The sequence below is a fragment of the Callithrix jacchus genome, chromosome 1 (genome assembly GCF_049354715.1).
Source record: "Callithrix jacchus isolate 240 chromosome 1, calJac240_pri, whole genome shotgun sequence".
Classification (NCBI taxonomy): Eukaryota; Metazoa; Chordata; class Mammalia; order Primates; family Cebidae; genus Callithrix; species Callithrix jacchus.
This window is the reverse complement of record NC_133502.1, coordinates 194068866-194210706: the sequence shown is the minus strand read 5'-3', so window position 1 is coordinate 194210706 and position 141841 is coordinate 194068866. Positions and strand designations below refer to the sequence as shown.

Below are 141841 nucleotides of genomic sequence, written 5' to 3'. Positions count from 1 at the left end.
AGCTCCAGAGGGTGGGTGGTCAGGAGTTCCTCCAGCCATGCAGATCCTGTCACTGATCAAAGGACGGCCCCACTGGGGCCACATCTGCATATTGTCATTGTTCAGCTGGAGCCTCTGGAGTTCCTCAAGGCACAGGCACACGGTCAAGTGGTCTACAGTCTCAGAGACTTTGCGGGACAGTGTTTTCAGGCTGGAATTCCTTCAATTCAGTGAGGTTGTTTCTGTGTGTGTAAACTCTACTGGAAAGTGACTCACATTGGTGACGCTTTCCTTTGTATTTTTATGTCTCAACTTTACATACCTGTTCAATCCTATACCCTCATGAACAAGTAAAACAGAATAGTGTTGTAAGAGTTGCTTTTGTATCCTCGCCTCTGTGGTCTAGCATGTGTGCAACTTTATTGCCACTTTGGATTGATTTAATTGTCTGCATGATTAGCGTAGATTTTCTGGTTACCTTGCAGGAAATATTGACAGGATGAAGATATTGCACATTTTTCCTGCTGGGTTTAGAATTATTTTGCATTTCATTCTCTACCTTTGTCTTTTATTGTCGAATTCAGAAAGTTACTTGAAAATTGCTGGGATTTTCTGTTTACTTTTACACTTTCATCGTTGAGACCTAGTGGCCATTTGTCTAGGGTAACATTTTTCCAGTACTGAGGCACAGCTGGGGACTCCACTTCATGCCCTGTAACTCAGGTCTTTTCTCTGTGACTGTAGTGTGTGTGAGTGTGCATGTGTGAGTGTATGAGTGTGTGTGTGGGTGTGAGTGTATGAGTGTGAGTGTGTGTGCACGTGCTCGCTCTCTGGAGTGTTCCCTCAAGTGTCTTGGGTTGTTCTTTTCTCTTTCACGAGTTTCTTCACACAGAAGTGCTAATCAGTGCATGAATATGTGCAGACTTCAGAGTTCTCTCTTTGTGAAACTCTCTCCTTTTTGATACTCTCCCCATTAGACTTTCTTTTTTAAATATGTTGAGTCCCTGGAATCCTACTCTGAGGTGTAGGAGTCCATGCAGTAGGATATCAGGATATACTCTCAGGAGAGAAGTGTGGGACGTGTGACTGGGAATGTGTTACCACTGACCGCTCAACTAGGAGGCATTTCAAGGTCACCATAAACTAAAGCATGGCTTTGAGATTAAGGCCTCAGGCAGTCATTGTTCTTGAACCACATTCTGAAGGAGGCACACTTTTGCAGGAAGCCATTCTTTGTACTCAATGGCATTTTTCAGTGGGAAATTGCTGTGGGAAGTCAGGGATGCCACAGTGCTCACTGGGAAAGACCATCCTGTTCAGAACATCAGGATGCACAGAGCTGGGGCGTGAGGGTCTCAGTTAAACATGAGTCGTTCAGAGAAATAATCCAAGGTATTTGGGCCACAGAGGACAGGCATTGCATTAGATCCAGTCACCACACCAGAGGAAAACCAGAGACCATGAACACTCCATGGCTGTCTCTCTCCCTCTTACTGTCCTTCCATTGAGCGCATCTTGACATCTTGAGCCAAGACACACTCAGTTCAGACTACAGCAGAACAGCATGGTCCTTCCAGCCTCAAAATCTATCCAGACCCACCATCTGCAGAGCCTGCCTGGAGGGCTGGAGGGAAGGGAAGCCTGAAGGTCTCAGATCCAGGTGAACTGGGCCAGCCCTGCTTATGGCTTTGTTCACAGTCCTGCTGGGGCTGGAGAGAGAGGGTGACACAGAGAGTGAAGGTGTTTCTGTCTCACTTCCCCATCTGTCTGTATCACTGTGGGATAAGTACCGCTGCTGTCTACTGATTGGCAGTAATAGTCAGCCTCATCCTCTTCCTGGGCCCCACTGATGGTCAAGGTGGCAGTTGTCCCCGAGCTGGAGCCAGAGAATCGTTCAGGGATCCCTGAGGGTCTCTCGCTGTCTTTATATATCACCAGCACAGGTATCTGCCCTGGCTTCTGCTGGTACCAATAAGCATATCTTTCTGGCAATGCATCTCCAGAGCAAGTGATCCTGGCCGTCTGTCCTGGTGACACTGACACGGAGGATGGCTGTGTCAGCTCATAGGAGGCCTCAGAGCCTGCAAAGAAGAACAGAATAGGGAGTTAAAGACAAAGGACCCATTCCCAGGAGTCCCACCCAGAGACTGTCTACGCTTTGCTCAGGATTCAGGGCAGGCTCAACTTAGGATCTGTGGGGACTGAGCCTGGGGTCAGAACCTATGCAGAGAGTGAGGAGAGGGAGCAGGAGAGAAGTCCAGGCCATCATGAGACACCCAGAGCTCTTCCTCCTGGGCCCACAGCACAGCTGGGCTCCCCAGACCTCTCTTAATCCTTCTCAGGCTTTTGGGGGCAGTCAGTGTTTGGTGTTTATGTAAATTTACATCCTCTGGGACTCCTCCTGGAGAGATGTCACTCAAACCACCTGTGGGGGCAGCACAAGCGACAGGAGAAAGAGGAAGCAGGATCTGTCATTAGAAAATCAGCCTCAGCCTTCAAGCCCGGTGATCACAGTCACCTTCCTGGGAACTGACCTCATGCTATGGTCCCAAGCCTTGCTGACCTGAGGTCTGTCCTGAGCCGGGCTCGGCAGAGCTGTGGACCTTCCAGGAGGTTGGCCATGGGGCTGACCTGGGCCCTGCTGTGAAACCATAATGACGCCTGACTCAGCAGCAGGTGCACAAGAGACCCATCGTCTTCCTCCTCCTGGTCCCTCTCAGACTCAGTCCCCTCTTATTCATTTCATCTAAATGCTGTGCTGTGTCACTAGAACACTTGCTAATTATTTCAGTAGAAATAGTTGGGTCCTTTAATCAAGCACACACTCCTGTGGAGTCAACAGGGCCTCTGGTCTCATTTCATCCATGGTGCTGCTCCTTCTGTACCAACCCCCATTGCCACAAGAGTTAGCAATGGCCGGGCATAGTGGCTCACACCTGTAATCCAAGCACTTTGGAGGCCAAGTTGGGTGGATCACGTGAAGTTGGGAGTTCAAGACCAGCCTGACCAACATGGTGAAACCCCGTCTTAAAAAAAGAAAAGAAGTTAGCAATTGGCCCCCTCAGCTTGTCTGTTACCTATTTATGTTTTTCTCATCAATGTTTTATGTAAACTTGCAAAGAGCAGCAGACTCAACTGAGAATCTAACTTTAGGCCCCATGGCCTCTATAAGGGTCCCAGGGACGTGGTCTTTGCACAGCAAGTGAGCTCCACAGGGCAGGTGGTCCCTGTTTACTCCAGCCAAGTCCTTTGGTATTGTCATGTCACAGAGCATGGACAACTTTAAGGTCAGAGGGTGGCACGGGAGCCACCCTCTGAGTCAGAGTCTGCCTGGAGCTGGAAGGAGAGGCAGAGGGATCAGGGGTCTAGTGTATCTGGGAGTGTCCAGGACAGAGGGCTCAGCTCACCAGGACACTGCTGGACAGGGAGGAACAAGGCCGTGAGAGTGGCAAGAGGCTCAGGCAGCCATCCTGGGTGAAGGACTCAGGCCCTGGGGGCCCCATCCCCTCACACTGTGCCCGCTCTCAGAGCACATTGACCTCGGCACGTCTCCCAGGGTATCCCCTTCCTGAGGAGGCTGCCCAGGCTGACACCTGGGCCCAGGATCCTCTAGCTGCATTTCCCAGGTGAGGCCTTTACAGTGGCGGGCTTCTCTCAGTGTCCTGGGGTGACACTATATGAGCCTGAGCCTGACCCTCAGAATGTGGCCACTGCAGCCTGAGAAGATAGGATGAACTGTCTTCACTTTCAGTCTGAAGACTGATTCTTGGACACCTGTTGATCCCCAGGCTGGGCTTCCTCTTTGCCCCACCTGGGCAGCCCCAGCCTGGCTCCTCACTGCTCCTGACTGCAGCTCTGCTGCCCCCAGCTGGTGGAGGAGACTCGGCCCTCCCGGGGCCTTTTTCTTCCAGGTGACCCCACAGCTCCTGTCACCTCTGAAGTTGAGGACCAGAGAGTCCAGCCCCATTCTGTGCCAGTGTGACCCAATCCACCCTGCTCAGCCCAGCACAGAGAGTTCACACACAGTTCAGGGAGGTGGGGCAGGTGCATTTGCTGTCAAAGTGTCTCAGGGTTGAGATGCCCTCCTCTAGTGGTTTTGTTCTATCAGGACTATTGAGAGAGGGCTTCTGCAAAGCTTCCAAAGTCCAGGGACCCAGACTTCCTGTGCACTTAGGAAGAAGATGGGTACACCTCACACATAATAGCAGCAGCTGTGATCCACACGGTCACCTGATGCCTCCTGCACTGCAGATTAGCTGTGAGCTAACAACACCATTGTCAGCACCATCAATTTCAAGTTTATGTTTATTTCATTCCACACTTCTCAGAGTTTCTGCCAGGAGGACTTCTGCACTAGACTAGTCTGTTTTCCTGATGAAACTGAGGCTCTCCTGCTTATTCTCAGCTGGGGGCCACTGCTCCCACCATACAGAAAACAAGCTCTTTTTGAGCCTCTTTCTTGGGCTCCCTGCAGAGGAAAGACAAGTTCCATGTCTGAAGGCCATTGAATGTCATCCTCTCATTGGGGTTTAATTAATAAATACAACATTGATCTCTTTTCTATTTTTAAATGTTGAATGAAGAAAAAAGTTTCTTCAGTTCAGTATAAGCCTCCTCACTACAGCAGCGAACACTGTGGCTGAGAGACTAAGTGGCTCAGGAGAACAGAAAGCAGCGGGGGCAAGTCCAGGAACCGATCCAAGTATCCTGAGTGCTGAACCTGGGGCCTTTGGAGCAGAACTTAACCAAGGTGGGGAGGGAGGGGATGTGAGGACCAGGCAGGCAGCAAGGATGTGTCCCATGGACACACTGACATCCCCGGTCATGGGCTAGCCATGCTGAGGAGCCTGCCTCAGCCTGGAGTAGGTGCGGGCTGTACCCCAGGTTAGAGCTGGAGAATGTGTGGGTATTGGGGACTGCTTTGGATGCAGGATCTGGCCTGGCTCCTGCTGGCTCTCTCTGCACTGTTGCCTGCTCTGCTTTCTCCTGGGCGGATGGGGGACAGGCGTCTCATGGTCATCTCTGCTGGTTGTAGCTGAGTCTTTAGGAAATCACAGAAACTGAAGGTCGAGGACACTTTGGGCTCATTCTCAGGGCGCCATATCCTGAAGCATCACCTGAGCTAGCTCAGGGTCAGGAATAGGCTTATAGTCCTGTGGGGGCTTAGCCTGGGGGCAGCATCTGTGCAGAGAGTGAGGACAGGAAGCAGGCCATGGTGACAAGGGCCTAGGCCATGGTGAGATATCCCAGACCTTTGTCTTTGGCACCCACAGCTCAGCCTGGTTTCCTCAGGCCTTCTCCATACTCTTAAAAGTCCCAATGAAAATGCAGCCTCCATCGCACTGGACTGGAGAGAACTTGGCAGGCTTCAGTGTGGGCTTCATGTGTTTGGTTCATATGGAATTATTCTTCTCCTCATACCTCATATGGGAGTGATCATCAGTGCTTATTTGAACAATCTTAAAGGTATGACAGGAATCCCATACCCACGGTTGTCTGTGAAGCTCACAGGGGTGAAAGGTGTCTCTGTGCTTTCAGGACCCTGGCCATTGTCGTGTCTGAGTCCCCCTTCTGCTGCTCTGCCAGGACCAGACAGGGGCGTACATGTGGCCCACCCTGGACAAGGTTGCATGTAAGCATGACAATATTCGATGACACTTACTCAGCACTGACTACAGCCCATGCCATGCCATGCCTGCTTGTGGGCCTTGCCCACATGAGCTCGTTTAACCCATAAGCACGTCTTAGGGAGGTGGTGAGGAAATTAAACAAATTGTGAGTTTGGGATATTTGACACTGGCAGCACTCCCTGGTAACACCAGCATGCACATGTATGCACATGTGCACACACCCACACACAGGTATACACAGCACATTCCCACAGAGGTGTACCTATTCACACACCTGCACACTCACAGAGGGGAGCACACCTGGGCACACTCCCACACATGGTTGGGTACCTTACACACCTGGGCACAATCCTACACACGGGCACACACATTTGCATACCTGCACACACTCATGGGCACACCTGTGCACACTCCCACACACAGGCACCCACATTTACATGCCTGTGCACATTCCTGCACATCAGCACACACATTTACACACCTGCACACATTCCTGAACATGAGCACAACCCTGGGCACACTCACACATGGGTACACACCTGGGCACACTCCTATACATAGGCAACCTTGCACACTGCACTGTTTTGTATACAGGAGAAAGGGAGCTCATCTTCCAGCCTGCAGTCCTGTTCTGTGGGCCTGCAGTTGCAGGGACCTGACCCATCCGGAGAGACATCAGAGCTACTCTGTCTCATCTACACTCTGTGATGCACATTACTCCCCCACTTGCCTTCCCACAGCTGGCCTTGCTTGTGACATCCTGGTGCTGGGAAGAGATGTTCCGTTTTGCAGAGTCAGGACAATCTGCTCAAGATTTACAATCAGTTTGTGACCTGTGGCCATTTACAGTGGGCAGCACAGAAGCCTGGATGGGCAGGAACAGATGGATGGACATTAGGGCTGGGCTGGTGCTACTGAAAGGAAGAGACCCCGGGGTCAGGGAGCAGGGGAACCTCCTACTGTTTACTCTGGGTCAGTCCATTGAGCACAACTGGGAGTGAAATGGGCTCGTAGAATGCAAAGGCTATAGCAGCCCTGACCTGGGCTCAGGGGAACCAGGAACTATGGCTGGAGGAGAGAAGCAGATAAACTCTCTGCTTATCTGAGGTCCTGGTCATACAGGGACGGCCAAAAACTCTAGGGCCAGAAAAACTTAAACACCCTTAGATGAGCTCAGCTGGGTCTTCCCATCCCCTGACTCTCGCCCCCTCCTGCATGACATTTCAAACCTTGATTCTGCAAACTCCTCCCTTAGCTCTAGTGGACTTAAAATAGTTTTAAAACAGGACCTTTTTCTGGCAACTTGCCTTGGCCTCTTTATAGTTTAACATCTCAAGCTCTTTTCCTTATCCCATTGTTAAATTCTACTCTAGAATTTTCATGGATTATAAAAACATTCAATATATTTAAAACTTAAACTGTTTATTCATTTGTTATTCTCACAACTTCCTTGTTCTCTTCTGTTTTGGCTTCAGTCAAATGCTGGTATGAGGACCCTTCTCTCTGAGTCTGCCCTGGATATTCCGGCTTTGATACAAACTTCCTTTCCCACTTGCCCCTCCCTCTTTCTCAGATTTTGCCTTAGGAGGAGTCTATTCCTGACATATGAAAGCTCTCTTAAAACTCAGAGCAAGCCATGCAGATCAATGTTCTGTGATTGTGACACAGGGCTGTGTTTGGCAAATGCATGATCCAATCAAATAGATGAAGTGAGTATGTTCTTATCCAGTGACAGACCTTGCACCAGCTGAGGAAGCATCTTCATAGCAGAAAGGGAGCCCCAGAGCCCAGGGCAGGTTTTGGTCTCAGTTCCCCATGAACCTGGACCACTGTGGAAAGTGCCGCTGCCTGCGTATGAGCTGCAGTAATAATCAGCCTCGTCGTCAGCCTGGAGCCCAGAGATGGTCAGGGAGGCCATGTTGCCAGACTTGGAGCCAGAGAAGCGATTAGAGACCCCTGAGGGCCGATTGCTGACCTCATAAATCATGAGTTTGGGGGCTGAGCCTGGGTGCTGCTGGTACCAGGAGACAGCATTATAACCTCCAACATCACTGCTGGTTCCAGTGCAGGAGATGGTGACCGACTGTCCAGGAGTCCCGGACACTGAGTGAGGCTGAGTCAGGGCAGACTGAGCCCAGGACCCTGGAAACAGGGAGAAACACACTATAGTGAGCCAGTGCTGGGCCCACGTGAGCCTGAGGAGCAAGAGACCAATGATTAGCCCAGAGGTCCCTGAGTCCCCTTCCCTGGAGGTGTCACCTGTGCCCTGAGTGAGGAGGATGAGCAGGAGCAGAGTCCAGGCCATGGTGAAGACTTCCCGAGAGCGCTGCCTCCTGAGACCCCAGAACTGGGCCTGACCCCAGCCTGTCTCATCTCTTTTGCCTCAGAGGGGGGCGGGGCCTCCATGCAAATCTGGGTTATGAGCTCCATGCCTAACCCCACCCTCACCTGGGTCTGGGCTCAAAGATTTGTTTCCCTTGACAGTGCAGCTCAGCTGAAAAGATGAAAGTCTTTGTCTGTCTATTCTGATGGCAAGTGCTTAATTTTTTTGTACCCGATTTGCTCAGGAGAGAAAGATCTGCTGAAGCCCCTCACCTGAGTGACCTCCTGGCCCTCCGTGTCTCTGCTGTGTGGTGTCTGTGTCTCTGTGACTCCCAGGCCTGGGCACACCCTGCAGGACCCTGTGGAGGGAACAGGGAGCATCGACTAGGGCCACAGTCCTGAGCCGGAATCTGCTGCTCCCAATCCTGCCCTTCCCACTCACGAGCAAGCGACTTGTCCTTCCCAGCCTCTGGTTCTCAGCCTGAGAATCGGGGACCACAGAGTCCACTCTGCACACAGGTGATCCGTGGGGGTATGACCCAGCAGGATAAAGGGAGTTTGCTAATAGGACTTTCTGTGTGCACCAGAGTGATATGTATTGTGAATGGTTGATTTATTGAAAGACTTATTTCCATTTCGCTGTGATTTACGTGTCAGGTCGCAGAGATGCGTGTTTCCTGCCTTCTTGCTTTCCCCCATCTCAGCACATCCTCAGGGCAAACTAAAGCGGACCTCTCTCAGCCCTGCAGCACTGAAGACACACATATTAATAAATGCATTTTTGTTTGTTTTTCTCAAAATACTTTTAATCTGTTTTCATCTTTCCCCATTACCTATGACAAAATTCTTTTAATGTTTCATATTAAAAGAAATATTAATGGATTCAGGTTCCATTTAAATATCGTAACATACACGATCCTGTTTTCCCGCCTAGATTCTTCTCCGAAACCATGGCAAGTGCACGGAGCAGCTATCTGAGCACCAGGAAAGGAAATCGTCATACGCAGCAGTTTGGGATGGCCCTAGCAGATGAACTTCAACGGAGTCAGTGTGAGACTCCTGGATTTCCTCAGTGTCCCCTGGCTGGGATTCCAGACAGCCCCAAACCTGAAGGGGCACAAACCTGAGAACAAAAAAGTCCAAAAAGCCCTCTTGTTCAGGATTGAACATAGAAAAGAAAACTTATTTGGTTCAAAGTGAGGGCTCAGTCCCCTGCACAAGCAGGTGGTTCACCCCGTGTTCTGGTCTCTCTTACACCAGCGCCTCTCCCTGGGTTCACACTGATGTGCTATGGGTGGACATGGGGCTTCCTGCACCGGGTCACTCCACAGCCCCTGTACCCTGAAGGCGGGGGAAACCAGCACTGTTCAGTCCCAATATGATGTGAGCCTCATGGGAATCCCACTGCCTGGTCACTGCATTAGAAATACAAAGAGAAGAAGCAAATGAGTTTCAATAATATATTTTACTAACCTAGCATATCAGAAATATCATCACTTTCATATGTAATCTAAGTACAATAATTGATGAGAAATTTTCTATACTCTGCACGGCTATTACTGTTATTTGAAAAATGTGATGTGAATGGCCTTCCTCTTTACAAGGATGAGCTGTGGTGGCTTTTTAAGTGTCCAAATTGATAGGCTGAAGGAGGGGTGAAAAGAATAATTTATTTGCACAGGATGTGGACTGTGGAGATGGGCAATGTCCACGTCCCTCAGATCTCAGAGCACCTGGCATCCCCACACCTCCAGGCTCCTGCTTCAGGAGGGCCCAGAGTGACAGCCTTTACCCACAATGCAGATGCAGGCTCATCCCTCATTCCAGGAGCCTTGAGCCATTTGGCCGAAGGCACCCCCAGGTACCACAGGGCAGCCCAGGGCAGGCCCTACCAGGCCAGACCTCACCAGTGATCCCATCTGGGCCATATCTGCATATTGTCCTTGTCCAGCTGGAGCCTCTGGAGTTTCTCAAAGCACAGGCACATGGTGAGGTGGCCTGTAGTCTCAGAGACTTTCTGGGTGCAGTGTTTTCAGGCTGGAATTATTTAAATTCAGTGAGGCTGTTTCTGTGTGTGGGAATTCCAGTGAAAAATGAGTATCGTTGGTGAATCTTTCTTCTTTTTCAGCTCCTCCTCCATATGCAGCAATACCGGACCTTCCAGGGCTAGCTGGTGAGGCAGTGCCAGCCTCAGGGGAAGAGCCCCCTTCAGGGACAGAACTGGAGGTAGAGGCAGCTCTAGAGCCCTCCTGCTTCTGCCTTAAGGAGCTACCTGACATTGTGGTACTTGCTCTAGCCGCTGGCCTCAACCCTGGAACTGAAAGCATGGCTGGAGCAAGAGATGGGAGAGAGGCGGTGGCCATCACAGCCCCAGCCAGCAGCTCCCATGCTGCCCTGTGTCCTGGACACAGTGGGAGACATGGAGGCCAAGACCAGGGTGTATGGCCTGGGTTCCTCTGCCTCAGTGAAGAGAGGCTTCTGTCATCTGGCTGAGCTGCAGCCCTGTAGCTGAAGGACCTGCTGCTGGGGTTGTCTGCTGTCTGCAAGAGGCACTGGAGAGCAGGAAAAGAAGCCTAGGAGGAGGGGTCCCTAATGTTGTCAGATGGTGTTTTTGAGGCCATCCTGAAAATCTCTGATAGTCATGTCTCCTTGTTGTGGTTGTCTGTGTGATGAACTTACCATCTAATCAACTGTTACTGGAAACCTTTCAGGTACTGCTTTTAGAAGACCTTGACCTACTTTTGGTATTTCTCACTCTCTGGTTTATTGTGGAAAGAGGGGCCGTTTAGGTTCAATCCTCCAGCAGATCAGTTGCCTTTTGCCATCAAAGATTTGGCATCACAGGGTTTCCAAAAATTACATGTACAAGTTGATATGTTGGTACTTCAGCTAATCCGGGGGCCAAAGCAGAATGCCACAGACTAGGTCGTGAGAAACAAATTTATTTCTCCTGGTTCTGGAGATGGTAAAATCCAAGGTCCCGTGCTCAGCAGACATCGTGTCTGGTGAGGGCTTGCTCCTGGTTTGTAGACTGCCATCTCTTTACTGTGTCCTCACATGACAGAAGGAATGAGGGAGCTCCTAGCAGTCCCTTTGATAGGGACACTGATCCCATTCATGGGGCTGTGCTTTCATGACCTAATCACCCTCTAAGGCCTGATTTTTAAATCCCATCACATAGAGAATTAGATTTTAACACAAGAATTTAAGGGGACAATAAGATTTGATCTATAGCATCAGGTCACCCTGAGCCCTTTGCACCTACAGGAAATTTCTGATCTTCTGTAAGTATTTGCTGGTGGCTCTGGGTGGAGGGAAATGTTTAATTGCAGCTCTTGATTCAGCTGGGTCCAAACTTAAACTCTCCTTTTGCCCACATAACTTGTTCACGGGACAGAGGGAAGTTTATTGGCAAATGGCCATTTGGAATTTTAGGAGGATTGACGGTGGAGGGCTTGGGATGTGCGTGAGAAGTGCAGGGAGGAGAAGACGAAGGTGCAGAAGGAGAGACAGCAGAATGTGAAAGGGGAAGAGGAACTCTGCATGTTAGTGCCAACTAGAGGGCAAGGAAGGTAATTTTTCTTGCATTCTAAACCCGGATCCAAAATCAGCATCACCTGAGGAATACATTTTTCTATGCATAGTACTAGGTTCTGGAAATTTTGATTTCATAAATTTGAAGGTGTGCCAACTTATATGTATTTATGATAAGAATTTTGGATAATTCTGATAAAATTAGACAACAAAGCAGAGCTTGATAACCACCGGTTTGGGACGTATATCTGGAAGACATTTGATTATATAAAATAATCACAGAACACTGAGGAGGAATTCTTTATTTAAAAATGCTTGCATGTAATTCAACTCTTCCTGTACATGTAGTTTGACCACATGTTGCGTCTCTACACTTCTAAAATTGGAAATGTGCAGAACGCTTTTAAAAAATTAAGTAAACAGAAGGAGTTGGAGAGGAAGAAAACTGACAATTGTCTGTTAAGAGGAGAAGAGAAGGTGAAGGAAGTAGCATATTTTTGTACATGATTTGATGGCATCTAAATTATGAGCCCAACAGTGTTTCTAAGAAAGTCAATAACACAAGTTTTCAGAGTGTAGTGCCAACAGTGATTTCCTGGGAAAGAGACGTGTACTCTGTCTCGCTCTGTAATGTTAAACGGGCACAAAAAAAGAGTAATTCTTTAAGAATTGTGAGCTGTGTTGCTGTTTAATTATTTTATCTCATACCCAGGTGAAAATGAAAGGTCTATAAAGTGCTCAGGATGAACACAAAGTCCTCAGCTCTCGGTGACGTACTCAGGAGCCGCAGTATCAGAGGTACGGGTGGCAGTGGTGGAGTGGGTGACGTCTTCAGGAGCCGCAGTATCAGAGGTATGGGTGGCAGTGGTGGAGTGGGTGACGTCCTCAGGAGCCGCAGTATCAGAGGTACGGGTGGCAGTGGTGTGGGTGGCTATTTGCTTCTGACAGCGTGTCTGCTTATGTATTAAACAAAACAGTCTGGCATATATTTTATTAAGAATCTGTTAAAAATGAAGTAAAATTCAGGTTCATGTTCTTAATAGGAACACTATCTGCTATGGCAGCAAAACCAAAAGGCTTAAGGACCAAAACTATGCATTAACTCCAAACATTTTCATATAAACACTGTGAGCATCTGTATATGACAGTAACTCATATGCACAAAATATTTTAACTGAGATTGAAATGACTTTCTACATAACAAATGTTATCGCTGTATTCTCAGATGATGTATTTGTCTGTGGACACGATAAATAAGTTACTCATTATTTATTCAACAAATAATTCTGTTGAATCTATAAAATCATGTCTTCTATTTTAGGCACTATATATAGACTTGAGGTAAAATACAGTACTTTTCTTAATGGTTGATTGAAAATGCAAAATATATATTAGATAGAGGTTGTACTGCTGAAAACACGCAGAGACTGAGTTGCTAATAAAATAATCAGAAAACCCAGTGTGAGTATTTGAACTAATAATATTGTAATGCAGGTCCCTGGTGTTTTCTTGTGGAAATATGTATGGAATATGTTTGGGATTTCAGGTGATTGGCATCTGAATGTTTAAATAGAGCAGGTGTGGTGAGTTTTCCAAAGACATTTTTCCAGCTTCCCTGCCCATCAGTGACTCATAAGATACTATGTGGAACCACGGCCTCTCCAACAACCTCTAGTACCAGTCTTTGTAAAGTGTGTCAATTAGATGGGTTTAGGTTTTGTATCTGTTATTAGAAGAAAATGGAATACCTAGCCTTCAAATGCAAGGCATGCAGAGGCACAGGTTTAAAGTGTGTCCCGACCCTAGAATTAAAACTAATGCCATTTGTGCCTCCACTGTTCGCTAAAAAATTTCCTGAAGAATCTAGAGACCAGACATTCCTTTGAGAAACGACTCCAATATGGGTTCTCACCTACTCACTTTAAGAACATTGCTCTTCTCGAAGCACAAATGGAATCCATATTGTTAAAAGATGAATTGAAGCACAATTCCTCAGCCTTCGTCTTAATTCATGTATCGGCAGCATTTAATGCAGTTGATCTCCCCCTTTTTTTTCAAAACGTCCTTTGATAGAATTCCAGAACACTTTACCTGCATTACCTCTTGACGTTTTTGAGAATTACCCTCAGTACTGTTTTGCTGGATTCTTCTCATGTTTACTACTTTTTAAGTCTTAGATAGCCATGACTTCTCTTTATCTTTTCTTTCTTTTTCTTTTTTTCTTTTTTTTTTTTGAGACGGAGTTTCGCTCTTGTTACCCAGGCTGGAGTGCAATGGCGCAATCTTGGCTCACCACAACCTCTGCCTCCTGGGTTCAGGGAATTCTCCTGCCTCAGCCTCCTGAGTAGCTGGGATTACAGGCACGGGCCACTATGCCCAGCTAAATTTTTTTTGGTATTTTTAGTAGAGACGGGGTTTCACCATGTTGACCAGGATGGTCTTGATCTGTTGACCTCGTGATCCACCCGCCTCGGCCTCCCAAAGGGCTGGGATTACAGGTGTGAGCCACCATGCCCGGCTATCTTTGCTTTCTTACAAATTTTTGTGTCCTTCATTTCCTGATATTTTACATTATACCATAAGACTAGACTACACCCAACACTGTCTGACTTCTCCACCTGGATGTCTGTTAGAAATGTCAAAATTAATAAGTCCACAGGGAGCCACTGACACTCCCCAAACTTGCTCTTCCCCATTCTGTTTAATAGTAACTCCCATTTTATAGTTTCTCAGCTCAATATGCTTGGGGTCCCCTTTTAATTCTGTCTCTGCAGCTCTATCTTGTCTCTCTGTATCTGTCTGGTTCTTATTTTCTGTTTCTCCTTTACACACACACACACACACACACATTTTCAGATCTGACATGTATGAAAATTCTGCCAGCTTTACCTTCAAAGTGCAGTAATTCCAAATGGTATTTGCTAATTCACCCTCCCACCCTCGCTATGTGGTGACTGTAGTACTTCTCTCACAAAGCCAGAGCTCTACTGCAGAGATTTCTTAGGGGAAATAATGAGAACTATTATACATTCTTGTTTCAGGGGCGCTGAAAACACAGGCTGGCCATAGTCTATATGAATTTAAGCTTGTATCATTGCACTATTTTTCAATCCAGTCTCCACACAGCAAGGACAGTATGCATTCAGAATTCCATCCTATCACAACACTCCTGTTTTAAAGTCCCTAATCAATGACTTCTTTTCTTCCTTATTAAACTTTAAGCTCAACGAAGCTGGGCAACTACGTGTATTTTTCCACTGACTCATCTTCAGAGCTGGAGATCACTTGGTGCAAGGTAAGTGATCAGTAAATACTTTCAAAGAGCAGAATCAATTATAAATAGTTTTATTTCTTTCATCATATGTTTAGTCTGAAAAATAAAGGAAATGAATTCGTCAAGAGAATTCTGTTTTGATTTTCTTATCCCTTGATTAGATTAGCTGTATTAGTATAAAGTTCAGTGTGGGAAGATGTAAGCATTTTCTAAATTTTAAAATAAAAGGCAAGGAGTTTAAATATCTGCTTCTTATATTTAAGGAATTAAAAAAAACCACAAGCTTGTCTTTGAAAGTATATTTTGCATATGTATACAATCCAAATTTATTTTCCCTCTTTATCCTTGAATGCTTTCTAAAGGTATTCATGTTCTCATTTTTCAAAATCTGTTTCAGTGGTAACATTATAAAATATACGTGCAACGTTCTTAAGAATATCATGCACACCAATGTTCACTGCAGCACTGTTTACAATAGCAAAGACTTGGAAACAACCCAAATGCCCATCATTGATAGACTGGACAGGGAAAATGTGGCACATATATACCAGGGAATACTATGCAGCCATAAAAAAAATGATGAGTTCGTGTCCTTTGTAGGGACATGGATGAACCTGGAAACCATCATTCTCAGCGAACTGACACAAGAACAGAAAATCAAACACCGCATGTTCTCACTCATAGGCAGGGGTTGAACAGTGAGAACACATGGACACAGGGAGGCAGCATTACACACTGGGGTCTGTTGGGGTGAACTAGGGGAGGGGCAGTGGGGGTAGGGAGTTGGGGAGGGATAACATGAGGAGAAATGCCAGATATAGGTGATGGGGATGGAGGCAGCAAACCACATTCCCATGTATGTACCTATGCAACAATCCTGCATGTTCTTCACATGTACCCCAGAATCTAAAATGCAATAAAAACACACACACACACACACACATGAATATCTTGGTGTTCCACTGAACAGCTTGCCAAATAATACATTAGCAGTACAATTTTCTCCTTCCTTCCTTCCTTCCTTCCTTCCTTCCTTCCTTCCTTCCTTCCTTCCTTCCTTCCTTCCTTCCTTCTTCCTTCCGATGGGCCAACCTCATGCCCTGTAACTCAGGCCCTTCTTCTGTGACTGTAGTGTGTGTGTGTGTGTGTGAGTGTGTGTGTGTTCTCTGTGGGGTGTTCCCTCAAGTGTCTTTAGGTGGTTCTTTTCTCTTTCAGAGGGAGTTTCTTTACACACAAGTGCTCATTAGTGCATAAATATTTGCAGACTTCAGAGTTCTCTTCGTGTGCAACTGCCTCCTCTTTGATACTCTTCCCACTAGGATGTTTTCATTTTTTTTTACAATTTTTCATTTCCCTAGAATCCTACTCTGAGAGTGAGGGTTACATACAGTAGGGTTTCAGGATATACTCACAGGAGAGAAATGTGGGAGGCGTGCCTGGGAATATGTTACAATTGACCATTCAGCTAGGAGGTGTTTTAAGGTCATCTTAAATTAAAGCATGGATTTGGGATTAAGGCCTCAGGCAGTCATTGCTCTAGAACCACATTCTGAAGGAGGCACACTTTTGCAGGAAGCTGTTATTTGCACTCAATGGCATTTTTCAGTGGGAAATGGCTGTGGGAAGTCAGGGATGCCACGTGATACCACAGTGCTCACTAGGAAAGACTTTCCCGTTCAGAACATCAGGATGCATGGAGCTGGGGCTTGAGGGTCTCAGCTAAACATGAGTCGTTCAGAGAACTAATCCAAGGTATTTGGGCCACAGAGGACAGGCATTGCGTTAGATCCAGTCACCACACAAGAGGAACTCCAGAGACCATGGACACTCCATGGCTGCCTGTCTCCCTCTTACTGTCCTTCCACTCAGGTCATCTTGAGCCAAGACACACTCAGTCCAGACTACAGCAGAACACCTTGGTCCTTCCAGCCTCAAATCCTATCCCAACCCACCTTCTGCAGAGCCTGCCTGAGGGCTGGAGAGGAGGGAAGCCTGAATGTCTCAGATCCAGGTGAACTGGGCCAGCCCTGCTTATGGCTTTGTTCACAGTCCTGCTGGGGCTGGAGAGATAGGGTGACACAGCAAGGGAAGGGGTTTCTCTCTCACTTCCCCATCTGTCTGTGTCACTGTGGGATAAGTACCACTGCTGTCCCAGGAGTTACAGTAATAGTCAGCCTCATCTTCCACCTGAGCCCCAGTGATGGTCAAGGAAGCTGTGTTTTCTGAGCTGGAGCCAGAGAATCGGTCTGGGATCCCTGAAGGCCGGTTGTTGTTACCATAGATGACCAGCACAGGGGCCTGGCCCGGCTTCTGCTGGTACCAGCTTGGATAATAGCTTCTGAGGCTCTCTCCCTGGCAGGTGATCCTGGCTGGCTGTCCCAAGGCCACAGACACTGCAGGGTCCTGAGTCAGCTCAGAAGAAACCACAGAACCTGCAAAAGAGGACAGGAGAGGTGAGGATAAGGGTTTCACCTCCAGAGCCTCACACCCTACACCACTCCCTGTGCTGAGCTGAAGCTCAGGGTCAGCTGACACAGCTACTGTGATAATATGGAGTGAGCCCTGGGAGGCAGCACCTGTGCAGAGAGTGAGGAGGGTGAGCAGGGGAGGGGTCCAGGCCATGGTGGAGACACCCCAGAGCTCTGCCTCTGAGCCCACAGATAAGGAGGAACCTCCAGGCCTCTCTTATCATAGGAAGGGGAGGCTCTTCATGCAAATCTACTTCCTTTATTCTTCTGTCTTGTTAGGTGGCTCTGGTGAGCAGTGGATGCAAATCTGTTCTCCATTCCCTGAAATATTTGTCCTCGTTCTTGTCTGAGCCCTCAGCCTGAGGGCCTTCTCTGAGCAATTTCTCAAGATCAGAAGAAGGGCCGAGTGTGTTTGTGTTTTCAGATTTACCAAACAGAGCCTCAAAGGAAGCAGCAGTCATGTCCTTTGCACTTGAGCATTACCAGGGGACTTGGACTCATTAGGGGCCTCAGACTAAACCTCACAGTGCCCCCTAGTGCACACAGCTTGAATGGCATTCTCTGTACATCCCTAGATCACTCAGAAGGGCTGCTTATTAGCCTATATTACATGCCAGATGTAATGGGGAGGGTTTTACAAGAGTTACCTCAAGAAGAGTTTTATCATATGGAATACGATGATGGGAGCCCTATGCTCAAAGTCCATCTTTATTAGTGAATCATTATTAGGAGGGTAAATGTTTTTTCCAATTTTTCCAGACAGTGGTGAGTGGAGTCAAGATTCCATCCAGGAGATGCACCTCAGAGCCTGACCTTCCAGCCCCGCCCTGCCCCGCCTCCTGCACCCTGCCCCGCCTCCTGAGCCCTGCCCCGCCTCCTGAGCCCTGCTCCATCTCTTCCTTCTCCCTCATCTTTCAGTCCATCTTGTTTTTATTTGCTAGAGCTCCCACAAGAAGATACAGAAGAGCTAGTGACCTAAATGGCAGAAACTTATTTTCACCCAGTTTAGAAGCTGGAAAATCCACAATAAAGGTGTTGGTGGGTTTGTTTTCCCCTGAGGCCTCTCTCCTTGGCCTGCAGGTCACTGCCCCCTTGCTGTGTCCTCACATGGTCTTTCCTCTGCACGCTCACCTCTGGTGTCTCATTTCTGTGTGTGCAAAGTTTGTCTTCCAAGGAGGAAACCAGTCAGATTGCATAAGAATCCACCCTAATTTCATCAATAGCACTTAGTTATCTCTTTAGAACCCTATGTGCAATTTTGGTCACACACTGTGTTACAGTTTCAGTGATGAATTTTGGGGGACAGAATTTAGTCAATAACTTCCCCAGCCTACGGACTCCAAAAAACTCATGTCTTTCTCCTTTGCAAAAACATTCACCTCACCCCAAAAGCCCAACTCCTAAACACCAACTCTAAGACCTAATTCTAATTTATGTATCATTCATATTAAGTGTGGGTGATTCTCCAGGGTGACTTATCCTGAGGCTTTAAAGGAAAACAGTTTTTGGGGGTTTTATCTCCAGTCTCCTGTTATCATCTGGGTGTCCAGAAAAGTAAACTCCTACTTCATTAAGATAGAACTACAAAGTGAGTTAACATCAGCAACATTTTTGAGTTAGATGTGAAAAAAATTCACATTTGGGCATTCTTAAAATAATTTAGAGTCCATAATAATTTAAATGATCACAAAACTGAATTTTATAAGCAGTAGCCATGGGCTATTTCTGACAGCGTGGGGAAAGAGCCATAGTTGATACAGAAAATAAAAGAAAAAAAGTTGAATTGTTTTTAGAGCAGAATATGTCCCAGGTAACTAAGGTACATCATACACAGAAATAACATAACCCAAAGAAAATTGAAATCTCGTAAGCATATGAAATTACTAAATCCAATGTTAGCATTGAGCATCAACATTTTGGTGTGCAAATGAAGAAAGCTCTCAATGGTTATGTAAAAGGACAGTTGTTTCCTCCTTCCCGTTACAGTTTATCTGTGGCTTAATGATGCATTCACAGTGTGAGAGAAGGAGGTTTCAGAAGGTATTTCCTTCATTTAAGAAAGGGAAAACATTCCTTTACACAAAATGATAATTTGCAGGATAACGTGTTTCCACTATCGCCATCCTTAAAAACTCGAGGTCTCTTCTTTATTCCATGGTTACATTCTGAGTTTCACAGTCTACATGCTCTAAAAAATTGCAATACATTTAAAACTGGAACTTCATTTATTCACTGGTTTATGATGCTCAGAACGCCAATGATCTTGTGTGTTTTTGGTTTCAGCTACAAGGCTGATGTTAAGACCTTTCTTCTCTCAGCCCTCACTGGAGCATTCCTGCCTTGCTGCGAGCTTCCTTGCCCATATGCCACTCCCTCTTCCTCGAATTTACCACCTACGAGGAGTCTCTATCCCTGATCTGCTAAAGCTCTCACGAAACTCAGAGGGAATGGATGAGGATGAAAGTCATAAGCCTGTGACACAGGGCTGTCTTGAGCAGACAGAAGAGCCAATCAAATAGATGGTCCACGTATGTTCTTATCCAAAGAAAAACCTCAGGCCACTACAGGAGGTGAAATACAGTGACCCTCACAAGGAGATCTCCACCCAGAACACACGCTGGTGCAATTTTCCAACTTCAAATGACCCTACAAACCAGGACCGTTAAACCACATCCTATGGGACACCCCTGGACTGACACCTTTTATTTTAGTGGTCTCAGAACTGATACTGGTTTTTATATTTTAATTTTTTATATTTTATATTGTTGAATGATTACAGTGCTATCAGTACCTATGCATTACCCACAACGTTGACTCGTGTGTGGCAAACGCTAAAATGCTTCTTATCTAGACATTTAAGAAAAGTTTACCAAATCCTAAAAAACAATGAGCACTGAAATAGTAAAGGCTCAACCTCAAGCAAAACAGGAAAAATCAAAAATCAAAGTGTAACAAGATAACTTTTTGTATCTGATAGGTTGGCAAAAATTGGCACTTTTCCCAATAAATTTCAATCGATATTAGGACTGGCATTGTAAACTGGTAGATCCCCTGTGGAGGGCAATGTGAAAACAATGGGTAAAATCACAAATGCACATTATTTTGATCCAGCAATTTCACTTCTGGAATTTATCCTGTGGTCATATGCATGCATGAACTCTAAGTAGTCTGCATAGGGATGCTCGCTGCAGTGTTATTTGTGGATGGGAAACCACAGAGCAGGTTTCCTTTTGGACTTTTTGGTAAGAAAGGAGAGGAGCTGAGGGAGAGGAATTCTCAAGGCCGTGCTGCAGGAAGCCCCTAGCACAGGGTGAAGAACCATCTTCAGAGCAAGGGAGGGCCTGAGAGCCAGGGGCAAGTTTGGGTCTCAATTCCCCATGAACTTGGACCACTGTGGAAAGCGTCACCTCTCCTATATGAGCTGCAGTAATAATCAGCATCATCCCCATCCTAGAGCCCAGAGATGGTCATGGAGGCTGTTTCCAGGCCTGGAGCCAGAGAAGCCATCAGGGACCCCTGAGGCCTGAATACTGACACCATAAATCATGGGTCTGAGAACTGTGTCACCCATTGTTTTGGGGCCAAGAAAGGCTCCGCAGCAGGTGCAGGCGGGGGTGTGAGTGTCCTGCTGTTGGGCCAGAGAAACTAGCAGACTCCACCATAACAGGGGATTGGGCACAGGAACTGAAACCTTGTGCTTAAGGCAAAGCTTCAGGGGAGAATCCTACTGTAGACCCATGGGATTTAGCAGCAAGTCTATGTCATGTGCAGTAGAGAATTATTTACCTTTTGAAAACAACCTCTTCGATTTTTGTGGACTTTGTTACATCCGGAACCACGTGAGACAGCAGTGACCACACAGCCAGACCTGCTAGATCCCCCCAGTCATGAGCTCAGCAGGACAGGAAATGATCCACAGGGAGATGAACGTGGCTAATGTAGGATGGAGCAGGAGCAGGGCCCAAGGGCACTGTCTGTTGCATAAGCAGGTTCTCCTCTCTATTGTCCCAGTGCCTCTTCCTGGGTTCACACTTACGTCGTCTGGTGGAGATGGGCTTCCTGCACGAGGGTACTCGACAGCACCTGTCACCTGAAGCAGCCCTGGCAGCTCTGTCCAATAATGGTGTGACATGATCCTCCCGTGACTCCTAGTGTCTAGTCACCACATTAAATATAAAAAGATAAGTAAATTTATATAATAGTATATTTTATGTCAAAACAAAATACTATCATTTTCACATGTTATCAACATGAGATTATTTATGAGATATATTACATAGATTTTCATGGCTACTGTTGTTATGTTTCTGGAGATTAATTATTTGGGGATGTGTAGTTGATGGAGAGGGGAATGGGTTTTCTGTTGACCAGGGTGGCCTGCAGTGGCTTTTGATATGACGAGTGATGTGTGTTTTACATAGTTCACCACATCTACATATCTGGTTGGCATTGTGGAAAGGAGCGACATTTGCAGAAGATGTGGAGGGTGGAGGTGGGCAGCATCCATCCTGCAGCTCACCCTGTGGGTGCATCTGTGGTCCCTGCATGGGGTGAGGCTGCTCCACCTGCCCCAGGGTTCCCTGCCTGGAGATCTGACTCCAACTCTCCCTCAGCCCAGAGCACCTGGCATGTCAGGCTCCCTTTTCATTCCATAAAAATTCAAGGAACCACCAGATTGAGCATTTCAACATTTGCTCTGAAAATTTTAGACAGAAACTAGTTTTCAGTGTATCGTGTCCTCCTCTGGTCCATGTTGGGGACAGCAGGCCATCTTAGATGGGGCTCACTGGAAGCTGACTCCGAGATGGAGATTTCCATGCACAGAGGATTTAGAGTGGAGTAAGGAGGCAACACTGGGCAGGAGGAGACCTGACTCATGATGGGTTTGGCACTGAGGCCTCAGGCGTCCACACACCGAGCTCCGGAGCTGGAAGCCTCTTTATTCAGTGGCATCTTAATTGAGGCAGTGTCTTGAGATCTTGTTCATTAAACTGAACCCCTCTGAGAAGGGACATAAACTTGAGGAAGCTTTCTGCAACCAAGAGTCCTTCCCAGTGACAGCTCAGCTCTGAGCTGCTGGGTTCTCAGCAGGGCTAGGTGGTCACATTGAAGAGGGGATCTGGGCTGACTTCACAGTGTCCCCTCCTCTGATTTGCTCTGTTGGGAGTCACAGGCCGCCACAGCCTGGGGCCCAGGACCTCTGCAGGGCTGGGCAACAGTTCTGGGGCCTGATCCAGACAGGTAGTCTAAGGACTGGTCCCATCCCCACCATATGACCATCCAGGGACAGGACAGTGAACAGAGGTTGCGTCTGTGTGTCTTTCCACCTGGGCCCTCATTCTAACTCACACAGCTACCCCAAGTCACCAGATGATTCTGGTCCTTCCAGGCCATGTCTATGCCTGATGCATGCTCGGTGGCGACTCCTGGAAGGGGCTGGAGGGAAGGGCAGCCTGGGGGCTCATATCCAGACTCCTGAAGGGGGCTGGAGGGAAGGGCAGCCTGGGGGCTCAGATCCAGATTCCTGGAGGGGGCTGCAGGGAAGGGCAGCCCAGGGGGCTCAGACCCAGGTGAACTGATCCAGATTCACTCATGGTTTCATTTACAGGCCTTCCAGGGCTGGAGCAAGAGGGTGACAGAGGCTGAGAGGGTGTTTTTGTCTCACTTCCCCATCTGCCTGTGTCACTGTGGGATTACCACTACTACTGTCCCACACCTGACAGTAATAGTCAGCCTCATCCCCGGCCTCGACCCCGCTGATGGTCAGGGTGGCGGTGTTCCCAGAGTTGGAGCCAGAGAATCGCTCGGAGATCCCCGAGGGCCTGTTGCTATTGTCGTAGATGACCAGCACAGGGGCCTGGCCTGGCTTCTGCTGGTACCAGTGCACATATTTACTTCCAATGTTGTTTCCCCCACAGGTGATCCTGGCTGTCTGTCCTGGGGCCACTGACACCGAGTGTGGCTGAGTCAGCTCATAGGAGGTCGCAGAGCCTGCAAAGATTGAAAAAAAAAAAGTAGAGGTTGGGTTGCAGGTGAGACACATTTTCTGAAATCTCTTACTTTCCTGTCCTGGACAAGCTCCAGAGAGTCTGTGAACCCTTAGGGTATCCCCTGCAATCCGCCCCAGTCCCAGTGGCCCATGGACGTTCCTGTTGCATGGAGCCTTTGACCTGAAAACCCACTCCTCTCTCCTGGCAGGGGCAACCCCTCAGGCTCTCACAAGCCTTTGAGCAGAGCGTGGGGGACTTCAGCCCCGCCAGCCCCTCCCCCTGCAGCAGGTCACGAGCACCCTGCCCACCACAGGCAGGGCCCTGCTGAGCTCAGTCAAGGCCACGCTGGACCAGAGCCCTGGGGCTGGACAGCTTGGTGAGACCCTGGGGGCAGCACCTGTGCAGTGAGCGAGGAGGCCGAGGAGGAGAGGGGTCCAGGCCATGGCTGAGGCACCGGCGATGCTGCTTCCTGAGGCCCAGGCTGGGCAGGTTCCTCCCAGGCCTCTCTTATCCCCTTGCTGAGAGAGCAGCCCATAATGCAAATCAGCAGAGTCAGAGACAGCTGCTGGAGGATCTCTGTGGTTTCCAGAGAAGGGCTCAGCCCTATGGGACACAGAGGGAGAAGGGATGACCCCTGCTTACCCACCCTCTGAGCCCATGGGATTCTTCTTCACCCACTGGTCCCACATTCTGGGCTCACATCTTTACCCGGATTGTGCCCAGCCTTGCTCCTGGCTGGGTTGGTCATGAAAAGCTCAATCTGAGTTTCTCTGTATTCTCCAGGGGACACAACGTTTTTCCATTAGAATAGTGGCTGGCCTGTTCAAGAGATTTCCAGAGTCACAGTGGTGGGAGAATTAGCTGGGCCACAGCCCCTCCTCCATTTCATCCCGGCTCGGGAGGCAGGTGGTTAACTGTCTGCTACTTCTCCAGGAGTGTCCTGATCATAAATACTTGATGTCAGACATGAGATGTCTTGTAGAGGCTTAAATCCCTTTGGAGCACACATTTCAGAGCCCAGTGCAGGGGCCCTCTCCATTCCCACTCTACAGGGGACAGCACAAGGCTTGGTCAGGTAGAAGTCACCCCACAGGGCACAGCTCCTCAATGCTAGAGGAAAATGCAATTCTTGGGTGCGGGGTGCACATAGAGTTGTGGAAGATCCGTGGGATGTGGTACATTTCTACCTTGGCCGTGAGTTCTAGTGCCAGGTCATAGGTGCTGTGCCTCAGTATCCCCAGGGTGCTGTCAGGACGAAAGACAGATCAGGAGGTGAAGGAAGTGTTTTCTGCATGAGAGAATGAGAGGGGACTGCAACCTCCAAGACCCTGGAAGTGAATGTTTATTGTAACTAAGTTGTCTTCAGTTACTGGGAAAATCTATCAATGGGTAAAAGCTGAAGTCAACAAAAGATTAATGAGCAAGTATTTTGTGCCTCATGAGAAAATCAAGAGCTGTGGTTTGGCAGGATCCCAGGACAGAGTCGCGAACGTGGAGGAGTGGCGGGGACGGAGAAGCCTCTGTGTCTGCAGAACAGGGGCTCCCAGAGCAAATGGCAGGGAGGTGGGACACGTGGGATGGCACATGTGACCGTGGGATAGGGGCTGGGGCGATGGGAAGAGGCAGTGTCTGAATCTGTGTCAGAAAAATAAGCACTATCTCCAAAAGTCAGATCTGAGAACCAGGAAGTCAGAAGAATGTAAGCATCAGTGTCAAGGAGAAACACACTAAGAAAAGAAGGATCTATTTCCTTCCAGGTCTCCAGTCGTGGTCTCTGACCCTCCCTGCATGTCAGCATCTATCTCCCTGATGCCCACACCCTCCCTATCCCCGTGTTTTTGTCAGGTTGCTCTCTGCTGCCATCTGGTGGCAGCTGGAGGCTCAGGGGCCTCCTGGGTCCAGGTTAGCTTCAGAATCTGCTGCTCAGGTTCCTGATTCCTTGATTCATGGATTGCTGACCTCAGGGAAGAAATTTCTTTTCTCTGTGTGGCCCCTTCCTGCCTCAAGACCCAGCACAAGCCACTCAGATTCCTGATGGAAATACAAACACTCCCACATGCAGGAGGAGGTGACAGGACCCTCCTGAGGCGCCCTGCTTGTATCTCTGGATGATGGGTGGTCCTGAAGGGGGACTGGGACTTGGTGCTGAGAGGTACAGGACTCAGGGGTGGCTTTGACTGGTTCTGGATACAAATACAGGACCAATGTGTGCTGCTGGTGACTCCTGAAATACATCAGAGACAGAAGCTCATTCACCCAACAAATAGTCACCCTGACCCACTCTGTCCTGGCAAGAATGCATTTTAGGAATTCAGCATGAGGAAGACACCACCTTTGCTCTGAGTAGCTTCATCTCCTGTTTGTGAGTCAGTGCAGTAGGGACACTGGGTTTACAGACCCAGGAGATACTCCCTACCACCTTCTACCTGTGCGTCATCCCCTCTATTCACTTGAAAGCCAGGCAAATTCCCAGTTTCTCCCAGCCAGCAGTGACCATGTAGCCCGACTTTTGTCCATGATATGTAAGAGTCAGGTGGCTGAGGTTCTTCTCAGGGAACTTGTCCTCTTGTGAAGGAAGGACAGTATTGGATTTGTGCTTTGCTTTTCCTCTTGAACATGGTGTGATAGCCGGAGCGGCAGCAGCCATGCTGAGGTCTTACATCAACAACAATGAAAGCACAGTCAGCATCGCATTGAAGGGAATGGAAACTTAGAAATATTTGAGGTTCCTATTAAACTGGTGCACATCTGGAAAACAACCACCAAGTATGTGCAGACTTAATTTTGTGGGAGAAGTTTGGATGCTCCCTGGTTCCTGCCACATGTGTCCTTGTAGTGAAAAATCATTTCTGACGGATAATGCAATGATTCATAGAAATAAAGCAATCAAAAGATGATGACAGAAAAAAATCAACATGGAATTGTAGGCTCTGTGCAGATAATCATGGCAGGTTTCAACAGAAGCTGAGTGGTCGGATGCTGTAGATTCAGTGGTTGGAGAAGCCTCCCTGAAGAAGAGTCTGTGGAGCTCCTTTGAGGAAGGAGTGAAGAAATACATGATGGAAATGTGTGCTGGGAGCTATGTCTGTGCCCTGCAGGGAAGGGTCTTGGGCGTGTGAGGATCTCAAGTGACCATGGGAAGCCTGCAGGGGATCTGGGATGTATGCCAGTTCAGGTCAGATGTGACATTTGCTCAGTGAAGTGAAGAATTCGGGAAAGGAATGATGTGTAGTGTGTGAAATTCACAGGTAATAAATTAGATGATCTGGGGCAGCATAGCAAACAAAATCACTTGTGACCAGGAAGATGCTCCTGTGATGGGGACAGGTGTGGCTCACATGGGTTCAGCCCAGGTCCCAGCCCCTCCCTGGTTCACCTGGCCCTGAAGACACCCAGGGGAGTGTTTCCTGGTCCCTCCCCTCTACCTGATACCCACAGTGCAGACCTTTAGGGACCCACCCTGCTGCCTGTGTGTCTGGTCCTGGGCCAGCTTTCTGGGGCCCCATGTGGTGACCCAGCACTACTTTCCCTCAAGTTCTAGAGATTGCTAACCCAGGAGAAGAGAATTCAGGGAGTGCACTTGACAGGGAAAGGAAGGGCCTGTGAGAAGGACTGACAATCTCAAGGTCACTGGGGAAGGAAGAAAGAAGAGCAGGACCAGGGAAGTCCTAGACACATAACGAAGCTCACCACTTAATGTTCTGGAACCAGCCTGGGCTTGGGGAGGGAACATGAGTAAATGTGAGCTAATTTTGAGTCCCTGATGCAAACACCTTCCCCGGCCAGCTCTTCCAGTTCCTTGTGGGGATTGCTACTTTACTTGGACATGGAGGCAGTCAGGGCCTGGGAGGGCAGCCAGCTCCCTGCAATCATTGGCTGATTGCAGAACAAAGTAAAAGACCCGAGATTTTAATCAAACGTCGACCTTAGGCCGGGCGTGGTGGCTCAGGCCTATAATCCCAGACTTTGGGAGGCCGAGGAGGGTGGATCATGAGGTCAAGAGATTGAGACCATCCTGGTCAACATGGTGAATCCCCATCTCTACTAAAAATACCTAAATTAGCTGGGCATGGTGGTGCCCGCCTGTAGTCCCAGCTACTTGGGAGGCTGGGGCAGGAGAATTGCTTGAACTCAGAAGGCAGAGGTTGCAGTGAGCCGAGATCGTTCATTGCACTCTAGCCTGCGTAACAAGAGCGAAAATCCATCTCAAAAAAAAAAAAAAATCGATCTTTTAGTGATCTTTTATCCTGGTAAAAATGTTAATACAATGTGTTAGGGTTAGGGATCCCACCGTAAATATTGTCTGTCTAAGTTAATGTACCATTAGCTCAATTAGTAAGGTGTAGCCATATTAACACAATCATATTTCCGGTGCTTTTTTGAGCAGAGCATCATTTTCTCTTCTGTTTTTCCCAGTTCCGTGAGATATGGGCACAAATACAAGGAACAGCACCGATCCAGGAAGCCTGTGCTTTTCCTAAGCGATACATCCCACACCTGACGCACGTAACTTCTGCAAGTGTCCTAAAGTGAATTATGAAAAATATCAGTTGAAGCAGTAGGCAAAGAAATGTCGCCTGTGGTAGGATTTCACCCGAGTCACACAAGGCATTTACTCACGGAGCAACTACATGATGCTCACATGCAGGTGATCCTGCACAGGTGTGGCTGATTCTGGGTCAGATGTGAGCTGAGAAGTTTCCTTCCCACTGACCAAGGCAGCTTCTGTCCTGCTCACCCCTGTTTGAAGCTCCCCCTTTGCTCCTGGGTCTTCATGCTGGGAAGAAGCTCTTGCTTGGAAATGCAGAATTAGGGCTGTCATGGGAGAATGAGGAGACCTTGTCTGTGGGGTTTGATCTTCCTGGACTCAGGTTCTTATTCTTCTCTGAATGCAAAATCATCAGGGAGGAGAAAATGAGAGCAAAGGTCCCTTACCTGCCCCAGGTTGTTCCGGAAAGGGTTTCCTAGTGCAGACCTCCCAGGAGGTCTCCAGGAGCCTGAGACTGGCTGAGTGAGTCCTGACTGAGACCCAAGCAGCAGGGAAACCTGTGAAGCTTCCCTCTTGTATCGTGGTTTATCCAAAGATTTGGTTTTCATTTAAACCCCCAAATCCTGTCACTTGAAATTCTGAGCCTTGCAGAGGTGTGTTCACTGCTTCAAGTGGTAGAAAAGTCTAGATGAACGAGCTCCTGCATCTGTCTGCACTTTCAAATGTCCCTAATTTAGAGATCAGATATGTTTGCAGAGCAGAAACTCTAATAAAGTAGGTGTAGAAGAGTGCGTTATATAACCAAGGGAGATGAGAGGGACCGTCAAAGCTTCCCAAGCTCCTTCACCTCTAACCCACGTGGTCCACATTTCCAAGAAACATACAGTTGAGGACATGGACAGCAGAGACTGAGGGCTGGAAATTCCAGGTTTAGAGCCACAGGTTTCTTCATCTTCCTGTCCCACCAGCAGATCTAATCCCCTTAAGCATATCAGAGATAAGGTGTCCTCAGCCGCCATCTGTCCCTCTATGTGACTCAGTGTCCAACAGCTATGAATGACCTTTTTCTTCACAATCAAATTTGGTTGTAGACTCAGCAATGGACACGGTCCTCCCAAGCACAGGGGTCAGAGTCAGCAGCACAGACTCTGGCCTGTGGGCATCGTGGGCACGGCTCCACGCACATTCAGCACAGACCTACTGTGTGGAAACAGTCCCCCTGTCAACAGGGAACACTCATCTTGGGGGTACTTTCTAGAAAATTCTTCACAAGCCTCAACAAAGGATCCTGGTTTAGAAATGCTGGCTGGAGACAGCTGACAATCAAATATGAGCGTGAGAAGTTTGAGTATTCTTCTTGGCAACAAACTAACAGCTTCAACAGACACTCCTGGAAAACAGAAATGTGACCTTGGACCAGACAGGAGATCATTGTTAATTAGGGAAAGAGAGAGAGAGAGAGAGAGAGAGAGAGAGAGAGAGAGAGAGACAGAGAGAGAGACAGAGAGAGAGAAGGTTGAGCTGTAGCGTGTAGAACAGAGAAAGTGGTGCTTAGTACACAATTCTTTCCATTTTTAACTGTTGCATGATTTCAAAATTAAACTCGTATTTTTTTTTCGCTTCCAGAGTAGGCAAGCATTTTTACTTTGGTAAAATACAGATAAAATAATGTTTTATCTTTTTAAGCATTTTTAAGTGTGCAATTAAGTACAGTAAGTACAGTAAAAATGTTGTGCAAACGTCTCCACTATCCAACCCAAGAGCTTTTTCATCAGCGCAAACAGAAACTCTCTATCTATTACACAGCTACTTTAGAAACTTTGGACATTGTGGACAAAATGACAATTCACACAATTGAATTAAAAAGAAAATCCCATCTGGGCGCGGTGGCTCACACCTGTAATCCTAGCACTTTGGCAGGCCGATATGGGTGGATCAAGAGTTCAAAACCAGCCTGGGCAACGTGGTAAAACCCCGTCTCTACTAAAAATACCAAAAAAAAAAAAAAAAAAAAAAATTAGCCTGGTGTGGTGGCAGGCACCTGTAATTCCAGCTACTCAGGAGGCTGAGGCAGGAGAATCCCTTGAACCTGGGTGGGCAGGGGGAGGTTGCAGTGAGCTGAGATTGCACCATTGCACTCCAGCCTGGGCAACAAGAGCAAAACTCTGTCTCAAAAAAATAATAAAGATTATTTTTTAATCCAAGGGTAAACCTAAGATGGTGTTCTCATTTCAACTCCAGCTTCTGTGAAATCTCAGCATGGTAAGAGGGTATGCTTCATCCAGGAACCGAGATGAGATGCATTCATTCCCTAGGGCATTTTCTGGGCTGTTTCTTCTCAAGGAACAGAGAAATTTCTTTCTTTTTTTTTGTTTTTTGAGGGAAAAAGAGAAAAAGAAGGGGAAAAAAAGAAAAAGAGGGAAAAAGGAATATTACTTCATTCCTAAAATGGGTTTCAATAATGGCCGATCAATATTTTGAGTGTTTAAGTGGTTAATGCATATTTTATGTGTTTAAAATGGAGACCTCTATGGTGTTTATTTGTTCTGGCTCTGAGTTCAAGTCCTGGATACCGTTATCAATTTGTTGTCTCGTTGAATCTAAATCTCATTATGGGCCTTATGTATCTGGGTGTTAAGATCTCTTATTGTTACCTTAATCCTTTTACCCTTGCAACCTTGTAGCTTTGAAACCTATTTTATTAAGTGTGAGAATTGCAACTCCTGCTTTTTATTTATTTTTGCTCTCCATTTGGTTGGTGAGTTTTTTTCCATCCCCTTGTTTTGAGTCTTTGTATATCTTTAGATATATCATTAGATTTTGTGGATAATGTATATTTTGTGTGTTTAAAATGGAGAGCTCTATTGAGTTTATTTGTTCTGGATCTTAGTTCCAGTCCCGGATATCGTTATCAATTTTCTGTCTCGTTGAATCTAAATCTCATTATGGGTCTTATGTATCTGGGTGTTAAGATCTCTTATTATTACATTAATCCTTTTACCCTTGTATCCTTGTAGCTTTGAAATCTATTTTGTCAAATGTGAAAATTGCAACTCCTGCTTTTTATTTATTTATTTTTGCTCTCCATTTGGTTGGTACGTTTTTTTTTCCAACCCTTTATTTTGAGTCTATGTATATCTTTGGATATACCGTTAGATTTTGTCTGTATCTTTTGATTGGGAGATTTGGTCGATTTAAATTTAGGGTTGCTGCCATTTGATATTAACTGGCTATTTTGTCCTTTCGTTGATAAAAATTCTTCTTTATGTTAATGCTCTTTACTTTTTGGTGTATTTTTAGAAAGGGTCATACTGGTTGTTCCTTTCTGTGTATAATGCTTCTTTTAGAAGTTCTTGTAAAGCAGGCCTGGTGGTAATAAAATCTCTGAGTACTGCTTGTTCCTAAAAGATTTTATTTTTCCTTCAAATGTAAAGCTTAAATTGGCAGGATATGAAATTCTGGGCTGAAAGTTCTGTTGATTAAGTATATTGAATATTGGCCCCCACTCTCTTCTAGCTTGTAGGGTTTCCGTTGAGAGATCTACCTTTATGGGTAACTTGATCTTTCTCTCTGGCTGCCCTTAATATTTTCTCCTTCGTTTTGATCTTGGTGAATCTAACGATCATGTGCCTTGGGGTTGGTCTTCTTGAGGAATATCTTTGTGGTGTTCTCTGTATTGCCTGGGGTTGAATAGTGTCCTGCTTTGCTAAATGAGGAAAATTTTCCTGGATAATGTCTTGGAGAGTATTTTCCAGCTTGAATTCATTCTCTCCGTCACATTCAGGTACACCAATCAAGCATATATTAGGTCTTTTCACATAGTCCCATATTTCTTGGAGACTTTGCTCATTCCTTTTTATCCTTTTTTCTCTATTCTTGTCTTGTCGTTTTGTTTCATTAAGTTGGTCTTCCACCTCTGATACCCATTCTTCTGCTTGATTCATTCGGCTGTTTAAGCTTGTACATGTTTCACTAAGTTCTCGTGTTGTATTTTTCAACTCCGTAAGTTCATTTGTATTCCTCTCTATATTGTCTATTCTTTTCAACATTTCATCTAACCTTTTTTCCAAGTTCTTAGTTTCTTTACATTGGGTTAGAACAAGTTCCTTTAACTCCCAGAAGTTTCTTATCATCCACCTTTTAAAGCCTACTTCAGATAATGGAACACAGTCCTTTTCCATCAGGGCTTGTTCCGTTGCTGATGAGTCCTTTTCCATCAGGGCTTGTTCTGTTGCTGATGGGTTCTGATTTTGAGTATACTCGGCCTTCTTAGGCTGTTTTTTTCCCTTCATTGTAGATGAACTGCCTTTCTAATTAGGTTTCTGAGTCGACATCCAACTTATTGATTCCCAGTGCTGGGATCCGAGCAACCCACTGTGGCAGCCTAAATAGCAGCGATAAGACTGATGGTGCTCTTCTGCCCGGGAATCTCTGGTCTGGCTTCCCTCTTGAGTCCGCAACAAGCGGCTCTGACTTCCCGGAGCTCCAAACTCCAGTCAGTAAAGGAAGCAGTCCCGTTTGCTCTGCCTGAAGAGCTGCTGCGCCGAGACGCCGGCAAAACCTCTGTGGCGGCCACAAGAGTTGCGCTGGCGACCCGTGGGGCTCCTCCACTGGGAATCGGCTGATCGGTGAGTGACGAAAATTCGTCTAAAGATGTGGCATCGTCTCGTTCTCTGAGCTTTCACTGGGAGCTACAATCCTGAGCTGTTAGTGGTCGGCCATCTTGGATCGTGATCTCACCGGAGCAGAGACATCTGAACAGGACTGTGCCCTCTGAGAAAGCTCTCTTCTCTCCTGCAGTACTAGTGATAACTTCTGGGGTCCTCGTTTTCAGTTTACTGGACTGCTCTCCACAATAGTTGAATGATCCTGGAAGATGAACCAGGATTTGTACAGATCCAGATGGGCAATAGTGGCATTTGTAATATCTGCGCCAGATGGGGATCTCCTGGAACAGAATGCTGTGGCTGCAGGTGCACAGTTGCACCATTCAGACAGATACTGAGGTCTTGTCTATTCCCCTTAGAGAACAGGATGAGAATCCGTGAGCATTCATGTGGGCTGGACAACAGTATACATTCACACTTTCTCTGCCCAGCATCATTAGCTCTCCCTTCCCTGTCATGATACCATCCTGGGGGCTCAGACCATCTGGACATCATAGTTGAATCATATGTACATGATGAGGACGGTCTATCAGAAGCTTTTGTGAGATCCATGCACTTCTGAGAATGGAAAATAAACTAAGAGGTTTCCTCCTCCATATTAGCTGAAATTGGGAGTTTAGTTGTCTGGAGGAGCTGAGAATCTCCTACAAAATGAAGAACATGGCCAGGCGCGGTGGCTCATGCCTGTAATCCCAGCACTTTGGGAGGCCGAGACCATCCTGGTCAACATGGTGAAATCCCGTCTCTATTAACGACAACAACAAAAAAATACAAAATGAAGAACATGTTATTAAATCCTTCAATTCCCCCCAGAAAGAAAGAGACATAAGGTCTTTAAAGGTCTATAAGTAGCATATTTACACTTGGGGATGTGGTTCCAACCCATATGTCAGAGCCATAAATATTGCCCACTGTTTTCCGGGCCCAGAGCAGGGAAGGCTCTGCAGCAGGTGCAGGCAGGATTGCGTGTGTCCTGCTGTTGAGGCCAGAGAATCCAGCAGACTCTACCATGGGAACTGAAACCTCCTGTACATGGCAAACCGCATTGGAGAATCCCAGTCTAGACTCATGGGGTTTTGGAAGCAGTCCATGTCATGTGCAGTAGAGATTACTTCCTTTCAAAAAAACAGCTCTTTTTGGCTTACTGGGCTCTGGGAGATACAGGATCACACTGAACATCAAGTGACCATGTTGCCAGAACTGCCATATCACCCCAGTTGTGAGCTCAGGGAGGCCAGCAGTGATCTCTGGTGAGATGGATGTGACACATCTAGGGTAGAGCAGGGTCAGGGCTCCAGGACTCAGTCACCTGCAGAAACAGCTGGTCCACACCCGTGTTCTCATTTCTCTTCCGGCAGCGCCTCTCCCTGGCTTCACACATATGTCCTATGAGTACAGATGGGGCTTGCTGAAGCAGGTTACTCCACAGCACCTGCCACCTGAAGGGGTAAGCCCAGAGCAGCACTGTACAGTCAATGTGATGAGAGCCTCATATGAATCCTAGAGTCTACTCACCATATTAGAGGTTTAAAAAAAGGATAAACAAGATTTAATAATATATTTTATTTAACCCAAAGCATGAAAAATAACATTTACACATGCATACAATCTAAAATTATTTGAGATATTTTATAGACTTTTATAGCTAGTTACTATTATTATTTCTGGGAGATTCTTTATGTTGAGATCGTGTGGTTGATGGAGATTTGAAGGCATCCGATTGACAAGGGTGAGCTGTGGTGGCTTCGTAGGTGCCAGCTTTGATCATCTGAAGGAGGGGTGAAAAGAATGACTGTTTGCACAGGATGTGGAGGGTGGAGCTGGGCACTGTCCATCCTGCAGCTCTACCTGTGGTGCATCTCTGGTCCCTGCATGGGGTGAAGCTGCTCTCCTTTCCATGGATTTCTTGCAGGAGGATCTGACTCCACCTCTCCTTCATGACTCAGAGCACCTGGCATGTCACGATCCTGTTTCAGTTTATAACAAGACCAGGAGCCGGGCGCGGTAGTTCACGCCTGTAATCCCAGCACTTTGGGAGGCCGAGGCAGGTGGATCACGAGGTCAAGACATCGAGACCATCCTGGTCAACTTGGTGAAACCCTGTCTCTACTAAAAATACACACACAAAAAAAATTAGCTGGGCATGGTGGCGCGTGCCTGTAAACCCAGCTACTCAGGAGGCTGAGGGAGGAGAATTGCCTGAATCCAGGAGGCAGAGGTTGCGGTGAGCAGAGATTGCGCCATTGCACTCCAGCCTGGGTAACAAGAGCAAAACTCCATCTCAAAAAAAAAAAAAAAAAAAGACAATCAGATATAATTAGACACTTGAATGTATACAACGGAAGTTTAGGAAATTTGCTGGTGATTTCCAGTGTCTAGTGGCAGCCTCAGGTCTACAGTGGCTCATTTTGGTGACAGCTGGCCATCTGAGTTTGTGTTTCCTGGAAGTAGACGCTGACATAATGATTTGCATGCACAGAGGATTTGGAAAAAGTGAAGGCGGCATCACCTGCAGAAGACCGTGACCCACACACAGTAGGGTTGTAACTGAGGCTTCAGGCACCCACACGGGGAGATCTGGAACTGGAAGGCCCTTCTATGTCATCTTGTATTAAGGCAGGGACTTGGGATCTTGGCCTCAGGCAGTCATCATACCACAGTCTCAAAACTGGACCTAAATATTAGGAAAAAGCTTTTCTGGAACCAGTAGCAGTTTCCAGTGAGGGCACAGCTCTCAGCTTCTAGAGCCTCCCAACAGTGTGGGTGGGTGAACTCAGAAAAGCCTATCTAGGCACATGCCACAGTGTCCCCTCCTCTGCTTTTCCCATTTACAATCCCAGGCTTTCATGTTGAGCTGAGCTGAGCATTTTTGGGGACCGATGTAGGATAGTTGGAAGAAGGAGTGACCCATTCACCACCATATGGAATACTAAGGCCAAATGATGGTTGCTACATCTTCCATTCAGTTCTTATTTCCCCAAGTCACTCCTGAGGCCTGAAAACATCAGTAAATTCTGATTATAGCAGCCCTAGATCCACTCCTACACTTCCTTCTGCTGGGCCAGCCTGGAGGGCTGGACAAAAGGATGGCCTAGAGGTGTCAGCTCCAGTAGAACTTGGCCAGAACTGCTCATAGCTTTGTCCACAGTCTTTCTGGTACTGGAGTAAGAAGATAATACACGTGGGCAAGGAGTTTGCCTCTCACTTTCCCATCTGCCTGTGTCACTGTGAAACTGTCACCATTCCCAGAAAAACAGTAATAGTCAGCCTCGTCATCAGTCAGGGCCCTGCTGATGGTCAGGGTGGGTGTGTTCCCCGAGGTGAACCCAGAGAATCGCTCAGAGATTCCAGAGGGCTGCTCACTGTCTTCATATATCACTAGTACAAGGGGACTGATCTGGCTTCTGCTGGTACCAATCAGTGTAATTTTCCCTCATACATCTCCAGAGCAGATGAACCTGGCTGTCTGTCCTGAGGACATGGACATTGAGGGTGGCTGTGTCAGCCCATAGGAAGCCACAGAGCCTGCCAGAGAGGACAGGAGAGGGGGCTTGAAGATAACAAACACATTTCCAGTGGTGTCACCCTAAGGCTATTCCTGGGCTGAGCTCAGGATTCAGGACAGGACCAACTCAGGGACCTGTGAGGACTGAGCATGGGACAGGTCTTTGGGGCAGCACCTGTGCATAGGATGAGGAGTAGGAGCAGGAGAGGGGTCCAGGCCCTGGTGAGATACCCAGAGCTCTGTCTCCTGAGCCCACAGCACAGCTGGTCTCCCCAGGCCTCTCTGATTTCCTCTCAGGCCCACTGGGGCAGTGCATGTTTTGTGTTTGTGTAAATTCACTTCTCTGGGACTCCTCACGGTGGGATGTCACTCAGCTCAGCTCTGGGGGCAGCACAAGAAACTAAGAAAGAAGGGGCGAGTCCTCAACTTCCTCATCTGCTTCTCTAGTAAGGAAATCAGCCTTGGCTTCCAAGATCTGTGATCACAGTCACCTTCCTAGGGATTAACAACATGTCCCAAACCTGTCCCAAAACTCTGTGCCCTGTGGTCTGTCCTAGGTCACATTGAGCAGAATGGTGAACCTTCCAGGAGCCTGGCCATGGAGCTGAGCTGAGCCCTGTTGAGAGATCACTGATGACACCTGGCTCAACAGCAAGTGCACCAAAGACGCATCATCTTCCTCCTCCTTCATCTCCACTCAGGATACTGCAGAGTCACTTGGCCCCACCGTGGTAATTTTATCTACATTAAATACTGCGTCCCTAGGACACTTGCTAATCACTGCATTTGGAACAGTTTTGTCATTTGAGCAACCACACACATTTTGGATGCATCACGACCTCTAGTCTCATTTCCCATGCTGCGCTGCTCCTTCTATGGTATCCCCCAGCCCCACAGTAGGACAGCAGTTGCCATCCTCAGCTCTGTATTTATTTAATGTTAGTAATGGTATTTTTTATTGTATTTTACGTTCTGGAATACATGTGCTCATATTGTAGGATTGTCACAGGTACACACATGCCATGGTGGTTTGCTGTCTCCATCCCCCTGTCACCTACATCAGGCATTTCTCTCAATGTTATCCCTCCCCAATCTCCACACTCCCACTATCCCTCCCCAGCCCCCCAACCCCCAAGAGACCCCAGTTTGTGACACTACCCTTTCTGTGCCCATGTGTTCTCAGTGTACAACACTCGCCTATCAGTGAGAACATGTGATGTTTGGTTTTCTGTTCTGTGTCAGTTTGATGAGAATGATGGTTTCCAGATTCATCCATGTCCCTACAAAGGACATGAACTCATATTTCATGGCTGCATAGTATTCTATGGTGTATATGTGCCACATTTTCTTAGTCCAGTCTATCATCGATGGGCATTTGGGTTGGTTCTAAGTCTTTACTATTGTAAACATTGCCGTAATGAACATACATGTGCATATGTCTGTATAATAGAACCATTTATAACCCTTTGGGTATATACCCAGTAATGGGATTGCTGGGTCAAATGGAATTTTTATTTCTAGATCCTTCAGGAATCACCACACTATCTTCCACAATGGTTGAACTAATTTACACTCCCAAAAGCAGTGTAAAAGTGTTCCTATTTCTCCACATCCTCTCCAGCATCTGTTGTCTCCAGATTTTTTAATGATCATCATTCTAACGGGTGGGAGATGGTATCTCAATGTGGCTTTGATTTCCATTTCTCTAATGACCAGTGATGATGAGCATCTCTTCATATGTTTGTTGGCCTCATAAATGTCTTCTTTTGAAAGGTGTCTGTCCATATTTTTCACCCACTTTTGAATGGGTTTGTTTTTTTTTCTTGTAAATCTGCTTTAGTTCTTCGTAGATTCTGGATACTAGTCCTTTGTCAGATGGGTAGATTACAACAATTTTTTTCCATTCTGTTGGTTGCCCGTTCACTCTCATGATTGTTTCTTTTGCTGCGCAGAAACTCTTAAGTTCAATTAGATCCCATTTCTCTATTTTGGCTTTTGTTGCCATTGTTTTTGGTGTTTTAGTCATGAAGACCTTACCTATGCCTATGTCCTGATGGTATTGCCTGGGCTTTATCCTAGGGTTTTTGTATTGTTGGGTCTTACCATTAAATCTTTAGTCCATCTGGAGTTAATTTTGGTGTAAGTTGTAAGGACAGGGTCCAGTTTCAGCTTTCTGCACATGGCTACCCAGTTTTCCCAACACCATTTATTAAACAGGGAATCCTTTCCCCATTGCTTGTTTTTGTCAGGTTTGTCAAAGATCAGATGGTTGCAGATGTGTGGCATTACTTCTGAGGCCTCTGTTTTGTTTCATTGGTCTATATCTGTGTTTTGGTACCAGTAACATGCTGTTTTGAATACTGTAGCCTTGTAGTATAGTTTGAAGTCAGGTAGCACATGCATCCAGCTTTGTTTCTTTTGCTTAGGATTGTCTTGGCTATGCTGGCTCTCTTTTGGTTCCATATGAAGTTTAAAGTGTTTATTCCAATTCTGTGAAGAAGGTCAGTGGAAGCTTGATGGGGATAGTGTTGAATCTATAAATTACTCTGGTCAGTATGGCCATTTTCACAATATTGATTCTTTCTAACCATGAGCATGGAATGTTTTTCCATCTGTTTGTGTCCTCTCTTATTTCCTTGAGCAGTGGTTTGTAGTTCTCCTTGCAGAGGTCCTTTACATCCTTCATTAGTTGTATTCCTAGGTATTTTATTCCCTTTGTAGCCATTGTGAATGGGAGTTCCCTCATGACTTGGATGTCAGTTTACCTGTTATTGGTGCACAGGAATCCTTGTGATTTCTGCACATTGATTTTGTATCCTGAGACTTTGCCAAAGCTGCTTATCATCTTAAGGAGATTTTGTTCTGAGATGATGGGATCTTTAAATATACAATCATATCATCTGCAAATGGAGACAATTTGACTTCCTTTTTTCCTAATTGAATACCCTTTGTTTCTTTTTCTTGCCTGATTGCTCTGGCTAGAACTTCTAATACTACATTGAATAGGAATGATGAGAGACAGCATCCTTGTCTAGTGCAAGTTTTCAAAGAATGCTTTCGGTTTTTGCCTGTTCAGTATGATATTGGCTGTGGGTTTGTGGTAAATAGCTTTTATTATTTTTGGAAATGTTCCATCAATACCTAGTTTATTGAGAGTTTTTAGCATAAAGGGCTGTTGATTTTGTCAAAGATCTTCTCTGCATCTATTGAGATGATCACATGGCTTTTCTCTTTGGTTCTGTTTATGTGATGGATTACATTTATAGATTTGCATACTTTGAACCAGACTTGCATCCCCAGGATGAAGCTTACTTGATTGTGATGGATAATCTTTTCGATGTGCTGTTGCATTCGGTTTGCCAGTATTTTGTTGAAGATTTTTGCATCCAATTCTGGGTTGAAAATTCTATTCTTTAAGGATGTTGAATATTGGCCCCCATGCTCTTCTGGCTTATAGGCTTTCTGCCAAGAGATCCACTGTGAGTCCAATGGGCTTCCCTTTGTGGGTGACCCGACCTTTCTCTCTGACTGCTCTTAGCATTTTTTTTTTTTTTTTTCATTTCAATCCTGGTGAATCTGACAATTATGTACCTTGGGATTGCGCTTCTTGAGGAATATTTTTGTCATGTTCTCTATATTTCCTGGACTTGAATGTTGGCCTGCCTTGCTAGGTTGGGAAGTTCTGGATAATATCCTGAAGAGTGCTTTCCAGCTTGGATTCATTCTCCCTGTCACATTCAGGTACACTGATCAAGCATAGATTAGGTCTTTTCACATAATCCCACATTTCTTGGAGGCTTTGTTCACTTTTTTTCACTCTTTTTTCTCTAATCTTGCCTTCTTGTTTTATTTCATTGAGTTAATCTTCAATCTCTGATATCCTTTCTTCTGCTTGATCGGTTGGCTATTGAAACTTGTGTATGCTTCATGAAGTTCTCGTGCTGTGTTTCTCAGCTGCATCAAGTCATTTATGTTCTTCTCTAAGCTGGTTATTCATTTCATCTAACATTTTTTCAAGGTTTTTAGTTTCTTTGCATTGGGTTAGAACACGTTCCTTTAGCTCAGAGAAGTTTGTTATTACCCACCTTCTGAAGCCTGTTTCTGTCAATTTGTCAAACTCATTCTCCATCCTGTTTTGTTTGCTTGCTAGTGAGAAGTTTTCATCTCTTGGAGGAGGAGAGGCATTCTGGTCTTTCATGATTTAATTCTTTTTGCGCTGGTTTCTTCCCATCTTAGTGGATTTATCTCCCTTTGATCTTTGAATCCGTGATTTTGAATGGGATCTCTGAGTGGACTTCCTTTCTGTTGATGTTGAAACTATTTCTCTTTGTTTTTTAGTTTTCTTTCTAACAGTCAGGTCCCTCTGCTGTAGGACTGCTGAAAGTCCACTCTAGATGTTGCTTGCCTGGGAATCACCGGTGGGCGTTGCAGATCAGCAAGTGTTGCTGCCTGATCTTTCCTCTGGTAGCTTCATCCCGGAAGGGTACCCACCAGGTGACAGCCAGAGCTGTACTGTATGAGGAGTCTTTTTGGTTATACAGGGTTTAGGGAGCTGCTTGAGCAGGCAGTCCATTCCTGCTCTGCCTGCAGAGGGGCTGCTGGGTTGTCACGGACTCAGTCCAGCTGCTATGTAAGCTTCCTCTGGCTTTTGTTTACACAAGTAGGTTTAGACCTGCCTCAACAATGGCAGACGCCCTTCCCCTCACTGAGCTGGATCATCCTGATGTGCTGGCTGCAAAACTCTTAATTGAGAGGGCTCAGTTTGCTGGTCTCTGGGGGGTGGGACCCGCCTAGCTGTATCACCTGTCTCCCTGCTTTGAGCTCCCCCTCTTTCTGGGGAGCAGGTAGCTCCATCCTGCAGGCTCTCTCAGTGCTAGTCAAAACATTCACCCAGCTCTGTGCCAACAATATCTGCGGAGCTGCCACTCAGATCTGTACTGGTAACGTGGTGCTTTTCAGCCTGGCAGGGATCTCCTGGTCTGTGGGTTGCAGAGGGCATGGGAGAAGTGCAGTATCTCAACTGGAGTGGGGGGTAGGGAAGAAGTCCCCGATCCTCCAGTCAGTTGCACTTCCTTGGTGAGGCAGCATCCCGCCCTGCCATGGTTTGCCCTCCTTGGGCTAAACCCATTGCCCAACCATTTCCATCGAAATGAACCTGATACCTCAATTGGAGATGTGGAGATCACTCACCTTCTGCCTCTCTCTCACTGGGACTGCACTCCAGAGCTGTTCCTGTTCAGCCACCTTGGTGGAATCAGCTCTTCCTTTATTTCTTCACTTTTTCTCATCAATGTTTTATGCAAACTTGCAAAAAGCACCAGATAATCACACTGGACTGAGAATGTAACTTTAGGTCCCATTGTGTCTCCGAGGATCCCAGTGTCATGGTCTCTGCACAGGACATGAGCTCCAGAGGGTGGGTGGTCAGGATTACCTCCAGCCATGCAGATCCTGTCACTGATCGAAGGACGGCCCCACTGGGGTCACATCTGCATACTGTCATTGTTCAGCTGGAGCCTCTGGAGTTCCTCAAAGCACAGGCACACAGTCAGGTGGTCTACAGTTTCAGAGACGTTGCGTGACAGTTTTTACAGGCTGGAATTCCTTAAATTCAGTGAGGTTGTTTCTGTGTGTGTAAATTCTACTGGAAAGTGACTCACATTGGTGACTCTTTCCTCTGTATTTTTTATGTCTCCACTTTACACACTTGTTCAATCCTGTACCCTCATGAACAAGTAAAACAGAATAGTGTTGTAAGAGTTGCTTTTGTATCCTTGCCTATGTGGTCTAGCATGTGTGCAACTTTATTGCCACTTTGGATTGATTTAATTGTCTGCATGATTAGCGTAGATTTTCTGGTTACCTTGCAGGAAATATTGACAGGATGAAGATATTGCACATTTTTCCTGCTGGGTTTAGAATAATTTGCATTTCATTCTCTACCGTTGTCTTTTATTGTTGAATTCAGTAGAGTTACTTGCAAATTGCTGGGATTTTCTGTTTGCTTTTACACTTTCACAGTTGAGACCTAGCGGCCATTTGTCTAGGGTGACATTTTTCCAGTACTGAGGCACAGCTGGAGACTCCACTTCATGCCCTGTAACTCAGGTCTTTTCTCTGTGACTGTAGTGTGTGTGTGTGTGTGTGTGTGTGTGAGTGAGTGTGCATGTGTGAGTGTATGAGTGTGTGTGTGTGAGTGTATGAATGTGAGTGTGTGTGCACGTGCTCGCTCTCTGGAGTGTTCCCTCAAGTGTCTTGGGTGGTTATTTTCTCTTTCGAGAGTTTCTTCACACAGAAGTGCTCATCAGTGCATGAATATTTGCAGACTTCAGAGTTCTCTCTTTGTGCAACTCTCTCCTTTTTGATACTCTCCCCACTAGACTTTTTTTAAAAAATATTTTGAGTCCCTGGAATCCTACTCTGAGGTGCAGGAGTCCATGCAGTAGGATTTCAGGATATACTCTCAGGAAAGAAGTGTGGGATGTGTGACTGGGAATGTGTTACCACTGACCGCTCAACTAGGAGGCATTTCAAGGTCACCATAAATTAAAGCATGGCTTTGAGATTAAGGCCTCAGGCAGTCATTGCTCTTGAACCACATTCTGAAGGAGGCACACATTTGCAGGAAGCCATTCTTTGTACTCAATGTCATTTTTCAGTGGGAAATTGCTGTGGGAATTTAGGGATGCCACATGATGCCACAGTGCTCACTGGGAAAGACCTTCCTGTTCAGAACATCAAGATGCATGGAGCTGGGGCTTGAGGATCTCAGTTAAACATGAGTCGTTCAGAGAAATAATCCAAAGTATTTGGGCCACAGAGGACAGGCATTGCATTAGATCCAGTCACCACACAAGAGGAACTCCAGAGACCATGGACACTCCATGGCTGTCTGTCTCCCTCTTACTGTCCTTCCACTGGGCGCATGTTGACATCTTGAGCCAAGACACACTCAGTTCAGACTACAGCAGAACAGCGTGGTCCTTCCAGCCTCAAATCCTATCCCGACCCACCATCTGCAGAGCCTGCCTGGAGGGCTGGAGAGGAGGGAAGCCTGAAGGTCTCAGATCCAGGTGAACTGGGCCAGCCCTGCTTATGGCTTTGTTCACAGTCCTGTTGGGGCTGGAGAGAGAGGGTGACACAGAGAGTGAAGGGGTTTCTCCCTCACTTCCCCATCTGTCTGTGTCACTGTGGGATAAGTACCACTGCTGTCTGCTGATTGGCAATAATAGTCAGCCTCATCCTCTGCCTGGGCCCCACTGATGGTCAAGGTGGCAGTTGTCCCCGAGCTGGAGCCAGAGAATCGTTCAGGGATCCCTGAGGGTCTCTTGCTGTCTTCATATATCACCAGCACAGGGATCTGGCCTGGCTTCTGCTGGTACCAATGAGCATATATTTCTGGCAATGCATCTCCAGAACAAGTGATCCTGGCTGTCTGTCCTGGTGACACTGACACGGAGGGTGGCTGTGTCAGCTCATAGGAGGCCTCAGAGCCTGCAAAGAAGAACAGAATAGGGAGTTGAAGACAAAGGACCCATTCCCAGGAGTCCCACGTAGAGGCTGTGTCGATGCTTTGCTCAGGATTCAGGGCAGGCTCAACTTAGGATCTGTGGGGACTGAGCCTGGGGTCAGCACCTGTGCAGAGAGTGAGGAGAGGGAGCAGGAGAGAAGTCCAGGCCATCATGAGACACCCAGAGCTCTTCCTCCTGGGCCCACAGCACAGCTGGGCTCCCCAGGCCTCTCTTAATCCTTCTCAGGCTTTTGGGGGCAGTCAGTGTTTGGTGTTTATGTAAATTTACATCCTCTGGGACTCCTCCTGGAGAGATGTCACTCAAACCACCTGTGGGGGCAGCACAAGCAACAGGAGAAAGAGGAAGCAGGATCTGTCATTAGAAAATCAGCCTCAGCCTTCAAGCCCGGTGATCACAGTCACCTTCCTGGGAACTGACCTCATGCTATGGTCCCAAGCCTTGCTGACCTGAGGTCTGTTCTGGGCCAGGCTCGGAAGAGCTGTGGACCTTCCAGGAGGTTGGCCATGGGGCTGACCTGGGCCCTGCTGTGAAACCATAATGACACCTGACTCAGCAGCAGGTGCACAAGAGACCCATCGTCTTCCTCCTCCTGGTCCCTCTCAGACTCAGTCCCCTCTTATTTATTTCATCTAAATGCTGTGCTGTGTCACTAGAACACTTTCTAATTATTTCAGTAGGAATCGTTGGGTCCTTTAAGCAAGCACACACTCCTGTGGAGTCAACAGGGCCTCTGGTCTCATTTCATCCATGGTGCTGCTCCTTCCGTACCAACCCCCCTTGTCACAAGAAGTTAGCAATGGCCGGGCGTAGTGGCTCATGCCTGTAATTTAAGCACTTTGAAGGCCAAGTTGGGTGGATCACCTGAAGTCGGGAGTTCAAGACCAGCCTGAGCAACGTGGTGAAACCCTGTCTTAAGAAAAGAAAAGAAGTTAGCTATTGGCCCCCTCAGATTGTCCGTTACCTATTTATGTTTTTCTCATCAATGTTTTATGTAAACTTGCAAAGAGCAGCAGACTCAACTGAGAATCTAACTTTAGGCCCCATGGTCTCAATAAGGGTCCCAGGGACTTGATCTTTGCACAGCAAGTGAGCTCCACAGGGTAGGTGGTCCCTGGTTACTCCAACAAATTCCCTTGTTGTCATGTCACAGAGCTTGGACAGCTTTGGGGTCAGAGCTGTGGCCTGAGTCAGTTGAGAATCCTCATCCCTCTGGAGAGCGTGTTGTCAAGGAGGCTGGGGAGGCCTCATGCAGGGACCAGGGCTCCAAATGCATCTTCACCCACCTGAGATTCACTTGAGCATTCACTCAGGCCACCCCCTGAGTCAGAGTCTGCCTGGAGCTGGAAGGAGAGGCAGAGGGATCAGGGGTCGAGTGTATCTGGGAGTGTCCAGGACAGAGGGCTCAGCTCGCCAGGACACTGCTGGACAGGGAGGAACAAGGCCCTGAGAGTGGCACGAGGCTCCGGCAGCCATCCCGGGTGAAGGGCTCAGGCCCTGGGGGCCCCATCCACTCACACTGTGCCCCCTCTTAGAACACCTTGACCTCGGGATGTTGCCCAGGGTATCCCCTTCCTGAGGAGGCTGCCTAGGCTGACACCTGGGCCCAGGATCCTCTAGCTGCATTTCCCAGGTGAGGCCTTTACTGTGGTGGTCTTCTGTCAGTGTCCGGGGGTGACACTGTATGAGCCTGACCCTCAGAACGTGGCCACTGCAGCCCGAGGGAATATGATGAACTGTCTTCACTTTCACTCTGAAGACTGATTCTTGGACACCTGTTGATCCCCAGGCTGGGCTTCCTCTTTGCCCCACCTGGGCAGCCCCAGCCTGGCTCCTGACTGCTCCTGGCTGCAGCTCTGCTGCCCCCAGCTGGTGGAGGAGACTCGACCCTCCCGGGGCCTTTTTCTTCCAGGTGACCCCACAGCTCCTGTCACCTCTGAAGTTGAGGACCAGAGAGTCCAGCCCCATTCTGTGCCAGTGTGACCCAATCCACCCTGCTCAGCTCAGCACAGAGAGTTCACACACAGTGCAGGGAGGTGGGGCAGATGCATTTGCTGTCAAAGTGTCTCAGGGTTGAGATGCCCTCCTCTAGTGGTTTTGTTCTATCAGGACTACTGAGAGAGGGCTTCTGCAAAGCTTCCAAAGTCCAGAGAGATGTGCATGCCGTCCTCCAGGGACCCAGACTTCCTGTGCACTTAGGAAGAAGATGGGTACACCTCACACATAGTAGCAGCAGCTGTGATCCACACGGTCACCTGATGCCTCCTGCACTGCAGCTTAGCTGTGAGCTAACAACACCATTGTCAGCACCATCAATTTCAAGTTTATGTTTATTTCATTCCACACTTCTCAGAGTTTCTGCCAGGAGGACTTTTACACTAGCCTAGTCTGTTTTCCTGATGAAACTGAGGCTCTCCTGCTTATTCTCAGCTGGGGGCCACTGTTCCCACCATACAGAAAACAAGCTCTTTTGAACCTCTTTCTTGGGCTCCCTGCAGAGGAAAGACAAGTTCCATGACCGAAGCCCATTGAATGACATCCTCTCATTGGGGTTTAATTAATAAATACAACATTTATCTCTTTTCTATGTTTAAATGTTGAATGAAGAAAAAAGCTTCTTCAGTTCACTATAAGCCTCCTCACTTCACAGCAGCGAACACTGTGGCTGAGAGACTAAGTGGCTCAGGAGAACAGAAAGCAGCGGGGGCAAGTCCAGGAACCAATCTAAGTATCCTGAGTGCTGAACCTGGGGCCTTTGGAGCAGAACTTAACCAAGGTGGGGAGGGAGGGGGTGTGAGGACCAGGCAGGCAGCAAGGATGTGTCCCATGGACACACTGACATCCCCGGTCATGGGCTAGCCATGCTGAGGAGCCAGCCTCAGCCTGCAGTAGGTGCGGGCTGTACCCCAGGTTAGAGCTGGAGAATGTGTGGGTATTGGGGACTGCTTTGGATGCAGGATCTGGCCTGGCTCCTGCTGGCTCTCTCTGCACTGTTGCCTGCTCTGCTTTCTCCTGGGCGGATGGGGGACAGGCGTCTCATGGTCATCTTTGCTGGTTGTAGCTGAGTCTTTAGGAAATCACAGAAACTGAAGGTCGAGGACACTTTGGGGCTCATTCTCAGGGCGCCATATCCTGAAGCATCACCTGAGCTAGCTCAGGGTCAGGAATAGGCTTATAGTCCTGTGTGGGCTTAGCCTGGGGGCAGCATCTGTGCAGAGAGTGAGGACAGGTAGCAGGCCATGGTGAGAAGGGCCTAGACCATGGTGAGACATCCCAGACCTTTGTCTTTGGCACCCGCAGCTCAGCCTGGTTTCCTGAGGCCTTCTCCGTACTCTCAAAAGTCCCAATGAAAATGCAGCCTCCATCGCACTGGACTGGAGAGAACTCGGCAGGCTTCAGTGTGGGCTTCATGTGTTTGGTTCATATGAAATTATTCTTCTCCTCATATCTCATATGGGAGTGATCGTCAGTGCTTATTTGAACAATCTTAAAGCTATGACAGGAATCCCATACCCACGGTTGTTTGTGAAGCTCACAGGGGTGAAAGGTGTCTCTGTGCTTTCAGGACCCTGGCCATTGTTGTGTCTGAGTCCCCCTTCTGCTGCTCTGTCAGGACCAGACAGGGGCGTACATGTGGCCCACCCTGGACAAGGTTGCATGTAAGCATGACAATATTCGATGACACTTACTCAGCACTGACTACAGCCCATGCCATGCCATGCCTGCTTGTGGGCCTTGCCCACATGAACTCGTTTAACCCAGAAGCACGTCTTAGGGAGGTGGTAAGTGAGGAAATTAAACAAATTGTGAGTTTGGGACATTTGACACTGGCAGCACTCCCTGGTAACACCAGCATGCACATGTGCACACACCCATACACAGGTATACACAGCACATTCCCACACAGGTGCACCCGTTTACACACCTGTACACACTCACAGAGGGGAGCACACCTGGGCACACTCCCACACATGGTTGGGTACCTTACACACCCGGGCACAATCCTACACACGGGCACACACATTTGCACACCTGCACACACTCATGGGCACACCTGTGCACACTCCCACACACAGGCACCCACATTTACATGCGTGTGCACATTCCTGTACATGAGAACACACATTTACACACCTGCACACACTCCTGAACATGAGCACAACCCTGGGCACACTCACACATGGGTACACACCTGGGCACACTCCTATACATGGGAAATCTTGCACACAGCACGGTTTTGTGTACAGGAGAAAGGGAGCTCATCTTCCAGCCTGCAGTCCCGTTCTGTGGGCCTGCAATTGCAGGGACCTGACCCATCCGGAGAGACATCAGAGCTACTCTGTCTCATCTACACTCTGTGATGCACGTTACTCCCCCACTTGCCTTCCCACAGCTGGCCTTGCTTGTGACATCCTGGTGCTGGGAGGAGATGTTCCGTTTTGCAGAGTCAGGGCAATCTGCTCAAGATTTACAATCAGTTTGTGACCTGTGGCCATTTACAGTGGGCAGCACGGAGGCCTGGATGGGCAGGAACAGATGGATGGACATTAGGGCTGGGCTGGTGCCACTGAAAGGAAGAGACCCTGGGGTCACAGAGCAGGGGAACCTCCTACTGTTTACTCTGGGTCAGTCCATTGAGCACAATCGGGAGTGAAATGGGCTCTTAGGATGCAAAGGCTACAGCAGGCCTGACCTGAGCTCAGGGCAACCAGGAACTATGGCTGGAGGAGAGAAGCAGATAAACTCTCTGCTTATCTGAGGCCCTGGTCATACAGGGATGGCCAAAAACTCTAGGGCCAGAAAAACGTAAACACCCTTAGATGAGCTCAGCTGGGTCTTCCCATCCCCTGACTCTCGCCCCCTCCTGCATGACATTTCAAACCTTGATTCTGCAAACTCCTCCCTTAGCTCTAGTGGACTTAAAATAGTTTTAAAACAGGACCTTTTTCTGGCAACTTGCCTTGGCCTCTTTATAGTTTAACATCTCAAGCTCTTTTCCTTATCCCATTGTTAAATTCTACTCTAGAATTTTCATGGATTATAAAAACATTCAATATATTTAAAACTTAAACTGTTTATTCATTTGTTATTCTCACAACTTCCTTGTTCTCTTCTGTTTTGGCTTCAGTCAAATGCTGGTATGAGGACCCTTCTCTCTGAGTCTGCCCTGGATATTCCGGCTTTGATACAAACTTCCTTGCCCACTTGCCCCTCCCTCTCCCTCAGACTTTGCCTTAGGAGGAGTCTGTTCCTGACATATGGAAGCTCTCCCAAAACTCAGAGCAAGCCATGCAGATCAATGTTCTGTGATTGTGACACAGGGCTGTGTTTGGCAAACCCGTGATCCAATCAAATAGATGAAGTGAGTATGTTCTTATCCAGTGACAGACCTTGGACCAGCTGAGGGAACATCTTCATAGCAGAAAGGGAGCCCGAGAGCCCAGGGCAGGTTTTGGTCTCAGTTCCCCATGAACCTGGACCACTGTGGAAAGTGCTGCTGCCTGCGTATGAGCTGCAGTAATAATCAGCCTCGTCCTCAGCCTGGAGCCCAGAGATGGTCAGGGAGGCCGTGTTGCCAGACTTAGAGCCAGAGAAGTGATTAGAGACCCCTGAGGGCCGACTGCTGACCTCATAAATCATGAGTTTGGGGGCTGAGCCTGGGTGCTGCTGGTACCAGGAGACAGCATTATAACCTCCAACATCACTGCTGGTTCCAGTGCAGGAGATGGTGACCGACTGTCCAGGAGTCCCGGACACTGAGTGAGGCTGAGTCAGGGCAGACTGAGCCCAGGACCCTGGAAACAGGGAGAAACACACTAGTGAGCCAGTGCTGGGCCCATGTGAGCCTGAGGAGCAAGAGACCAATGATTAGCCCAGAGGTCCCTGAGTCCCCTTCCCTGGAGATATCACCTGTGCCCTGAGTGAGGAGGATGAGGAAGAGCAGAGTCCAGGCCATGGTGAAGACTTCCCAAGAGCGCTGCCTCCTGAGACCCCAGAACTGGGCCTGACCCCAGCCTGTCTCATCTCTTTTGCCTCAGAGGGGGGCGGGGCCTCCATGCAAATCTGGGTTGTGAGCTCCATGCCTAACCCCACCCTCACCTGGGTCTGGGCTCAAAGATTTGTTTCCCTTGACAGTGCAGCTCAGCTGAAAAGATGAAAGTCTTTGTCTGTCTATTCTGATGGCAAGTACTTAATTTTTTTCTACCCGATTTGCTCAGGAGAGAAAGATCTGCTGAAGCCCCTCACCTGAGTGACCTCCTGGCCCTCCGTGTCTCTGCTGTGTGGTGTCTGTGTCTCTGTGACTCCCAAGCCTGGGCACACCCTGCAGTGCCCTCTGCTGGGCACCCAGCTCCAGGCTGTCTCTAATGTCAGGAAATGGGGCTGCCCACCCCATGGAACTCTCTGCTGGGTGTCATTGGTCTCTGGTCTCCCCACTGCAGCCTCATCCATCCCCCACCCCCACCCCGACGCTTTGTGCTGAAGCGACTGCAGCACCGAATCCCTGGAGCATGTCAGCCACCCCAGGAAATGCACCACATCCACACCGGGAAATGTGGGAGGGACCCTGTGGAGGAAACAGGGAGCATCGACTAGGGCCACAGTCCTGAGCCGGAATCTGCTGCTCCCAATCCTGCCCTTCCCACTCACAAGCAAGCGACTTGTCCTTCCCAGCCTCTGGTTCTCAGCCTGAGAAACGGGGACCACAGAGTCCACTCTGCACACAGGTGATCCGTGGGGATATGACCCAGCAGGACAAAGGGAATTTGCTAATAGGACTTTCTGTGTGCACCAGAGTGATATGTATTGTGAATGGTTGATTTATTGAAAGACTTATTTCCATTTCGCTGTGATTTACGTGTCAGGTCGCAGAGATGCGTGTTTCCTGCCTTCTTGCTTTCCCCCATCTGAGCACATCCTCAGGGCAAACTAAAGCGGACCTCTCTCAACCCTGCAGCACTGAAGACACACATATTAATAAATGCATTTTTGTTTGTTTTTCTCAAAATACTTTTAATCGCTTTTCATCTTTCCCCATTACCTATGACAAAATTCTTTTAATGTTTCATATTAAAAGAAATATTAATGGATTCAGGTTCCATTTAAATATCGTAACATACACGATCCTGTTTTCCCGCCTAGATTCTTCTCCGAAACCATGGCAAGTGCACGGAGCAGCTATCTGAGCACCAGGAAAGGAAATCGTCATACGCAGCAGTTTGGGATGGCCCTAGCAGATGAACTTCAACGGAGTCAGTGTGAGACTCCTGGATTTCCTCAGTGTCCCCTGGCTGGGATTCCAGACAGCCCCAAACCTGAAGGGGCACAAACCTGAGAACAAAAAAGTCCAAAAAGCCCTCTTGTTCAGGATTGAACATAGAAAAGAAAACTTATTTGGTTCAAAGTGAGGGCTCAGTCCCCTGCACAAGCAAGTGGTTCACCCCATGTTCTCGTCTCTCTTACACCAGCGTCTCTCCCTGGGTTCACACTGATGTGCTATGGGTGGACATGGGGCTTCCTGCCCCATGTCCAGGTCACTCCACAGCCCCTGTACCCTGAAGGCAGGGGAAACCAGCACTGTTCAGTCCCAATATGATGTGAGCCTCATGGGAATCCCACTGTCTGGTCACTGCATTAGAAATACAAAGAGAAGAAGCAAATGAGTTTCAATAATATATTTTACTAACCTAGCATATCAAAAATATCATTACTTTCATAGTAATCTAAGTACACTAATTGATGAGAAATTTTCTATACTCTGCACGGCTATTACTGTTATTTGAAAAATGTGATGTGAATGGCCTTCCTCTTTACAAGGATGAGCTGTGGTGGCTTTTTAAGTGTCCAAATCGATAGGCTGAAGGAAGGGTGAAAAGAATAATTTATTTGCACAGGATGGGGAGGGTGGAGGTGGGCAATGTCCACGTCCCTCAGATCTCAGAGCACCTGGCATCCCCACATCTCCAGGCTCCTGCTTCAGGAGGGCCCAGAGTGACAGCCTTTTCCCACAATGCAGATGCAGGCCCATCCCTCATTCCAGGAGCCTTGAGCCATTTGGCCGAAGGCACCCTCAGGTACCACAGGGCAGCCCAGGGCAGGCCCTACCAGGCCAGACCTCACCAGTGATCCCATCTGGGCCACATCTGCATATTGTCCTTGTCCAGCTGGATCCTCTGGAGTTTCTCAAAGCACAGGCACATGGTGAGGTGGCCTGTAGTCTCAGAGACTTTCTGGGTGCAGTGTTTTCAGGCTGGAATTATTTAAATTCAGTGAGGCTGTTTCTGTGTGTGGGAATTCCAGTGAAAAATGACTATCATTGGTGAATCTTTCTTCTTTTTCAGCTCCTGCTCCATATGCAGCAATACCGGACCTTCCAGGGCTAGCTGGTGAGGCAGTGCCAGCCTCAGGGGAAGAGCCCCCTTCAGGGACAGAACTGGAGGTAGAGGCAGCTCTAGAGCCCTCCTGCCCCTGCCTTAAGGAGCTGCCTGACATTGTGGTACTTGCTCTAGCCACTAGCCTCAACCCTGGAACTGAAAGCATGGCTGGAGCAAGAGATTGGAGATGGGAGAGAGGGGGTGGCCATCACAGCCCCAGCCAGCAGCTCCCATGCTGCCCTGTGTCCTGGACACAGTGGGAGACATGGAGGCCAAGACCAGGGTGTGTGGCCTGGGTTCCTCTGCCACAGTGAAGAGAGGCTTCTGTCATCTGGCTGAGCTGCAGCCCTGCAGCTGAAGGACCTGCTGCTGGGGTTGTCTGCTGTCTGCAAGAGGCACTGGAGAGCAGAAAAAGTAGCCTAGGAGGAGGGGTCCCTAATGTTGTCAGATGGTGTTTTTGAGGCCATCCTGAAAATCTCTGATAGTCATGTCTCCTTGTTGTGGTTGTCTGTGTGATGAACTTACCGTCTAATCAACTGTTACTGGAAACCTTTCAGGTACGGCTTTTAGAAGACCTTGATCTACTTTTGGTATTTCTCACTCTCTGGTTTATTGTGGAAAGAGGGACCATTTAGGTTCATTCCTCCAGCAGATCAGTTGCCTTTTGCCATCAAAGATTTGGCATCACAGGGTTTCCAAAAATTACATGTACAAGTTGATATGTTGGTACTTTAGCTAATCCGGGGGCCAAAGCCGAATGCCACAGACTAGGTCGCAGAGAAACAAATTTATTTCTCCTAGTTCTGGAGATGGTAAAATCCAAGGTCCCGTGCTCAGCAGACATCGTGTCTGGTGAGGGCTTGCTCCTGGTTCGGAGACTGCCATCTCTTTACTGTGTCCTCACATGACAGAAGGAATGAGGGAACTCCCAGCAGTCCCTTTGATAGGGACACTGATCCCATTCATGGGGCTCTGCTTTCATGACCTAATCACCCTCCAAGGCCTCATTTTCAAATCCCATCACATAGAGAATTAGATTTTAACACAAGAATTTGAGGGGACAATAAGATTTGATCTATAGCATCAGGTCACCCTGAGCCCTTTGCACCTACAGGAGATTTCTGATCTTCTGTAACTATTTGCTGGTGGCTCTGGGTGGAGGGAAATGTTTAATTGCAGCTCTTGATTCAGCTGGGTCCAGACATAAACTCTCCTTTTGCCCACATAACTTGTTCATGGGACAGAGGGAAGTTTCGTGGCAAATGGCCATTTGGAATTTTAGGAGGATTGACGGTGGAGGGCTTGGGATGTGCGTGAGAAGTGGAGGGAGGAGAAGACGAAGATGCAGAAGGAGAGACAGCAGAATGTGAAAGGGGAAGAGGAACTCTGCATGTTAGTGCCAACTAGAGGGCAAGGAAGGTAATTCTTCTTGCATTCCAAACCCGGATCCAAAATCAGCATCACCTGAGGAATACATTTTTCTATGCATAGTACTAGGTTCTGGAAATTTTGATTTCACAAATTTGAAGGTGTGCCAACTTATATGTATTTATGATTAGAATTTTGGATAATTCTGATAAAATTAGACAACAAAGCAGAGCTTGATAACCACCGGTTTGGGACGTATATCTGGAAGACATTTGATTATATAAAATAATCACAGAACACTGAGGAGGAATTCTTTATTTAAAAATGCTTGCATGTAATTCAACTCTTCCTGTACATGTAGTTTGACCACATGTTGCCTATCTACACTTCTAAAATTGGAAATGTGCAGAACACTTTTAAAAAATTAAGTAAACAGAAGGAGTTGGAGAGGAAGAAAACTGACAATTGTCTGTTAAGAGGAGAAGAGAAGGGGAAGGAAGTAGCATATTTTTGTACATGATTTGATGGCATCTAAATTATGAGCCCAACAGTGTTTCTAAGAAAGTCAATAACACAAGTTTTCAGAGTGTAGTGCCAACAGTGATTTCCTGGGAAAGAGACGTGTACTCTGTCTCGCTCTGTAATGTTAAACAGGCACAAAAAAAAGAGTCATTCTTTAAGAATTGTGAGCTGTGTTGCTGTTTAATTATTTTATCTCATACCCAGGTGAAAATGAAAGGTCTATAAAGTGCTCAGGATGAACACAAAGTCCTCAGCTCTCGGTGATGTCTTCAGGAGCCACAGAATCAGAACGGGTGGCAGTGGTGGAGTGGGTGACGTCTTCAGGAGCCGCAGTATCAGAGGTACGGGTGGCAGTGGTGTGGGTGGCTATTTGCTTCTGACAGCGTGTCTGCTTATGTATTAAACAAAACAGTCTGGCATATATTTTATTAAGAATCTGTTAAAAATGAAGTAAAATTCAGGTTCATGTTCTTAATAGGAACACTATCTGCTATGGCAGCAAAACCAAAAGGCTTAAGGACCAAAACTATGCATTAACTCCAAACATTTTCATATAAACACTGCGAGCATCTGTATATGACAGTAACTCATATGCACAAAATATTTTAACTGAGATTGAAATGACTTTCTACATAACAAATGTTATCACTGTATTCTCAGATGATGTATTTGTCTGTGGACAGGATAAATAAGTTACTCATTATTTATTCAACAAATAATTCTGTTGAATCTATAAAATCATGTCTTCTATTTTAGGCACTATATATAGACTTGAGGTAAAATACAGTACTTTTTCTTAATGGTTGATTAAAAATACAAAATATATATTAGATAGAGGTTGTACTGCTGAAAACACGCAGAGACTGAGTTGCTAATAAAATAATCAGAAAACCCAGTGTGAGTATTTGAACTAATAATATTGTAATGCAGGTCCCTGGTGTTTTCTTGTGGAAATATGTATGGAATATGTTTGGGATTTCAGGTGATTGGCATCTGAATGTTTAAATAGAGCAGGTGTGGTGAGTTTTCCAAAGACATTTTTCCAGCTTCCCTGCCCATCAGTGACTCATAAGATACTATGTGGAACCACGGCCTCTCCAACAACCTCTAGTACCAGTCTTTGTAAAGTGTGTCAATTAGATGGGTTTAGGTTTTGTATCTGTTATTAGAAGAAAATGGAATACCTAGCCTTCAAATGCAAGGCATGCAGAGGCACAGGTTTAAAGTGTGTCCCGACCCTAGAATTAAAACTAATCCCATTTGTGCCTCCACTGTTCACTAAAAAATTCCTGAAGAATCTAGAGACCAGACGTTCCTTTGAGAAACGACTCCAATATGGGTTCTCACCTACTCACTTTAAGAACATTGCTCTTCTCGAAGCACAAATGGAATCCATATTGTTAAATGATGAATTGAAGCATAGTTCCTCAGCCTTCGTCTTAATTCATGTATCGGCAGCATTTAATGCAGTTGATCTCCCCCTTTTTTTTCAAAACGTCCTTTGATAGAATTCCAGAACACTTTGCCTGCATTACCTCTTGACGTTTTTGAGAATTACCCTCAGTACTGTTTTGCTGGATTCTTCTCATGTTTACTACTTTTTAAGTCTTAGATAGCCATGACTTCTCTTTATCTTTGCTTTCTTTTTCTTTTCTTCTTTTTTGTTTTTGAGACGGAGTTTCGCTCTTGTTACCCAGGCTGGAGTGCAATGGCGCAATCTTGGCTCACCACAACCTCTGCCTCCTGGGTTCAGGGAATTCTCCTGCCTCAGCCTCCTGAGTAGCTGGGATTACAGGCACGGGCCACTATGCCCAGCTAAATTTTTTTTGGTATTTTTAGTAGAGACGGGGTTTCACCATGTTGACCAGGATGGTCTTGATCTGTTGACCTCATGATCCACCCACCTCGGCCTCCCAAAGGGCTGGGATTACAGGTGTGAGCCACCATGCCCGGCTATCTTTGCTTTCTTACAAATTTTTGTGTCCTTCATTTCCTGATACTTTACATTATACCATAAGACTAGACTACACCCAACACTGTCTGACTTCTCCACCTGGATGTCTGTTAGAAATGTCAAAATTAATAAGTCCACAGGGAGCCACTGACACTCCCCAAACTTGCTCTTCCCCATTCTGTTTCATAGTAACTCCCATTTTATAGTTTCTCAGCTCAATATGCTTGGGGTCCCCTTTTAATTCTGTCTCTGCAGCTCTATCTTGTCTCTCTGTATCTGTCTGGTTCTTATTTTCTGTTTCTCCTTTACACACACACACACACACACACACATTTTCAGATCTGACATGTATGAAAATTCTGCCAGCTTTACCTTTAAAGTGCAGTAATTCCAAATGGTATTTGCTAATTCACCCTCCCACCCTCGCTATGTGGTGACTGTACTACTTCTCTCACAAAGCCAGAGCTCTACTGCAGAGATTTCTTAGGGGAAATAATGAGAACTATTATTATACATTCTTCTTTCAGGGGCGCTGAAAATACAGGCTAGCCATAGTCTATATGAATTTAAGCTTGTATCATTGCACTATTTTTCAATCCAGTCTCCACACAGCAAGTACAGTATGCAATCAGAATTCCATCCTATCACAACACTCCTGTTTTAAAGTCCCTAATCAATGACTTCTTTTCTTCCTTATTAAACTTTAAGCTCAACGAAGCTGGGCAACTACGTGTATTTTTCCACTGACTCATCTTCAGAGCTGGAGATCACTTGGTGCAAGGTAAGTGATCAGTAAATACTTTCAAAGAGCAGAATCAATTATAAATAGTTTTATTTCTTTCATCATATGTTAAGTCTGAAAAATAAAGGAAATGAATTCGTCAAGAGAATTCTGTTTTGATTTTCTTATCCCTTGATTAGATTAGCTGTATTAGTATAAAGTTCAGTGTGGGAAGATGTAAGCATTTTCTAAATTTTAAAATAAAAGGCAAGGAGTTTAAATATCTGCTTCTTATATTTAAGGAATTAAAAAAAACCACAAGCTTGTCTTTGAAAGTATATTTTGCATATGTATACAATCCAAATTTATTTTCCCTCTTTATCCTTGAATGCTTTCTAAAGGTATTCATGTTCTCATTTTTCAAAATCTGTTTCAGTGGTAACATTATAAAATATACGTGCAACGTTCTTAAGAATATCATGCACACCAATGTTCACTGCAGCACTGTTTACAATAGCAAAGACTTGGAAACAACCCAAATGCCCATCATTGATAGACTGGACAGGGAAAATGTGGCACATATATACCAGGGAACACTATGCAGCCATAAAAAAAACGATGAGTTCGTGTCCTTTGTAGGGACATGGATGAACCTGGAAACCATCATTCTCAGCGAACTGACACAAGAACAGAAAAATCAAACACCGCATGTTCTCACTCATAGGCAGGGGTTGAACAGTGAGAACATATGGACACAGGGAGGCAGCATTACACACTGGGGTCTGTTGGGGTGAACTAGGGGAGGGGCAGTGGGGGTAGGGAGTTGGGGAGGGATAACATGAGGAGAAATGCCAGATATAGGTGATGGGGATGGAGGCAGCAAACCACATTCCCATGTATGTACCTATGCAACAATCCTGCATGTTCTTCACATGTACCCCAGAATCTAAAATGCAATAAAAAAATACACACACACACACACACACACACACACACACGAATATCTTGGTGTTCCACTGAGCAGCTTGCCAAATAATACATTAGCAGTACAATTTTCTCCTTCCTTCCTTCCTTCCTTCCTTCCTTCCTTCTTCCTTCCGATGGGCCAACCTCATGCCATGTAACTCAGGCCCTTCTTCTGTGACTGTAGTGTGTGTGTGTGTGTGTGTGTGAGTGTGTGTGTGTGTGTTCTCTGTGGGGTGTTCCCTCAAGTGTCTTTAGGTGGTTCTTTTCTCTTTCAGAGGGAGTTTCTTTACACACAAGTGCTCATTAGTGCATAAATATTTGCAGACTTCAGAGTTCTCTTCGTGTGCAACTGCCTCCTCTTTGATACTCTTCCCACTAGGATGTTTTCATTTTTTTTTTACAATTTTTCATTTCCCTAGAATCCTACTCTGAGAGTGAGGGTTCCATACAGTAGGGTTTCAGGATATACTCACAGGAGAGAAATGTGGGAGGCGTGCCTGGGAATATGTTACAATTGACCATTCAGCTAGGAGGTGTTTTAAGGTCATCCTAAATTAAAGCATGGATTTGGGATTAAGGCCTCAGGCAGTCATTGCTCTAGAACCACATTCTGAAGGAGGCACACTTTTGCAGGAAGCTGTTATTTGCACTCAATGGCATTTTTCAGTGGGAAATGGCTGTGGGAAGTCAGGGATGCCACGTGATACCACAGTGCTCACTAGGAAAGACTTTGTTCAGAACATTAGGATGCATAGAGCTGGGGCTTGAGGGTCTCAGCTAAACATGAGTCGTTCAGAGAAATAATCCAGGGTATTTGGGCCACAGAGGACAGGCATTGCATTAGATCCAGTCACCACACAAGAGGAACTCCAGAGACCATGGACACTCCATGGCTGCCTGTCTCCCTCTTACTGTCCTTCCACTCAGGTCATCTTGAGCCAAGACACACTCAGTCCAGACTACAGCAGAACAGCTTAGTCCTTCCAGCCTCAAATCCTATCCCAACCCACCTTCTGCAGAGCCTGACTGAGGGCTGGAGAGGAGGGAAGCCTGAAGGTCTCAGATCCAGGTGAACTGGGCCAGCCCTGCTTATGGCTTTGTTCACAGTCCTGCTGGGGCTGGAGAGATAGGGTGACACAGCGAGGGAAGGGGTTTCTGTCTCACTTCCCCATCTGTCTGTGTCACTGTGGGATAAGTACCACTGCTGTCCCAGGAGTTACAGTAATAGTCAGCCTCATCTTCCACCTGAGCCCCAGTGATGGTCAAGGAAGCTGTGTTTTCTGAGCTGGAGCCAGAGAATCGGTCTGGGATCCCTGAAGGCCGGTTGTTGTTACCATAGATGACCAGCACAGGGGCCTGGCCCGGCTTCTGCTGGTACCAGCTTGGATAATAGCTTCTGAGGCTCTCTCCCTGGCAGGTGATCCTGGCTGTCTGTCCCAAGGCCACAGACACTGCAGGGTCCTGAGTCAGCTCAGAAGAAACCACAGAACCTGCAAAAGAGGACAGGAGAGGTGAGGATAAGGGTTTCACCTCCAGAGCCTCCCGCCCTACACCACTCCCTGTGCTGAGCTGAAGCTCAGGGTCAGCTGACACAGCTACTGTGATAATATGGAGTGAGCCCTGGGAGGCAGCACCTGTGCAGAGAGTGAGGAGGGTGAGCAGGGGAGGGGTCCAGGCCATGGTGGAGACACCCCAGAGCTCTGCCTCTGAGCCCACAGCTAAGGAGGAACCTCCAGGCCTCTCTTATCATAGGAAGGGGAGGCTCTTCATGCAAATCTACTTCCTTTATTCTTGTGTCTTGTTAGGTGGCTCTGGTGAGAGTGGATGCAAATCTGTTCTCCATTCCCTGAAATATTTGTCCTGGTTCTTGTCTGAGCCCTCAGCCTGAGGGCCTTCTCTGAGCAATTTCTCAAGATCAGAAGAAGGACCGAGTGTGTTTGTGTTTTCAGATTTACCAAACAGAGCCTCAAAGGAAGCAGCAGTCATGCCCTTTGCACTTGAGCATTACCAGGGGACTTGGACTCATTAGGGGCCTCAGACTAAACCTCACAGTGCCCCCTAGTGCACACAGCTTGAATGGCATTCTCTGTACATCCCTAGATCACTCAGAAGGGCTGCTTATTAGCCTATATTACATGCCAGATGTAATGGGGAGGGTTTTACAAGAGTTACCTCAAGAAGAGTTTTATAATATGGAATAGGATGATGGGAGCCCTATGCTCAAAGTCCATCTTTATTAATGAATCATTATTAGGAGGGTAAATGTTTTTTCCAATTTTTCCAGACAGTGGTGAGTGGAGTCAAGATTCCATCCAGGAGATGCACCTCAGAGCCTGACCTTCCAGCCCCGCCCTGCCCCGCCTCCTGCACCCTGCCCCGCCTCCTGCACCCTGCCCCGCCTCTGCCCCGCCTCCTGAGCCCTGCCCCGCCTCCTGAGCCCTGCCCCGCCTCCTGAGCCCTGCCCTGCCTCCTGCACCCGGCCCCGCCTCCTGAGCTTTGCCCCGCCTCCTGAGCCCTGCCCCACCTCCTGAGCCCTGCTCCATCTCTTCCTTCTCCCTCATCTTTCAGTCCATCTTGTTTTTATTTGCTAGAGCTCCCACAAGAAGATACAGAAGAGCTAGTGACCTAAATGGCAGAAACTTATTTTCACCCAGTTTAGAAGCTAGAAAATCCACAATAAAGGTGTTGGTGGGTTTGTTTTCCCCTGAGGCCTCTCTCCTTGGCCTGCAGGTCACTGCCCCCTTGCTGTGTCCTCACATGGTCTTTCCTCTGCACGCTCACCTCTGGTGTCTCATTTCTGTGTGTGCAAAGTTTGTCTTCCAAGGAGGAAACCAGTCAGATTGCATAAGAATCTGCCCTAATTTCATCAATAGCACTTAGTCATCTCTTAAGAACCCTATGTGCAATTTTGGTCACACACTGTGTTACAGTTTCAGTGATGAATTTTGGGGGACAGAATTTAGTCAATAACTTCCCCAGCCTATGGACTCCAAAAAACTCATGTCTTTCTCCTTTGCAAAAACATTCACCTCACCCCAAAAGCCCAACTCCTAAACACCAACTCTAAGACCTAATTCTAATTTATGTATCATTCATATCAAGTGTGGGTGATTCTCCAGGGTGACTTATCCTGAGGCTTTAAAGGAAAACAGCTTTTGGGGGTTTTATCTCCAGTCTCCTGTTATCATCTGGGTGTCCAGAAAAGTAAACTCCTACTTCATTAAGATAGAACTACAAAGTGAGTTAACATCAGCAACATTTTTGAGTTAGATGTGAAAAAAATTCACATTTGGGCATTCTTAAGATAATTTAGAGTATATAATAATTTAAATGATCACAAAACTGAATTTTATAAGCAGTAGCCATGGGCTATTTCTGACAGCGTGGGGAAAGAGCCATAGTTGATACAGAAAATAAAAGAAAAAAAGTTGAATTGTTTTTAGAGCAGAATATGTCCCAGGTAACTAAGGTACATCATACACAGAAATAACATAACCCAAAGAAAATTGAAATCTCGTAAGCATATGAAATTACTAAATCCAATGTTAGCATTGAGCATCAACATTTTGGTGTGCAAATGAAGAAAGCTCTAAATGGTTATGTAAAAGGACAGTTGTTTCCTCCTTCCCGTTACAGTTTATCTGTGGCTTAATGAGGCATTCACAGTGTGAGAGAAGGAGGTTTCAGAAGGTATTTCCTCCATTTAAGAAAGGGAAAATATTCCTTTACACAAAATGATAATTTGCAGGATAACATATTTCCACTATCGCCATCCTTAAAAACTCGAGGTCTCTTCTTTATCCCATGGTTACATTCTGAGTTTCACAGTCTACGTGCTCTAAAAAATTGCAATACATTTAAAACTGGAACTTCATTTATTCACTCGTTTATGATGCTCAGAACGCCAATGATCTTGTGTGTTTTTGGTTTCAGCTACAAGGCTGATGTTAAGACCTTTCTTCTCTCAGCCCTCACTGGATCATTCCTGACTTGGTGCGAGCTTCCTTGCCCATTTGCGACACCCACTCCCTGGAATTTACCACCTACGAGGAGTCTCTATTCCTGATCTACTAAAGCTCTCACGAAACTCAGAGGAAATGGATGAGGATGAAAGTCATAAGCCTGTGACACACGGCTGTCTTGAGCATACAGAAGATCCAATCAAATAGATGGTCCACGTATGTTCTTATCCAAAGAAAAACCTCAGGCCACTACAGGAGGTGAAATACAGTGACCCTCACAAGGAGATCTCCACCCAGAACACACGCTGGTGCAATTTTCCAAGTTCAAATGACCCTACAAACCAGGACCGTTAAACCACATCCTATGGGACACCCCTGGACTGACACCTTTTATTTTAGTGGTCTCAGAACTGATACTGGTTTTTATATTTTAATTTTTTATATTTTATATTGTTGAATGATTACAGTGCTATCAGTACCTATGCATTACCCCCAACGTTGACTTGTGTGTGGCAAACGCTAAAATGCTTCTTATCTAGACATTTAAGAAAAGTTTACCAAATCCTAAAAAACAATGAGCACTGAAATAGTAAAGGCTCAACCTCAAGCAAAACAGGAAAAATCAAAAATCAAAGTGTAACAAGATAACTTTTTGTATCTGATAGGTTGGCAAAAATTGGCACTTTTCCCAATAAATTTCAATCGATATTAGGACTGGCATTGTAAACTGGTAGATCCCCTGTGGAGGGCAATGTGAAAACAATGGGTAAAATCACAAATGCACATTATTTTGATCCAGCAATTTCACTTCTGGAATTTATCCTGTGGTCATATGCATGCATGAACTCTAAGTGGTCTGCATAGGGATGCTTGCTGCAGTGTTATTTGTGGATGGGAAACCACAGAGCAGGTTTCCTTTTGGACTTTTTGGTAAGAAAGGAGAGGAGCTGAGGGAGAGGAATTCTCAAGGCCGTGCTACAGGAAGCCCCTAGCACAGGGTGAAGAACCATCTTCAGAGTAAGGGAGGGCCTGAGAGCCAGGGGCAAGTTTGGGTCTCAATTCCCCATGAACTTGGACCACTGTGGAAAGTGTCACCTCTCCTATATGAGCTGCAGTAATAATCAGCATCATCCCCATCCTGGAGCCCAGAGATGGTCATGGAGGCAGTTTTTAGACCTGGAGCCAGAGAAGCCATCAGGGACCCCTGAGGCCTGAATACTGACACCATAAATCATGGGTCTGAGAACTGTGTCACCCATTGTTTTGGGGCCAAGAAAGGCTCCACAGCAGGTGCAGGCAGGGGTGTGAGTGTCCTGCTGTTGGGCCAGAGAAACTAGCAGACTCCATCATAACAGGGGATTGGGCACAGGAACTGAAACCTTGTGCTTAAGGCAAAGCTTCAGGGGAGAATCCTACTGTAGACCCATGGGATTTAGCAGCAAGTCTATGTCATGTGCAGTAGAGAATTATTTACCTTTTGAAAACAACCTCTTCTATGTTCGTGGTCTTTGTTACATCCGGAACCATGTGAGACAGCAGTGACCACACAGCCAGACCTGCTAGATCCCCCCAGTCATGAGCTCAGCAGGGCACAAAATGATCCACAGTGAGATGGATGTGGCTCACGTAGGATGGAGCAGGAGCAGGGCCCAAGGGCACTGTCTTCTGCATAAGCAGGTTCTCCTCTCTATTGTCCCAGTGCCTCTTCCTGGGTTCACACTTACGTCGTCTGGTGGAGATGGGCTTCCTGCACGAGGGTACTCGACAGCACTTGTCACCTGAAGCAGTCCTGGCAGCTCTGTCCAATAACGGTGTGACACACTTGTGACCCCCAGTGTCTAGTCACCACATTAAATATAAAAAGAAAAGGCAAGTAAATTTATATAATAGTATATTTTGTCAATTAAGCAAAATACTATCATTTTCACATTATCAGCATGAAATTACGAGATGTATTACATAGATTTTCATGTCTATTGTTATTGTTATTTTCAGGAGATTAATTATTTGGGGACTGTGTAGTTTATAAGGATGTGAATGGGTTTTCTGTTGACCAGGGTGGCCTGCAGTGGCTTTTGATACGACGAGTGACATGTGTTTTACGTGGTTCATCACATCTACAAATCTGGTTGGCGTTGTGGAAAGGAGCAACATTTGCAGAAGATATGGAGGGTGGAGGTGGGCAGCATCCATCCTGCAGCTCACCCTGTGGGTGCATCTGTGGTCCCTGCATGGGGTGAGGCTGCTCCACCAGCCCCAGGCTTCCCTAAGTGGAGATCCGACTCCAACTTTCCCTCAGCCCAGAGTACCTGGTATGTCAGGCTCCCTTTTCATCGCATAAAAATTCAAGGAACCGTCAGATTGAGCATTTCAACATTTACTCTGAAAATTTAGGACAGAAACCAGTTTTCAGTGTATCGTGGCCTCCTTGGGTCCCTGATGGCCCATTTTTGGGAACTCCAGGCCATCTTAGATGGGGCTCACTGAAATCCCACTCTGGGGTGGATATTTCCATGCACAGAAGATGTAGAAGGGAGTCAGGAGGTGACACTGGGCAGGAGGAGACCTGACTCATCATGGGGTTGGCACTGAGGCCTCAGGCATCCACATAGTGAACTCCAGAGCTGGGAGCCCCTTCATTCAGTGGCATCTTAATTGAGGCAGGGACTTGAGATCTTGGTTCACTAAACTGAACCCCTCTGAGAAGGGACATAAACTTGAGGAAGCTTTTTGCAACCAAGAGCCCTTCCCAGTGAGGGCTCAGCTCTGAGCTGCTGGGTTCTCAGCAGAGCTAGGTGGTCACATTGAAGAGGGGATCTGGGCTGACTTCACAGTGTCCCCTCCTCTGATTTGCTCTGTTGGGAGTCACAGGCCGCCACAGCCTGGGGCCCAGGACCTCTGCAGCGCTGGGCAACAGTTCTGGGGCCTGATCCAGACAGGTGGTCTAAGGACTGGCCCCATCCCCACCATATGACCATCCAGGGACAAGACAGTGAACAGAGGTTGTGTCTGTCTTTCCACCGGGCCCTCATTCTCTAACTCACACAGCAGCCCCAAGTCACCAGATGATTCTGGTCCTTCCAGGCCATGTCTATGCCTGATGCATGCTCGGTGGCGACTCCTGGAGGGGGCTGGAGGGAAGGGCAGCCTGGGGAGCTCAGATCCAGACTCCTGGAGGGGGCTGGAGGGAAGGGCAGCCTGGGAGCTCAGACCAAGTTGAACTGATCCAGATTCACTCATGGTTTCATTCACAGGCCTTCCAGGGCTGGAGCAAGAGGGTGGCAGAGGCTGAGAGGGTGTTTTTGTCTCACTTCCCCATCTGCCTGTGTCACTGTGGGATTATCACTACTATGTCCCACACCTGACAGTAGTAGTCAGCCTCATCCCCGGCCTCGACCCCGCTGATGGTCAGGGTGGCGGTGTTCCCAGAGTTGGAGCCAGAGAATCGCTCGGAGATCCCCGAGGGCCTGTTGCTATCACTATAGATGACCAGCACAGGGGCCTGGCCTGGCTTCTGCTGGTACCAGTGCACACTTTTACTTCCAATGTCGTTTCCCCCACAGGTAATCCTGGCTGTCTGTCCTGGGGCCACTGACACCGAGTGTGGCTGAGTCAGCTCATAGGAGGTCGCAGAGCCTGCAAAGATTGAAAAAAAGAAGTAGAGGTTGGGTTGCAGGTGAGACACATTTTCTGAAATCTCTTACTTTCCTGTCCTGGACAAGCTCCAGAGAGTCTGTGAACCCTTAGGGTATCCCCTGCAATCCGCCCCAGTCCCAGTGGCCCATGGACTTTCCTGTTGCATGGAGCCTTTGACCTGAAAACCCACTCCTCTCTCCTAGCAGGGGCAACCCCTCAGGCTCTCACAAGCCTTTGAGCAGAGCGTGGGGAATTTCAGCCCCGCCAGCCCCTTCCCCTGCAGCAGGTCACGAGCACCCTGCCCACCACAGGCAGGGCCCTGCTGAGCTCAGTCAAGGCCACGCTGGACCCAGAGCCCTGGGGCTGGGCAGCTTGGTGAGACCCTGGGGGCAGCACCTGTGCAGTGAGCGAGGAGGCCGAGGAGGAGAGGGGTCCAGGCCATGGCTGAGGCACCGGCGATGCTGCTTCCTGAGGCCCAGGCTGGGCAGGTTTCTCCCAGGCCTCTCTTATCCCCTTGCTGAGAGAGCAGCCCGTGATGCAAATCAGCAGAGTCAGGAGCAGCTGCTGGAGGAGCTCTGTGGTTTCCAGAGCAGGGCTCAGCCCTAAGGGACACAGAGAGAGAAGGGATGACCCCTGCTTACCCACCCTCTGAGCCCATGGGATTCTTCTTCACCCACTGGTCCCACAGTCTGGGCTCACATCTTTACCCAGATTGTGCCCAGCCTTGCTCCTGGGTTGGGTTGGTCGTGGAAAAATTCAGAGATGAATTTCTCTGTATTCTCTATGGGATATAAAGTTGGTCCTGTGGGATGGTGGTTGACCCTGTTCAAGAGGTTGCTACAGTCACAGTGGTGATGGAGAAGTTACCTGGAGTCCACAGTCCCCTCCTCTATTTCATCCTGCCTCAGGTGGCAGGTGGGTAACTTGTTTCTGCTTCTCTAGTAATATCCTGAGCATAAATATTTTATGTCAGACATGAGATGTCTGGGCTTAAATCCATTTTGAAGACACATTCCAGAGCCCAGTGCGGGAACCCCTTTATCCCCACTCTTCAGCACAAGCTTTGAACAGGTACAGGCCCCACCCGAGGGCACAGCTCCTCACTGCTAGGGAAGAATGAAATTCCTTGGTTACAAGTGGACACGGAGTTTTGGAAGATCCATGGGATGCGGTATGTTTCTACCTTGGCTGTGAGTTGTAGTGCCAGGTCATAGGTGCTGTGCCTCAGTATCCCCAGGGTGCTTTTCAGGACAGGGACAGATCAGTAGGTAAAGGAAACATTTGCTTCATGAAGGAATGAGAGGAGGCTTCAAACTCCAAGACTCTGGAAGTGAATGTTTATTATAACTAAGTTGTCTTCAGTTGCCGGGAAAGTGTATCAATGGATGAAAACTTAAGTCAACAGAAGATTAATGACCAAGTATTTTATGCCTCATGAAGAAATCAAGAGCTGTGATTTGGTAGGATCCCAGGACAGAGTCGGGAATGTGGAGGAGTGGCAGGGAAGGAGAAGCCGCTGTGTCTTCAGGACAGGAGCTCCCAGAACAAAGGGCAGGGAGGTGGGACATGTGTGACTGCAGAATGGGATGGCACGTGTGACCGTGGCAAAGTGTCTGAATCTGTGTCAGAAAAATAAGCACCATCTACAAGAGACAGATCTGAGAACCAGGAAGTCAGAAGAATGTAAACATCAGTGTCAAGGACAGATACTCCAAGAAGAATCTCTTTCCTTCCAGGTCTCAGGTCATGGCCATCGACCCTCCCTGCATGTCAGCATCTCCAATGCTCAGGCTCACTCCATCCCCAGGTGTTTTTGCCAGATACTCTCTGCTGCCATCTGGTGGCCACTCCAGAGAGTAGCCACCAGATCCCAGTATTGTGGGATCAGTGCAGTAGGCACACTGGGTTTACAGACCCAGCAGACACTCCCTACCACCTTCTACCTGTGAGTCATCTCCTCCATTCACTTGAAATCCAGGCAAATTTCCAGTTTTCTCCCTGCCAGGAGCGACCATGTAGCTCAGCGTTGGTTCATGGGGTGTAACTATCAGATGGCTGAGGTTCTTCTCAGGGAACTTTTGTTCCCTCTTGTGAAGGACTAGATTGGATTTGTGCTATGCTTTTCCTCTTGAACAAGCATGTGACAGCCGGAGCTGCAGCAGCCATGCAGAGGTCATAATCAACGACAATGAAAGCAAAGTCAACATCACATTGAAAGGGAATGGAAAGTTAGAAACATTTGAGGTTCCTATGGAACTGTTGAGCATCTGGAGAAAAACCACCAAGTACGTGCAGACTTATTTTTGTCAGAGAAAGTTGAATGCTCGCTTTTCCTGCCACATGTGTCCTTGCAGTGAAAAAGCATTTCTGATTGATTATGCAATGATTAATAGAAATAAATCCACCCACAAATTAATAATAGAAGAATAAACGTGGAATCGTAGGCTTTATGCAGATAATCATGGAAAGTTCCGACAGAGGTTGACTGGCCGACTGCTGTAGATTACTGGTTGGAGAAGCCTCCCTGAACGAGAGTCTGTGGAGCTCCTTTGAGCAAGGAGTGGAGAAACAAGTGATGGAATTGTGTCCAAGGAGCTACCTGCGTGCCCTGCAGGGAAGGGTCTTGGGTGTGTGAGGACCCAAAAAGACAGTGGGAAGCCTGAAAGGGATGTGCGACGTAAACCAGTTCGGGTCAGATGTGACATTTGCTTACAAGTGAAGAATTCAGAGACATAAATGATGTGTAGTGTGGAAAATTAAAGGGTAATAAATTAGGTGATCTGGGACAGCATAGCAAACAAAATCATTCGTGACCCCCAGGAAGACGGTACTGTGTGGGGACATGTGTGGTTCACATGAGTCCAGACCAGTCCCAGCCCCTCTCTACATCGCATGGCCCTGAAGACACTCAGGGGAGTGGTTCTTGGTCCCTCCCCTCTACCTAGTGACCACCACGCAGCCCTGTGGGGACCTAGCCTGCTGCCTGTGTGTCTGGTCCTGGGCCAGCTTTCTGCAGCCCCATGTGGGTGACCCAGCACTGCTTTTTCTAAAGTTCTAGAGATTTGCTGACCCAGGAGCAGAGAATTTAGGGAGTGCACTTGACAGGGAAAGAAAGATCCTGTGAGACAGAGTGACAATTCCAAGGTCACTGGGAAAGGAAGAAAGGAGAGCAGGACCAGGGAAGTCCTAGACCCATAATGATGAGCTCTTCTGAATGTCGTGGGACCAGCCTGGGCTTGGAGAGGGGACCTGGGAAAATCCTGAGCCAAATTTGTGAATCCGTGATGCAGTTTCCCCTCCTCAGTTCCTACAGCTGCCTGTGGGGAGTCCTGCTCTACTTAAACATGGAGCCAGGCAGGGCCTGGGAAGGCAGCCAGCTCCCTGCGCGCACGGGCTGATTAGAACACCCAAAGCAAAAGACTCCAGATTTGAATCAAACATCGGCCTTTTAATGATCATTTAAACTGAAGTATTTTTAATATAATGTTTGAGCATTAGGGATCTTCCCATAAAAATGACCTAAGTTAATGTTCCTTTAGCACAGTTAATAAGTTGTAGATATATTAACACAATAGGATTTCTCAGCACTTTTTTGAGTGGAGTATCATTTTCTTTTGTTTCTCTCATTTCCATGAGGTATGGGCCTGAATGCAAGCCACAAGCATTGATACAAGAAACCTCTGCTTTTCCTATTCAATACATCTGACACCTGACATGCTTACCTTATTCAAGTGTCCTAAAGTGAATTACAAAATACATCAGTCGAAGCAAACGGCAGAGAAATGTCACCACTGGTAGGATTTTACCCAAGAATCACACAAGGTATTTACTCATGGAGCAAATACACGATGTTCACATGCAGGTGATACTGCACGGGTGTGGCTGATTCTGGGTCAGATGTGAGTTGGGCAAGTTTCCTTCTGCTGACCAAGGTGGCTTCTGTCCTGCTCACCCGTGTGAGAAGCTCCCTCTTTGTTCCTGGGTCTTCATGCTGGGAAGATGCTCTTCTTTGGAAATGCAGAACTAGGGGTGTCATGGGAGAATGATGAGACCTTGACTGTGGAATTTGATCTTCCTATACTCACAGGGCCTCATTCTTCTCTGGATGCAAAATTATCAGGCAGCAGAATATAAGAGCAAGGGTCCCTTACCTGCCCCAAGTTGTACTGAAAAGAGTTTCCTAGTGCAGACCTCCCAAGCGGTCTTTTAAGAGTCTGAGATTAGCTGAATCGGTCCTCACTGAGACCCAAGAAGCAGGGAAACCTGTGAAGCTTCCCTCTTGCTTTGTGGTTTATTCAAAGATGTAGTTTTCTTTTAAATCCTCAAATCCTGTCACTTGAAATTCTGAGCCTTGCAGATATGTGTTCACTGTTTCTAGTGGTAGAAAAGTCTCTAGATGAACGAGCTCCTGCATTCCTCGCACTTTCAAAAGTCTCTAGAGTTTGGGCATGTTTGTAGAGCAGAAACTCTAATATAAAGTAGGTGTAGAAGAGTGTGTTATATAAGCAAGGGAGATGAGAGAGAACATGAAAGCTTCCCAATTTCCTTCACCTGTAACCTACATGGTCCACCTTTCCAAGTTGCTTACAGATGAGAGGGCCAAGGACAGCAGAGATGGAGGGCTGGAAATTCCAGGTTTAGAGCCACAGGTTTCTTCATCTTCCTGTTCCACCAGCAGATCTAACCCCTTATGCACATCAGAGATAAGGTTTCCCCAGCCACCGTCTGTCCCTCTATATGACTCAGTGTCCAACAGCTATGAATGACCCTTTTCTTGAGAATCAAATTTAGATATAGACTCAGCAGTGAACATTGTTTTCCCAAGCACAGGGATAAGAGTCAGCAGTACAGACTGGCCTGTGGGCACAATGTGCCTGGCTGCACTGCACCCAGCATAGCCCTACTATGTGGAAACAGTCCTGCTGCCAACAGGGAACACTGTCATCCTGGGTGGTACGTTTTACAAAATTCTTCACAAGCGTTGACAAAGAATTCTGGTTTCAAAATGCTGGTTGCAGAAGCTGACAATCAAATATGCGTGTGAGTGAATGTTATGGTCATACAGAATTACATTAGATCATTATTCATGTGACCTGCATTTTTTTCAAATATTGCAGACAGACATCATCAGTCATAAATAATAAGAATAATGAGGAAGAATCTTGTCATTTGCAACAATATGAATGAACCTGGAGGAAATTATGCTAAATGAAATTAGCCAGATGCAGAAAGACAAATACTGTATGAGCTAATAGTATGTGGAACTCTTTTGACATTATTTGGTAATACAATAAATACAAAAATATTAAGTAAAGGGAAAAAAAGAAAAATAAAAAGTGGAACTCATAGAGCAGAGTGGAATGGTAGTTTCCAGGGGCTGTGGGTGGGAGGATGGAGAGATGTTGGTCAAAGACTACAAAATTTTAGTTATAAGGTGGTAAGTCCTAGGCCAGGTGTGACGGCTCAAGCCTTTGGGAGGCTGAGGCTGGCGGATCACCTGAGATCAGGAGTTCAAGACCAGCCTGACCAACTTGGTGAAACCCCGTCTCTACTAAAGAATACAAAAAATTAGCTGGGCATGGTGGTGGGTGCCTGTAATCCCAGCTACTTGGTAGGCTAAGGCAGGAGAATCGCTTGAACCCAGGAAGCAGAGGTTGCAGTGAGCCGAGATGGTACCACTGCACTCCAGCCTAGGCAACAGAGAGAGACTTTGTCTAAAAAAAAAAAAAAAAAAAAAAAAGATGGTAAGTCCCGAGGCTCTAATATACAACATAGTGACTATAGTTAATAATACTGTATTATTAATTTAAATTTTCTAAGAGAGCATATCTTAAGTTTACTCATCACATACACACACACACACACACGTTGACTACTGTGGTGAAAAATGTGTTAACTAAGTTGATTAGTGTATACATGTATCAATGTATATGAATTGTACACCTTGAATCCATGCGATTTTTTTTTTTTTGAGACGGAGTTTCGCTCTTGTTACCCAGGCTGGAGTGCAATGGCGCGATCTCCGCTCACCGCAACCTCTGCCTCCTGGGTTCAGGCAATTCTCCTGCCTCAGCCTCCTGAGTAGCTGGGATTACAGGCACACGCCACCATGGCCAGCTAATTTTTTGTATTTTTAGTAGAGACAGGGTTTCACCATGTTGACCAGGATGATCTCGATCTCTTGACCTTGTGATCCACCCGCCTCAGCCTCCCAAAGTGCTGGGATTACAGGCTTGAGCCACTGCGCCCGGCCTAAATCCATACAATTTTTATTTGTCAATTATACCTCAGGAAACCTGAAAAAAAAAAATCAAACATTACAGATATCTGATTGCATTTTGTGTGTCCTGTCCCAAAAAAGCACCTGGAGCTTAGCAAAGCGCTTGATGTTTGCTCTCACAGTGTTCCTCTCCCATTCCAACTGTCAATCAAAAAGAACCATCAGACAAAAAACACCTCCAAATTGTTTAATTTATTCAGGAATTAGAAAACAGAATTATAGGCTGGGCATGGTGGCTCATGTCTGTAATCCCAGCACTTTGCAAGGCTAAGGTATGAGGAACACTTGAGGCCTAGAATTCAAGACCAGCCTGGGCCACACAGTGAGACTCTGTCTCTACAAAAAAAAATAATAATAAAGTAAATACATAAATTAGCCAGGTGAGGTGGTGCATGCCTGTTGTCTTAGCTACTCAGGAGGCTGAGGTGAGAGGATTGCTTGAGCTAGAGAGTTGGAGGCTGCAGTGAGCTATGATTATGCCACTACACTCCAGCCTTGGTGACAAAGCAAGACCCCTGTCTCAAAAAATAAAAGTATAAAAATAAGTTTACTGTTATGTATAAAATTTTTCTTTTGGTGCCACAAAAAAAAGTTAGTACTGGGACAAAGGATCTCTCAGCAAAGCAATTCTTTTTACTTCCTGCAGAAAGGGTACTCCCACTAGCAACCTTGCCATGAGAATACCACAAACAAAGGAAAGCAGACATATTTCACATTTGGGGTGGTCCTTACTGCTGTGTCTGATCTTCACTGGCCGGAGCCAGACCTCACAATCTAAACTAACACCCGATTGGCTAATAACTTGAAACTTTTATAAACAGGCAAAAGCGATGGAGACCAAAAAAAAGAAGTCCAAATAAGGAAGGGGCATAGGCTGTGAGCTGGAACATGCCTATGAGCACATCCAGCACAGATATCTTGGTTAAAATACAAGGGCACAGAGCACGTCCAGCACAGATATCTTGGTTAAAATACAAGGGCACAGAGCACGTCCAGCACAGATATCTTGGTTAAAATACAAGGGCACAGAGCACGTCCAGCACAGATATCTTGGTTAAAATACAAGGGCACAGAGCACGTCCAGCACAGATATCTTGGTTAAAATACAAGGGCACCGAGCACGTCCAGCACAGATATCTTGGTTAAAATACAAGGGCATAGAGCACGTCCAGCACAGATATCTTGGTTAAAATACAAGCATGTTTAACAGCTACATAGGACAGGGCTTCTAGCAAAAATGCAAGAAAGCTTTTGAAGAAAGTGTTTAAAACAAACTATTATTTCTAACACTTATGAATTTTTCTTCCACAAGAAAGGAAACTTTGAAGAGGAACTTTTCTAATTCCCACATTTACAAAAAAAATTTTTTTAAAGAAAAGAAGAATTATTACCTAAGATACATAGCTATGGCGAGCTGCATATGCATCTGAAGAGGGGAGGGCAAAGAGAAGGTTATACCAGCAAAAGGAGAGTTTTACATAAGTTGCTTCGAAACAGAGTTCATTGATTATGGAGACTCAAAACCACAGCTGATATCAGTTCATTGGTGGAGATGCAGTCCCTAGGCAGGTGTTCTTTCTTTATTTTTTTAAGACGAGTTTTGTTCTTGTTGCCCAAGCTGGAGTGCATTGGCACAATCTTGGTTCACCACAACCTCTGCCTCCAGGATTCAAGTGATCCTCCTGCCTCAGCCTACCAAGTAGCTTGGATTACAGGCATGCACCACCATGCCTGGCTAATTCTTTGTATTTTTAATAGAGATGGGGTTTCTCCATGTTGGCCAGGCTGGTCTCAAATCTTGACCTCAGGTGATCCGCCTGCCTCAGCCTCCCAAAGTGCTGGGATTACAGGTGTGAGCCACTACACCTGGCCAGCAGGTGTTCTTTCAAAAACACCTTATCTAAATTGCTGTGGTCCTAAAATGGGAATGTCTTGCAAAGTTATTTCAGGAAGCCCTGAGACAGCCATTCCTTTTTAAAAATAGAGGTGATATCTTGCTAAATTGCTCAGGCTGGTCTTGAATTCCTGGCCCCAGGGGATCCTCCAACCTTGGCCTCCCAAAGTGCTGGGATTACAGGGGTGAGCCAATACACTTGGCTACTGGAGACAGCTTTTATCTCAGCCATGTAAGCACGAGCCCTTCCCTTCCATATCCTCAGGGTTTTAGTTAGTGTCAACAAAAGGTAAGTTTATTTTGGTATCGGCAACTTTCACACATCCATCACCATAAAAGAAAGGACCAGCCTCAACTGACAGCACTCCGCAGGGATCCTCCACACTCCTCCCTCCTCTCTCCCTCTTGTCGGCAACCTGGCCATGCCATAATTCCTTTCTATCTGTCCTCTGTGGACTTCCATGACCACGCTCTGTCCTATGAGGCAGGACGCGGGTCATGTTCACTTTCTTCTCTCCCCTCCCTGACATTTGCTCCACTCCCCGCATCAATCTCAGTGGAGCAACAGCAATCAGATGACGAAAATAAATAATGGTGGCCAGTCTTCAAATGGATCCCCTTTTCAATCCCACACTATCCATCTGCTGCCTTCTCTTCAGCCTCCCCTCTGCCCCAGTTTGTTTCCCTTCTCAAACTGGACAAGCACCGTACTCCCTCAAGATGTGTGCAGCCCATTCCCATGTCCTGAACTCCGACCCTTCAAGCTCCCATGGCTGCTCCCTGCTCAGGTCTCAGAAAAGGAGTCTTGGGCAACCCTGCCAGGGGGCTGCCTTGGCTGTCTTGAGATGATTAGCTACGACTGCCACTTTAAAATAATGGTCTTCTTGTTTTTTGTTTTCAACCTAAACTTTATACAGTCAGAAACTGTAAATCTCTGAACATCAACAGCCACTGAAGGACAAACCTTTGCTGAATGCCTCAAGCAGAGAGGGGGAGGCTGAGTCTCCATCTTCAAGATGAAAACACGATGGTTTTTATCAGCCCCATTCTTTTATTTATTTTTTTTTTTAAAGACGGGGTTTCACCATATTGGTCAGGCTGGTCTTGAACTCCCAACCTCAGGTGATCCACCTACCTTGGCCTCCAAAGTGCTTGGATTACAGGCGTGAGCCACCACGCCCAGCCTTATCAGTCCCATTCTATGTTACAATCCCTGGTCGAATCTGGATCAATATAAAGACTTCCTTTGTATGTACCTATGTTTTGTTCGCGCATTCATCCATCTGTGCAGCTGGGAACCCGCAGCTATGTTCACTATCGTGGGAATCCGTCAGGGAATGGCAGGCCAGAGTCACAAAAAGACAGCCAGCCTCACCACACTGCCTGTTGCTCTTTAGTCACCATGATCATCATAGCCTATGGCAGGAGATTTGGGGTCCCCCTTTCAGGAAAACAGTTTGTGGAGGCTGAGTACTTCCCAGGCCTGACTGAGAAAACAATTCAAAAAACCCAATGAGATTCCTGGAGCTGGGCAAAGCACTTTTCCGGGTGAGGGGAGAGGGAGGCCGGCACACATGGACTGAGCCGAGAATATAGGGCCCTTCCGCTTGGGTCCTAGCCCCTCCCTCTCCCCCACCCGGAAAAAATCTTCCCCATCTCTGCAGAAACCCGACTGTCCCCCTAGAGGGCCCGGGAGGAAGTGGGTTTTGCGTACAGTACCTGTTGACTCCAGTGCCCCCTGCTGGCGCTAGACATGGGATCCCCGCGAGGCTTCAGGGCATAGCTGCCTAACTGCCAGAAGCAGGGCCCGCAGTGCCGTGGCACCGCTCCGGGACACCGCACCCGTTCCCCAGGTGTGACCTATCAACAGGTATGTATTGGCGACAAAAAGAGCAGCCCTGAATGCAGGGAAAGCAGGGCCGGGTCCTCTGGAGGCTCGGGGAAGGGGTGTGGCGTGAAAGCGTGGATTTCTGTGGAATGCGGAAGCACGGGGAGGCGAGAGGCGCATGCGCAGGCCTCAGAAAGTTCTGGAAAACTGACTCGCGGGCAGAGGGAAGTACGCGCGCTCCACACAGAGCACAAGTAAATGGAATCCCGGTGGGGGGGTCTCTTCAGCCCTGGGGGGTTGCAGAAGTAGGTAAATACAGGTAAATATGAAGATTTACCCGGCCAAGGGCAGCGGCGTCTTTTCTAGACCAGCGGGACGGGATGGGGTGAGGGCCTCCGCTCAGGGTACGCTGGAACCGGCCCCTGCACCCTGCATTCCACTGAGAGAAAGGTGGGCCCATAGAAGCACAGGACCAGGGCAGGGTCCATACGTGGACCTCTCCCTGATCACAGAACCCCCTATCCCTCATTCCCAGCCAGTCCCCCACCTCCCCACTGCCTCTCCATTCACCAGCTATACCCCATTTCTCCACCCTGCCCCCGCTACTGTCCTGGGGGCAAGGCCACAGGAGTCACCCATTCACCCGTCCCCAACACTCCTCTACCCCCTTCTGCCACCCTCCCATCTTCCTCCTCATCCCCGCTCCTCCCCCACCCTCTGTCTCTTCCCCGATCCCCACCCCTCCCCCACCGTCTTTCTCCCTTCCCCCATCCCCACCCCTTCCCCAACCTCCTTCTCCCTTCCCCCATCCCCACACCTTCCCCAACCTCCTTCTCCCTTCCCCCATCCCCACCCCTTCCCCAACCTCCTTCTCCCTTCCCCCATCCCCACCCCTTCCCCAACCTCTTTCTCCCTTCCCCCATCCCCACCCCTTCCCCAACCTCTTTCTCCCTTCCCCCATCCCCACCCCTTCCCCAACCTCTTTCTCCCTTCCCCCATCCCCACCCCTTCCCCAACCTCTTTCTCCCTTCCCCCATCCCCACCCCTTCCCCAACCTCTTTCTCCCTTCCCCCATCCCCACCCCTTCCCCAACCTCTTTCTCCCTTCCCCCATCCCCACCCCTTCCCCAACCTCTTTCTCCCTTCCCCCATCCCCACCCCTTCCCCAACCTCTTTCTCCCTTCCCCCATCCCCACCCCTTCCCCAACCTCTTTCTCCCTTCCCCCATCCCCACCCCTTCCCCAACCTCTTTCTCCCTTCCCCCATCCCCACCCCTTCCCCAACCTCTTTCTCCCTTCCCCCATCCCCACCCCTTCCCCACCTCTTTCTCCCTTCCCCCATCCCCACCCCTTCCCCAACCTCTTTCTCCCTTCCCCCATCCCCACCCCTCCCCCACCTTGTTTCCCTTCCCCCATCCCCACCCCTCTCCCACCTTGTTTCCCTTCCCCATCCCCACCCCTCCACCACCCTGTCTCCATTCCTCCCCACCACTCCCCCACCTTCTGTCCTCCTTCCCCCATCCCCACCCCTCCCCCACCTTGTCTCCCTCCCCCATCCCCATTCCTTCCCCACCCCTCCCCCACCCTCTGTTTCCATTCCTCCCTTTTCCACCCCTCCCCCACCCTCTACTCCGGCCTGCCTAAGCCACTGGGTGGGCCATCCCCAACCCCCAGCCCCTAGGAAGGTGTAGGCACCCTGTGGCTGCAGGACAGTAGTCAGAGTCCTTGACCACAGGGGTCACTTGTGACGGAACACATGGTCTGTGTTCCTACTGCCCCCTGGTTGAGCCCAGGAGACACTTGTGCTCAGGTTTGGAGCTAGAGATTTGCACTGAAATTTCCCTTCCCCCATTCCAACCCCCGCCTCCCCCCACTGTCTTTCTTCTCCCATCCCCACCCTTCCCCCAGCCTGTTCCCCATCCTCCATCCCCACCCCTTACCCTGTCACCTTTCCTCAACGCTCTCCCATCCTATCTCCCTTCCCCCATACCTGACCCTCCCCCACAGCCTCCTCTCCCACTCTCATCTGCCCTCCTCTTTGCCCATTGTCTTATCTCATTGCCCGCCACGTGTCCCCTTCTCTCCTACCCCCTCTGTCCCTCCTCCTCCCAGTCCTGACCCTATTGGATCTTGTAAGATTTCAACCGGGAAGGAATGAGAAACGGGGATTGGTCAGACGGGACTGCTTGTTCCCCCCGCTGCCGCTAGGGCGCTTGCTGAGTTACCATCTCGCTCTTTCCTTCCAGCAACTTCGCTGCGTGGCGCACTATCTTTGGAAAAACGTGAGTTCAAGCCCTGAGTCCTTGCTGCCCCACAGGGTGACCTTGGGCTTGTGCCCTGGCACCACCCCCGTCCCCAGTCCCTGTTTTCTCTCTGGAAATGGGTCGAAGACCAAAGAAAATGATGTGCCCCTCTTGGTCACCCCGAGCCGCCTGCCCTGGAACACTGGCCACAGTTGAGGAGGTGTGTCTGTAGCGATGCTTTGAATCGTGGCAGCGGTGCTCGTGGTTGGAGCTCCTCAGGGTGGGTGCACATTCGAAGTGCGGTAGGTGCTCTGGGACTCGGCCCCTCTGAAGGTGCTGGGGGTTGGGAATGGCCCACCCAGTGGCATAAGCATCTTAGGAAGGCGGGAGCAGACACAGAAATGTGGCTGCAGGACGGTAGTCAGGGTCCCTGACCACAGGGGTCACTTGTGACGGAACACATGGTCTGTTGTTCCTCCTGCCCACTGGTTGAGCCCAGGAGACACTGGTGCTAAGGTTTGGAGCTAGAGATTTGTACTGAAAGGGCGGTATCTAGTGTCCGGTTGTCAGTTTCCTCAGCAGTATTTGCAGAGGTTTTCACAGGAGGCCATTGTTTCGTCAATATTATACATGTGTCCTTGTTTTTGGAGCATCTTGATTATTGCTCTCAAACATGCGTGGAAGCAGGTGACTGAGACCTAGAAATCCAAGTGTTGGAGGTCCTGAGGCCAGCCAGAATTGCTTCAAAATGGAACGAAGGCATTTGCGGGTAAGAAAGTCCCCTGAAACGTCTCGGGTGCCCAGAGAAGCCCTGTTCCCCTCTGTCCTTGTCACTCAGGAGCCAGATGGGAGCTGCATCCTGAGTTCCTCACGGTAGAGGAATAGGCAGGGCCTGCTTTTACAGTTTCAGGTCATGTCCCCAAAAGGGCATTTCACTCATCCTGTCCTGCTGTTTTTGTATCAGAATCAACCCTATCCTGGGCACAGTGGCTCATGTCTGCAATCCTAGCACTATGGGAGGGCGAGGCAGTCAGATCACCTGAGGTCAGGAGTTCAAGGCTGGCATGGCCAAAATAGTGAAACCCCATCTCTACTAAAAATACAAAAAAAAGACTTAGCCAGGCGTGGTGGCGCACACCTGTAGTCACAGCTACTCGGGAGGCTGCAGCAGGAGAATTGCTTGAACCCAGGAGGCAGAGGTTGCAGTGAGCCAAGATTGTGCCATTGAACTCCAGCCTGGGTGACAAGAGCAAAACTCCTTCTCAAAAAAAAAAAGAAAAAAAACCCTAATGTGTTGGGGACCTTATTGCCAAAGCCATGATTACATTCAGAACCAGGGTAATCAGCCACCAAAGCCCGCACTTTGTAGTGGTGTCAGAGCGTGAGCTCAGGGAGGCTGTGTCTCACTGCCCCTTGGCCTTGGGCCAGTAGGGGTAGTGTTGGTCCTGCAAAGTGAGCAACAAGATTGCACTACCTCATCTTTGGGTGCCACCTGGGGAGATCAGGGAGAACATGTGATCTGGCTAGAAGCCTGGAGACTCATGCCAGGATCAGAGGCTCAAGGACGACCCTGTGCATGGGACTGTGGGGCCGTGCTCAGGAGCTGTTGGTATCCAGACACCCGATATATAACCCCCAGTGGTGCTACTGCCTTCAGAACAGGAAATGGTAACCTTGCATCCCAAAACCCTAGCTTCAAGAGTGGCTGTGTCATAGACTGAACCCAAGACCCTGAGAGGAGGGGTGCATGCTGCAGAGAGGAGAGGGTCGAGGTCATGACCTCAGGGAAGCTTGGGCGAACAGAGAAGGGTCAGCCCTGGTTGACCAGGTAGCTCGTCAGTCCTGGGCTGTCAGAAGATCACCTCCTTAGTGTCTCTCACCTGTGCAGAGAGAAGAATGAGATGCCCCAGGGCTCTGCCTTCTGGGCTCCCCACACCCTTCTTATCCCTGCCACAGAGATTGGAAGGGCCTCCATGCAGAGCTGGGGGTTGAGGCCACCAGTGCGTTTACTTCCTCCTCCCTGGCAAGGGGTGTTCCTAGGAGTTGCTCTGAGTCTGGAACCCCAGGCGAACAGAGCTACTGGGCTAAGGTGCCTCAAGGCAGTGAGTGCAGATTTGGGGTAATTTTTTTTTTTTTTTTTTTTTTTTTTGCGACTGAGTTTCGCTCCTGTTACCCAGGCTGGAGTGCAATGGTGTGATCTCGGCTCACCGCAACCTCCGCCTCCTGGGTTCAGGCAATTCTCCTGCCTCAGCCTCCCAAGTAGCTGGGATTACAGGCATGCGCCACCATGCCCAGCTAATTTTTTTTTTGTCTTTTTAGTAGAGACAGGGTTTCACCATGTTGACCAGGATGGTCTCGATCTCTTGACCTCGTGATCCACCCACCTCAGCCTCCCAAAGTGCTGGGATTACAGGCGTGAGCCACCGCACCCGGCCCTTTTTTTTTTTTTTTTTTTTTTTTTTTACTGGGAGTATCATGCCCCCCTTCCTCATCCTCCTGGAAGACCTGGCAGAGTCCACAGACCTCTCTGCTAAACATAGACTTGCTGTCTCCCTGGACTGAGGTGAGGGATACCACCTATATGGAGGCTGCTGCTCTCATCCCTGACCCTATCTGTGGCAGCCACATACAGAATGGGGTATCCCAATTTTAACTCACTTCTCCAGCCATACCCATGGCAGGCTGGCACAAACACACAGTTGTAGGGAACCCTGGACCAGGAGCTGGGGGCTACATTCCCATGTCACCATCCCATGGTCTGCGCTGCAGTTCAGATACACACACATCACTCTTCCTGACCACTAGTTACCTGCACCCAGAAGGGAAAACTCAATAAGCCCACTGCTGGACTGTGTATCTTGAGTGAGGCATTAATGAGCCTAGGAAAGCAAAATGCTTTGGTAAGTTTTTAAGCTTTACCAGACACGAGGAGTTATTTTACCCCATCGTTGTGAGACAGAATCCAGCTTATTCAGCTTTAGGCTTGTATTCTCCATCTCTAGAGCAGAGTAAATGAAGAAAATGGATGTGACAGAAAGGATGAAGATGTCCCAGAGGGACCACGGCAAAAGTCTTCACACTGAAGGCACTCTCAGAGACGTGTCGTGAGAAGGCACAAAGGGGAAAGTGCTGGAAGCTTCTCCAGGCTTCCCAGTGTCACCGTTCAAAACACAGAACACTTGTGTACTTCATGTTGGAAGAAGGGGGCAGGCACTGTTCATACTACTCTTGATAAGTTGGTTTTTTTTTGAGATAGAGTCCCTCTGTCTTGGCTCACTGCAACCTCTGCCTCCCAAGTTCCAGCGAGTCTCCTGCCTCGGCCTCACAAGTAGCTGGGACTACAACATGGTGAAGCCCTGTCTCTGCTAAAAATACAAACAATTAGCCGGGCATGGTGGTGCATTCCCATGTCATCATCCATGCCTGGCTAATTGTTTGCATTTTTAGCAGAGACGGGGTTTCACCATGTTGGCCAGGCTGGTCTCGAACTCCTGACCTCAAGTGATCTATACGGGTCAGCCTCCCAAAGTGCTGGGATTACAGGCGTGAGCCACTGTGCCCCGACCTCTTGATAAGTTTTTTACAAAGCAGTAAAACATTTTGATTCTTAATATTTATATCACAGTATGCTCAACAAACTAGTTTTGCTATTTTTTTCACTTCTTTGTACATTTATAACTAACAGAGTTATTAGTACTTTGAAAAAAACATATGTAATGGTCACAGCAAAATCAAATAGGCGGGAAGATCACTTGAGGTCAGGAGTTCAAGACCAGCCTGGCCAACATGGCGAAACTCATCTCTACTAAAAATAGAAAAATTAGCCAGGCATGGTGGCGGGCACCTGTAATCCCAGCTACTCAGGAGGCTGAGGCAGGAGAATCACTTGAACTGGGGAGGTGGAGGTTGCAGTGAGCCAAGATTATAACCCAGAGCCTGGGTTACAGAGCAAGACTGTCTAAAAATAGGAAATAGAAGGTCTAGGCCTCAGAGACACCCGGAGAGGAAGATAATGACTAGGTATTCCTCCTTGTCACCCCAAATAGCAGTTGATAGACCCCAAGGTTTCAGTAAGAGGTTTTAGTAAATCAAGGGGAGAGGATCAGCTGTACCAGACACTTAACATTAAGTATGTCCACAGGGCCAGCCTGCCCCAGTGCTTCCTACCAGCCCTCAACACGGACCTAGAGGATTTTTTTCAGTCCATTGTGAGGCCAGTGCCCTTGGGATCCCTGAGGATTGTTGCTCCCCTTTGTTGTTCCAGTGGAAAGTGCCAGACAGCCTGATGCACCTTGCTTATACTCGGCTACTATCACCCCTGTGGCCTAGAGATTGAGGGTTAGCTGGAGACCAGGACACAGTACCAGATTGCAGTCTCTCTGGCTCTTTCCTGAAAAGCAGAGTCCGATGAGGCTGTCGAGTGAGGAGGAGGAAGTGGAAAAGTCCCAGAGAGCATCATTCTCTGGCCCGGAGGCCAAGACTGAGTCCTTCTCCTTCCCTTTCAACCTCTTTCTCATTTCTGCTTCTGGGTTGATAGTCCACTCTTTCCCCCATACTCTCCATTGGTCTGATTGTGCCATGGGGTGGTGCAACAGTCAATCCCATTGACACCTCAGCCACATCAAGGCAAACAAAACCAGGCCCTCAGGACACTCCCATCCCCCAAACTATGCCCACAGTGTCCCCACTTGACTCACAAGTTATCAGCTTTTAAGGGACACAGCTGTCTGAGAGCCAGGAGTCCTGGCCTTCTGCTCTGCTCTCCTCCTTTTATCTTGGCTCCACATCAGCAGCTCTGGACCATTCCCTGTCCAGCATCACTGTTCTCCTCCCCTGAGCCTGGAATGACAGCAGACTCTTACCCTCCACACTGTGCCTTGAGAAACACATCCCATGGGATTAACTGGCTGTACCCAAGGTGACCTTGTCATGTTTAGTCTAGAGATTTTTTCATCTGAAGGGAAACCAAACCCCATTGAGTACTGGAGGGGGCAGAAAGGGTCAACAGAGATGTAAAATTCTTAAAAAGGCATCTAGGGCAAAATATGTCAGGCTAATGAGAGACCTGACTGGAGATCAAAGACTTCCTGGATTCCATTAGAATCTTCTCTGTTCAAGGGCTGGGAAAATAACCTCAAAGGGAGAGTTGCTGGCATGGGAACTGGGTTCCAGCCCTCAGCAGACCAGAGGAGTCAGGATCTTCCTGTGGCACCCAGAAGGGGGAGCATCTTCCTGCATTCGCAGTGCCTCTGGATGCAGAAAAACAGCTGGGCTTTTTTATCCCCAACACCTTGTGGCTTGTCGTGTTCTCCAAAATAGCTCAGTGGAATTAGGGAGAATCCTTTGATTTCTGTAAATGCCAGTGGATGGGTATCTTCCAGCATTTCAGTCACATCCCAGAGTCCAGGAGAAGTAGTCTGACATTCCAGGATGCAGAAGGAGAGGACCACTGGGGCAGCACAGGCCAGGAGAGGCAAATCAGATGCACAGAAACATTTGAAAGACCTGAAGGACCCAGGGCAGATACTTTCGTGGTCCCCATTGGGATTCTGTGACTAGAGAAGAGGGCCACCCCTGTGATGAACTCAGAGGCCACTCTGGCCTGTGCAGCCGCAAGGACCATAAGAACAGAACATGCAGAAATGTTTCCCCAGTTCATGCCTGGACCCTAGGAGTCATGCTGGGCCCCAGTCTCTTCACTCTTCCCTGACACTGGGAGGAAGGACAGCACCTTTGTGCAATTGTGCTCAGGTGCTGCTTTCTCCGTTAGCACTGGACAAGCAGACAGTGTGAAGCTGGACAGAGGAGTGTCTCCTGCCTCAGGGAAATTGCACAGCTCAGACTTCATTGCAGTTCCTCCTTCCTTGGATCTCCTGGAAGCTGGAGTTCCATAGAAACTTCCCTAACTTTTGGACTTGTGCAGATTTTCTATTTTCCCATGGTTTATGTGAAACTTACTAGTCAGCTCTTGTTTTTTCGTTTTTTTGAGACAGAGTTTCGCTCTCGTTGCCCAGGCTGGAGTGTAGTGGCACAATCTCGGGTCACCACAACCTCTATCTCCTGGGTTCAAGTGATTCTTCTACCTCAGCCTCCCGAGTAGTTGGGAATATAAGCATGCGCCACCACGCCTGGCTAGACATAGGGTTTCTCTTTGTTGGTCAGGCTGCTCTTGAACTCCTGACCTCAGGTGATCCACCCACCTTGGTCTCCCAAAGTGCTGGGATTACGGGCATGAGCCACCATGCCCGGCAATCAGTCAGCTCTTTGTTAACGCTGAGATTGTTTGTCTGTTAGGGAGGGAAATGATCTTTGTAAACCCCTCCTCGCATAAGGGGTACCAGTTCCTGCCTGCCTGGAGTTGAGCAAGTTGTTCCCCACACAGAGTCAAGGACTTAAAAGACTACACATGAAAATGACAATGAACGTTAGATTTTCTGTGAAGGCTACTTGAGGTAATGAGAACTGCTGCCACCTTTGCTGTGCCCAGAAGGTGCTTAATGGTTAGGGACATTGACAATGACTTTAGTTACTAATCTGAGTCTCCTGCAGCTGAAGAGTAAAGATGACTGCCTGGGAATTAAAGACAATGTAGAGCACATTGTAGTTTAACCCCATTTTCACAAAGGCCATTTGGTGTTGATGGTAAAAATTTGGAGAAAGTAGTCTCCAGAGAGTTAACCAAAATGGAAAGCACCCTTCAATGAATTCCAGCCTTCTCACCCAAGCCAGGGCAAACAAAGCCAGGCCCCCCAACACATCCCTAGCTAGACACTTGCCAGTAGAATATGAGAATTGTGGGGATATCACAGTGCATGAGGCAGAGAATGGCCTGGAGAATTCTTGGGGTGAGACGTTCTGAAACCTCAAAAGCGCCAATATGTGATCAGGCCCAGGATAGGGATCATCCCTAAGCAGATCCCTAAATGCCAAATATAACTTCAGTTTTTGTGAGAGAAAATGTGTTGATTTTTGTGCACTGTGCCTAGCATGGAAAGAGAGAAAAAATTGAGTATATTTGATATGCCTAATAGTATCTCACTGATGAGACTCTCTATACCAGAGAAACTTAGGGGCAAGAAGAGGCTTTTTGAGGCTGTATTTGAATCAGCTGTTTTCTTGAAGTATGGGAACATTAGTAATAGGAAGGGACCGGCCATTGGAGATTATGTTTTGGGTAAAGGCATGCCCTGCTGCCTGTGAACAGCCCAGTGTGGAAGATGACACCTAATCATAAAGAGAATGTCTTCTCATAACTTCATGGCAGGGATGTGTGCTTTGGGCTCTTGTTTATTTCTCTCCCTGGCTCCAAAATTCCTAAGAAACCACAGTGGCTTTCAGACTTGAAAACATTGCCATCCTAGGTTTGGTCACCAATATGACCCTCTGTCCCACCTCTCCAGCCCACATTCCTAGATTTAATCTGGTCAAGACTGTTTGCCAAGAGGATCCTGACTTTCTGGAAGAAAGCATCCTTTCCCCGTAGGGAGGGAGGAAGACCAAGACCGACCCCCACCTCCCCCGCCTCAGTGATTACCTTGGCTTTACTGAGCATATCTTCCTTAGCCATTCCCCTTTTTAATTTCTCCATCCAGGCCAAAGTTTTTCAGTTCCCCAAACAAAACATATCTGACTTGGCAGTGATCCACTCAGTCCTATGACAAATGCCCAGTCCCACCCTTACTTCTCACTCCCAGTTGTAGTGTAATTTTGACCCAGCTTCCTTCAGGACAGCCTTGACCTTCAAAGTCTGGAAGCCCAGCCATCCCTCTGTTGTACCTCTGTTTCTCCCTGAGTAGGCACGTGATTTGCTGTGTTAGGGAACATAGAGTCTAAGTGACAATTTGATACTTGAGTATTTTTTGGGAGTAGGGAGGGGGAATGACATGACGCTCTTCATAAAGGTCTCTTAACTGGAATATTTGGGTAATTTTGATGTGGCCAAAAATTCCCCCAACAATTATACTTTCTGGGTGGTTTTGTTGACTTTTTATTTCCCTTTTGTAAATAGATATACATCCCATGCAATCCATTGAACCTGAAGTAAGTAAAAAATAAAAATAAACCCATCAGGATTCACTGGCTGGAGATCCAGGAGTGTAATCAGATTTGGCTCTCCCATTGGCAGCATGGAGTTGAAAGGAGAGGTATGCCCAGAAAAGCCTATAATAGCTTCTGAGGGGCCAGAGGAGGGACCCAGAGGCCTTGGAGTCAAAAGTTGTGGTCCTCCCAGAGGTCTGAGTAGATGGCTTCTGCACCACACCTGGGTCTGGGGAGTCATCAGGCTGTGGCCACTGCCTCCTTTCCACTGTCAGCCCAGGGTCTGCACCGGCCATGAGGGCCGATGCTTTTTAGACAGTTTTCATTTTTCTTTCCTTACAAAGGAACAGGCTTTGCTCTTGCCTCTAAATGTAGTTCTGCCTTAATCCCAAACATTTTTATTTTATTATTGGATTGATTTCTTAATTGATACATAATTGTACATATTTATGGAGTACATGTGAAATTTTAGTTTATGCGTATAGTGGGTAATGATCAAATTACGGTAATTAATCATAGCCATTACCTCGAACATTTATTATTTCTTTGTATTGAATCCCAAATTTTGATTTCTGCCATTTTGTATATGTTTAAACTAATTTCTTAAACACCTTTTTTTGAAAATAAAAGACATCTAATTAGTTGGAATTTTACTTTATTACCCTTAAATAGTGTGTGGCAAGCAATGATAATTTGCATCATTGATGATTTTTTTAAATGATTTGTGATTTGCTAATTAGCCTTTTTTTAACTAAAAGCTTAAAAATATTCCATAGATTTATTTTTTTCAGATGCTTTGGAATTAAAGACATTTTCTTATTTTTTAGTAGACATAAGGTTTCATTGTGTTGCTGGTCTTGAACTCCCGGGCTCAAGCCATCCTCCCACCTCCGTCCTCCCAAAGTGATGGGATTGTAGACACGAGCCACTGTGCTGGAGAGAGTAGGCGTTTTCAAGACCTAGTATAAAAATGGTGACCGTAGTTAACAACGTATTGAATACATGAAATCACTAAGAGTACATTTTAAGTATTCTCACCCCAAGTATGTGAGATAATACATATGTTGATTAGCTAAGGTATCCACTCAATTTTTAAAAAGTAAGGATTTAGGGAAAAGGAAACAGACTCCATTTTACTGTAAAGTGTTTGCTCCCCTGATTTCCATGTCAAAGTAGTAACTCTAATATACATAAAAGAGACGCACTTAAAATGCATGTCTCAGAATGTGTTTAATTTTACTTCCAAATGCTGTGTAATACTGTTGGGTTGCTTCTGTAGTTTTCTCATTTAAATTTTTTTCATGAAATATAATGACACCCATTGTGCATTGTGCCTGTGTTTCTAATCTCTCCCATCTGGCTTATTTGTTGGACCAGAGAAGGAGGCTGTCCTGGGCTATGTGACAGTCCAGTTTGAATTGTCTTTGAGTGATCATCAGAAACTTTTTTTCAAAATGAGCAGGGTCAGCTCTCAGGCTCCTTTGTTCTCACTTCCCAGGGGAACTAGAATTAAATAGAGTAGTGGGTAGATACAGGATAGGGCCAGTGGTCATCCTGTTCCCTCCTCTACGCTTGATGAGATGCTCATCCTGGTGCCAGCAGAGCTATGCCTTTGTGGCCAACGACTGCAGAATGCAATCAGGGTAAACTGAAAACTCCTCTGCTGTTGCTAGCACAGTGACTTTGGCCCTAAGTTGGTTCCTCAGAAGGGTAAGGAAAAGATAGAGTCGCTTGCGCTTGGCCTGAGAGGGATGCCTTGTTCCCCGCATGTTTTCTCAGACTTACATTCAGAGCCGATTCATCAGCATGAGCATGTGGACGAGCCCACGGAGACTGGTGGACCTGGCGGGGCAGAGCCTGCTGAAGAATGAGTCCCTGGCCATCGCTGCCCTGGAGTTGCTCCCCAGGGAGCTCTTCCCGCCGCTCTTCACGGCAGCCTTTGATGGGAGACACAACAAGACCCTGAAGGCCATGGTGCAGGCCTGGCCCTTCACCTGCCTCCCTCTGGGAGTGCTGATGAAGGGACAGCAGCTTCACGTGGAGACCTTCAAAGCTGTGCTTGATGGAGTTGATGTGCTGCTTGCCCAGGAGGTTCGCCCCAGGTAAGTGTGATCCAGCAGCTTGCTGTAGGGCCCTGAGAACCTGAGCAGGATGCAGCTGGGGTCACAGAGTGTAGGGGATCTCAGACTGGGCCAGAGGCTCCAATGGTGCCAACAAGGAAGCTCAGGAAGGCGTTGGGGCCACTGCAGGGGTCACTCTTGGAATGGGCTTCTGGACATTGGGCACTGATTCAAATGCAGAGGTATCTGAAGGAACATGCACCTGCTTCTTCCTGGTGGGGCGGGAAGTGGGGACCAGGAAGGATTTCAGGATCCTCGTGGGAAAGGGAGCATCTGAAGCCTGGAGTATAGAGTAAAACTGCAGATCTAAGGTGGATGTCTGTTTGGTTCTTAGCTACATTATGAGACTCATAGCCTTATTCTGAGTTGATCTTAAAGCATCTCAGCTAATTACCTGTTTTCCCCCAGGAGGTGGAAACTCAAAGTGCTGGATTTACGAAAGAATTCTCATCAAGACTTTTGGACCGTGTGGTCTGGAAAAAGGGTCAGTCTGTGCTCATTTCCAGAGCCAGAAGCAGCTCAGCCCATGAGAAAGAAGCGAAAAGTAGATGGTTCGAGCACAGAGGCAGAGCAGCGCTTTATTCCAATAGAGGTTCTCGTAGACCTGTCTCTCAAGGAAGGTGCCTATGATGAATTGTTCATCCACCTGATTGAGATAGTGAGGAGAAAGAAAGACGTACTACACCTGTGCTGTAAGAAGCTGAAGATTTTTGCAATGCCTGTGCAGAATATCAAGATGATCCTGAAAATGGTGCAGCTGGACTCTATTGAAGATTTGGAAGTGACTTGCACCTGGAAACTACCCACCTTGGCGAAATTTTCTCCTCACCTGAGCCAGATGAGTAATCTGCGTAGACTGCTCCTTGCCCACATCCATCCGGCTTCCTTCATTTCCCCGGAGAAGGAGGAGCAGTTTATCGCCCAGTTCATCTCTCAGTTCCTCAATCTCCACTGCCTCGAGGAGCTCTACGTGGACTCTTTATTTTTCCTCAGAGGCCACCTGGATCAGTTGCTCAGGTGAGGTATGGTGAGGTCTCTCTACAGGACAGAGCAAGCCCTTCTTTATTGCAGTAAACAATAAAGGACATTTTCTATGTGCCAGCTACCAATAATGCAGGAGTGGGCAACTCACTACAAGTTAACACATCTTGTTCACCACTCTGTTCCCAAGCATGGTATCACATAACTACTACTCATAAAGGTTAGAGGTATACATTAGGATGGATGCCATTAACAGTGACTCCGTGTTAGAAAACTCTGTAATGGGAGGTTGGGGCCTGGCAAGAGTGCCTTTAGGCATTCTTCCTTAGGAAGTGATGCCTAAGATGACCAGAAATAAGCAAGAAGGGCATTGAAGAAGGGAAAGCCCTTGAAAGGTAAGGTTTGACGTTGTAAGCTGTGTGCTCACCAGCTTCTCAACATGAGCTGCTGCCTCTAAACCCGCCTCAAATTTCTTGTCTATAAAGGGTGATTTAGAACTCCACTTAAGGTAATATGTGGGAAATGCAGGATTCTGAAGATGTGGGAGAAGGAACAAGAGTGAAGAATTGCACAAATTAATAGGCAGATACAGTGATCTAAGGTAGCCCTGCGGCCTGGTAACCCCCTTTGGATGTTGCTGACCTTGCCCAGGTTTGTCCTCTGAATACTCCCCAGTAGCTTCATCAGGCACAGATACAGGTGACTGGGGCCCATGCAGTGCCCAGAAGCAGCCCGAGTTGAAAGAATTTTTGGTTGTCTTCAAATACTAAAATTCACTGGTGGTCTTTCTTGCTTGAGACATCAGATCAGGCATTCTTTCTCAATTCAGTTTATGCTCACAGCACCTAAGAGGTCTGTGTTGAATGGACCCTGCACCTCACAGGTTAGCCAAGGGAGCGTTTGAGATTTTTGTTTACTTTACCCACTTACACAGCAAATAATGGAGAAAGGGCTGCACCTGAACTTGTACTCACTTGAATGCTCCTTTACAACATGGCATCCTGGGGGTTAACCATCATCAGGAAGACTGGGTTTTGGTGAAATGGGCCTCTCCAGTCTCCCCACCCCGCTGCCTCCATTCCCCTGCACTAACTGCTTTGTCTATTTGCAGATGCATGATGAACCCCTTGGAAACCCTCTCAATAACTAACTGCTGGCTTTCAGAAGAAGATGTGACACATCTGTCCCAGAGCCCCAACATCAGTCAGCTGAGTGTCCTGAGTCTAAGTGGGGTCATGCTGACCGAGATAAATCCAGAGCTCCTCCAAGCTCTGCTAGAGAGAACCTCCGCCACCCTCCAGGACCTGGACTTAGATGAGTGTGGAATCGTGGATACTCAGCTCCTTGTTCTTCTGCCTTCCCTGAGCCACTGCTCCCAGCTTACCACCTTCAGCTTCTGCGGGAATCCCATCTCCATATCTGTCCTGGAGAGCCTCGTGCACCACATCATCGGGTTGAATAATCTGAGCCACGTGCTGTATCCTGTCCCCGTGGAGAGCTTTGAGGACATCAATGGCACCCTCGACCTGGGGAGACTTGCCTATCTGCACACCAGGCTTAGGGAGTTGCTATGCGAATTGGGGCGGCCTGGCATGGTCTGGCTCAGTGCCACCCCCTGTCCTCACTGTGGTGACAGAACCTTCTATGACCCAGATCCCATCCTGTGCCCCTGTTTCATGCCTGCCTAGCTGGGTGCACATGTCAAATGCTTCATTCTGCATACTTGGACACTGAAGCCCAGGATTCAAGTGCATCTTGAAGCAACACAACAGCCACAGTTTGAGACCAATGTTCAGTGTGAGCGAGGGAAAAAAGGGGAAGTTGGGGGTGGACAGATGTTGACTTGAGGAGTTGATGGAATCTTTGGGGAGATGCATCCTATAGAGTTAGAAATAGAATCTGAATTTCTAAAGGGGGATTCTGGCTTGGAAAGTACATGTGGGAGGTAATCCCTGTGTGGACTGTTGTAAAAAAAAAAAATTGGAAATAAAGAGAAGCAGTATGAAGCATCTGGTGTCTTGTAGTATATGAACCTGCTTTCCCACTTAAACCTCAGGAAATCTCCAGCTGCTGGTTAAATAAGACACTGCTCATCAATGGTGCTTATAGGCTGGACCAGGCCCCAGCTCCCAGATCTCACAGCACCATTCATCTCTTTGGGGCATCTATTATCTCCTTGCTTATTTCTTTGGTGTTCAAAGGGTCAGAGCATGCAAGGTACATACTCAGGGCCTGGAACATAACTAAGGAAGGGGCCAATAATGAACACTCCTAAGCCAAGAGTTCTTCACAGGAGCCCTCACTACTAAACCCACTGAGACGCTAGACTCCTCCCTGTTTTCTAGTGGACTCTAAAGCCTCCATCCCTGGCCTGTGGCTGTGCCAGTTTTGGGCTTGACTATACACAAGTCAGACCCCCTGTGCTGGAAGGGGATGTCCAGTACTCCACATGAGCTGGAACCGAGCCTCTGGGCCTCACCAAACCATCCCACCAGGTTCAGCCCCTTTTTGAAGTTAATCATGGCCTGTTAAAAACATCTAAATTCTGGTCGGGTGTGGTGGCTCACGCCTGTAATCCAAGCACTTTGGAGGCCAAGGTGGGCGGATCACCTGAGGTCGGGAGTTCAAGAACAGCCTGACCAACGTGGTGAAACCCCATCTTTATTTTGCGTATTTTTTTAAGTTAAAAAAAATCTAAATTCCTTTTAGCAAGACACTAAGCTCATAATTGTTTAGTATTTGTACCCACATTAAAAGGACATCAGCTTGTGGTCCTATCAGTGAGAAAATTACTTTTTCCAGGTAAGTGTCTGCCCACCTACTTATCAACGAGGTGTTAAGCTGAGTCAGCCAGTGAGACGCCCTTGATTTGGGGTCCCAATTGTGAACAAACTCATGGCAGGTGCTAGGGAACATTTAGGGGAAAGCAGATTAATCAATGTCAGATTGGGGAGTTGTGGTAGGCAGAGGCCACCCTACAGAAGATCTATCCAAAAGGATGGGAGATGTCATATTGTGTAGGTTGACACTACAATCCCTGGGCAATCAGTGCTCCTGCCTGCCAATCCTCTTGTGCTACCATGTCCTGCCCTCAGGCTGCCTTACCTCCCTCACTGCACAGCTTCCCAAAGAAGCACCTGGGAAGAAGGCCACACACTAAGGCCCAGGGGCAGGCTCTATCTCCATGTAGCTGTGAGTGCCAGCACACAGCTGCTCTGAGCCTGTTTTGAGGCCTCTGTCGTGGTGATAACCATGCATGCTGCTGGCATTGCAGACTGTCAGCAACTTCCTATCTTGCCACACACACAGCAGCTGGGCCCTTCAACCTTTTTTCTTCTGTTTCCCCTGCTTGAAGTCTCCTACCCTAAACCCTGTAAGAAACAGAAACAGGCCAGGTGTGGTGGCTCATACCTGTAATCCCAGCACTTTGGGAGGCCAAAGTGGGTGGATCACCAGGTCAGGAGTTTGAGACCAGCCTGGCCAACATGGTGAAACCTTGTCAGGAGTTTGAGACCAGCCTGGCCAACATGGTGAAACCTTATCTCTACTAAAAATACAAAATTAGCACGGTGTCGTGGCAGGCACCTGCAATCCCAGCTACTCAGGAGGCTGAGGCAGGGGAATCACTTGAACCCAGGAGGCAGAAGCTGTAGTGAGTCAAGATTGCACCACTGCACTCCAGCCTGGGCAGCAGAACGACCCGCTGTCTCAAAAAAAACAAACAAACAAAGAAACAGAAATAGGCCCATCAGCTTGTGGGCACATTTTGCCATATTTTAAAATCTCTCCCTCCTTTTTCTCTCTTTCTCTCTCTTTTTAGAGACAGGGTCCCACTCTGTCACCCAGGCTGGAGTGCAGTAGCACAATCCTGGCTCACTGTACCCTCAACCTCCCAGGCTCAAGTGATCCTCCCTTCTCAGCCTCCCAAGTAGCTGGGACCACAGGCACATGGCACCATGCATGGTTATGTTTTTCTTTTTTCTTTTTTTTTGAAGGGTTTTAAAAAATGTTTATTTTATGTACAAAGAACTATCATGGTTTTTCATGATAGATGTCTTGGATAATCCTTTGAAGATCATTTAGTCCAACTTAATGAAACCTGTATCCTTCACTTACTGATGGAAACACTTGCGGCACATACTGAGACCATATTTCCGGATCAAACCGTGACGGTTTGAACGAACTCAACAAGAGCGAAAACCCTGGCCGAATTTTTGTGGGTGGCTCCAGTACAGCTGCTGGTGACCCATCTTGCTCTCAGAAAGGCAACAAGGTAAAAGGAAGGAGCCCCATTTTTATTTTTTCTAGAGATGGGGTCTCCCTATGTTACCTAGGCTAGTCTCGAACTCCTGGGCTCAAAGTATCCTCCCAACTCAGCCTCCCAAAGTGCTGGGATTACGGACATGAGCCACTGCACTCAAGCCTTGGTGACTCAGTGAGACCCCCACTTCAAAAAAAAAAGAAGAAGAATACGTACCTTGTAATCTCACAGTGAGGTTCACCTGGGCTGATTTATGTAAAGTGGGCCGGGTGCAGTGACTCACGCCTGTAATCTCAGCACTCTGGGAGGCCGAGGCGGGTGGATCACGAGGTCAAGAGATCGAGACCATCCTGGTCAACATGGTGAAACCCCATCTCTACTAAAAATACAAAAATTAGCTGGACACAGTGGCGCATGCCTATAATCCCAGTTATTCAGGAGGCTGAGGCAGGAGAATTGCCTGAACCCAGGAGGCGGAGGTTGCAGTGAGTCGAGATCTCGCCATTGCACTCCAGCCTGGGTAACAAGAGCAAAACTCCGTCTCAAAAAAAAAAAATTTATGTAAAGCACATATTAGAACACATAGAACATGGATGGTCCAGCACAGGATAATGGTTATTAGCTGCTTGCTGCAAGTAAAGGAAGAAAAATGCTGCATCTTGCTTCTAAAGCATTTTTTTTTAATGAGCTGGCCATGTTGGCATGCACCTATGGTCCCAGATACTTGAGAGGCTGAGGCAGGAGGATCACTTGAACACAGGAGTTCAAGGTTGCAGTGAGTTGTAATCGTGCTGCTCCACTCCAGCCTGGGTAACAGAGTGAGGCCCTGTCTCAAAAAAAGAAATATAAATGGCTCACGCCTGTAATCCCAGCATTTTGGGAGGCTGAGGCAGGTGGATCACTTGAGGCCAGGAGTTCAAGACCAGCTTGGCCAACATGGTGAAACTCTGTCGCTACCAAAAAATACAAAAACTAGCTGGGCATGGTGGTGCATGCCTGTAATCCCAGCTAATGGGCAGGTTGAGGCAGGAGAATCGCCTGAACCCAGGAGGTGGAGGTTGCAGTGAGCCGTGATTGTGTTACTGCAAGAGTCCATCTCAAAACAAAACAAAATAGGCCAGGCACGATGGCTCAGGCCTGTAATTCCAGCACTTTGGGAGGCCGAGGCAGATGGATCACCTGAGGTGGGGAGTTCAAGACCAGCCTGACCAACATGGAGAAACCCTGTCTCTACTAAAAAAAAAAAAAATTAGCCGGGCGTGGTGGCATATGCCTGTAATCCGAGCTACTCGGGAGGCTGAGGCAGGAGAGTTGCTTGAACCCAGAGGCAGAGGTTGCGGTGAGCCAAGATCACACCATTGCACTCTAGCCTGGGCAACAAGAGCCACTATCCTAAGTGAACCAGCTCAGAAACAGAAAACCAAATACTGCATGTTCTCACTTACAAGTTGGAGATAAACAATGGGTACGCATGGGACTCCTGCAGGAAGAAGTATGGGAAGTAGAAAAGTTCCTCTTCAAAGTTTCCTTTCTTGTGTTTTTTTTTTTTTTTTGAGACGGAGTTTCGCTCTTGTTACCCAGGCTGGAGTGCAATGGCGCGATCACGACTCACCGCAACCTCTGCCTCCTGGGTTCAGGCAGTTCTCCTGCCTTGGCCTCCTGAGTAGCTGGGATTACAGGCACACGCCACCATGCCCAGCCAATTTTTTGTATTTTTAGTAGAGAGGGGGTTTCACCATGTTGACCAGGATGGTCTCAGTCTTTGACCTCGTGATCCACCCGCGTCGGCCTCCCAAAGTGCTGGGATTACAGGCTTGAGCCACTGCACCCAGCCCCTTTCTTGTTTAAGAAAAATTTTTAAGTGTTAGAAATAATAGTTTGTTTTAAACGTTTTCTTCAAAAGCCTTCTTGATTTTTGCTAACAGCTCTTTGTTAAGCCCTATCCTATGTATCTGTTAGACATAGTTTCAGGCACATAGTACATTCTGTGTCCTTGTACTTTAACTAAGATATCTGTGCTGGACGTGCTCACAGGCACTCAGCCTATGTCCCAGCTCGCAGCCTATGTCCCTTCTTTGTTTGGACTTCCTTTTTTTTACTGTCCACTGCTTTTACCTGTTTAGAAACGTTTCAAGTTATTAGCCAATTGGGTTTTAGTTTAGATTGCGAGGTCTGGCTCCAGCCAGCGGAGATCAGACACAGCAGTCAGGACAACCTCATACGCATAAGGAAAAAATATGTCTGCTTTCCTTTGTTTGTTGTACTCTCATGGCAGGATTGCTAACAGGGTTACCCTTTCCGCAGGAAGTAAAAAGAATCGCTTTGCTGAGAGATCCTTTGCCCCAATACTATTTTTTTCTTTGCTTTACCAAAAAGAAAACTTTTACACATAACAAGAAGGAAGAGAGCAGGTAATTTCCTGAGCCCAGCCTGTTGCCTGAGAGTATCCCCATTTTGACTGCTAAGAGGTGGCTCAAGACCCCCCTCCCAATTTTGGCTTTCCTAAAGTCAGAACTACACATTCCTCTCCCCGGTTCCAGGGAGCCCACTTGCCCAAGGCTCATAGTGAAGACCTTCTAGAAGTGGAGAAAACTGAAGAATAGACTCCCCTTTTAAAATTCTCCTTCTAGTCAGATTATTGGCTACAGGCCCAACGCCTACCTGAAAAGTTTGTCCTCTCCCCTCAGTCTGCAGAAAGCATCTTTCCCTTCTCCATGGAAACCATCTTTCCCCAGCAGACCTGCCCAGCATCTGTAGACCATGTTGAACTTACACCCTCTGCTTCTTTGTAACTTCATATTATAAGTTCTTTTCTTATATTAGGCCATTAGCGTTCAGACCATTCTAGTATACAGTTATTGTTTTTATTATTTTCTTACCTATACCAGACAGAACACAGATATTCCCCTAGCCTTTGAAACAGTGTGAAAATTGATCTCTTTGTGTCCTCGAGGTTTTGTCCTTCACAGTTTAGGAGAGATATCAAGGGGGTTGGGGGCAGAAAGAGAATTGAGAGGGAGTCCCTACCAGCATTGGTCTCTAGGAAATAGCACAAAGTGGGAGAAGGCTGTTTCTTGGAAGATCAGGGTAGATTGGTGTAATAAAAAAAAATCTTGGACAGGTGTGGGAGCCTCACACCTAACATTAACGACCCCAGTGCTTTCAGAGGCAGACAGAAAGATCAATTGATGCCAGGACTTTGAGACCAGTCTAGGCAAAAGAGTGATACTCCCATCTCTGAAAAAAAAAAAGAAAAAGGAGTTCGCCAGGCATGGTGGCACATTCCTATAGCCCCAGTTTCTTGGGAGGCTGAAGTGGGAGAATTGTTTGAGCCCTAGTTCGAGACCAGCCTGGGTAATGTGGTGAAACCTCATCGAGGCTGCAGTGAACTGTGATTACACCACAGCACTATAGCCTTGGCAATAGAGCAATACCCCAGCTCCAAAAATAAAAAAGGAAAAAGAAACCTACTCTAAGGGCATTTGTTTGTGTCCAGGAGTCACCTGGGAGCTGAGCTATTCCTGCACACCCCCTACCTATGCATGATGTGGCTCCCATTTTGCAGAGTATATTAGTTTGATAATGCTGCCATAACATACAGACTGGGCAGCTTAAAAAACAGATGTCTATTTTCTCACCACTCTGGAGGCTGGAAGTCAGAGATCAAGGTGTTGGCAGATTTGGTTTCTGTCTCAATAAAAATAAAAATAAATAAATTAAATAATGTTGTGTATAAAATTTTTCTTTTTGGTGTTGCAAAGAAAAATTAGTACTGGGACAAAGGATCTCTCAGCAAAGTGATTCTTTTTACTTCCTGCAGAAAGGGTACTCCCACTAGCAATCCTGCCACAAGAGTACAACAAACAAAGGAAAGCAGACGTATTTATTTCTTACGCATTTGGAGTTGTCCTTACTGCTGTGTCTGATCTCCATTGGCTGGAGCCAAACCTCACAATCTAAACTAAAACCCAATTGGCTAATAACTTGAAACTTTTCTAATCAGGTAAAAACAATAGAGAGCAAAAAAAAGGAAGTCCGAATAAGGAAGGGACATAGGTTGTGAGCTGGGACATGCCTGTGAGCACGTCCAGCACAGATATCTTGGATATCGCACAAGGACATAGAATGGACTACATGCCTGTAAGGATGTCTAACAGTTACATAGGACAGGGCTTTTAGCAGAAAGTCAAGAAGGCTTTTGAAGAAAGTGTTTACATCAAAATATTATTTCTAACACTTATGAATTTTTCTTAAACAAGAAAGGAAACTTTAAAGAGGAACTTTTTTTGCTTCCCACAAATAATATAAAATGAAAAAAGAATCTCTGTCATGGCACTAACTTTAAATGGAAATATGAGTACACTGTATTTTCTAGGTCTGTCTACTGAAGCAATGACAATTAAGCATACTTAGTGCCCAGATCATGAATTTCTTTCAAATCTTAACTGACAGATGACAATTGGGTATATATTTTATGATGTGCAACATTATAAACATATGTGTACATATTGTGTAAAGATTAAATCAAGTCAATTAACATATCAAGCCAATTCACATAGCAATCACCTCATACTTAAATTTGTGATGAGAACATTTAAAATCTACACACTTAGCAATATTGAAATATACTATACATTATTATTAATTATAGTCACCATGCTGTAATACTATACATTAGGTCTCCAAAACTAATAATTCCTCCTGTTTAACTGAAACTTTGTACCTTTTAACCTTTTTCTCCCCATCCTCCATTCCTCCTGTCCTTAGTAACCACCATTTTATTCTCCGCTTCTATGAGTTTAACATTTTTAGATTCCACATATAAGTGAGACGCTGTGTATTGGTCTATGTCTGTGTTATTTCACTTGACATAATGTCATCCAGGCTTATCCATGTTGTTGCAAATAACAGAACTTCCTTTGATTTTAAGGCTGAGCCGGGCGTGGTGGCTCACGCCTGTAATCCCAGCACTTTGGGAGGCTGAAGCAGGCGGATCACCTGAGGTCAGGAGTTTGAGACCAGCCTGACCAATATGGTGAAACCCTGTCTTTAAAAAGAAAAAAAAAAGATTTTAAGGCTGAATAGCAGTAAGGCATGGTGGCTTTTGCCTGTCATTCTAGCACTTTGGGAGACCAAGGCAGGAAGATCACTTGAGTATAGGAGTTTGAGACCAGCCTGGGCAATAAAGTGAGACCCTTTCTCTACAGAATTTTTTTTTTTTTTTTTTGAGATGGAGTTTCGCTGTTGTTACCCAGACTGGAGTGCAATGGCGCGATCTTGGCTCCCCACAACCTCCTGGGTTCAAGCACTTCTCCTGCCTCAGCCTCCCGAGTAGCTGGGACTACAGGCGCGCACCACCATGCCTGGCTAATTTTTGTATTTTTAGTAGAGACGGGGTTTCACCTTGTTGACCAGGATGGTCTCGATCTCTTGACCTCATGATCCACCCGCCTCAGCCTCCCAAAGTGCTGGGATTATAGGCGTGAGCCACTGCGCCTGGCCCAGAATTTTTTTTTAAGTTATCCAGGTGTCAGTGGCATGCACTTGTGGTGCCAGATACTTGGGAGGTTGAGGTGGGAGGATTGCTTGGGTTTAGGAGTTCAAGGTGGCAGTGAGTTATGATCATGCCACTGCACTCCAGCCTGGGTGACAAAGGAAGATCTTTGTCTTGCCTAGGCTACCTGGAATCTTCTTAGTAGGATTCTGCTTCTAGAAAAAGAAGGAGTGAATATCAGTTCTGTAGAATACACATTTTTTTTTTTTTTTTTTTGAGACAGAGTTTCTCTTTAGTTGCCCAGGCTGGAGTGCAATGGTGAGATCCTGGCTCACTGCAACATCTGCCTCGTGGGTTCAAGAGATTCTCCTGCCTCAGCCTCCCAAGTAGCTGGGATTACAGGCATGTACCACCATGCCAGCTAATTTTGTATTTTTAGGAGAGAAGGGTTTTCTCCATGTTGGTCAGTCTGGTCTTGAACTCCTGACCTCAGGTGATCTGCCCACCTCAGCCTCCCAAAGTTCTGGGATTACAGGCATGAGCCACCGCTCCTGGCCTTCTTTCCTTCCTTCTTTTTCTCTTTCTCTTCTTTCCTTTTTTTTCTTTTTCTTTTTATTTATTTATTTATTTGAGACAGGGTTTTACTCTGTCACCTAGGCTAAATTTTTTGTATTTTTTTTGTGGAGACGTGGTTTTGCCATGTTGCCCAGGCTAGTCTCAAACTCTTGGGCTCAAGCCATCTGCCTACCTCCGCCTAAGTGCTGGGGTTACAGGTATGAGCCACCACACCTGGCCCCCTGGAAGGACTTTACTGTCTAAGTCTTGCACTTCATTTAACTTTGCTTGCTTATTTACTTATTTATAAATGAATGAATAAGACAGGATCTCTCTCTTCTGCCCAGGCTAAACTACAGTGATACAAACATAATTCACTGCAACCTCCATCTCCCTGGCTCAAGCAATCCTCCCACTGCAGCCTCCCAGGTAGCCGGGACTAAAAAATTTTGTAGAAAAAGGGGTATCGATATTTTGCTGAGGTTGGTTTGGATCTCATGGGCTCAAAGATCTTTCCACCTCAGCCTTTAGTAGCTGGGACGGCTGGGGTACCTCAGCAGCCGGCCTCATTTCACCTTGCTTTGCAGAGGCATGCCCTTGGCTACCTGCAATGCCCTCAAGCAGCCTTTCCCCAGCCCCTAGACAAGATTAAAGACCCTGTGTCACACACTTTCACACCACCTTGGGCTCTGCCTCCCGGATTCAGGCGATTATCCTGCCCCAGCCTCCTGAGTACCTGGGATTACAGGCGTGCACCGCCATGCCCAGCTAATTTTTGTATTTTACTTTATCAAGAATAGAGACAGGGTTTCCCCATGTTGGCCAGGCTGGTCTCAAATCTCCTGAGCTCAAGGGATCTGCACGTCTTGGCCTCCAAAAGAGCTGGGATTACAGGCATGAGTCACCATGCCTGGCCCACTGGCCAAGAAAGGTTTTTTGTTGTTTTTTTTTTTTGAGACAGAGTCTCGCTTTGTCACCCAGCCTAGAGTGCAGTAGTGTGATCTCTTCTCACTGCAACCTGCAACCTTCTGCCTCAGTCTTCCAAGTAGTAGAAGTAAAAATACCCAGAAAGATATTTTTAAAGTTTTAGCAGGAGATGGTACTTTAGAACATTTTAATTTGCAAATGATTTTTGTTTTAATTTTGATACTTGATTGCATTGCATTGGAATGGGAGTGGAAATATAAATATTTCTTCCTGACAAGGGACTCTTGAGGCTCCCCCTCCCCCGCTTCCTAATCTGTATTGCAGAGGCTGTAAGAACAGTCCCTCACGGCCTGAAATTCAATGGAGAAGGTTCCAGGGAGGCTCTAGAGAAGAAGGAGGAGGGAGGGAGAGAGGTAGGGAAAGAAGTGAGAGGAGAGGGGAGCAAACCAGGATTAGACCTTTGACCCCTGGAAATGGATTAAGAAGGGAGTGGGCTGCTGTTTAGGGAAAGCTGTTGAAGACTCAGAGTGAGGACCCTGTTAGGACACCTCGAAATCCCATGGGAACCCAGTCGTCAAGGGCTATGGCAGTGAGACCCACTCTGCCCCTGGGGCTCCCTGGACAACGGCAGGTTTTATTCTCTGCAGCTGGAGTGAACTGTGAGCACTTTCCTGCAACTGGAAAGACATCTGCCTTTTATGTGGACTCTCCCAACTGGGTATCCCATCCTTTCTGACCCCCAATAGCTGAGGGCCCAGGCACACTCCAGAGAAGGTGGGAAAGAGGAGGAAGGACGCCCACCACCAGCTGAGCCAACCTGGAAGGCAGCTCCTGGGAGTGGCCCTGAAACCCGACCCTCATTCTTTCCTTTGAGTGCAATTGGAGGAAAGGTTTTGGCAATCAAGCTGGACAACAACCGAAAATCCAGTCAGGATAAACTGCTTCAGACACGTGACTGGAAAATAATTGGGTTTTAATGGACTTAAAAGGAGTGGGACTGGCCTGGAGTGGTGGCTCACGCCTGTAATCCCAGCACTTTGGGAGGCCGAGACGGGCAGATTACCTGAGGTCGAGAGAGTTCGAGACAAATCTGACCCACATGGAGAAACCCGGTCTCCACTAAAAAATACAAAAATTGGCCGGGCGTGGTGGCGCATGCCTGTAGTCCCAGCTACTCGGGAGGCTGAGGCAGGAGACTCGCTTGAACCTGGGAGGTGGAGGTTGTCGTGAGCCGAGATCGCTCCATTGCATGCCAGCCTGGAAACAGCGCGAACAGCTCCCGCGGCAACAGTGCTGCCGGTCACTGGACAAATTTCTCTGGGAGCTGGGAGACAAGGAAGCCGCGACTTTGCTTTCCCTTGTGGCTTAGAGTAGAACATACTGAGCTGCACTGAATCATCTGGATGCACACGCAACTTTAGGAACTGGTGAGCTGATGGTATCTTTCATTTTGCTTCTCTAAAACTAGAGTTGGCAAACTTGTTCTTTGAAGGACTAGATGGTAAATATTTTAGGCATTGCGATTCTCTGCTGCAACTACAGTAGTCTTCCCTTATCCACAGTTTTGCTTTTTGTGGTTTCAGTTACCTGCGGTTCCAAAATATTATTGGAAAATTCCAGAAGTAGGCAATTCACAAGTTTTAAGTCGTCAGACCTCTGAGTAGTGTGATAAGATTTTGAGTCAGCCCTGCCCTGGGATGATAATCCTCCCTTTGTCCTGGGTCCCTATGCTGTTGACTGTCTGCGTTCTCTGTCCCTTAGTCACTAAAGAGCCTTTGTAGTTATCGGAGTGACTGTCCTGCTGGTATCTCTGTGCTTGTGTTCAAGTAACCCTTATGTTACTTAATAATGGCCCCAAAATACAAAGATAGCAATGCTGGTGATTCAAATGTGCCAAAGAGAAGCTGTAAAGTGCTCCCTTTATGTAAAAATGGGAAAGTTTTCAGCATAATAAGGAAAGAAAAAAAATCATAAGCTGAGGTTGTCACGATTTACAGTACATAAAAATGTTTTGTCAGCCAGAGACGACATTCACATACCTTTAATTTAATTAACTAATTAGGTATGTAAATTAATTTTTTTTTTGAGGCTTAGTTTCACTCTGGTCACTTAGGCTAGAGTGCAGTGGCACAATCTCAGCCCACTGCAACCTCTGCTTCCCGGGTTCAAGTGACTCTCCTGCCTCAGCCTCCCAAGTAGCTGGGATTACAGGCGCACACCACCACACCCAGCTAATCTTTGTATTTTTAGTTGAGACGGTATTTCACCATGTTGGCCAGGCTGGTCTCAAACTCCTGACCTCAGGTGATCCCCAGCCTCACCCTCCCAAAGTGCTGAGATGACAGGTGTGAGTCACCACACCCTGCCTCACATACCTTTTAGTAGAATATATTGTTATAATTATTCTGTTAAATTATTTTTAACCTCTTACTGTGCCTAATTTATAAATTAAATGCAATCACAGGTATATGTATAAATATGAAAAAACATAGTACATATTGAATTTGGTTCCATCTGCAGCTTCACGAATCCACGGTCTTGGAACATCCGCCCTGAAGGTAAGGGAAGACTGCTGTGCTCAACTCTGTCTTAGAAGTGCAGAAGCAGCCAGGACAACAGCACTAAACAAATGATCGTGGCTGGTTCCACAACACTTTAAGGCGAACACTGACATTTTTAATGTTATATAATTTTCACATGTCACAAAATACTCCTTTTGCTTTCAAATTTTTTTATTTTTATTTTTATTTTTTGACACAGAGTCTTGCTCTGTTGGCCGGGCTGGAGTGCAGTGGCACCATCTTGGCTCACTGCAACCTCCACCTCCCAGGTTCAAGAGATTCTGGGATTACAAGCATTCACTACCATGCCCAGCTAATTTTTGTATTTTTAGTGGAGGTGGGTTTTCACCGTGTTGGCCAGGTTGGTCTCGAACTCCTGAGCTAAAGTGATTTGCCCACCTTGGCCTCTCAAAATGCTGGGATTACAGGCATGAGCCGCTGTGCTTGGCTTCCTTTGGCTTGTTTATTCCCCCAAATTAAAAAATGTAAAAGTTTAAAAAAATCTTAATAGTTAAAAAAAAAGTAGGAAAATAATACCTTAAACATGTAAGAAACATTCTTGGCTTCCTGCCTGTTCAAAAACAGGGGAAGGACCAATTTTCCAATCCCTGTCTTAAACCATTATTTGCCAAAATGCTGCTGATATCCCATTAGTGAACTACAAAGTAAGTTTAGTGGGCTGTCAGCTTACAAAAAGAAATAGGAGTTTTGACTGACCCTAAGATGCCATCATTCATAAAAGATACATGACTCTCTCTTTTTTGTTTTTACATCCAATGGGAAACGTGCTGATATAACAAGGTCTGAGGGAGGCACATCTCACACAAGTGAAAACCCAAACATATCCTTATCCTCACAAAAGAATCTGAGATACATCATTTTTGATTCCACTGTAAAATAAGAATATATTCTGCAAAAACAAATTATGAAATGTGTTTTCATACTGATGAGATGCAATCTGATTTAGAGATGTTAAAATGGAAATATAAGCCTGTACCGTACAATCAATAAAATATGGCATAGAAGGTATCAGAGCCTGGCAGGCGCGGTGGCTCACGCCTATAATCCCAGCACTTTGGGAGGCCGAGGCGAGTAGATCACGAGGTCAAGAGATCGAGACCCTCCTGGTCATCAAGGTGAAACCCTGTCTCTACTAAAAATACAAAAATTCGCTGGGCATGGTGGTGCACGCCGGTAGTCCCAGCTACTTGGGAGGCTGAGGCAGGAGAATTGCTTGAACCCAGGAGGCGGAGGTTGCAGTGAGCCGAGATCGTGCCATTGCACTCCAGTCTGGGTAACAAAAGTGAAACTCCGTCTCAAAAAAAAAAAAAAGAAGGTATCAGAGCCTATCCCTTGTAATAAGGTGAAGGTGAAGGTATTTGTTTTAATTTATACACACATACACATAGGTTTGCCTTCTCCTTTATACAACAATGTTAAATCATTTGAATTTGGGTTTCATTAAATGCTTACAGATCCTGGAATAATGGCTTAGAGCCTCTTGTACACCTACATGATCATATTAATAACTGCTACGATTTATTTAACAAAGATTTAGCATGTACAGTGTGACAGACATTGCTCTAGAAGCTGAGGAGTAAATGAAACACAAGTCCCTGCCCTCATGTGGCATACGCTGTAGTGGGTAAACACAGGAAAGAAACAAGTCATATTTTTTAATTTTTTGCAGAGAAGCGTCTTGCTATGTTGCCCAATCTGATCTCGAGCGCCTGACCTCAAGCAGTCTTCCCACCTTGGCCTCACAAAGTGATAGAATTACAGGTATGAGCCACTTTGCCTGTCCTTTTTTTCAAGCTAGTCTTTCAAGATCTTTTTTTTTTTTTTTTTTGAGACAGAGTTTCACTCTTGTTAGCCAGGCTAGAGTGCAATGGCACAATCTCAGCTCACTGCAGCCTCCACCTCCTGGGTTCAAGCAATTCTGCTTAAGCCTCCCGAGTAGCTGGGATTACAGGCGACTGCCAGCTAATATTTTGTATTTTTAGGAGGACAGGGTTTTATCATGTAGGCCAGGCTGGTCTCGAACTCTTGACCTCAGGTAATCCACTCGCCTCGGCCTTCCAAAGTGCTGGGATTATAGACATGAGCCACCTCACCTGGCCTGTTGTTGTTTTAAGACATAGCATCTACTTTGGGAGGCCGAGGCGGGTGGATCACCCGAGGTTGGGAGTTCGAGACCAGACTGACTAACATGGATAAACCCCATCTCAAAAAAAAAAAGACAGGCTTCCTTTTCTCTGTCACCCAGGCTGGATGCAGTGACATAATTATAGCTCACTGTAACTTCAAACTCTTGGGCTTGCAAGATATATTTTACATATTGTGTGGCAGGCAGTGAAAATGCTAAGTTGAAAAATAGCATTGAGGGTTAGAACATATGAGTTAAGGAGCTTGTGATTTTTGATATTGTGGTGGGGGAATCCTTGCTGAGAGGAACCATGGCCTCTGGCAGACAAGGACCTCAGATGAGGTTAATCTGGGGAAAGAGGCATGCAAGGTCGGGGAACAATAAAAGTTCTGAAAAAGAAAAAGGCCTGGTGTGTTCCAGACTCACGGAGCTCAGGATGGCTACAGCAGAGCAAGAGAGGAATTAGCAAGGGCGATGATGACCGAAGGTTCTGTGGGGAAATTTTAAGTTTACTGGTATTTCCTAAGAATGACATGGAAAGTCATTGAAAACTTACATGCTCTCCTGTATATTTTAACAGGGGCATTGGGGCCACCACGGGGAGATCTGACAAGGCAACTTACGCAACGATCCAGGGAGAGAACATGGTACCTTCCATGCAGGAGGTGGCAGTGGGTACAGAAGGGAGTAGATAGATTCTGGGTATCTTTAGAGGATTCAGCAGACTGGGTTTGCTAATTGATTGGCTGTAGGATATGAGAGAAAGTCTGGTAAAGGATGACTCTGAAGTTTGTAGACTGAGCAACTGGGTTTACTGAGAAAAGGAACATTACAGGAACAGGAAAGGGTGTGTGTGTGTGTGTGTGTGTGTGTGTGTGTGTGTGTGTGTGTCGTGGGTTTTTTGGGTATGTGATGGTGTCTCACTTGGTTGCCCAGGCTCGAGTACAGTGGCATGATCATAGCTTTGAAGTCCTGGGCTCAAGTGTTCCTCTTGCCTCAGCCTCCCAAGTTGCTGGGACTACAGCTGTGTACCACCATGCCAAGCTAATGATTTTTTTATTTTTAATTTTTTTTTTTGTAGAGATGGGGTCTTGCTATGTTGCTCAGGCTAGGAACAGAATGTTTTCAGAGAAGTTTTGTTCAAGTTGATTAGAAACTTTAGACATGTGAGCGAGTACACATGGGATGAGGAGGAGATGAGTGAGGTATCTAGGGTGCAAAATTTAAAGAGGCAAGCACGCTGAGATGTTCCATCTGCACCTTCTGAAATCTTGCTTCCTTTGCCTCACAGCGGCAGAAGACCAGGGAAGGAGAGAGAGGTAAATTTGAAATTATCATGCCATTTAAATGTTTCAAGCCTTATTTCTGATGTGTCAAATAGTGATGTTAATAGTTATCTCAGTGTTTTTTGTTTTTTGTTTTTTTTTTAAGATGGGGTTTCACCACGATGGCCAGGCTGGTCTTGAACTCCTAACCTCAGGTGATCCATCCACCTCGGCCTCCCAAAGTGGTAGGATTACAGGCGTGAGCAACCGCACCCAGCCTTAGTTATCTCAGTGTTTTAAGGGAGGATACAATAAAGTAATGCTTTTGCTTTTTGAAGTCAATATTGACTATTGTCACATGGTTGCACTTAGGTTGCAGCTTATAAAAAGACAGCTGTGGAAGTTGAAGGGACCAGTGGCTTCAAGCAAGAAGTTAATTGAAAATGGGAGACGTCTTTTTGTGTAAGGAAGCAGAATCACCACAGAAGAATTTGAGAGAATCCAAACAGAGGGACAAGGGTGATGAAGACCCAGAGCTGATCTTCGTTGGGGTGGAGCATGTACATAAACACGCCGAAATTCTCTTTGTTGGGGTGTTTTCAAATTCAAAACCAGTCATTTCAAATATTTTGAACAGAGTCACCCCAGGCTCAAATTCAAGAAGAAAAAAAGGCCATTTCCGTCAAGATCCTGTTCACGTGTCGCAGCCTGCCAATCATGTGACTTCTATGGCAAAAGCCATTATGCCAGTTTCTCCATCTGAGGAAAGATCAACAGACAGTCCTGTCGTTATGGAGTCTTCATCTGAACCTGGTTATAAAATGAGCTCACCACAAGTTGTCTCTCCCAATTCCTCAGATTCACTCCCATCAGGGACTCAGTGTCTAGTCGAAGCTGTGGTCTCTGGAGAAGGCAGAAATGAGAATTCTCCTGATTCAAAGCTACTTTCCACTTCAGATATAAACAGCAGAAATCCCAAAAGGGTTAAACTCAGGGATGGAATCCCAGGGATACATTCTTTAGCTGTAGTCCTTTCAGATAACTCTCCTGTTATAAGCACAAATGCACCCTCACAGGGGGTCTGCAACTCATCAAACCATGTTCAGAATGGAGTAACATTTCCTTGGGCTGATGCTAATGAAAGGGCACATTTAAATCTTGGGAATCCTGAAAGAGCAAATGACTTTGATGGCCTGGTAATGACAGATGTTTCAAGTCTAGCAAGTCAAAAGAAGACCTTTGATCCCAAGAAAGAAAATCTGATCGTGTTACTTAATGACTTTTACTATGGACAGCATAAAGGAGATGGGCAGCTGGAACAGAAGACTGACACCACCTTTAAATGCCTCAGCTGCTTGAAAACTCTAAAAAATGTTAAGTTCATGAATCACGTGAAGCATCATTTGGAGTTTGAGAAGCAGAGGAATGACAGCTGGGAAAACCACACCACCTGCCAGCACTGCCACCGGAAATTTCCCACTCCCTTCCGGCTACAGTGTCACGTTGACAGTGTGCACATCACTCAGGGGCCCTCTGCTGTCTGTAAGATCTGTGAATTGTCATTCAAAACAGATCAGGTCCTCTTACAACACATGAAGGACCATCATAAGCCTGGCGAAATGCCCTATGTGTGCCACGTTTGCCATTACAGATCATCGTTCTTTGCTGATGTGGAAACACATTTCAGAACATGCCATGAAAACACAAAGAATTTGCTTTGTCCCTTTTGTCTCAAAATTTTCAAAACTGCAATACCATATATGAATCATTGTTGGAGGCATAGCAGGAAGAGAGTCCGTCAATGTTCCAAGTGCCGGCTGCAGTTTTTGACGTTGAAGGAGGAAACAAAGCACAAAACCAAGAACCATCACACATTTAAAAAGCCAGAGCAACTGCAAGGGTTGCCTCGTGAAACAAAAGTTATTATTCGAACTTCAGTTCAGCCAGGCTCAAGTGATGTGGCTTCCATTATTGTGAGCAACGTTACAGGTGACAACCCTCAGCTGTCACCTGTAAAAACTAAAAAGATGACTATGAACACTAGAGATTCCAGACTCCCCTGCAGCAAGGATTCTAGCTGAAAATATGTTCTACTCACTGCCAGGAGTTCTGAAAGGCAGAAGTGAGGCTAGGCCTTGTGTGCATTGTGGCTGTAGATGCTAACAAGCATCTACATCAGTTCCCTATTATCAAGAAGTAGCTGTGAAGTCTTTGTGCCCTTTCCCAGCTAAATCCTCCCAACAAAGTATCCCCTATTCTGACCATAGAGGTTTTACTTGTTTATGAACTTTAAATAAATGGAATCACACAAAGATTCTTGTCTTTGGCTTTTTAAAATAAGTGAGATGGCTGGGCATGGTGACTTACACCTGTAATCCCAGCACTTTGGGAGGCTGAGGCAGGTGGATCAATTGAGGTCAGGAGTTTGAGACCAGGCTGGCCAACATCTCTACATAAAATAGAAAAATTAGCCAAGCATGGTGGCGCACACCTGTAGTCCCAGGTACTCGGGAGGCTGAGGCAGGAGAATCGCTTGAACCTGGGAGAGGGAGTTTGCAGTGAGCTGAGATCACACACTCCAGCCTGGGTGACAGCAAGACTCTGTCTCAAAATAAATTAAAATTAAAATAAGCAAGATGAACTTTTGCTCTGTGTAGCAGTAGCACATTCTTTTTCATTGCTGGGTAGAACTTTGTTGACTGACGATGGTAGATTTACATTAATCTATTTCACTGTTGATGGACTTTGAGGCTGATTCTTTGCCAGTTTTGAATAAAGCTGCTATGAGCTTGTGCAGGTCTTTTGGTAAGCATGTAGTCACTTCTCATGGGTATATTTAGCTATGAGAAGTGCTGGAACTGCATATATTTAGCTTTCTAGTGTAGATACTGCCAAAAACATTTCCAAAGTGATTGAAACAATTTACATTCCCACCACAATATTGAGAATTCCATTGCTACTGATCCAGCACTTGGTATTGTCAGTCCTTTTAGTAAGTGCCCTTCTCTTGAGGTTGTAATGGTCTCTCACTGTGGCTTTAATTTGCATTTCCCTGATGAATAATGGGTCTTGAGATGATATAGTTATTGGTTACTTGAATATTTTTTTAAAAATTAAATGTCTATTCAAGTTTTGCCCCCTCCTACCTGGGCTGTCGACCGGGAAGCATACGGGAAAAGTTCTGGGGCACTGGAAATGTCCCATATTTGCATCTGGATGGTGGTTTTATGGTGTATATATGTACATTAAGGTTTATCTTTCATGTGCCTTATTTGTGGAAGACTGGCAATTCCTCAAGGATCTAGAATTAGAAAATAACTAAAAACTCTCACAGATTTCAAAAATAAATGACATATGCTATATAACCCTTGCGTTAGAAAGAATCACTAGGAAAATTAGGACATAACTAATTGAAGAATAATGAACATATTACCAAGCAGAACTGGTGGGACGCAGTTGAATTGGCACTTAAAAGTAAATCTATAGCATTAAATACAAGAGAAATGAAAGAGTTTACAAGCAAATGAGGTAGGCATTTATCTCTAAAAGTTATAAAGAGGAGTAGCAGAGCAAGCCTATGAAGACAGGAAGAAAGGAAATAGAGTGGAAGAAATAGATGAAATAAAGAAGAAAATGATATAGATTAATGAAACCAAAAGCTATAAACACTGCCCCCTAAAAAACAAGGTTGCTAAAATAGACGTTTGGCAGAATTGGTTAATTTGAAAAGAAATCAAACGCTGCAAACAAATTGAGAGTGGGCAAACTTTCTGTAAAGGGCCAGATAGTAAATATTTTAAGCTTTTCATACATGGTCTTTGGCAATTAATCAACTTTGCTGTTGTAGCAGGAAAAAAGGAAAACAATACCTAAAGGAATGGGTATGCTTGTTGTTCCAATAAAACTTTATTTATGGACACTGAATTTTGAATTGCATACAATTTTCACATGCCACAAAATAATACTCTCCTTTTGTTTTTTTAGCCATTAAAAAAAACCCGGTAAAATCTGTTCTTAAGCTTGCTGCCAGCTGTACAAAAACAGGTGGCAGGTTGGATTCGACTGGCCCAGATGTAACTTGCAGAGGACAGACGTAAGGCTCAGTTGTTTCGTCAAGATCCCTTAAGCATGGACAGTCAGCCAAGGGACCACACCTTAGGATTATAACAGCTGGACTACTAGTGGGCCAACTATCCCCTGATGGATTGGAAGCCCATCTCCGGCGCCAAGCCCTGGCCACCTCAGCTCTGGAGCCCTAACTACCAGAGATCCTTCCAGAGCCTCAGGGGCATTACCGCTGCCCTCCTCCCTCTGAACCTAACCCCGCGTCCTTCAGTAGCCACCAGGGGCATCACAGCGCGCGCATGCGCCCAGCTGGCCGCGCCGACCTCGCGCCCGCACCTGGCAGCCAATCGCAGGTCTCCACTGGACGCGCGCCTGTGGAGGCGTGCGCGTTGGCGGCGCCGGGGGCCTGAGGAGGCGTAGTCGCCGCCGGCTTTTCCCTGGGAGCGCCTCCGGGACTCGTGCGTGGCCGGCAGCTCAGGAACAGCAACTGAGACCGGTAAGGACGGGGGCGTGGCGCGGCTTCAGCGTTCCCTGAGGGGAAACTTGAGGGATTTCTGGCGACTCGCAGCCCTGCGGGTCGCGACACCGCGCCTGGACGTGCGCTGCCGAAGCGGCCTTTGCGGTGCAGCCGCATTCTGTTGAGAGTGAGGGCAGAAGCGGGTCTCTCAGTCCCCTCACGCGCACCTACTTCCCTAACCTCGGCCGGCGCTGCTTGCACATCAGCTTCCCCTCCCCCGCGCGGACGCCCCCACCCCGGGTTGGGCCCAGGCTTCTGGAGAAGGGGCCTTTCCTGGCTCCCAGTGCGCTCCCCTCCCCCATCGCCCCCGCGGGGTCTCTTTTGGCGCTCAATATATTTAAAAATCTGAAACCTGTTTTGTAACCCCAGGCCCTCCCTCTCTCTGGAGATCTGTAGGCCCAGACCCCCTAAGGCATTTACATGTATCCGCCTCTCTCCTCTACGGCAGCGTCTTGTCTTGCTTGTTGCGTGGCTCCCGGGACTCTGAACGCACCCCCCGGAACCCTAATGGAGGCCCTCCTGTGAGAGCCAGGACCTAGGGTGATTTGGAGGCTTTCGATATGGGCATTCGGCGCGTGGGATGTTTCCTTTACTAAGGGTAGATTGGAGGAACAGAAGTGGGGGAAGTTCTGGCTAAGTGTGAGATGACTGCCAAAACACCCACATTGTAATGTCAGGCAGGCGGTGGGATCTAAAATACTCTTTTAACATGTAGGTAACTAATGCTTCTCTCTGGTTACCTTCAAGGATGTGACCTTCTCCTTCCTGGAATAGCTCAAGTTCTTAAAAGTTGCGTGTAAACTTGAGGTAAGAAGAGAGAGGTCTCCTCAGTAAGTGCCAAAGTTGTATCTTTTTTCCTTCAGTTTCGCTCTCTTGCCCTTTCCTGTGCTAAAACATGGCTGTTTAGTACTTTTTTTTTTTTGAGACAGAGTCTTGTTCTGTCGCCAGGCGCCAGGCAGGAGTGCAGTGGCTCGATCTCGGCTCACCGCAACCTCAGCCTCCCGGTTTCAAGCAGTCTCCTTCTCAGCCTCCCTACTAGCTGGGACTACAGACGCGCGCCACCACGCCCAGCTAATTTTTGTGTTTTTAGTAGAGACGGGGTTTCACCATGTTACTCAGGATGGTCTCTTATCTCTTGACCTCGTGATCCGCCTGCCTCGGCCTCCCAAATGCTGGGATTACAGGCGTGAGCCACTGCACCCGGCTTTTTTTTTTTTTTTTTTTGAGCTGAGGTCTCACACTGTCGTCCGGGCTGGAGTGCAAAGGCGTGATCTTGGCTCACTACATCCTTCACCTCCTAAGTTCTCGCAATTCTCTTTCTTCAGCCTCCCGACTAGCTGGGATTACAGGTGCACACCCCCACACCCGGCTAATTTTTTGTATTTTTAGGAGAGACGGGGTTTCACTATCTTGACCAGACTGGTCTGGAATTCCTGACCTTGTGATCCGCCCACCTTGGCCTCCTAAAGTGCTGGGATTACAGGCGTGAGCCACCGCGCCTGGCCCCCTGTTTAGTATTTAATATTTTACTGAGGGAATCTGAATGTGTATGATTAGTTCAGGCCAATTGTTGATGTAAGTAATTCGGGAACCCTTTAAATTGCTTTCTTGAGAAAGGAGAGGAAGGTAGTGGCATTCTTTTGCCAGATCTCTTGAAAAAGAAAGTAACTGGCCAGGTGCAGTGGCTCAAGCCTCTAATCCCAGCACTTTTGGAGGCAGAGGCCGGCAGATCACAAGGTCAGAAGTTGGAGACCAGCCTGACCAACATGGTGAAACCCCGTCTCTACTAAAAATACAAAAAAATTGGCCGGGTGGGGTGGTGCATGCCTGTAATCCCAACTATTCAGGAGGCCAAGGCAGGAGAATCGCTAGAACCTGGGAGGCAGAGGTTGCAGTGAGCCGAGATTGCGTCACTGCACTCCAGCCTGGGCAACAGAGCAAAATTCCCTCTCAAAAAAAAGAAAGAAAGTAAGAGTATCATGGATGTTAAGTTGTATAAAGCCGACTTCTTTTATCATACCTTCTTTCTCAAGGGTTGTATTTCATGAGGTAATTCCATGCAGCTGGACGTGGGGAAGGTCACCTGAAGTCATGCATGCTAGTAGGCGAAATTATAGGTGAATTCTGTGCCCAGCAATTTGTGATTACAGCTCAGTGAGACCCATTGTATTAGTTATCAATTGCTGTGTAACAAATTGTCTCAAAACTTAGTAGCTTAAAATAAAAAAATGTTATGACCTTGTAGTTTTTGAAGGTCTGGAATCCAAGAGTGGCTTAGCTGCTGGTTCTGGCTCAGGGTCTTTCATGAGGTTGTAGTTGAACTTTTGGCTGGATTGTCAGTCTCTGCAGAATTGACTTGGATTGGATCATCCGCCTCTAAGCTCACTCACTGGGCTGTTGGCAGGAGGCCTCAGAGCCTCACTGAGTGAGGGTGTCTCCATGGGGCTGCGCATGTCACAGCAGCTGGCTTACTTCAGAGCAAATGATTCAAGAGACCTGTACCCAAGATAAAGAAAGGCAGAGTCTTTATGACCTAATTTAAGAAGTGGCATACCATCGTTTCCTGCTGTATGTGCTTGGTCCCTGGTCCCACAGGCCATCCCTGTTACAGTGTGGGAGAAGGCTACAACTGTGTGAATTCTAGGAAGTGGGATTCATTTAGGGCCATCTTGGAGCATGGCTACCACAGCCATTTATCTTCCATTTAACCCTTTTCCATATGATCTCAAAGCATTGTCTTGTTACTCTGGGTAAATAATGTGACTTCTTGGTAAGGCCGAAACCTCTCCATGTGCACTTGCTTATTTAAGGATATTATTCTAGCAAGACTTCTCTTTGTCTAGGGTTAAGTTTTTCTGTCTCTCCAGATCATTAACATAGCAAACATACTGATTTTGCTTGTCCTTACAGGAAAATTTCTCCAGAGTTGTCCATATTTGCTATTTCCTATTCTCATTTTTCCTTAAACCCACTGTTGTAAAGGTCACCAATGAATTCCACTTTGCTTAATCCATCGGCCAGTTTTAGTTGATTTTCTTGATTTTATTTGATCTATTGGCAGCATATATTAGAGTTGTTCCTTTTCTCCTTCCTGGGATGCTTCTCTTTCTTGATTCTCCTCTCACTTGAATGGCTGCAAATAATTGTTTCTTTTTAACTTTCTTTACTAGCTCCTTCTCATCTCCATGACCTCTAATCGATGGAATGCCCCAGGGTTTGGATCTCAGACCTCTTTCCCTGAGTGATCTCATCCAGTCTTGTGTTTTAAATAATGATACATACTGAAGACTTCAAAATTTAAGTACCTATCCCAGAACTCTCCCTGAGCTCTGATCTCGTAGATATACCTGCTCAGCATTACCTCTCATGTGTCCTCCTCCTCTCCTTCACATTCCAAACCCAATACATCAATGAACCTTGTGGGACTTCTAGATTTTGATCTAGAGTCTGACTTCTTAGTATCTCCATTTTTCCACCCTGTTTGATACTACCATCATCTTTTATTTATAATATTTTGGTAGTTTCTTGTCTTCTGCTTCCACTGTTAACTCTCTATAGTCTATTCTCCACACAGTAGCCAGAGCAATCCCGATGAAAGTCAGATCATATTACTTCACACTCAGAACCTTCCAGTAATCTGTCATCACACTCAGCTGAAGAATTTGTTTTTATTTATTTTTCGAGATGGAGTTTCACTCTGTCACTCAGGCTGGAGTGCAGTCATGGGGTCTCGGCTCACTGAAATCTCTGCTTCCTGAGTTCAAGCAATTCTCCTGTCTCAGCCTCCCAGATAGCTGGGATTACAGGTGCCCACCATCACACCCAGCTAATTTTTGTATTATTATTATTATTGTTTTTTGAGATGGAATCTTGCTCTGTTTCCCAAGCTGGAGTGCAGTGGCACCTTGGCTCACTGCAGCCTCTGCCTCCTGGGTTCAAGCAATTCTCCTGCTTCAGTCTCCCGAGTAGCTGGGACTACAAATGCATGCTGACACACCTAGCTCATTTTTGTATTTTTTTTTTTTTTTTTTTTGAGACGGAGTTTCACTCGTTACCCAGGCTGGAGTGCAATGGCGCAATCTCGGCTCACTGCAACCTCCGCCTCCTGGGATCAGGCAATTCTCTTGCCTCAGCCTCCCGAGTAGCTGGGATTACAGGCATGCGCCACCGTGCCCAGCTAAATTTTTGTATTTTTAGTAGAGACGGGGTTTCACCATGTTGACCAGGATGGTCTTGATCTGTTGACCTCGTGATCCACCCTCCTTGGCCTCCCAAAGTGCTGGGAATACAGTTGTGAGCCACCGCGCCCAGCCTCATTTTTGTATTTTTAGTAGAGACAGAGTTTTACCATGTTGTCCAGGATGGCTTTCATCTCCTGACCTTGTGATCTGCCCGCCTCAGCCTCCCAAAGTGCTGGGATTACAGGCATGAGCCGCTGTGCCTGACCTAATTTTTGTATTTTTAGTAGAGATGGGGTTTTACCATGTTGGCCAGGTTGGTCTTGAACTTCTGACCTCACGTGATCTACCTGCCTTGGCCTCCCAAAGTTTTCTACTTTATTTTTCTCCCTAGTGTTCATATAACCATCTTACTTTTGTTAAAACAAAATATTTTCTGACTATCCCTTCTGGAATGTCAGCTCCCTGAAGTGAAGGACTTTGCATCGCTCCTGTATCCCCAGACCAGCACTTGGGATTACAGGTGTGAGCCACTGCGCCCAGCCAAAGCTGAAGAATTTAGAATGGTTTACATGATCTTGGTTTTTCTTTGCCACAACCAGTTTATTTTTTATCTCATTTCTAACTTGTCACCCTTTTTATTGGGCCCACCATGCTAGCCTCTTTCTTGATCAGTCCTTACATGTGTTAAGTGCTCCAGTCTCAGAGCCTTTGTGTTTGCTGTTCCCTTTGTTGGAGTACTCTTCTCCAGATAGCCATATTCATGTTATATGAATGTCAACCTGCTTTCATTTCCTACTTTATTTTTCTCCTTAGTGTTTATATAACCATCTTACTTTTGTTTAAAAACATTATTTTCTGACTGCCCCTTCTGGAATGTCAGCTCCCTGAAGTGAAGGTCTTTGGATCACTGCTGTATCCCCAGACCAGCACCTGACACTTTGTTGGCCCACCAAATTTTATTGAATGAATCGTCTTCTTAAATTTCTCTCAAATGCCACCTTGATTCTTCCCCATCCCTTTTCTCTCTAGTCATGAGATTATCAGAGCTATGCAGATTCTTGATCATTCCTGTATAATTTCTCTCTTAGTTTTTTGTGGACTGGAATTATGTTTTAATTCTACTGATTCAATACATTTTATAGCTATAGTTCCGCCAAAATAGCGAACATCTGAACATCAAACATGTATGTTTGGCTACACATCTTGTATAATGGTCTTTCTGTAGAGGAACAATTTCTCCCTAACTTTTTAACGTACTCCCCCACCAACTCAATTCTCATGCAGCAATATTAAAATATTACATTAGGGTCAATTTTATATGTGAAAAGAGAATTGTGAACATTCTACCTTTTGGCTTTTAACAGTTAATGTGGGCACAAGCTATTTTAATCTTATTCTTTGTTAGCTTCTTATACTTGTAAATTTACATTCCTTGTTCTTTCCCTTCAGTGTATAAATTAATCAGTCACTTGGATAATACTGAATGATACAATTCTGAGAATTGAGCTTAAGTACTGGTGTTGTATAAGTTTGAAACAAAATGTGAATACTCTGCGGAAGTCTTACTGGGATTTTTTCCCTGGGAGCGTCCCAATGAGCGTTCCAATCGTAGAGATCGAAGTTACATAGGGAGTCATGATAGTCGCTATCTAGCCTGCATAGAATATGCTCTCACAGCTTTTTGAAACCTCTAGATCCCTGATAACTGGGTTGACTATATAATTTATCATCTAAACTAAAGGACTTATTAAAGACTGAAGAGTGGCAACTATCCATAATTACACAAAGACAGCAGTTTAAACTGCAACTGCCTTGGTCATACCAGCGTATTTGGTAATCCTACGTATAGTTTATTTGGTCCTCCAAGTCCTTGGTATCGGAGAAGTGTTCACTCTGCAAGGAGATATAACTATTCCATCCTTGGGAATGTATGACTCCCACTACAGTTTATGAATTGATCACCTGCTACTAGCTTAATTCTTTTTGTTGGCTAGATTAGCTTGCGTTGTTCCATTATCCTAATTACCTAACCCTTGTTAGGAATTGAGGCTACTTAATGGTGCTTTGAAAATTTAGCAGCAGCTGGTCTCAGTGGCTCACGCCTGTAATCCTAGCACTTTGGGAGGCCGAGGTGGGCAGATCACCTGAGGTCAAGAGTTTGAGACCAGCCTGACCAATGTGAAGAAACTGTCTCTACTAAAAATACAAAATTAGCTGGGGGTGGTGCACGCCTGTAATCCCAGCTACTCCGGAGGCTGAGGCAGAAGAATCACTATTGCGCTCCAGCCTGGGCAACAAAAGTGAAACTCCATCTAAAAAAAAAGAAAATTTAGCAGCAGTTGCTGGGAGATGAAGGGTTATACCAGCCTGTTGCTAGGCATTTTTTTTCTTTGAGATGTAATTCATATGCCATAAAATACACCCTTTAGAGTGTGAAACTGAATGGTTTTTAGTATTACATATTAGTAAAATTGTATAACCATCAGCAATATCTAATTCCAAGACATTTCATCAACCCTAAAGAAATCTTGTATCCATTAGCAGTCACTTTCTATATTACTTTCCCATGGCTTCTATAACAAATTATCACAAACTTGGTGGCATAAAACAACAAAAATTTATTCTCCCTTAGTCCTGGAGGTCAGAAGTCCAAAATAAGTTTCACGAGACCTAAATCAAGATGCTGGCAGGGGTATACTCCCCTGGGAAACTCTAGTGGAGAATCCATTCTTTGCCTTCTAGTTTGTGGATGTGACATTCCTTGGCTTGTTGCCATGTCACTCTAATCTTTGCTTCTGTCTTCTAGTCACTTTTTCCTAGAGTATGTGTGAAATCTCCCTCTGTTCTCTTACAAGGACACTTGTGATGGCATTTAGGGCTTACCTGTGTAGTCCAGGATAATTTTCCCATCTGCAAAGATCCTTTTTCGAGTAAGATAACATTTATAAATTTGAGGGATTAGGACCTGATATTTTGGGGGTCGTTTTTCAAACCTACTATATTCCTCATTCCTCTTTTCAACCGGCCCATGGCAGCTGCTACTTTATTTCTGTCGTTATGGATTTGCCTTATTCTGGACATAAGTAAAATCATAAAATATGTGGCCTTTTGTGTCTGGCGTTATTCACTTAGTGTATTTTCAAGGTACATTGTATTGTAGGCCTATTTGAACTTCATTTTTTTTTTTGGCTGAATAGTATTTCATTGCACTGATATATCACAGTTTGTTTATTCATTCATCAATTAATTTACATTTGGTTGTTTGCACTTTGTAGCAGCATTATGGTTTATGCCAGCTAGCTTATATATATATATGTAATATTTTCAGTTACCTTGGATGTATACCCAGGATTGATACTGTTGGGTCATATGGTAACTCTAAATTTAAATTTTGAGCAATTGCCAAACTTTTCCAAAGTACCCATTTATATTGCCACCAGCAGTATATGAGGGTTCAAATATCCGCACATCTCTTGCAACACTTGAGATTGTTTTTGGTTATAACTAACCTAGTGGGTGTGAAGTAATAGCTTACTGTGATTTTGATTTGCATTTCCTTAATGAGTAATTACGTTGCATTTCAGGTGCTTCTTGGCCATTTGTGTATCTTTTTTGGAAAAGTGTTCAAATCCTTAGTTCATTTTTTTATTGTTTGTTTTTTAGATAGAGTCTCACTCTGTTGCTCAGGCTGCAGTCCAGTAACACAATTAAGACCCACTGCAGCATTGACCTCCCAGGCTCCAGTGATCCTCCCATCTCAGCTGCCACCCTACCTCATTCCACCCCTAGTAGCTGGGACTACAGGCATGTGCCATCATGCCAGCTAAATAAAAAAATAATAATATATATACACATATATATATATTTTTTTTTTGAGACAGTCTTGCTCTGGCACCAAGGCTGGAGTGCAGTGGCGTGATCACAGCTCACTTCAGCCTCCACCTTCTGGGCTCAAGAGATCCTTCCACCTCAGCCTCCTGGGTAGTTGGGACCACAGGCATAGGTTACCATGCCCGGATTTTTAAAAATTTTTTGTAGAGGTAGGGGCTCACTATATTGTACAGGCTGGTCTTAAATTCCTGAGCTCACTAAGTCTTCCTGCTTCAGCCTCCCAAAATATTGGGATTACAAATATGAGCCACTGTGCCTGTATTTTAAAATTTTTTTTTAGAGAAGGGGTCTTACTATATTGCTTGGACTGATCTTAGAACTCTTGAGCTCAAGCAGTCCTTCCTCTCAGCCTCCCAAAATGTTGGGATTACAGGCGTGAGCCAACATGTCTGGCCTCTGTTTTTTGTTTTTTTTTTTTTCAATTGAAATGGAGTCTCAATCTGTTGCCCAGGCTGGAATGCAGTGGCGTGATCCTGGCTCACTGTAACCTCTGCCTCCTGGGTTCAAGCAGTTCTGCCTCAGCCTCCCAAGTAGCTTTGATTACAGGTGTGCACAACCGTGCCCAGCTAATTTTGTATTTTTAGTAGAGACAGGGTTTTGCCATGTTGGCCAGGCCGGTTTCCAACTCCTGACCATAACTGATTCACCCACCTTGGCTCCCAAAGTACTGGGATTATAGGCATGAGCCACCGTGTCCAGCTGGGGCCTGTTTTTAAAATGAATTGTTTTATTGTGGTAAAAATGCATTCAATTTACCACATTAACCATTTTAAAATGAATAATCCGGTAGTTTCCAGTGTATTTGCATTGATGTGAAGCAGATCTCTAGTAGTCATCTTGCAAAACTGAAACAATGCCAATTAAACAATTGACTCACCCCTTTCCTCTGCCCCTAGCCCTTGTTAACCGTTACTCTACCTTCTGTTTTGTTTTGTTTTGGTTTGGTTTTTTGAGATGGAGTCTTGGTCTGTTGTCCAGGCTGGAGGGCAGTGGTGTGATCTCTGCTCATTGCAACTTCTGCCTCCTGGGTTCAAAAGATTGATTCTCCTGCCTCAGCTTCCTGAGTAGCTGGGACTATAGGCATGTGCCACCATGCCTGGCTATTTTTTTTTTTTTTTTTTTTTTTGAGACGGGGTTTCTCTTTTGTTGCTCAGCTGGAGTGCAATGGTGTGATCTCGGCTCACTGCAACCTCCGCCTCCTGGGTTCAAGTGATTCTCCTGTCTCAACCTCCCGAGTAGCTGGGTTTACAGGTGCCCACCACCATACCCGGCTAATTTTTGTATTTTTAGTAGAGACAGAGTTTTGCCATGTTGGCCAAACTGATCTCGAACTCCTGACCTCAGGTGATCTGCCCACCTTGGCCTCCCAAATTCCTGGGATTACATGCATGAGCCACTGCTCCTGGCCCCTACCTTCTGTTTCTATTGAATATTTTAGTTACCTCATGCAGGCAGAATCATATAAATATAAGAATATTTGTCTTTTTGTCACTGCTCTGTTTTATTTAGCATAATATCCTCAAGGTTCAAACATGTAGCATGTGACAGGATTTTCTTCCTTTTTTTTTTTTTTTTTTTTTTTTTTACCATGCAGCAAAACCTTTATTAACATTTTGAACAGGTTCAGCTATAACTGAAACTTGTAATGTCTAAACTTAAGTTGGGGCAAATGGCTGTAGTGCAGAGTATTGCCATCACTGGGCACTGCGAATGCAAGACTGAAGAATTAACAGCCACCCCTCAGACACAGGACCAGGTGCAAGGCCGACTCTTTCTGGATGCTGTAATCAGAAAGAGTCTGGCCATCTTCCAGCTGCTTGCCTGCAAAGATGAGCCTCCGCTAGTCGGGGTGGGGGATGTCTTCCTTATCCTGGATCTTGGCCTTCACGTTTTCGATGGTGTCACTGGTCTCCACCTCCAGGGTGATGGTCTTGCCGGTAAGGGTCTTCACGAAGATCTGCATACCACCTCTCAGACACAGGACCAGGTGCAAGGTTGACTCTTTCTGGATATTGTAGTCAGAGTGCGGCCATCTTCCAGCTGCTTGCCTGCAAAGATGAGCCTCTGCTGGTCGGGGGGCTGCCTTCCTTATCCTGGATCTTGGCCTTCGCATTTTTGATGGTGTCACTAGGCTCCACCTCCAGGGTGATGGTCTTGCCGGTCAGGGTCTTCACGAAGATCTGCATTTTGACCTGTGAGTTTATACAACGATGCTGCGAATCACCAATCACATCCAGCCACTGAACTCTGACACACCTTCACCCAGCAAAGCCACTCGCCCCTGATTTTATTCCTCTTTAAGGTTGAGTAATATTCCATTGTATGTATATATCATATTTTATTTATTCATTCATTTTTGGGTAGACATTTGGGTTGCTTATACCTCTTGGCTATTTTAATAGTCCTTCTGTGAACATGGGTGTGCCAATATCTCTTCAAGACTCTGCTTTCAGATTCTTTTAGACGTATACCCAGAAGTAAGACTGATAGAACATATGGTAGTTCTGCTTTTAATTTTATGAGTAACTTCTGTACCATTTTCCATAGTAGTCAGACCATTTTACAATCCAGTAACCGTGCGTGAGGATTCTAATTTCTTTCCAACAATTTTGTTTTAATAGTTGCCATCCTAATAGGTGTGAAGTGGTATCTCATGGTGGGTTTGATATGCATTTCTTTTATGGTTAATGACGCTGAACATATTTACTTGGTCTTTTGTATATCATCTTTGGAGAAATGTCTATTCAAGTTCTTTGCCTTTTAAAAAATTGAGTTACTTGTATTTGTCATCTCCATTATAGTTTTACTTCTTCCTTTCCAATCTGAATGCTTTTTGCTTCATTTTCTTGCCTAATTACCTTGGCTGTAGAACCTCCAGTACAGTGTTGAAGTGGTGAAAGTGGACATCTGTCTTGTTCCTGATCTTAGGGACAGGGGAACTTTCAGTCTCACCATTAAGTAATGATACTTTAATAGCTGTGAGTCTCATACAGATGTCTTTGTCTGGTGGAGAAAGTTCCCTTCTGTTCCTAGTCATTTTGTTTTTTGTTTCAAATCATAAAAGGATGTTAGCTTTTGTCAAGTGATTTTTCTTTAGACAGGTGTGGGTTTTGTCCTTTATTAAAATGATACAATGTTAGTTGATTTTCATAGAATGAACCAACCTTGTATTTTTAAAATAAATCCCACTTGGTCATGGTATGTAATCATTAGATATGTTGTTAGATTTTGTTTGCTAATATTTGTTGAGATTTTTCCCTCTATAAGGGATATTGGCCTGTAGTTTTCTTTTTTGTATGATTTCTTGGTTTGATTTTGGTATCAGTAATAACTAATCTCGTAGAATGATGTGCAAAAGTTTTCTGTCCTCCAGACAGAAAACTTGAGAATTCCAAAAATTCCAAAAATTAATTAATTCCAATAATTCTAATATTAAGAATTTACTAGCATAGCTATCTGATTTTGGGCTTCTATTTTGGGAAGTTTTTTGATTACTAACTCTTATCTCTTGTTTTGGATCCATTCATATTTTCTGTTCTTGACTCAGTTCATTAGTTCTTGTCTTTCTAGGAATTTGTTTCATCTAGGTTATCTAATTTGTTGGCAGATAATTTTTCATAGTATTCCTTTATAATTCTCTTTATTTCTGTAGTATACCCTCTTTATTTTTAAAAAATAATTCATTGAGGTGAAAGTCACATAGCATAAAATCAGTCACTTTAAACAATTTAGTGACATTTAGTGTATTCGTAATATTGTACATGTGCTGCCTCTATCATAGTTCTGATATATTTCCATCATTCCAAATAAAACCCCTTTACCCATAAAACAGTTTCTCATCATTTCTCCTTCCCTATCTTCTGGCAGCCACAAATCTTTGTTTAATATCAATGGATTTATCTATTTCTCATATTTCCTGTAAATGAAATCGTACAATATGTGAGCTTTTGTGCCTGACTTCTTTTATATGGTCTGTTTTTAGGTTTACCATGTTGTAGCATGTATATTGTTTATGGCTGAATAAACAGTCTATTGTGTGTGTGTGGGTATATATATATATATATATACCATGATTTGTTTATGCATTCATCCATTGATGTACATTTAGGTTGTTTCCACCTTTTGGTTATTATGAATTGCTGCTATAAACATGTATATATGTACTTGAGTACCTTTATTTCTTTTAGTATATATTTAGAAGTAGATTTGTATGATCATGTCTATGTTTAACATTTTGAGGAACTGCCAAACCATTTTGCACTAAAATTTTTTGATTTTTCACAAGCTTTTGTTAATTTCCAGGATTCGAAAAATGTGATTTTTATAGTTTTTACTAATGTTCTCTTTGCTTTTATTGAAGGAGCAGCTATTTGTAGGTCTTTATTCTGCCATTCCCCTTAACTTCACCCTGTTGCTGAGCATTTAACAAATTGACTTTGTTAGGCGTTTTTTTAGTTGTCTTTTTTGTGGTCCTCCATAACCCCTCTTCAAATCATTCTCCAAGTACTTTAAAAGCTCAGCTTGGCTGGGCGTGGTGGCTCACGCCTGTAATCCCAGCACTTTGGGAGGCCGAGGCGGGTGTATCACGAGGTCAAGAGATCAAGACCATCCTGGTCAACAAGGTGAAACCCCATCTCTACTAAAAATACAAAAATTAGCTGGGCATGGTGGCGCGTGCCTGTAGTCCCAGCTACTCGGGAGGCTGAGGCAGGAGAATTGCTTGAACCCAGGAGGTGGAGGTTGCAGTGAGCTGATGTTGAACCACTGCACTCCAGCCTGGGTAACAAAAGCGAAACTCCGTCTCAAAAAAAAAAGCTCAGCTTTAGGCTGGGTATGGTGGCTCACACCGGTAATCCCAGCACTCTGGTAGGCCGAGGCTGGCGGATCATCTGAGGTCAAGAGTTCGAGACAGGCCTGCCCAACATGGTGAAACCTTGAAGCTACTAAAAATACAAAAATTAGCTGGGTGTGGTGGCATGCGCCTGTAATCCCAGCTATTCAGGAGGCTTCCACCTACCACAGGCTTGAGCCACCGCTCCCGGCCGTGGATCTACTCTTAAGCAACAGAGAAAATCAGTCATTTTTCCCTTTTCCCTTCCTTTCCTCCTGTGAGTAGAATCTTGGTCAGAAGAGTCTACAAAAGAGATTTGACAGCATGGCAGTTCAAACTAAAAGTGGTCTGATAGTTCAGAGTCAAGTTTCTTCACTAAAACTGAGAGGATTTTTGTTTGTTTGTTTGTTTTGTATGTGAGATGGAGTTTCACTCTTCTTGCCCAGGCTGGAGTGCAGTGGCGTGAACTCAACTCACTGCCGCTTCCACCTCCTCCAGGAGACTGAGGCAGGAGAATTGCCTGAACCCAGGAGGCGGAGGTTGCGGTGAGCCGAGATCACGCCATTGCACTCCAGCCTGGGTAACAAGAGCAAAACTCTGTCTCAAAAAAAAAAAAAAAAGAGTAGATCCCAGGCTGGGCACACTAGGTCACGCCTATAATCCCAGCACTTTGGGAGGCCAAGGTGGGTGGGTTACCTGAGGTTGGGAGTTTGAGACCAGCCTGACCAATATGGTAAAATCCCATCTCTACTAAAAATACAAAAATTAGATGGGTGTGGTGGCGTGTGCCTGTAGTCCCAGCTACTCCAGAGGCTGATACAGGAGAACTGCTTGAACCCAGGAGGTGGAGGTTGTAGTGAGCGGAGATTGCGCCACTGCACTCCAACCTGGGCAACAGAGTGAGACTCTTGTCTCAAAAAAAAAAAAAAAAAAAAGTAGATCCCATGCAGAACTCTAACTAGGGTAGGGAGATTAGACATGCAAAGACATATTAGATCTAACAGGTTTGTCCTCAAATATCAGTTCTCACCGGCGTGATGGGAGAAGTTAATAGGAAGCCTTCAATTCCAAAGAAAGCAGAGAGATCAGTGGATGATAACCCACCTTCCAGATTATTTCTGTGCATTCAAACAATAGCCCTTCTAGTAGATTTCTTTTTTTTTTTCTTTTTCTTTTTTTTTTTTTTGAGACCAAGTCTTGCTCTGTCGCCCAGGCTGGAGTGCAGTCGCATGATCTTGGCTCACAGCAACCTCTACCTCCTGGGTTCAAGCGATTCTCTTGCCTCAGCCTCCCAGGTAGCTGAGATTACAGCTGCCCATCACCACACCTGGCTAATTTTTGTATTTTTAGTAAAGATAGGGTTTCACCATGTTGGCCGGGCTGGTCCTGAACTTCTCACCTTAGGTTATCTGCCTGCCTCAGCCTCCTGAAGTGCTGAGATTACAGGCGTGAGCCACCGCGCCTGGCTTCTCAGGCTAGTTTCAACCCTACTTTACACCACTCTCCCATCCTCAGCTTATTTTTGAAAAAGCATTTATTAAAAAAATTTATTAAAAAGTTATTTTTGTTTTCTTTAGTTGCCCTAGGATGGAATACAAATGTTTGCTTCAGTTTTAAGGGGTCCTATAAAACTCACATTTACCCCAAGGATCTGTGTTTAATGGGCATTCAATTCTAAGGCAGCAAATGTGTAGAGTTATTGGTGGGGTAGGGGATGAGTACTGTAGATAGGAGAGTGAGGGAGGTAGGGCAGGATTTTGAGAAAGCAGCAGTGGGGTGAAGAAAGTGATAGGCAAGGGAAGATGGTAGAGATAGGTACCAAAGGAGTCCTGGTGGCCTAAAATCTAATCACAGAAGTTACTCAACAGGGACTGATGCCTTGAAAAAAACTTGTGTGTTATTATAACAATGATCTACTAGAAGGGCCATTGTTTGAATACACAGAAATCACCTGGAAGGCGGATTATCATCCACTGATCTCTCAGCTTTCTTTGGAGTTGAAGCCCTCCTATTGGCTTCTCCCATCATGGGGGTGAGAGTCGATTTTTGAGGACAGACCCTTTAGATCTGATATGTCTTTGCATGTCTAACCTTCCTACCCCAGTGTCTCAAGATTTTGGTAAACTGGAAAATAAGAGTTCATTCATCCGTTGGTAGACATTTGTAGAAAAGGGCCTCTGGATATCTAGAGAAGAAGAAAACTCTCTCATGGTCTGGTGCTACTCTTGTTCTTAATGAACTTGTTCATTAACTTACTAGCTTTGTTCCTGATTCTTGCTCTATTCCTCTTTTTCATTTTGAGTGATGGTTGTATGGAGGGTTAATCAGTATGGATAGCAGCCAAAAATCTAACCAAGATCAGGTAGTTGGGAAGTCCAGCAATGTTATTTGAATCCAGTTTAATTTTTTCTTCTTTGTTTATTAACAATAGGAGGCTGGGAAGTTCAAGATTTTGGAGGCTGGGAAGTTCAAGATCAAGATGCTGACCAATTTGGTTCCCTAGTGGAGGCTCTCTTCCTGACTAGTAGATGACTGCCTTCTTGCTGTGTTCTCACATGACAAAGAGAGGAAGCAAAGTCTATGGTATCTCCTCTTATAAGGGTTCCAATCACATCATGAGGGCCCTATTCTCATAAATACATCTTAACATGATTATCACCCAAAGGACCATTACATTGGAGGTTATAGCTTCAGTATACAAATTTGGGGCGGTGGGCAGGGAGACACAGTTCAGCCTATAGCATAACCCAAATTATGTATACCTAAAATATTCTCTAGAATTAGAGGACTCCTTTAACACTTAGAAATAGTTGAATGATATAATTAACAGTGGTGTTTTAAGATCTGTCTAGTGATGGTCTGTTATAAAATTTGAAGGACAGATAAAAGAGACAGCAATTTAGGGTCTAATACAAGTGTACAAAAATGAAGTAACCAGTGGACCTAAACCTAGAAGTTGGGACCTGGGCTGAGGCTGTTAGTAGGAATGGACGTGAAAGGTAAAATGAGCAATGCTCTAAAAGTTATTTAGAATGGCTTAGAAGGTACTTTGACATTTTCTGGGAGGTAGAGAAGGTTTGAATAGGTTTAAAAAATAGAGAGTGAAAAATGAATCTAATGAGACTTTTAATTCCCAGAGACTAAGCAGTTAAGAGCAATATCATCAGAAATAGGTGTGCACTAAGTAACTTTTAGCAGCAAGAGGACAAAACCAGAATTCAGGAATTAGGCATTTTAGTGCTCACTCTGTCTGCAAACCCTCCATGTAACTTTAGTAAGTCAGAAATGTTTTGGGGCTTTAAAAATTAATCTTCAGATTATCTGGGCACAAGTGGCTCACACCTGTAATTCCAGCACTTTGGGAGGCCGAGGCGGGTGGATCATGAGGTAAGGAGTTTGAGCCCAGCCTGGCTAACATGGTGAAACCTAGTCTCTCCTAAAAATACAGAAATTAGCTGGGCGTGATGGCACACCTGTAATATCAACTACTCAGGATGCTGAAGCAGGATAATCGCTTTAACCCAGGAGGCTGAGGTTGCAGTGAGCCAAGATCATGCCACTGCACTTCAGCCTGGGTGACAGCAAGACTCCATCTTGAAAAGAAAAATAACAATAATAATAATAAATTAATATTCAGATAAATCTAATGGCCATGTCAGAGTATCATCTCATTTTTTAGAATATTGGAAAATATGAATAATTTTGATTTAGAGTATTTTTTTTTTTTTTTTTTTTTTTTACTTTTTTTGAGACATAGTCTCACACTGTTGCATGGGCTGGAGTGCAATGGTGTGATCTCAGCTCATGGCAACCTCCGCCTCCTGGGTTCAAATGATTCTCTTCCCTCAGCCTCCTGAGTAACTGGGATTACAGGCACCTGCCACGACAGCTGGCTAATTTTTTATATTTTTAGTAGAGACAGGCTTTCATTATGTTGGCCAGGCTGGTCTTGAACTCCTGACCTTGTGATCCACCTGCCTTGGCTTCCCAAAGTGCTGGGATTACAGGCGTGAGCCACCACGCCCAGCCAGAATATTTTCTTTAGAGAGGATGTTAAAAAATACGCTTAGAATTACCTATAAGGTGGTTACTGGAAATGTGGAAGTGATCCTGAGAAGAAGATTGGATTTGGTCAGGAGTTACCCCACAGGACATTTGGTAATTCCTGGAGCCATTTTTGGCTGCCACACTGGGGGATTGCTGCTGGAATCTAGTGGGTAGGGATGACAGTTGCTGCTAAACATCCTACAGTGCTCTTGACAGCCCCCAGCAAAGAATTATCTGGTCCCAAATGTCAGTAATGCTTAGGAAACACTGGGCTAGGTGGCATCATTCTGGAGGTAGGTGATTGAAGTTGTGTATACCCAGAATAAACCAATTTTAGTTGACTCCAAAGAGCAGTTTATTCATATCTGCCTTATATTTTTTCTGGCATTGTGTATCTACTAATTAAGTTGTAAATCACTATTCATGATACAGCACCCTGTATCCTTCATGCATTTACCACTGTCACAATCTCTGACCAGAAATGGGCAAACAAAATAATAGTTTTAGAATAAATGAGGAAGGGGCCGGGCATGGTGTATTCCTTTTTAAATTCACTTCCAAGGTGATACACATATTTATAGGAATAAATATTGTGTATATGTTACAAAATTAGATGCTGATATCCTAATTAAAATTAAAACAGGCTGGTTGAGGTGGCTCATGCCTGTAATCCCAGCACTTTGGAAGGCCGAGGTGGGTGGATCACCTGAGGTTGGGTGTTCGAGACCAGCCTGACCAACAGAGAAACCCCGTCTCTACTAAAAATACAAAATCAGCCAGGCATGGTGACACATGCCTGTAACCCCAGGTACTCAGGAGGCTGGAGCAGGAGAATCGCTTGAACCTAGGAGGCAGAGGTTGCGGTGAGCTGTGATAGTGCCATTGCACTCCAGCCTAGGCAACAAGAGTGAAACTCCATCTCAAAAAGAAAAAAAAAATGAAAACAATGTGCATGGCATATATTAGATGGCAGTTTAATTTTTACAATTTTGATTATGATGGTTTGAAAGTCCATATTGGGATACAGTGAATCTTGATATGTTTTTAGAAATTGGTGCTTTATGAACCTTGGTTTATAGTACCTACATTTTGCTAGCATTAGTCCAGTTTTCAAACAACTAGTAGTGACTTAGTGATGAAGCTCAACTGATTTCATGGGTCATTGGTTAATTTAAGAAAAATGAGGCCAGGCACTGTGGCTGATGCTTGTCATCTCAGCACTTTGGGAGGCCGAGGTGGATGGATCCATAAAGTCAGGAGTTCGAGACCAGCTTGGCCAACATAGTGAAACCCCATCTCTACTAAAAATACAAAAATTAGCTGAGCGTGGTGGCGGTCACCTGTAATCCCAGCTACTTGGGAGGCTGAGGCAGGAGAATCGCTTGAACCTGTGAGGCAAAGGCTGCAGTGAGCCAAGATTGCATCACTGCACTCCAGCCTGAGCAACAGAGCTAGACTGTGTCTCAAAAAGAAAAAGAAATAGAAAATAGTAGAATGCAGCATTTGTAGTAAAGGTGGTTATGTGTATGTGCTTATGTAATTGAACTCCATATAACTTTTTTTAACTATTGCTTGTGGTCAAATATTTGTAATAAGCCAGCAGCTTTAAGTCCTTTATTGGCCTGCAGAATTTCTGATGGATAAAGTTCTCAGAGTAAATTCATACAAAATGTGGAATTAATGGAGCATAATCTTCTTTAAAAATAAAGGATCTTATGAAGGAGAGTTACTATTTATTGGTTCATTTAACAAATTTTGTATTTGTTGAGCGTCTGTCCTGTCCCAGGTACTTCTTTGTGCGAGGTATAGAACAGTCAACAAAAGATACGATACCTGCCCTTTTGAGTTTTTTGTTTCACTGGACGGACAGTAGAAAATCAAAATAAATAAGATTATAATATGTTAAACACAGTGGCTCACGCCTGTAATACCAGCACTTTGGGAGGCCGAGGCGGGCGGATCACGAGGTCAAGAGATTGAGACCATCCTGGCCAACATGGTGAAACCCCATCTCTACAAAAAATACAAAAAAAATTAGCTGGGCATGGCGGCAAGCGCCTGTAGTCCCAGCTACTCGGGAGGCTGAGGCAGGAGAAGTGCTTGAACCCGGGAGGCGGAGGTTGCAGTGAGCCGATGTTGAACCACTGCACTCCAGCCTGGCGTCTGGTGACGGAGTGAGACTCTGTCTCAAAAAAAAAAGAAAACCAATAATAATAATATGTTAAACAGTGATAGGGCTTGAGGATGAAAGAAAAGGGAAAAGAGATTAGGAATATGGGTTAGAGGTTGGTTGGAATATTTGAGAACCTCACTGAGAGGGATACTTGGAATAGAGCCCTAAAGGTAGTGAGGAGCAAGCCATGCAGATATCCAAATGAAGATCATTCATATTGGAGGGAATAAGGGCTCTGCGCAAGGTAAAGAGCTTAGTATGTTCAAGATATAGCAGGGAAGGCCAGGTGCGGTAGCTCACACCTGTATCCCAGCACTTTGGGAGGCTGAGGCAGATGGATCATTTGAGGTCAGAAGTTCGAGACTAGCCCATCTGTACTTAAAATACAAAAATTAACCTGGTATGGTGGTATGCGCCGGTAGTCCCAGCTACTCAGGTGGCTTAGGCATGAGAATCGCTTGAACCTGGCTAATAGAGGTTGTAGTGGGCTGAGATAGCACCTAGGTGACAGAGCAGGACTCTGTCTCAAGAAAATTAAATTAAATTAAAAAATAAAAATAAAAATTTAAATAAAAATATAGCAAGGAGGTTAGTGTGGCCAGAGTGAAGTGGATAGGGGAGAGTACTATGAGATAACCACAGGAGCAGTATATGGGGTTTGTGGTGTGGTCTTCTAGGCATTGGAAAGACTTGGTCTTTTACTCTTAGTTAATCAGAAAGCCATTAGTGGGTTTTGAGCTGAACAGTGATACAGTCTGACTTGGTTTATCAGAGTCAATCTGCTTGCCATATGGAGAAGAAACTGAGATGGATTGAGGGAGGAGGGACTTTTATTTAAGTTCAGTAGGTAAGTCAGGACTGGAGGGGAAAAATACAGGTGGCATTAGTGAATGGATTATAATGAAGGCCATGAGTTTGGATGAGATTATCTGCCTGGCACTTGACAGTGTGCTGTACTGTTTGTTGGCTCTATGTAGGTACTCTAACCCTATAAATTTAATATGTCCTTTCTATATTAATATTTATGAGGTTATTATATATCAATCAATAGAGATGTGTACATTTAATATAATCTTCCAATTCCACTAGAAGCTGCCATGGAATAGGTGGTACTTTTAAAAAACAACTGTTACTGTAATTGAGTAGGTGGTGCTTTTAAAAAACAACTGTTACTGTAAGTCTAAGGAATAAGATTTTTCGCCTTTAGGATAGCAAAATACATTTAAAAGTAAAAACTTGCTAAAGAGGATGCAGCTGTGTGTGGCAGACTAAGGATTGCAGCTTATTTTCCAAGTCCAAAGCCCATGTTTCTAAACACTGCACAGTAGTGCCCTTGTAAAAGTATGTGCCCTTTTCCATATAATTTTGCCTAATGATTCGTTGCTGGAAGGTTTTTCTTTCTTTTTAAATGGAAGAGAGCATAATCAGTACAGGAAAATCATGATTCTGATTCATAGGAACCTGATCTTTTATCATAGGCTTTAAGCTGTTATTTATTCTCTTTCAGTCTCGGTGGCCTTGTCTGTAAAATAGTGATGTTTATAAAAAACCTTAGCGTTTTGGAAGATAATTAAATAAGATAATGCATTTTTCTGTATTTACTGATATATAGTGTGTTTGTACTTAGGTGGCAGTTATATCAAGGAAGCATTGGGACTTGTGGCTGCACTGTTCCAGAATAAAAAAATTAGAAAATGGAGCAATCATGTGATGAAGAAAAAGAACCTGAACCACAAAAGAACATAAAAGAAACCAAACAAGTAGATGATGAAGATGCTGAGCTCATCTTTGTTGGTGTGGAACATGTAAATGAAGATGCTGAGCTAATCTTTGTTGGAGTGACTTCAAATTCAAAACCAGTCGTTTCAAACATTTTGAACAGAGTCACCCCGGGTTCATGGTCAAGGAGAAGAAAGTATGGTCATCTTAGAAAAGACACTGCTCACAAATTGCAGCCTACAAGTCATGAGAACCTTACATCAGAAGCAGTGACTGTCTTGCCAGCTTCCCAACTTGAATCGAGATCAGCAGATAGTCCTATTATTATTGAGCCTTTGTCTAAACCTGATTATAAAAATAGTTCACCACAAGTTGTGCCTAATAGCTCTTCAGAACTACCTTCTCCTTTGATTAAATTCACAGGTTCATTGCATCATCCAGTAAGTGCAGCACTTTCAGTAGGAGGTATAAGTGAAAGTCCTTGTGTATCAAAGCGACTTTCCACTTCTGAAGTAAACAGCATAAATCCCAAAAGGTCTAAACTCAGGGATGGAATTATGGAAGGATATTCTTCAGCTTCATCCCCTTCAGATACCTTTCATACAGTGAATACAGTGAGTACTCAGCAAAGTACACCCTCAAACAATGTGCATACCTCATTAAGCCATGTTCCAAATGGAGCACCTTTTCTAGAAGCTTTTCCAAAGGACAATATGCATTTCAAGCCTATAAATATAAATCTTGATAGGGAAAATGAATTGGCAAAAACAGACATTTTGAGTCTAGCAAGTCAAAACAAGAGCCTTGATCCCAAGAAAGAAAATCCGATTGTATTACTTAGTGACTTCTACTATGGACAGCATAAAGGAGATGGGCAGCCAGAACAGAAGACTCACACCACCTTTAAATGCCTCAGCTGCTTGAAAGTTCTAAAAAATGTTAAGTTCATGAATCACATGAAGCATCATTTGGAATTTGAGAAGCAGAGGAACGACAGCTGGGAAAACCACATAACCTGCCAGCACTGCCACCGTCAGTTTCCCACTCCATTTCAGCTGCAGTGTCATATCGAAAATGTCCACACTGCCCAGGAGCCCTCTACGGTCTGTAAGATTTGTGAATTATCATTTGAAACAGATCAGGTCCTTTTACAACACATGAAGGACCATCATAAGCCTGGGGAAATGCCCTATGTGTGCCATGTTTGCCATTACAGATCATCGTTCTTTGCTGATGTGGAAACACATTTTAGAACATGCCATGAAAACACAAAGAATTTGCTTTGTCCCTTTTGTCTCAAAATTTTCAAAACTGCAACACCATACATGTGTCATTATAGGGGCCATTGTGGAAAGAATGTACATCAGTGTTCTAAGTGCCGACTACAGTTTTTAACTTTCAAGGAGAAAATGGAGCACAAGACCCAGTGTCATCAAATGTTTAAGAAGCCTAAACAACTGGAAGGATTACCTCCTGAAACAAAAGTTATTATTCAAGTGTCGCTGGAACCTCTTCAGCCAGGATCAGTGGAAGTAGCACCCATAACTGTGAGCACATCTGACTCCGAACCATCACCCCCCAGTTCTAAAAGCAAAATTTCAAAAAAGTTTCATTAATTCTGATTTCAATAAATTTAAAGCAGGTATTTCAAACTGAATTTTAAAATGTCATAAAAAGGAATACAAACCATACATTATTCAGTGGCACCAAAAATAGTGAAATTAGGGGATTATATGTGACTTTTAAAACAAAATTTAGGATATATATAATATTTGATCCGAATTTTGAGGTATTTTAAAGCATCTGGTTTTCATGTTAACTGTATCTTACCACATAAAAAGTGTATGTGTATGTGTGAGAGAGAAAAAGGTATTAATTTATTTTTTTAATTTTAATTTTTTTTTTTTTTTAGAGACAGGGTCTCATTGTCACCCAGGCTAGAGTGCAGTGGCATGATTCTAGCTCACTGTAGCCTTGAACTCCTCCTGGGCTCAAGCATTCCTCTGCCTCAGCCTTTGGAGAGTAGCTAGGACTACAGGTGCAGCCACCACACCCAGCTAAGTTTTTATTTTAACTTTTTGTTGGGATGGAGCTTCGTTATGTTGCCCATGCTGGTCTTGAACTCCTGACCTCAGGCGAGCCTCCCACCTCAGCCTACCATGTGTGAGCACCTATTTATTATTTTGGTATTTCATGTTACTCCTAAGCTTGAAAGCTCTTCTTTCTATATACAGAATTCATAGAATTTTTGAAATACTTAGTTTTCTTTTCAGCTTTTTCCATGCATTAAAGATTTCATGGTTAACTCTAGTTAGACTGGAATGGCTTTGTTATGCCCTGGCCACTTGCTGCTGAATTCCCAGAAGTGCCTCTGATGTTCTGGCATAAAATAACCTGAAAAGATTCTGAAAAGCCAGGGTGTGGAATTGAAAGAGAAGCTGCTGCATGAGCAGAGACCAAGAAAGTGAAGGTTAGTTGAGGGAGAGCAGTAGCTCTTTGTCCCAGTTGAAGGATAGACATACATTCATTCTGGTCTTGGGGCTAGGTCAAAAGGAACACTGCTTTAGAGTGTGTTTACCTAACCCGAAAATATCCAAGGAAGCCAAACCATTCAAAGTAAAATGCCTTTGTTTGGTGAGAGGCTGCTGCAGACATCAAACAGTCGCCATGTATCATTGGTTTGAGATGAATGAAGTAGCAATAAAATTAATAGAATGGTTGCTGGTGCTAGCTGACTTCCTGTTCTGTGATCTAAAGGTGAATTTGATTCATTCCCTCTCCTCTCCCTTTTGGCTAGCTATTAGTGGAGAATGAACTGGCCATATTCCTCTCAGCCACCCCAGTAAAGCAAGTTAAGTTTCCCGAGGGGAAGACACTCTGATATCTATAATTTGAAAGATGTCTATAATTTGAACTATATTGGACCCAAAGTTTTAACTGAAAAGGGCCAAACAAGTGGTGTCTGTCCAGTTCCTGGACTTGGCTAAATTTAGTTTTCCTACTGTTAAGCTGGAATGGGGACTGTCCAAGAACAGAAGATACAGTGCACAAAAATAACCCAGGGTGACTAAATTTAAACCCATAATGGCTTTATATTTTTTTGTGCATATGTATTTTGCCCTAATGGGAAGCTTGTGACTTTTATATCTTGCCTTGGACATGAATGTATTACAGCTTACAGTTATTCTGTTGTATGTATAGTTTCCCAGTTTATCAACACTAATGCTGTTTGTGTCTTGACACACCAGTGTGCAAAAAATGTCTCTCTAATTCAGTAAGTGTTAAGACTTAGAGTTAATGTTCTTTAATCTACCCTATCTAATCTGTACTATTACTATGGGGGAACATTTTTCCCTTGCTCTCCGCAGAGGCTGTTTTATAGAATTCTTGAATACCTTTTGAATATTAGTTCCTGAACATCAGCAGCCTTGGCTGCCTCTGTGGATTCCTAAGTTGTCTCCCTGGTTGTGTTCTGGTGCCATCCTCTGTGCCACCCCTGACCGAGGTGACTAGCAGCCGGTCTTCACCAATCAAGGAATCTTGGCATCTTGACTATAGACATAGGTCTGGAGAAATCTCCTTTTTTCCTTGATTTCTCCTTAAAGGCACCTTATCTCTTCCCCACTCCGTTCTTCTCTCCTCAATCTAGTTAAATTTCCTAAGAGTTTTACAAAAAGTTGGGAAGAGATAATTAAGAGTTTAGCATCCCTCTTAGAACAAGAGTAGAAGGCAGTACAGATAATAAAGTTGAGAGTATATTATCTATGTTTTGTTTTTTGTTTTTAAATTTTTTAAACTTTTATTTATTTTATTATCCACGTTTTAGAAATCTATTTTCTAATTTTAGATCCATAGATTATGTTGTATTTATTTACCTGATGCTCACTTAATTGATTTGCACCTTGAACACTACTAGGCCTTTTCAGTTACTTTGCTTCGGTTAAGAAATTTTGCTAAAATTTCAGCCCGAATCCTTTCTTTAGTTGAAGAAAGGGTATGTGTGTGCAGTTGGGTGTTTGTGCCAGTTGTTCTGGTCTCAGGTAGATATTCCTACTGTGTATAAATAGATCTATAGACTTTTCATACTTATCCCCTGTAGTCTGTTTCTTGGCAAAAATATGAAATGTTTAATTTGTATGTTTTAGTGATTGGTTGGTATTAGAAACACTTGTTTGCTGTTTCATTAAAGCATGCTCTTAAGGAGTACATATGGTCATTAATTGCCAACTATAGATTCCAGTGATCTGGTCCCTGCCTACCTCCTTCCTCTATATTTCATTCTCTGTCGTGCTTCTCTACTGTTTTCCCCAATGATGCACTATTTTGACACACTGGCCTTGCTGTTCCTTAAGCAAATCACATTCTTCCCAATCCAAAGACTTTGCACATGTTATTTTGTTTCGTAGAATGTCCTTCCCCTTGGCCTGCATGGCTTGCTACCTCACTTAATTGTTTGACACTTCCTTTGGTTCATTGAGCTTCAAGGCTCTTAGAATGACACTGACAATGAAATCTCCCTCCTTTTTTTTTTTTTTTAAACGACAGCCACCTTTTAACTTTCTCCTCTTAAAGGCACTTTACCGTCTCCCTACTCTTTTCTTCTCTCTTCAGTCTATTTAAATTTCCTAGGTTTTCATGAAAAAGTTGGAAAGCGATCATCATCAAGGGCTTTGCTTCTGTCTTAGAGTAGAGCTAAGCTTGAGTCAATTTCTGTGCCTGCAACCAAATGAAAATTAATATAGTGCGTTCTTTCAGGAGCTTTTTCTGTTTTTTCTATTGATACCTCTATATATTTTTAAGGCAATGTCACTTTGTTTACAAATATATTGAATATGTCAAGATTACTATTTTGTTATTACCCTTTGTGAATTTTCTGGTCTATTTTGCTCGCTTGTTCTTTCAGATGAAATTTATTATTTTATTAATGTTGCCAAAAATTGTAAGCAAAATATCAATTATAGTAATAAAATGTTTTGTGAAAAACAATGTTGCTGTATTGTCTTTCCACTATAAGTAAAATGGGATATTTTTAGTTTGTTTTTGTTTTTTGAGACAGAGTCTCACTCTGTGGCCCGGGCTGAAGTATAGTGGCACAATCCCAGCTCACTGCAATGTCCATCTCCTGAGTTCAGGTGATTCTCGTGCATAGCCTCCTGAGCAGCTGGTACTACAGACTATACCCAGCTAAGTTTTGTACTTTCTGTAGAGATGAAGTTTCATCATGTTGGCCAGGCTAGTCTCAAACTCCTGGCCTCAAGTGATCCACCTGCCTTGGTCTCCCAAAGTGCTGGGATTACAGGTATGAGTCACAATGCCTGGTCTACTTTTAGTTTTTAATTTTTATTCAGTACCACTATGTAATCTTTGCCTTCTTGCCATTTGTGTCCATTTTTGAGCCTTATTGATTTGCCCCTGAAGGTAATGTGTATTACTTAAAGAATTTCTATTTCCAGTTTTTAGAATCTTCAAAGAAAATTATTTTGTTTTATAATTTACAACATCTGTTAAGACAGTCATTTACTTTTCTTTACTAATCCAAGTTTTTACTTGGTTGCACTTACAGCTTTCTTGTTAGAAACTTCCTTTCCTGAAGCAAAACTAGTTCCATTTGGGGTAGGATATTGTTTTAACTACTCAGAATCTCACTTCCTTTCTCACTTCTAATATTAAAGTGTATTTCCTCATCTCATTAATTCGTGCTGGTTTTATCAATGTTTCTGATTTACTTTTTTTTTTTTTTTTTTTTTTGGTAGAGACAGGGTCCTGCTATATTGCTGAGGCTGCTCTTGAACTCCTGGGCTTAAACAGTCCTCCTGCCTTGGCCTCCCAAAGTGTTGGGATTACAAGTGTGTGCCACTATGCATGACCTACTTCTTTTCTTTTTAAATAAAGAATTCAAACTAGCCGGGCATGGTGGCTCATGCCTGTAATCCCAGCACTTTGGGAGGCCGAGGTGGGTGTATCACCTGAGCTCAGGAATTCAAGACCAGCCTGGTCAACATGGTGAAACCCCCATCTCTAGCAAGAATACGAAAATTAGCTGGGCATAGTGGTGCATGCCTGTAGTCCCCGCAACTCAGGAGGCTAAGGCAGGAGAATCACTTGAACCTGGGAGGTGGAGGTTGCAGTGAGCCGAGATCGTGCCACCGCACTCCAGCCTAGGTGGCAGAGTGAGACTCCGTCTCAGTCAATCAGTGGATTCAAACCTTTGCCTACCTCTGTTGACAGCATTCTCTGAATCCCAAATATTTTGATGCATTTTTTTTTATTAAAGTCTTTATTCTTGTTACTTTTTTGGGTAAGTTAATTCTAAAGATTTAAAATTTTGCAGGCTGAATGTTTTAAGAGAATTTAATATTCCTTGGAGAGTGTGTATACCTGACATTTCTATATAAAAATCATTTTCTTTTTTTAAATTTTTTTCTTTTTTTAAGACAGGGTTTCACCATGTTGGTCAGGCTGGTCTTGAACTCCCAACCTAAGGTGATCCGCCAGCCTTGGCCTCCGAAGTGCTTGGATTATAGGCGTGAGCCACCACGGCCAGCCAAAAATCATTTTCAAATTACTTCATGAGTTACTTAAAGAAAAAGGATAAGTTTGGTTTCTATAAATTATAAAAAATGAGTTTTAATTATAGAAATCTGTCCCCACTTCAGATCATTTAAGGTCAGGGGTTTGAGACCAGCCTGGCTAATATGGTGAAACCCCATCCCTACTAAAAATACAAATCTAAGCTGGGCATGGTGGCCCATGCCTGTAATCTCAGCTACTCAGGAGGCTGAGTCAGGAGAATCACTTGAACCTGCTAGGCAGAGGTTGCAGTAAGCTGAGATTGTGCCACTGCAGTCCAGTCTGGGCGACAGAGTGACTCTCTCAAAAAAAAAAATCAGTTTCCCCTCAGTTGAATATAGTTTAAAAATTAATAAGCAAATACTCATTTGAGAGTAATTCCTAGTTACAAAACTTGGAAAAATTCCTCCGCCTCCCAGGTACAATTCCTGTCTCTACTAAAATTTTCAAAATTAGTGGGGTGGCGGGGCATGGTGGCTCACACCTGTAATCCCAGCACTTTGAGAAGCCAAGATGGACGGATCACCTGTGGTCAAGAGTTCGAGACCAGCCTGGCCAGGATGGTGAAACACCATCTTTACTAAAAATACAAAAATTATCCAGGCCTGGTGGCAGTCACCTGTAATCCCAGCTACTTGGGAGGCTGAGGTAGGAGAATCACTTGAATGCAGGAGGTGGAACTTGCAGTGAGCTGAGATTGTGCCATTGCACTCCAGCCTGGGCAACAAGAGTGAAACTGCGTCTCAAAAAAAAAAAAAAATTAGCAGGGCATGGTGGTGCACACATGTAGTCTGACCAGCTACTTAGAGGATGAGGGCAGGAGGGCTTGAGTCCAGGAAAGGCTGCAGTGAGTTATGATTGTACCACTATATGCCAGCCTAGGTGACAAGAGACCCTGCCTCAAAAACAAATAAAACCTTAGGAACCAAACTGAAAGTAAAGAAATAATTAGATATATACCTACTACAGACAGTCTTCAGTTATCAAAAGTAATAATTATAGGAGCTATTGCAGTACAAAGTTTGGCTACAATGTAAAATAAGAAAGCAATAGATAAAGTTATATGTACTTTGTAATTGCAGTTATTCATAGTAATATCTATGGAAAGAATGAGAAATTCTAAATACCATTGAGTTTACTTAATCTCAGTGATTTTTTTTCTTTCAAATGCTGGCCGGATACAGTGGCTCATGCCTGTAATCTTAACACTTTGGGAGGCCAAGGCAGGTGGATCACTTGAGGCCAGGAGTTCCAGACCAGCCTGACCAACATGTGATACACTGTCTCTACTAAAAATAGAAAAACTAGCTGGTCATGGTGGTGTGTGCCTGTAATCCCAGCTACTCGGGAGGCTGAGGCAGGAGAATTGCTTGAACCTGGGAGGTGGAGATTTCAGTATGCTGAGATTGCCCCACTGCACTCCAGCCTGGACAACAGAGAAAGACTCTGTTAAACAAATAAACAAATGTTATGTAGATGAGTTATTTTGTCTTTAAAAAGCATTCATCATATAAATTTTTAAAAAGTAAATTCCATTTCAGTGGTTAGCCCTCTTAGACTCTTTCCTTCCTGGTTATGAGATTGAAATGAGAACAATTATCAATGTGTGGCAAGGCTGCCACTAAGAAGACACAAATCTTTCTTAGCTTTAGGGCAAGCATTGGCAAACGGTGGCTTTTAGGCTAAGTTTAAATTTTCAAAACATTGTTAGAGCCAGAGACCCATATACACTCAGCAAAGCCTAAAATATTTACTACCTGACACTTTACAGAAAAAAGTTTGCTGACCCCTGCTGTACGTTATGAATTAGACTCATTGGTATCTTCCCCTGTATTCGTGTATGTGGGCTAATGGCTTAGAAGAACTTTGGATATGAATGAGATAGGGTTATTCCTTGATCTTATCCAGGCATTGATAGAGTCCAAAACAGTGGAAAGAGACACCATGTCCAGGAAATGACAGAACAGCTGTCTGAGGGATGTGCGTATGGGTGTGTATAAACATACATGTCAAAACCTTAGTACCATTTTTTCATGTTTTTTGATGAATGGGATTGTGTACTGTGCAAACAGGGGAGGAAGTATATTATCTATTGCTGCACAACAGATTACCACCAAAACAGCTTAAAATAAACATAAACTTAAGAAATACCTGAGTGTCAGGAATCCCGGAACAGCATAGTTGAGTTCTGGCTCAGGGTCTCACAAAGTTGCAGTCACCTGAAGGCTTGACTGGGGCTGGAGGGTGTGGTCTGCTTTTAAAAATATCTGGTGACAGATGACTCTAGTTCCTTCCTGGCTATTGGGAGAAGGCCCCAGTTCTTCCATGTGGGTCTCTTTACTTGAGTGTTTTCAAGACATGGTTAGCTGGCTTCTGCTAGAGTGAGTGATCGGAGAGAGTGAGCAAGGAGGCTGCAATTTCTTTTATGACCTAGTTTCAGAAATTACCCTATCATTTTTACAATATTCTATTCATTAAAAGTGAGTCACTAAGTGTAGCCCACATGTCAAGAGGAGGGCAAACAAGCTCTATCTCTGAAGGAAAAAGCCTCAAAGGATTTGCATATGTAATTTACAGCCACTAGGTACATCCTCTGACCACATACCTCCTATGTGCAAACCACATTCACTTTCTCCTAGGAAAGTGAATGGAAAAGTTTCATCCATTACAGCATTAAATTGAAGTCTAGAAGGTCATTATCCAAATCATGTCCAGACATGGATCAGGCCCCCTTGGGTAGTTAGTATTCCTTATGTGCAGTATCTCAAGTATAGTTTCTCTGTATCTGAAGACCTGTGAACTAGAGACAAATTATTTGCCAGCCTACAGCCCCATCCAACATGGAGTGGTGGAACAGGTATGGGATAACCTCCATAGACACTGCTGTTCCAAAAAGAATGAGGATAGGAGAATAGGTGTCACATTGGAACCACCAGTTAGTGGCAATTCTGAAATCCTACCAGGCACGTATTAGCAGTTCATTGATTAGAACTCAATGCCTGGAAATTCTCTTGGTTCTTGGTTCTGAACTCTGGATTCTTGGTTTTGCCCTATAGCATACTTCCTTTTTCATAAAAGGTAGCATATGGTATAGCTGAATAGTTTTCTCAGCCTGTTTTCTACCTGTAGAATGTAGAGGCCCAGTGACCTCTTCATTTTGTACTCTTTCTGGTCCTTTCAGTTCAAGCTTAGTGACATTTCTCTAAATACATACTCTTAAAATCTTTTTTTCCTGTTCATCTTAACTGGTGTTTACTCCAAAGAACTCCACTCCAAAACCATGACCGTATATCTCTTCAGGATAAGGCCTTTTTTAAATTTAGAGATGGAGGTCTCACTATGTTGCCTAGGCTGGTCTCTAACTCCTGGCCTCAAGGCATCATCCCGCAGTGGCTTCCCAAAAGTGCTGGTATTAAAGGTGTGAGCCACTGTGCCTGCCAAGATAAGGCCTTCTCTATCTTAGTTTTCTGTTAAGATAGCTGAGACACAGTAACTTGAAGCTTCTGAAAGTGCTGTTGTTTGCAATTATCTCTGGGGCACAACCTTAAACTCCTTAGAGGGCCTTAGCCCCACTGAATGTTAGAGTAAGTACGCCCCACCCTTATCTATGTGGGATAAATTCCAAGACCCCCAGTGGATACCTGAACCTGAAGATAGTACTGAAGAATGCCTGAGTTTTTTTCTTATTTAAAATTTTACAGACAGAAGACATGTTTGCCTTTTTTTCTTATTTACAATTTCATGGATAGAAGACTCTTTCTCAATGTAGATCTTAGCAACCCCAGCATATGATTTCTGGTTTCCCTTTTATGTCAAGAACATGCACCTTTTTACTTAAAGGAAACTCTTTATGGTTTATCTTTGGCATATCCAGATTGCTAGATCCCTTTTCTTGCACTTTGGGGCCTTAAGTAACATAAGCGTTAATTAAACATAAGTGATACTGTGGCAATCTGATAACTAAATCCAGCTACTAAGGGACTAACTGGGGTATTTTCAGAAAAACTCTCAAACTGTTTTTCCTCTACTCTTACCACAACAGTGATCAACACAGAAGATAACTTCTGTGACCAAAAATGTGGGAGTTTTTCTGCATACACCAAGCAATGCACACCAGCTGGGTATTCTCCAATTTAATTCCAACACTATCTTTTTTTAAAATTTATTTTCACATTTTTAGTGGCTATTATGGATACTGTCTACTTGGAGACAGTGTCAGATCCCTCAGGTTTAGAGGCTCAGTCCCCAAAACTGACCCCCCACACCCCCAGACAACAGCTGCAAGTCTGTATCTCCTGAACTTCTGAATGACTACAAGTTGGGGTTCTCACAACTCCCTCTTTGGGTTTAATTTGCTGCAGTAGCTCAC

At 45.6% G+C, this 141841-nt stretch overlaps 4 protein-coding genes, 3 pseudogenes and 1 gene segment (V, D, J or C); 3 read left to right on the top strand and 5 right to left on the bottom strand.

Moving 5' to 3' along the window:
• Positions 1–58614: 58614 nt before the first annotated feature.
• On the bottom strand, positions 58615–65370 carry LOC118151103 (immunoglobulin lambda variable 3-12-like). The segment is given in 4 exon segments: positions 58615–58780; positions 62977–63090; positions 64614–64888; positions 65285–65370. Coding segments are annotated over 4 exon segments (459 nt in total).
• On the bottom strand, positions 65354–75444 carry LOC144577582 (uncharacterized). Of its 2 annotated transcripts, XM_078336036.1 has the most exons (3): positions 75228–75444; positions 74782–74922; positions 65354–65490 (listed from the first exon to the last, which is right to left on the bottom strand). In XM_078336036.1, exons 1-3 carry the CDS (start codon positions 75417–75419, stop codon positions 65485–65487), a joined length of 339 nt encoding a protein of 112 aa, XP_078192162.1. In that variant the 5' UTR covers positions 75420–75444; the 3' UTR covers positions 65354–65484. The 2 variants fall into 2 exon arrangements, 1 of the variants encoding a protein (XP_078192162.1); XR_013521758.1 differs by lacking the exons at positions 65354–65490; positions 75228–75444 and adding an exon at positions 65505–74549 and having other exon boundaries at positions 74782–75049.
• PRAME (PRAME nuclear receptor transcriptional regulator) lies at positions 74784–90276 on the top strand. 22 transcript variants are annotated; one of them, XM_078336034.1, is made up of 7 exons: positions 75111–75209; positions 77135–77170; positions 77819–77900; positions 85202–85275; positions 86948–87270; positions 87697–88305; positions 89381–90276. In XM_078336034.1, the coding sequence occupies exons 4-7, from the start codon at positions 85258–85260 to the stop codon at positions 89955–89957; spliced, it is 1527 nt and encodes a 508-aa protein (XP_078192160.1). In that variant the 5' UTR covers positions 75111–75209; positions 77135–77170; positions 77819–77900; positions 85202–85257; the 3' UTR covers positions 89958–90276. The 22 variants fall into 22 exon arrangements, with proteins under 22 accessions (XP_035109362.2, XP_078192155.1, XP_035109610.2 ...); XM_078336032.1 differs by lacking the exon at positions 85202–85275 and adding an exon at positions 77317–77411; XM_035253471.3 differs by lacking the exons at positions 75111–75209; positions 85202–85275 and adding an exon at positions 74784–74932.
• A 2054-nt stretch (positions 90277–92330) lies between these two features.
• Positions 92331–92520, bottom strand: LOC108593909 (small ribosomal subunit protein uS14 pseudogene; annotated as a pseudogene).
• Positions 92521–100103: 7583 nt separating this feature from the next.
• On the top strand, positions 100104–107790 carry ZNF280A (zinc finger protein 280A). 7 transcript variants are annotated; one of them, XR_013521745.1, is made up of 6 exons: positions 100104–100933; positions 102027–102064; positions 103758–103849; positions 104794–104860; positions 105505–105532; positions 105645–105843. XR_013521745.1 is itself a non-coding variant. In XM_078335999.1 (6 exons), the coding sequence occupies exon 6, from the start codon at positions 105922–105924 to the stop codon at positions 107557–107559; it is 1638 nt and encodes a 545-aa protein (XP_078192125.1). In that variant the 5' UTR covers positions 100140–100933; positions 102027–102064; positions 103758–103849; positions 104794–104860; positions 105505–105532; positions 105851–105921; the 3' UTR covers positions 107560–107790. The 7 variants fall into 7 exon arrangements, 6 of the variants coding, with proteins under 6 accessions (XP_078192125.1, XP_078192126.1, XP_078192133.1 ...); XM_078335999.1 differs by lacking the exon at positions 105645–105843 and adding an exon at positions 105851–107790 and having other exon boundaries at positions 100140–100933; XM_078336000.1 differs by lacking the exons at positions 102027–102064; positions 105645–105843 and adding an exon at positions 105851–107790 and having other exon boundaries at positions 100140–100933.
• LOC118148517 (small nucleolar RNA U13) lies at positions 102838–102932 on the bottom strand (annotated as a pseudogene).
• Positions 107791–109959: 2169 nt separating the features above from the next.
• On the top strand, positions 109960–135888 carry ZNF280B (zinc finger protein 280B). Of its 5 annotated transcripts, XR_013521723.1 has the most exons (4): positions 109960–110039; positions 110808–110867; positions 125395–125546; positions 130811–135888. XR_013521723.1 is itself a non-coding variant. In XM_002743585.6 (3 exons), the coding sequence occupies exon 3, from the start codon at positions 130878–130880 to the stop codon at positions 132516–132518; it is 1641 nt and encodes a 546-aa protein (XP_002743631.3). In that variant the 5' UTR covers positions 109960–110039; positions 110808–110867; positions 130811–130877; the 3' UTR covers positions 132519–132663. The 5 variants fall into 5 exon arrangements, 4 of the variants coding, with proteins under 4 accessions (XP_002743631.3, XP_078192117.1, XP_017833789.1 ...); XM_002743585.6 differs by lacking the exon at positions 125395–125546 and having other exon boundaries at positions 130811–132663; XM_078335991.1 differs by lacking the exon at positions 125395–125546 and having other exon boundaries at positions 110808–110890; positions 130811–132663.
• Positions 119819–120331, bottom strand: LOC100402180 (polyubiquitin-like; annotated as a pseudogene).
• Positions 135889–141841: the final 5953 nt, after the last annotated feature.

What these genes read in the sequence shown, in the direction of transcription:
- LOC144577582 (XM_078336036.1), bottom strand. Translation starts at nt 75,419, where the DNA reads ATGAGGGATAGGGGGTTCTGTGATCAGGGAGAGGTCCACGTATGGACC. An exon ending in ACGCCGCTGCCCTTGGCCGG is followed by an intron (nt 74,923 to 75,227) that starts GTAAATCTTCAT and finishes ACCTGTTGATAG; the next exon opens with GTCACACCTGGGGAACGGGT.
- PRAME (XM_078336021.1), top strand. Translation starts at nt 76,645, where the DNA reads ATGGTCTGTGTTCCTACTGCCCCCTGGTTGAGCCCAGGAGACACTTGT. An exon ending in CAGGAGACACTTGTGCTCAG is followed by an intron (nt 76,699 to 77,134) that starts GTTTGGAGCTAG and finishes CTTTCCTTCCAG; the next exon opens with CAACTTCGCTGCGTGGCGCA. An exon ending in GGGTGCACATTCGAAGTGCG is followed by an intron (nt 77,434 to 86,947) that starts GTAGGTGCTCTG and finishes ATGTTTTCTCAG; the next exon opens with ACTTACATTCAGAGCCGATT.
- ZNF280A (XM_078336000.1), top strand. Translation starts at nt 105,922, where the DNA reads ATGGGAGACGTCTTTTTGTGTAAGGAAGCAGAATCACCACAGAAGAAT.
- ZNF280B (XM_017978300.4), top strand. Translation starts at nt 130,878, where the DNA reads ATGGAGCAATCATGTGATGAAGAAAAAGAACCTGAACCACAAAAGAAC.